The sequence below is a fragment of the Dendropsophus ebraccatus genome, chromosome 15 (assembly GCF_027789765.1).
Source record: "Dendropsophus ebraccatus isolate aDenEbr1 chromosome 15, aDenEbr1.pat, whole genome shotgun sequence".
Lineage (NCBI taxonomy): Eukaryota > Metazoa > Chordata > Amphibia > Anura > Hylidae > Dendropsophus > Dendropsophus ebraccatus.
Genome location: NC_091468.1, coordinates 27,079,817 through 27,223,995, shown reverse-complemented (window position 1 = coordinate 27,223,995; position 144,179 = coordinate 27,079,817). Strand labels below are relative to the sequence as shown.

The following is a 144,179-nucleotide window of genomic DNA, read 5'->3' as shown; positions in this document are numbered from 1 at the left end:
TAACTTAGATGAAACAATACCTTTAGCTTTGCCTCCTGGGCACCTTAGAACAAGCAGCGCCGGGTACATTTTCTAGTCTATATAATAAAAATCAAAGTCTGTCTGTCTGTCTGTCCCAAATAGACTTCCAAACGCCTGAACCGTTTGACCTCAAAATTGGCACACAGATACATTGGGTGCCCGGGAAGGTTTTAGCGTAGGTCCCGTCCCTGCCAGATGTACAGGAGAGGAGGGGGAGAGGGAAGAGCAGCGCCCCATAGAGATGAATTGGAAAATCTCCACACTGCACACAGGAGATATAATTAGCTGCAGCAGACACGGCAGTTGGAGCCTTAGCAACCAATAGGATTACTGCTTTCATTTTTACAGGGAGCAATGGTTGCTAGGGAAGCTGCCTCACAACTTCTACAGTAATAACTGGTAGACCCCCTACTCCATCTATACAGTACATGTATATACAGGACCCCCTACTCCATCTATACAGTACATGTATAGCGGACCTCCTACTCCAACTGTACAGTACATGTATACAGGACCCCATACTCCATTTATACAGTACATGTATATACAGGACACTACAGGTATACCAAACTGTGACTGGGTAACACTGGATAACACCGCCACACCAGACCTGACCAATACCGCCATACTGTGCTGGATAACACTGTCATACCAGACCTGACCAATACTGCCATACTGTGCTGGATAACACTGTCATACCAGACCTGACCAATACCGCCATACTGTGCTGGATAACACTGTCATACCAGACCTGACCAATACCGCCATACTGTGCTGGATAACACTGTCATACCAGACCTGACCAATACCGCCATACTGTGACTGGATAACACCGCCACACCAGACCTGAATAATGCCGCCATACTGTGACTGGATAACACCATCATATCAGACCTGACCAATACCGCCATACTGTGACTGGATAACACCGCTATACCAGACCTGACCAATACTGCCACACTGTGACTGGATAACACTGTCATACCACACCTGACCAATACCGGCATACTGTGACTGGATAACACCGCTATACCAGACCTGACCAATACCGCCATACCCCCCTCGAAAAGACACCAGATTTTCTGGCAAGTCTGAACAGGAGGGTACTGCCCCTCTGCAAGGTGCTACCCTACACACCAGACCATGGGTGCCTAATGGTAAATATGACCCTGCAGGTATACAGGACACTACAGGTATACAGGACCCCAAAACTATACACTACAGGTGCACAGGACCTCCACCAACTATATATTACAGGTATACAGGACCCCAAACTTTACACTACAGGTATACAAGACCTCCACCAACTATATAATTCAGGTATACAGGACCTCCTCCAACTATATACTACAGGTATACAGGACCCCAAACTATACACTACAGGTATACAGGACCCCAAAACTATACACTACAGGTATACAGTAACTCCACCAACTATATACTACAGGTATATAGGACCCTAAACTATACACTACAGTTATACAGGACCTTAAAACTATACACTACAGGTATACAGGACCTACACCAACTCTATACTACAGGTATACAGCACCTTCACCAACTCTATACTACAGGTATACAGGACCCCAAAGCTATATACTACAGGTATACAGGAACTCCACAAACTATATACTACAGGTATATAGGACCCCAAACTATACACTACAGGTATACAGGACCTCCACCAACTCTATACTACAGTTATACAGGACCCTCAAACTATGCACTAAAGGTATACAGGACCCCCGAACTATATACTACAGGTTTACAAGACCTACACCAATTATACACTACAGGTATCCAGGACCCTCAAACTATAAACTACAGGTATACAAGACATCCACCAACTATACATTACAGGTATACAGCACCAACTATATACTACAGGTATACAGGACCCCCGAACTATACAGTACAGGTATACAGGACCTTCACCAACTGTACACTGCAGGTATACAGGACCTCCTTTAACTATACACTACAGGTATACAGCCCACCCAACTACACACTACAGGTATACAGGACCCCCCAACTATAAACTATAGGTACACAGCCCCCCCAACTATGAACTACAGATATTCGAGACCCCTAAAAACTATACATTGTGGGTATACAGAACCCCTCCAACTATGCACTACAGGTATACACTAATTCCACTGATGAAACAACACCTTTAGCTTGGCCTCCTGGGCACCTTAGAACAAATCTAATTAACACACTGACACTCTTTACCCGGGCAGCGCCGAGTACATTTTCTAGTATATACTATGGAGGACATTACAGCAGGGGTATATACTATGGAGGACATTACAGCAGGGGTATATACTATGGAGGACATTACAGCAGGGATATATACTATGGAGGAAATTACAGCAGGTGTATATACCATGGGGGACATTACAGCAGGGGTATATATACTATGGGGGACATTACAGCAGGGATATATATACTATGGAGGACATTACAGCCGGGGTATATATACTATGGGGGACATTACAGCAGGGGTATATACTATGGGGGAACATTACAGCAGGGGTATATGCTATGGAGGACATTACAGCAGGTGGTATATACTATGGGGGACATTACAGCAGGGGTATATATACTATGGGGGACATTACAGCAGGTGGTATATATACTATGGAGGACATTACAGCAGGTGGTATATATACTATGGAGGACATTACAGCAGGGGTATATATACTGTGGGGGACATTACAGCAGGTGGTATATACTATGGAGGACATTACAGCAGGTGTATATATACTATGGAGGACATTACAGCAGGGGTATATATACTATGGGGGACATTGCAGCAGGAATATATATACTATGGGGGACATTACAGCAGGGGTATAAACTATGGAGGACATTACAGCAGGTGGTATATACTATGGGGGACATTACAGCAGGTGGTATATATACTATGGGGGACATTACAGCAGGGGTATATATACTATGGGGGACATTACAGCAGGGATATATACTATGGGGGACATTACAGCAGGTGTATATACCATGGGGGACATTACAGCAGGGGTATATACTATGGAGGACATTACAGCAGGGGTATATACTATGGAGGACATTACAGCAGGGGTATATATACTATGGGGGACATTACAGCAGGTGGTATATACTATGGGGGACATTACAGCAGGTGGTATATACTATGTGGGGCATTACAGCAAGGGTATATATACTATGGAGGACATTACAGCAGGTGTATATACTATGGAGGACATTACAGCAGGGGTATATATACTATGGAGGACATTACAGCAGTTGTATATACTATGGATGACATTACAGCAGGTGGTATATACTATGGGGGACATTACAGCAGGGGTATATACACTCACCGGCCACTTTATTAGGTACACCATGCTAGTAACGGGTTGGACCCCCTTTTGCCTTCAGACCTGCCTCAATTCTTCGTGGCATAGATTCAACAAGGTGCTGGAAGCATTCTTCAGAGATTTTGGTCCATATTGACATGATGGCATCACACAGTTGCCGCAGATTTGTCGGCTGCACATCCATGATGCGAATCTACCGTTCCACCACATCCCAAAGATGCTCTATTGGATTGAGATCTGGTGACTGTGGAGGCCATTGGAGTACAGTGATCTCATTGTCATGTTCAAGAAACCAGTCTGAGATGATTCTAGCTTTATGACATGGCGCATTATCCTGCTGAAAGTAGCCATCAGATGTTGGGTACATTGTGGTAGGCTGTGGCGTTGCAACGATGCTCAATTGGTACCAAGGGGCCCTAAGAGTGCCAAGAAAATATTCCCCACACCATGACACCACCACCACCAACCTGAACCGTTGATACAAGGCAGGATGGATCCATGCTTTCATGTTGTTGACGCCAAATTCTGACCCTACCATCCGAATGTCGCAGCAGAAATCGAGACTCAGACCAGGCAACGTTTTTCCAATCTTCTACTGTCCAATTTTGATGAGCTTGTGCAAATTGTAGCCTCAGTTTCCTGTTCTTAGCTGAAAGGAGTGGCACCCAGTGTGGTCTTCTGCTGCTGTAGCCCATCTGCCTCAAAGTTCGACGTACTGTGCGTTCAGAGATGCTCTTCTGCCTACCTTGGTTGTAACGGTTGGCTATTTGAATCACTGTTGCCTTTCTATCAGCTCGAACCAGTCTGCCCATTCTCCTCTGACCTCTGGCATCAACAAGGCATTTCCACCCACAGAACTGCCGCTCACTGGATGTTTTTTCTTTTTCGGACCATTCTCTGTAAACCCTAGAGATGGTTGTGCGTGAAAATCCCAGTAGATCAGCAGTTTCTGAAATACTCAGACCAGCCCTTCTGGCACCAACAACCATGCCACGTTCAAAGGCACTCAAATAACCTTTCTTCCCCATACTGATGCTCGGTTTGAACTGCAGGAGATTGTCTTGACCATGTCTACATGCCTAAATGCACTGAGTTGCCGCCATGTGATTGGCTGATTAGAAATTAAGTGGTAACGTGCAGTTAGACAGGTGTACCTAATAAAGTGGCCAGTGAGTGTATACTATGGAGGACATTACAGCAGGGGGTATATACTATGTATGGGGACACATATCAGAGCAGGAGGTATATACTATGTATGGGGACACATATCAGAGCAGGGGTATATACTATGTATGGGGTCACATATCAGAGCAGGTGGTATATACTATGGAGGACATTACAGCAGGGGTATATATACTATGGAGGACATTACAGCAGGGGGTAAATACTATGTATGGGGACACATCAGAGCAGGGGGTATATACTATGTATGGGGACACATATCAGAGCAGGAGGTATATACTATGTATGGGGACATTACAGCAGGGGGCATATACTGTACTATGTATGGGGTCACATATCAGAGCAGGGGGCATATACTATGTAAGGGGATATTACAGCAGGGGGCATATACTATGGGGGCACATATCAGAGCAGGGGGTATATACTATGTATGGAGACACATATCAGAACAGGGGTATATACTATGTATGGGGACACATATCAGAGCATGGGCCATATACTATGGAGGCACATTAGAGCAGGGGGTATATACTATGGGGGCACATTAGAGCAGGGGGCACAGCAGGGCTGGACATTATTACTATATGATGGCACAGCAGGGAGCAATATTACTATAGGTGGGCACAACATGAGGACTTTATTACTATACGGAGGCACAACAGGAGATATTATTACTATATGTGGGCACAGGGGACATTATTACTATATGGGGGCACAGCAGAGGATCCTACATACAGGGGACAACCCACACACTCATTAAGAAAAAAGGGTAGGAAATTGAACGAAATGTGCGGAGCCTGAGATGTTTGTCTTGCAGGTTGTAAAGAGAAGAATTGTAGCTGCAAGAAATCATCCTGGAGGTCCAGGCCAGATGGAGAGGAAAAGGAAAGTGACACCTGAGATTAAAGAAGACATCACCTGTCACTGAATTACATGTTTTTTCTTAGTTTTTTTGTAGAAAACTATTTGGTAGGGGGCCCTGAAGTGAAAAGGGAAATATTGCTCTTTGCCATAATACACACAATGCTTTTTCATAGCAGAGTTTTACTGCTGAAATTGTGGCAAAACTGCATGAGATAATAATTCTGTAGTCTGTGTGCAGCATATGGTATATACTCTATATAGTCTGTGTGCAGCATATGGTATATACTGTATATAGCCTGTGAGCAGCATATGGTATATACTGTATATAGTCTGTGTGCAACATATGGTATATACTGTATATAGTCTGTGTGCCGCATATGGTATATACTGTATATAGTCTGTGTGCCGCATATGGTATATACTGTATATAGTCTGTGTGCAGCATATGATATATAGCCTGTGTGCAGCATATGGTATATACTGTATATAGTCTGTGTGCAGCATATGGTATATACTGTATATAGTCTGTGTGCAGCATGTGGTATATACTGTATATAGTCTGTGTGCAGCATATGGTATATACTGTATATAGTCTGTGTGCAGCATATGGTATATACTGTATATAGTCTGTGTGCAGCATATGGTATATACTGTATATAGTCTGTGTGCAGCTTATGGTATATACTCTATATAGTCTGTGTGCAGCATATGGTATATACTGTATATAGCCTGTGAGCAGCATATGGTATATACTGTATATAGTCTGTGTGCAGCATATGGTATATACTGTATATAGTCTGTGTGCCGCATATGGTATATACTGTATACAGTCTGTATGCAGCATATGGTATATACTGTATATAGCCTGTGTGCAGCATATGGTATATACTGTATATAGTCTGTGTGCAGCATATGATATATAGCCTGTGTGCAGCATATGGTATATACTGTATATAGTCTGTGTGCAGCATATGGTATATACTGTATATAGCCTGTGTGCAGCATATGGTATATACTGTATATAGTCTGTGTGCAGCATATGATATATAGCCTGTGTGCAGCATATGGTATATACTGTATATAGTCTGTGTGCAGCATATGGTATATACTGTATATAGTCTGTGTGCAGCATGTGGTATATACTGTATATAGTCTGTGTGCAGCATATGGTATATACTGTATATAGTCTGTGTGCAGCATATGGTATATACTGTATATAGTCTGTGTGCAGCATATGGTATATACTGTATATAGTCTGTGTGCAGCATATGGTATATACTGTATATAGTCTGTGTGCAGCATATGGTATATACTGTATATAGTCTGTGTGCAGCATATGGTATATACTCTATATAGTCTGTGTGCAGCATATGGTATATACTGTATATAGCCTGTGAGCAGCATATGGTATATACTGTATATAGTCTGTGTGCCGCATATGGTATATACTGTATACAGTCTGTATGCAGCATATGGTATATACTGTATATAGCCTGTGTGCAGCATATGGTATATACTGTATATAGTCTGTGTGCAGCATATGATATATAGCCTGTGTGCAGCATATGGTATATACTGTATATAGTCTGTGTGCAGCATATGGTATATACTGTATATAGTCTGTGTGCAGCATGTGGTATATAATGTATATAGTCTGTGTGCAGCATATGGTATATACTGTATATAGTCTGTGTGCAGCATATGGTATATACTGTATATAGTCTGTGTGCAGCATATGGTATATACTGTATATAGTCTGTGTGCAGCATATGGTATATACTGTATATAGTCTGTGTGCAGCATGTGGTATATACTGTATATAGTCTGTGTGCAGCATATGGTATATACTGTATATAGTCTGTGTGCAGCATATGGTATACACTGTATATAGTCTGTGTGCAGCATGTGGTATATACTGTATATAGTCTGTGTGCAGCATATGGTATGTACTGTATATAGTCTGTGTGCAGCATATGGTATATACTGTATATAGTCTGTGTGCAGCATATGGTATATACTGTATATAGTCTGTGTGCAGCATATGGTATATACTGTGTATAGTCTGTGTGCAGCATATGGTATATACTGTATATAGTCTGTGTGCAGCATATGGTATATACTGTGTATAGTCTGTGTGCAGCATGTGATATACAGACAAAGTTATTTTTCACCGATTAATGATAAACTATCCTAGCTCTATTGGGAAAAACCTGCTAGTTACGATCATAATTCTGATCGTTACTACGATTGTTTACTTCTGATCCCAGCAAACGAACGATGTATACGTACACCAAAAGATGCGCCTCTTAGTGAATCCGGGCGGGGTCTAATTTAAGACCAGCGTACAAGGACACCAGTCTTGATAAATCAAACTGGTGTAAAGTAGAATTGTCTTAGTTGCCCCTAGCAACCAATCAGATTTCACTTTTCGTTCCTCATAGATTCTTTGAAAAATGAAAGGTGGAATCTGATTGGTTGCTAGGGGCAACTAAGACAATTCTACTTTACACCATTTTTGATAAATCTCCCCAATGATTTTACAGTACAGAGATACAAAATGATGTTATAGTACAGAGATAAACAGAGCAAAGTCACTTTACAGAGATAAACTCAGTAATGTCACAATAGAGGGGTTATAATTGAAATCATGTCACATTACAAGGTAGTAAACAGTTGAAGGATGATAATGACACTGATGTCACAGTACTGAATATTGGTATTCTTTCCAGTCTGGAGAGCAAGAGAGGTTTCCTATGGGGATTTGCTACTGCTCTGGACAGTTCCTGACATAGACAGAGGTGGCAGCAGAGAGCACTGTGTCAGACTGGAGAGAATACACCACTTCCTGCAGGACATACAGCAGCTAATAATTTCTGGAAGAATTGAGATTTTTTAATAGAAGTAAATTACAAATCTCTTTCTGGCACCAGTTGATTTGAAAGATTTTTTTTTTTTTTTTGTGAACTACCCCTTTAACCCCTTAAGGACCGGGCCTGAAATGGCCTTAAGGACCGGAGTAAATTTTATGAATATGACCAGTGTCACTTTATTCATTAATAACTTCGGGATGCTTTTACCTATCCGGCTGATTCTGAGATTGTTTTCTCGTGACATATTGTACTTCCCATTTCTAGTAAATTGGAGTCGATACTTATAACAAATCTTAATGAAAAAAAACAAAATAGCGTGAAAAATTGTGAAAAAATGCATTTTTCCAACTTTAAAACTTTTTTGCGTATACAGAAAGTGGTTATATCACATAAATTATATATTAAATAGCATTAGCAACATGTCTACTTTATGCTTGCAGCATTTATTAAACTATCTTTCATTTTTTTTAAACAATAGAAAGCGTAAAACATTAGCAGCAAATTTCCAAATTTTCAGTAAAATTTCAAAATCAGATATTTTTAGGGACCTGTTCAGGTTTATCCAAAGTGTATTTGAGGGGACTGTGTGTTAGAAAGCCCCACGAAGCACCCCATTTCAGAAACTGCACCCCCCACACTCTGCAAAAGCATATCCAGAAAGTGTTTTAACCCTTTAGGGGAGTCACAGAAATAAAAGCTAAGTGTGTAAGAAATTTGAAAATTTTAATTTTCTGTGCAGAGATTTTATTGTAATCCAATATTTTTCATAATTATGAACCTATTACCAGAGAAATGCACCCCAATAATTATTGCCCCTTTTTTGCAGTTTATAGAAATACCCCATATGTGGCCGTATTGCGCTATTTGACGCAACCACAAGCCTCAGATATAAGGGAGCGCCTAGTGCATTTCAATGGCTCCGTTATATTTGGTCATTTCTGACTGTACCACTTCAGGTTTGCAGAGGCTCTGGGGTGCCGAAACCTAAAAAACACCCCTAAAGGGACACCATTTAGAAAACTACACCCCCTCAAGGAATGTAACAAGGGGTGCGGTGAGCATCTGGACCCCACAGGTGGTTCACAGATTTTCCGAACAATGTGGCGTGAAAAAAGACAAAAGTATTTTTTACACTAAAACGTTGTTCTAGCCTTCAATTTTTCATTTTCACAAAGGGATAAAAGGAAAAAAAAGACACAAAATGTGTAGCGCAGTTTCTCCCGAGTACGGAAATACCCCACATGTGGACATAAAGTGCCAAGGGGGCGCAGGACGAGCCTCCAAAGGGAAGGAGCGTTTGGAAGCTGGATTTCACTGGAATGGATTTCAAGGGCCATGTCGCATTTACAGAGCCCTCGTGCTGCCAAAACACTGGAAACCCCCCACAAGTGACCCCATTCTGGAAACTACACCCCTCAAGGAATCTAACAAGCGGTGCAGTGAGCATATGGACCCCACTGGTGACGGGCACAAATGTGGAACAATGTGACGTGAAAATGAAAAATTTCATTTTTTCACTTTCACGGCACAAATGTGCCCGTCATCAAGGGGTCCATATCCTCACTGCACCCCTTGTTAGATTCCCTGAGGGGTGCAGTTTCCATAATGGGGTCACTTGTGGGGGGTTTCCAGTGTTTTGGCAGCACGAGGGCTCTGTAAATGCGACATGGCGTTCATCATCCATTCTAGCCAAATCCAACCTCCAAAATCCAAATGGCGCTTCTTCCCTTCGGAGGCTTGCCCTGCGCCCACACGGCACTTTATGTCCACATGTGGGGTATTTACGGACTCGGGGGAAATTGCTCTACACATTTTGTGTTTTTTTTTCTCTTTTAACCCCTTGTGAAAATGATAAATTCAAGGCTAAACCAACATTATAGTGTAAAATTTAATATTTCATTTTCACGCCACAATGTTCCACATTTGTGCCCGTCACCAGTGGGGTCCATATGCTCACTACACCCCTTGTTACATTCCTTGAGGGGTGTAGTTTCCATAATGGGGTCACTTGTGGGGGGTTTCAACTGTCTTGGCAACACAGGGGCCTTTTAAATGCAACATGGCCCCTCGAAATCCAATCCAGCCAAATCCAGCCTCAAAAAACCAAATGACGCTCCTTCCCTTTGGAGGCTTACCCTGCGCCCACATGGCGCTTTATGTCCACATGTGGGGTATTTCCGTACTCAGGAGAAATTGCGCTACACATTTAGTGTTTTTTTTTTACCTTTTAGCCCCTTGTGAAAATGAAAAAATCATGACAAGTTTAATGATTTAGAGTAAAAATTTTAAAAAAATTACACTAAATGTTGGTCTAGCCTTGATTTTTTTCCATTTCCACAAGGGGTTAAAAAAGAAAATAAACGCAAAACGTGTAGGGTAATTTCCCCTGAGTACGAAAATACCCCACATGTGGACATAATGTGCCTTATGGGCACAGGGCAAGCCACCAAAGGGACAGAGCGCCATTTAGAGGCTGGAATGGAGGATGGAGGCCATGTCGCAATTACAAAGCTCCTGTGCTGCCAGGACAGTAGAAACCCCCGACAAGTGACCCCATTATGGAAACTACACCCCATAAGGAATCCAACAAGGGGGGCAGTGAGCATATGGACCCCACTGGTGACGGGCACATGTGTAGAACATGTGCCGTGAAAATAAAAAATACCATTTTTTTCATTTTCACGTCCCAAATATGGCCGTCACCAGGGGGCCATATCCCCGCTGCCCACCTCGTTAGATTCCTTAAGGGGTGTAGTTTCCAGAATGGGGTCACTTGTGGGGGGTTTCTACTGTCCTGGCCGCACAGAGGCTTTGTAATTGCATCATGGCATCCTCTAATGGGAATGGCGGCCATACCTACTTAGCTGGGGAAAAGGGACAATTCTAATTTATTTGGGGGTATTAGGCCAATTATTAGTTTATAAGGTTGGAAATGACAGGTGTCCATCAAACTCAACCTGTGTTGATCCAGAGGAAGGCAAAAACCCCTCGTGAGGCAGACGACAGTAGCCTCATCACAGGGGAAAAATTCCTTCCCGACTCCATAATGGCGATCAGAATAATCCCCGGATCAATGTGACCCCTGAAATAGGAATAAGGGACAGAATTTAGATAATGTAGAACCCCAATGACGTGTGGTACGCCTTGGAGCGATCCTGTATGCAGAGGCCGGGGGGATCAGGACAGGCGTCACACTGGAAAATGGTGTCCTTCCTGATCCCCCTGTTACGCCACACTCTGCACTTCTTCTGGGGTCTCCCGGTCTCCAGTGTGGGGGACGTCACCTGGAAAATGTTGTCCCTGTACGATACGGTGTCCTTCATATCCAGAAGCGCTGGGTCCGCTCCATGGCTGCTAAATATTAGGGCGCTATTACTGCTTCTGATATTTTCGGATCGTGCCGCAAGCTACAGGGCAGCGAGGGACCGGAAGAGGGGGTGCTGGTATAAAAGTTATCCCCGTACAGGTGGTAACCTTTATCCAGCAGTGGGAAGATCAGTTCCCGGACGACCTTCCCACTAACTCGGAGGATTGGGGGGGAGGGGGCATCTGGGCGCTGGATTCGGGTGTCCCTTCCTTCATACACTCTAAGGGTACGTGCACACTGCGGAATGGCGAAGGATAACCCTTCGTGCATTCCGCAGTTGGCACCCACCGGCGGACTGATGCAGGCGCGCGTCTCCGTCCGTGTCATAGACTCCATTCTATGCACGTGCATAGAATGGAGTCTATGACACGGACGGAGACGCGCGCCCGCATCAGTCCGCCGGTGGGTGCTAACTGCGGAATGCACAAAGGGTTATCCTTCGCCATTCCGCAGTATGCACGTACCCTAAATCTGTAAGTGTACCCTGAGGTACGCTCACAGAGTGTGTAGAATTTTACGCCATACCGTCATCTCTTATTGGGACGGTACTGGCAGAAAAGACGTGTCTGGGGGGCAGCGTACGCTACCCCCCAGACATGTCACTGGATGATGAGGATGATGAGGATGAATGGAGGAACGAAGGATCCCCCCATTCATCCTCACTGGCTGTTTCGGTGTTGGAGGCAATAATAACGTATCCCTCTGACGCCGAAAACACCCTGGGGGCCACTTTTATATAGGGATTGGTATATGGGATATGTAGTGGTGTAGTGTCAAACTTTATTCAATGTAGTGTAGTGTGGTGTAATGTAGTGTTTTTTACGTGTTTTTTTACAGTAAGTATAAAAAAAAAAACTACGGCAAAAATGGTGTTGCTGATAAATGCCGCACTTATGTGCGGCACTTATCAGCAGACCGTGGCAGTAGGATATAGAAAAAAAACACCCTACGCCAAAAAGGAGGAGTTGCTGATTAGCAGCGCACTTTCGTGCGATGCTGATCAACACTCAGCGGCGATAGGGTGCGGAAAATAGAAAAAAAAAAATAAAAAAAAAACAAAAAAACTTTTATTACATACTGAACATCCCTGTAGCTGCTGATAAGTGTATTACACATATCAGCCGCTAGAGGGCAGCAGAGCGGAAAATCCCGAAAACCCGACGCTGGAGCCGAAAATAGCCGAACGTGACGTCACGGAAGAAGCCGAAGACCCGAACGACAACACGAGGACGCCGCGAACCCGGAAGACGCCGATCAGGACCCCGGGACAGGTGAGTAATGTACGAATACCTGCTCTGGACCCCTCAGCTACCTAGCTGAGGGGTCCAGAGCAGGTATTTATAACTTTTGGGTTCACGGCGATCGGGCCGGTGGCACCTGGCCACCATTACTTTTTACAGTAATGGCGGTCGGTGCCGTCCTCGGACAGCACCGACTGCCATTTTTTCCGGGTCATCGGGTTACCGATGACCCGGAAATGTTCCGATCGCCGCTATTGGCTTATCAGTTCAGATCAGCCAATAGCGGCGATCGTCGGCATGGGGGGGGTTAACAACCCCCCATGCCGACAGGGAGAGATGGCCTGCAGTGTATTTCTGCAGGCCATCTCTCCCGATCGCATGCGGCCGGTCCGCGGCGCCCTCTTAAAGGACCCGCGTACCTGTACGTCATGGGTCCTTAAGTGACAGTGATCCATGACGTGCCGGTACGTCATGGGTCCTTAAGAGGTTAATAAACAGACGGATGTCACTGTACAGAGATAATAAACACAGTGATGTCACAGTATGGAGATGATACAACCAGTAATGTCATAGTACAGCGATAATAAACACATTAATATTACACAGTTCGGAGATAATCACCTGTTTGGGGCCCTTATGGCTATTATATGCCTATAAAGCACTGAGTGATGTTTAACCAATAGGTTGGGCCAAAACACTGTACATGAAGAACCTACATGGAGGAGCAGAGCGTTCATATGATGCAGTTCTGAGCCTGTAGCATTTCCCATCTGAGTATATGGACATTTCTTACATACTTACAGTGGCTGTGATCCCAGGGGAGGAAAATCTCTATTGAAGATCAGCAAACACAAACCTTTACATATCACGCCAAAGCTTTAAAAAAGCACAGGCCACTTCAGCTGCCGAGCTCACATCCTACAAATACAAGGAGGGTCAGAACTCTGCAGGACTTGTCTTCTAAAGGAAATGATAAATCACATTTATAGAAATCCTATCAGGAGATTGTGATATGTTGCTACATGGGGTCACATGATGGAGGCCGCTCAGCAGTTATGGGAAAATTAAGGCTGAGGAATGTCATTGTATTAAAGACATTCTAATATAGTACTAGAAATAGAAAAACTAACATATAATGACAACATTCACAACCCTTTATTACTTTTATGCTGTGGTTCCATAGAGAGCGAATGGAGTGGTGGGTCACGCACCCACCCAGGCCCCAGTCAGGGCCCAGTTCTAGAGACCACTCCGCAATCTCATACTTGTCCCTATTCAAGTATTTTTTTTGTTTGCCCATATAATGCACACTCACTGCCACTATGCCTGCAGTGTCATCTCTTTCATCCGAGCTCTGCTGCATTCATACATTTCACTACTGTATCTAGGTCATGTGGCCTCTGATGAGCCACCATCTTGACATTCAGATTTCAAACTGCATTATTTCTCTCTTTCTCCTCTCAATCCCATGAGGCATCAGCACAGCATCACATGGACAGTTAGAGCCAGTACTATACATTACAGTGTAATAATCCTTATGGGTGGGTTCACATGTAACATTTCACAATGCGGATCTCTTTACTGTCACTTTCAATGAGATAAAATATTTGCAGCGGAATTGTCATACAGCTGCGATTATGTAAAAGGCAGCCCCCTTAACCCCCCCGCGACCTGGTACATACATTACAGGCCCGAACTCCAACTTGCTTCTGGGGTTCCCGGCATCTGGACATTCTGCTCAGCCAATCAATGACTGCGGCGGGGCACACACTGATTGACTGAGCGAGTCATTGTGCAAACACATAGCCCAACCAAAGGAAAGAGTTCCAGGAATTCTTAAATAGAAAGGAACAGCAAAAAAAAAAAAAAAAATATATATATATATATATATATATATATATATATTGTTGTATAATTGTTTTATTATTCAGCAGTGACTGAATGTGACAGTGTAATGTATAAGAGGAAGGGATCATCTATCAGGGGCCACCAACATGCAGAAGGAACCCATCCACTTCTAATGACCAGCAGCTGAGATACTGTACACAAGTAAGAAGAAAACAAGAACTGTACCCCCAGAGCAGGAGGACAGAAATATCCGTTACACATCAGAAAAACATCTGCTGCATAAAAGTTCAAAAGCTCAGATGACAATAGGATCGGTTATGCAGATTGTGAGGTCGCTGCAGATTGATTGGGGTCATGCCGTGGAATCAGCACTTCCTTTTATAAAAGTTTCATGATGTGATAAAAGTGTTCCATATCTGAATTAGTCACAGGGAACATACATGGACTATATATGATCTAATATGGCCTCATATTGGGGCAGCCAAGAGGGACAGGTCCGTTTAAAGGCTCCTATATATACAGTGTCTAAATAATGGCACCAAACAATGCCATATATTTCTTTACGTTCCATCAAATGCACTCTACTATAAGGACAGGGATGCTAGGGGTAGTAGTTGCACTAAGCCGAAACATGAAAGGCTGATGTTAGCTGATATCACTTGGCCACATTGCATTATGTCACATCCTCAGCCCTGTTCACACTCTCAGGTTCTGTTTTGTGAGGAAGCACCTTTTATTTCAGAGGAAATTCTGCACTTCCAGAACCTTCCACCACCTTAAATATCCGCAGCTGAATGACTGAAGATAAGAGGAAATTCAGATTATCATTGGAGTTAAGCTTCTTCCTCTTCTTATTCTCTGTTTATTCTGTTGAAAATTGTTACTAATTTCTCTCCTGGTAGCAGATAGGAAATGTTCATATTAAACAACAATGATTTTCCTAAAAGAAAATAAATTAAAGAACCTCTCCAACATGAACAGCAAGTCCTCTGCCTACTACCCACCCCGTGAATATTCCATACCCATCCTCTGCCTGCCTACCCTCCGCCTGTCCATCCCCTGCCTGTGTTTTTACTGTCCACCCTATACTTATCTCTCACCCATCCCCTACCTGCCCCTTGTGGTGTCCCACTACTGAGAGCCTTATGCACCTGTCACAAAGTTCTTATTCCAGGTTAAAAGTGGTGATGAGGTATTCTAAAGTTTCAGCACTAGATGTCAGTGTTTTATATTTGTATGTGTTGCACAGCTGTAGTCAGTATTGGGTTAACATTGTTATACCATGTGCTTGTTACTGACCTATAGGAGGTGATCTCTCTCTTTCTACCCATCCCTGTGATCCACACACACTCACCCCCTGTAGGAGGAGTTAGTTGGCTCCGTGTGAGCAGTTCAGTTCAGTGTAGTCTAGTCTAGACACAGTACTGTACATATGCAGCTAGAGACCAACAGTTCTTTATCCACTCCTACTATGTTTACTATGCAGTGCTTAGCATTTCAAAGGGAGAGGTCACCAAGCAACACCTTAAACCACGCCAAGAACACATCTAAAAGAAGAAAGGCAATAACCTGAGCACAAGAGGAACTAGCCTCGATATGACAAAGCAGCCAGTACCAAAGGCTTCCGTATCCTATTGCGCAGTGCAGGTAACTGGGACACCCGCGGACACTTAGATACACCCAGATAACCACGAATGAGACTCACTCCTCTCCTCTTCAAGCACTGCTACAACTACCTCTCTTCTCTCTTACTACTCTCAAGCACCTTCTTAAAGGGACTCTGTACCCACAATCTGACCCCCGCAAACCACTTGTACCTTCGGATAGCTGCTTTTAATCCAAGATCTGTCCTGGGGTCCGTTTGGCAGGTTATGCAGTTATTGTCCTAAAAAGCAACTTTTAAAGTATCTGTGCCCTAACTTTGCATCACCCATCCGTCTCTCCTCCCCACCCTCTTCATCATTAGGAATGCTACTGAGACATTTACTCCTGTCTGAACATTGCACAGGTGCATTAACAATACAGCCCATGTTCAGTGTTCACACAGCTGATGAATAGGAGGCAATCTGCCTGGAGCATTCCTAATGCTGAAGAGGGTGGGAAGGAGGGACAGAGAGGTTGTGCCAGCCTAATGCATACACAATCTAGGCCATGGCCGTTGGGCACGGGGCTGCCAGTTTAAAAGTTGTTTTTTTAGGACAATGACTGCATCACCTGCCGAACAGACTGCAGGACAGATCTTGGATTAAAAAAAGCTATCTGATGGTACAAGTGGTTTGGGGGGGTCAGATTGTGGCTACAGAGTCGCAACGTGGTCAAGCACTAAAAATCTGTGTGAAGATTTATCTTTTCAGTGAAAAGTGTATTGTTATATTGAAGAACTTAACAGTAAAGCTGTTTAATGTTTTACTACTGAGACTCATGTCACCACTCATATTCTATCAAATTTTGTTTTATTTAAATTTTTGAAATTTGTTACAAGATGTAATAAAACAAGCAAACAATGGTTGTGCAGGAAAATAGCATACCAACGAAATGCGGAGCAGAAAGGCAGGTAATATAGTGTGCAAACACCAATATAGTGAATGCGTGTAAACCTTGAAATTGCAAGAAGCCACAGAACTTAATAACATGGCATAACAATGGGGACATGGGTAGGTCGACGAGTAGGAAAAACAAAGAACGCGGGACAAATAAACCACAAAAAAAAGGTAGGGAGGGGCGTGGTATGGGGAAAGGGAGGTGAAAACGAGCTGGTGTAATCCGGTGGGTATGGCACAGTACAATGGCGTTCAAAGAATATTAAAACAGCTATATACAACCAACCGTAGTGCCAGACATGGGTCACAAATCTTAAAAAAAAAAAGAGTCTGTTGCAGAGTAAGATGAAAAGTAATGACCTGAGTTAATACAGGTGAAGTGGTCAACTTGATGATTGGTATGGGGAGTTTGTTAAGTGTCAGCTTCTTAGTATTGCTTTAGGGAAAGAGGAAGATTAGGAGGTGGTGGTAAATCAGGAGCCAGGAGAGGGATTTACATTCCAAGGTGCCCAACATCTAGTGAATTTTTCCTTAAAATGGAGAGAATCAGAGAGTAGTTCCTCCATTTGGCAGATATGGTTAACCTCTTTGAACCATTCAGCCAATGAAGGCGGTGTGGAAGACTTCCACCTGCGAGGAATAACCGTGCGAGCAGGGAAGAGTAAAAAGCCTAGTAGAGAGTTGGTAATTTTGTTTATTAGCCTGACTACCTCCGACACCATATATGAGCCATTGATCCCCCTGCTCTTTCACATCTCCAACAAGATATGTCTCTTTTAACTTGATAAAGAGGTACTACACCTCGAAACGCGTTGTTTCTGAGACAATAAATCATCTCTTCAATATACCTGTTTGAACTAAAGTACCGTTCAGCGCCGAACAAGGTCCTTTTACTCTAGCCCGGCATAACTCTGAGGCTGTGACACATCTCTATTCTCCGGCATCGGGATCTCGTGGCTCAGGATCCTCGACAGCAAACTCTTGGACTGGCTGCTGCGGCTACTCCGTCTGTCTTCGTTGATAGCGCTACAAGGTGTTGTACTCTTTGTACAACACAAAAAGGTGAGCATAACCATATGTGCTCCCCCTTCCCACCCGAGTATTGATGTTATTACCCTATGGCGCCTCTCTCTTCCTTTTAGCCTGCTTCACATCTCCAACATGTGTCAGTTACAATGGGATAGATTCTAGCAAGTAAGGAGAAGACCCTATACCATCTCGAGAATATCTTAAAATTGGTTTTGTGCACTTTACATGAGATCGGTGTTTTATAGCATAGGTAAAATGATTTGGTTAGCTCTTCAGGTGAAAAGGTGGAGTTCAGTTCTTTCTCCCAACTGATAATGTAGCTAGGGGAAGAATCTTGGACTTTATTGAGTATAATGGAGTAAATAGAGTCATATTCTGTACGCACCAGCACCTATACACACAGCACCGTACACCTTGGGTCAGTTGCCACTCAGGACTACTGTGACAAGAGCCCAAGTGAGCCATCACAGCCCGTCAGGTTACCGACCATTTGGGGAACACAGCCAGCCACACAAACAAGCAGGTATCAACATCACACCTGTGTGCTGGACAATAGAGTTCTAATTGATTCATTATAATCAGATGGCGGAGGTATAATAAAAGTAACAATTCTGTTATAGAAATATAGGCAGATAACACAGGATCCGCCACTTACAATAGGTAATAGGGACAGAACAGCGCCTCAATGTCCTCCCTCTCCCTGTACTGTGATGGAGCATGCCCCCTATACTCTCCCACAGAAGTCAATGAGTGATCTTCCACATCCATTGACATATTACCTTTAAATTTAAATGGTGTTTTGTGAGTGTATCACAAGGTGCACAGAGAGGTTTATTGCTGAGGTGAAATTCAAGGACTCTAAGTCTTCTAACCCCTCATATCCAGGGCTGAAATGTTAACCTTAACTATTGCACAAACCATCGCATCATTCCAGTATTGGCGTCATAGTCCGGGGAGGCTACTGCTGAATAACCACAAGACAATGCACACGGGCCCAGCTCAGATCATGATCCCAGCTGTGAGTCACCGTCATGTTCCTGAATATTTGGCCCACTCAGCCCATTAGGATTGAATCACAGCCTCATGGACGTCAAGAACTAAGGGTGCCCTGAGTCTCGCAGAAGGTCATGTTATTCTTATTATATTACATTTCAAAAGCTTTGGCTCATACTGGAAATTACATTTATTCATAGACTGATGTGGCAAACCCTAAATCCCCTGCTAATCTACAACCAAGTAAGAAAAATGCAGTAACCCAGGGGAGCCAGGTGGTGTGTAGCTGGGGGCAAGGTGATAGTTTACCACTTAGAGACTTGTCACAGTGGCCAGGAGTGGTATGTGCCCACCCCTGGATGTACCAACACATGCCCATTAATAGGTTAGGTGTAGTACAGATGTTAGTGCAGTTACCGCAGTCCAGCAGATAAACTTAAAGGGGTTATCCAGCGCTACAAAAACATGGCCACTTTTTCCCCTACTGTTGTCTCCAGTTCAGGTGCGGTTTGCAATTAAGCTCCATTTACTTCAATGGAACTGAATTTCAAAACCCCACCCAATCTGGAGACAACAGTAGGGGGAAAGTGGCCATGTTTTTGTAGCCCTGGATAACCCCTTTAACCTGGAAAACATTTAATGGAACCCTTAAAGGAACAGTACAGAACAATAGCCTCTCGCATCAATAAGGTACAATAAAACCTCTCGATGGTGGAAGAATAGAATATAGACACACGGGGATATTTACTAACAAATCTAAAAACACAATTTTGTCAAAGATGGCATAATTTCCAATCTAATGTGTTTAGTCAAATTTATGTAAATTGTCTAATAACATAGTAAATGTGTCTTAAAAATAATGGTCTTTTAATTAGTCTAATAAATTCACCTTGTTTGGAGCAGACCTAGCGATGCGCCAATATAACGCGACTTTTTTAATAATTGCGCAATTAATAAATTTAGCTAAAAAAGAATTCTGGCGCACTTTCGATCTAATTAACAACAAAAAATCTAATTCAAAAAGTCGCATCTAATTTGGATAGTCTTGTCTAAAAAAGCTTCATAAATTCATATTAGATTTATTTTGAGCGCAAACTAGATATACAGTATAAGACTACAAACAGGCGCAATTAGTTTGATAAATGTCCCCCACAGTCTCTGAATATACTTTGTACTTGAATTTACTAAACTTGGGAATCTGCTTGTTAAAGGGACTTTTTCACCTCTAAAACACCAACTAATTTAAGTTTTCAGTAGATTATCCAACAAAGAAAGGATGAGTCCAGCTCCCGGCCAGGTAAATGCAAATTGTTATAAAAAACTCCGACAAGGGGGGACTGGTCGTGGTGATGGACGCTGATATGTACAATGCCCAAATGCAATCTCTACTTTCTGACGAGACTGTTTATCACAAACTTTCTGGCGATCTGACTAGCACATATATGAAGGAGTTACAACAATTATTACAAGAAGGACAATCTCTGGGAGTGTTTACAGATAAGGAGGCGGAGTACCTCTGTCCAAAAAATCCAATAACCCCAATATTATATGGATTACCCAAAAATCACAAAGGGTAAATACCCCCCCCCCCATGCGTCCTATTGTCTCTGGACGTCAATCATTGTGTGAGAGACTTTGTGCATGGTTAGATGGGGTATTACAACCCCTAGTACAAATTGTTCCAGGATATCTCCAAGATACTACAGATGTATTGCAATCCGTACAGCATATGACATGGGAATCACATTATGCATGGGTGGGAATGGATGTAGTCTCGCTTTATACATGTATTCCACACATTGTAGCTTTGCAAGCTTTGGATTTTCATTTACAAACATATAGCGAGTACGACCAAGACCCATCACATTCATCAAGCTCACCACATGGTTCCTCATGACACACAACTTTTTCTTTTGTTCCAATTACTATTACCTACAGATCAGTGGAGTCTCCATGGGTGCAAAATACTCACCAGCGCTCGCTAACTTAACCATGTCCTTCTGGGAGCATCAGTACATTAACACGGTTTCCAATCCCTTTCTCCGCTCCATACAATGGTATGGGAGATACATTGATGACCTCCTCATTGTATGGAGCGGAGAGACGGATGATGTGGATTCCTTAATAAATTATGCTAATTCCAACCCCTACAACCTAAAGTTCACAGCGAACATAAATTCCAACATTATGGTCTTTTTGGATGTAACATTGGAGGGTAAAACAGGGCAGACAGTCCACACCACCAATCACAGGAAAATCATTTTAGGCAACACCACCCTGCATGCTACCAGCCACCATCCTACACATACCGTTAAATCCATCCCAGTTGGTGAATTACTGAGGATGAAAAGAAATTGTGATCTACCTGACAGCTATGCACGTGAGAAATCAGTATGCATGCAGCGTCTTTCTGATAGAGGATATAAAAAATGGATGTTAGAGAGAGAATGTAGAATAGTGGATACGAGAGACAGAGATGAGCCACTCAGTGACAGGACCAAGAATAGGGCTACAGGGAAAAACAGGAGACCCACATTTGTTACCAGATACAGTCCTCAGTTTACCGACATAGGCAAAATTGTCAGAAGATATCTACCAATTTTACATGAAGATTCCACTTTGCAAAACATACTTTTACAGGGTATTGATGTAGTTTCCAGAAAAGCCAAAACGTTAGGAGACACTCTTTCACCTTCACTACCCGAGACCAAAATAAAAAAACAACTTAAACAACCGACGTGGTTAACCATCAATGGGTTCCACAAATGTGGACACCATCCTTGTAAAACCTGCTTGTATGTAAAACCATGCTCAGAGTATAGTGATTAAGCCGGTACTAAAACGTACAAAATTAATTCATTTCTCAATTGTAACAGCTACAATGTAGTGTATATCATCCAATGTACAGAGTGTCATCTTATGTACATAGGCTGCACTACACACAAATTGAAGACAAGAGCATGCGAACACCTACATGACATAAAACGCACACGGGGGTTCCACACAAGCATTTCGTATTTTTGCCATAAAAAAAATCTGTGTGCCCATTAGGGGCGGTGATACAGCAAAAATGTTAAAGGACAAAGAGGCATTCTGGATGTTCTGCCTTAATAGATACGGAAAATGAACGAGTCCAGCTCCCGGCAAGGTGGGATCAAGTGCGTTTTTTATTGTGTCTCCGTCACCGTACACACGTGCGGCATGCCCCCAACAGAAGCCTACGCGTTTCGGCTGCTAAACCGCAGCCTTAATCATGGCTATCCTTCACCAAGCCGAGCCACACTAAATAGTTGCTGGCCGGCGGTATGGCGTGACAGCAGTCCGCCCACCACTCTCACTGCGTCTGCGCCGCCGCACAGCTGCAAACTAATAGATGTGATCAACCTGTGAAGTCATAAAGACTAGTGATTCATAATAACAAAATACATTATAAAACACATTGCACATTGATATACATGTCTATGTATAAATCTCTCCCCCAAATACCATAAATACTTATAATATGAAAAATAACCATAATAATGCTAGAGATCGAGCAGGAATTCACACTTGTACGGCAATGCTGAAAGCTAAGCATGAATTCACATTGGGAGTTGTCGGGAATCAGCGAAGGGAATGTGGCCAAAAACCATGAGGCCCCCAAAAAACGCCAACGCAAACGTGGGGGCAGGAAACATCATAAATCAGGAAGGAACTCCGAGTCAGAACACCAGAACGAGACTAAAAGATCAAGATTAAGTGTCATTAATCTATCTTCTCAAGCACTTACAGACACACAGATCGAGGTCCTGTCATTAGGTCTAAGTTTTGTACCTGTACAAGACTTCGATCTGTTTTCTACTATTAAGGACGTAAATAAATTTATCCGTGACCTTACACTGAGGAAACATTTTTTCCAAGAAGATGAAAGCATGGAACAAACTGTGCAGCCTACACAGACCAACATCTACCAGGGTTTAAACTTTACTGAACAATTTTCTCTAAAGTGTCTGACCGAGCTCCAGGAATCAAACAGTGCATTGGATCCGGAAACACAAAATCCACCCCGGTTCAAGATGGCCAATCCTCAGTATTATCCTATACAATCTCGCACTAATCAAATGGAACAATTCCAGCAATGTGTTTTCAGAGATTTGAAAGAACTGTCTGAGAAATTGACAAGTATAGAACATAAACCCAACCTTACCATACATCAAAGGAAAGCTTACGAAGATCTAAAGAAAATGGATAATATTGTGATAAAAAACTCAGACAAAGGGGGGGGGGGGTGGTAGTGATGGACAGGGAAATGTATGACTCGCAAATACAACTATTATTGGCAGATCGTCAAGTATACCATAAATTGTCTGGTAACCCTACAAACATCTATACTCAAGAGCTACAAAAACTGCTTCAGGAGGGTGTAGCATTACATGCAATCTCAGAAAGAGAGGCTGAGTTTTTGTGTCCACATAATCCTATAACCCCAATTCTATATGGTTTACCGAAAACCCACAAGGGGGTAACTCCACCACCCATGCGTCCCATAGTCTCCGGACGCCAGTCCCTCTGCGAGAGACTGTGCGCATGGTTGGATGGATTGTTACAGCCCCTTGTACGGCGTGCCCCAGGTTACTTAAAAGATACTACAGATGTTCTGAGATCGTTTCATGATGTCCCCTGGGAACCAGACTATACTTGGTTAGGTTTGGACGTAGTCTCATTGTACACGTCCATTCCTCACTCAGTAGCCATGCAAGCACTAGATTTTCATTTACAAATGTATAGTCATTATGACTCAGATTTGATTGTATTTATCAAGATGGTTACCTGGTTTTTGATGACACACAATTTTTTCTTTTGCCTGGATAATTTTTATTTACAGTTAAGTGGAGTGTCGATGGGGGCGAAATACTCCCCCTCCCTTGCCAATCTCACCATGTCTTTTTGGGAAGAAAAATTCATTTACACTGTATCCAATCCCTTTCTCCGCTCCATACAATGGTATGGGAGATTTATTGATGATCTCCTCATTGTATGGAGCGGAGAGATGTCTGATTTGGATCAGTTTTTGGCTTATATCAACTCCAATTCTTGGAACCTACACTTTACAGCCAACATACATTCCAATACCATGGTTTTTTTGGATTTGACATTGCAAGGCATTCCAGGCCAGGTTATTTGCACCACAAACTTCAGAAAACCCATTTCAGGGAACACTACATTGCATGCAAAAAGCAACCACCCTCTGCATACGATTAAATCCATTCCAGTAGGGGAAATACTCCGCATGAAGAGAAATTGTAACCAGGAGGCACAATACTTACGTGAGAAACAGATATGTACACAACGCTTATTAGATAGGGGTTACAAAAGGTGGATGATTGACAGAGCATGCAAAAAAGCAGACAATAGAAGCAGAGAAGAGCTACTACGAGACAAAACCCACACTAGTCACAACATTTAGCCCTCAATTTACACACATAAAGAGAATTGTGAACACTTACTTGCCCATTCTAAAAGAAGATCCCACAACCAACACAATACTGTCAGAAGGTATCAATGTTGTATCCAGACGAGCGCGAACGATTGGTGATACACTATCACCATCCATGGCGGGAAATAAAAAACACAGTAGAGGAAATGTCACCTGGCTTAACACTGTTGGGTTTTATAAATGTGGCCATCACCCCTGCAAAACATGTTCATATAGCATGACATGCAAAGAATTCACTGATACAGGGGGTAAGAAAACATACCAGATAAAATCTTTCCTCAATTGTAACAGCTACAATGTAGTGTACATCATTCATAGTTACATAGTTACATAGTTACATAGTTAACACGGTTGAAAAAAGACACATGTCCATCAAGTTCAACCAAGGAGGGAATGGATACAGGGAAGGGGGAGGGGTGATAGGTTCTATACATATGCATTTATATTATTTTGCTCTAAGAACTTGTCTAGGCCGGTTTTGAAGCCCTCTACTGTTTTTGCTGTGACCAGATCCTGTGGTAGACTGTTCCACAGATTCACAGTTCTCATGGTAAAGAAGACTTGTCGCCTCCGGAGATTGAACCTTTTTTTCTCCAGGCGGAGGCAGTGCCCTCTTGTCCTTTGAGGGGGTTTTACCTGGAACATCTTTTCCCCATATCTCTTGTAGGGGCCATTTATATATTTAAATAAGTTAATCATATCTCCCCTTAAACGTCTCTTCTCCAGACTAAACAAATGTAATTCTTTTAATCTCTCCTCATAACTAAGATGCTCCATTCCCCTTATTAGTTTAGTTGCCCGTCTTTGTACCCTCTCCAGCTCTAGAACATCCTTTTTATGAATCAGGTTCCAAAACTGGACGGCATCCTCCAGATGGGGCCGCACCAAAGCTTTATAAAGCGGTAATATTATATCCCTGTCCCGTGAGTCCATGCCTGTTTTAATGCATGACAATATCCTGCTGGCCTTAGAAGCAGCTGACTGACATTGTGTGCTGTTCTGTAGTCTATTATCTACAAGTACACCCAGATCCTTCTCTATCAGTGACTGTCCCAGAGTAACTCCCCCCAGGACATATGATGCATGTGGGTTTTTAGTACCCAGGTGCATAACTTTACATTTATCCACATTGAACCTCATTTGCCAAGTGGATGCCCAAACACTCAGTGTGTCTAAGTTATCCTGTAACATCTGCACATCCTCCATAGACTATACTGTACTACAAAGCTTGGTGTCATCTGCAAAGATAAAAACATTGCTGTTAATTCCATTCTCAATATCATTAATAAACAAGTTAAACAGAAGAGGGCCCAGTACTGACCCTTGGGGTACACCACTTATTACCGGGGACCATTCGGAGTAGGAATCATTGACCACCACTCTCTGGGTCCGATTATTAAGCCAGTTTTCAATCCAGTTACACATTAAATTTTCCAAACCGATAGACTTTAACTTACCCATCAGACGTCCATGAGGAACTGTGTCAAACGCTTTTGCAAAATCCAGGTACACGATATCCACAGCCAAGCCGCCATCCAGGCTTCTACTTACCTCTTCATAGAAACATATTAGGTTGGTTTGACAGCTTCTGTCCTTAGTAAAACCATGCTGGTTATCACCTATAATACTATTAGCCACTACATATTCCTGGATGTAGTCCCTTATAAGCCCCTCAAATAGTTTCCCCACAATGGACGTTAAGCTTACGGGTCTATAGTTACCTGGGGAAGTTCGAGAGCCCTTTTTGAAGATCGGCATTACATTTGCCTTACGCCAGTCCCTCGGCACAATACCAGTAAGCAAAGAATCACGGAATATTTCATACAAGGGTAGAAAAATTACAGAACTGAGTTCCCTAAGAACTCTGGGGTGCAATCCATCAGGCCCTGGAGCTTTGGTTACATTGAGTTTGTTTAATTTATCTTGGACCATATCTATAGTAAACCAGTTCAGTACATTACATGTGTTAGCAGCACTGGCCCCACCCACCTCAGTACTGGCCCCACCCACCACAGCTCCATCCTCTTTTGTATATACAGAACTGAAGAAGCCATTAAGTAACTCAGCTTTCTCCTGATCCCCAGTTATTAATTCCCCTTCACCATTATTTAGGGGTCCTACATGCTCTGACCTTGGTTTTTTTGCATTAATATATTTGAAGAATTTTTTGGGGTTTCTTTTGCTTTCTATAGCTACCTGCCTTTCATTGTGAATTTTTGCTGCTTTTATTACATTCAATGCACAAGTTCAATGCACAAGTTGTAACATCTCATATGTAGGCTGTACAACTCGTAAGCTGAAAATCTGTGCTTGCGAACACTTACACGATATTGAACACCCAGGTAATAGAACACTATCAGGTGCCTCAAGACACTTTTTGGATACACACAATGGATCTACCAAATCCTTCCGTATCTTTGCCATTGAAAAAGTGTACACTACCATTAGGGGAGGTGATATCCAAAAATTATTAAAGGACAAGGAAGCTTTCTGGATGTTCTGCTTGGATACATGCTATCCCCATGGCATGAATTTAAAGAAAGAACTCCTTATATACTACTAAAATCACTAATATTTTATGTGTTGAGCCCATATACTTACGACCAGCTTTTTCTTTTGCTGAAAGGAAAACCACATTCCCTTCCCTGATTCCCTCAACTCCCAATGTGAATTCATGCTTAGCTTTCAGCATTGCCGTACAAGTGTGAATTCCTGCTCGATCTCTAGCATTATTATGGTTATTTTTCATATTATAAGTATTTATGGTATTTGGGGGAGATATTTATACATAGACATGTATATCAATGTGCAATGTGTTTTATAATGTATTTTGTTATTATGAATCACTAGTCTTTATGACTTCAAGGGTTGATCACATCTATTAGTTTGCAGCTGTGCGGCGGCGCAGACGCAGTGAGAGTGGTGGGCGGACTGCTGTCACGCCATACCGCCAGCCAGCAACTATTTAGTGTGGCTCGGCTTGGTGAAGGATAGCCATGATTAAGGCTGCGGTTTAGCAGCCGAAACGCGTAGGCTTCTGTTGGGGGCATGCCGCACGTGTGTACGGTGACGGAGACACAATAAAAAACGCACTTGATCCCACCTTGCCGGGAGCTGGACTCGTTCATTTTCCGTATCTATAGAGGACACCTGTTGGAGTGTGAGCCCGTGCTGTGAAGCTCGGTGGAGGGGGTAAGCTGGCTTTTGTTTTTCTATGAATGTTCTGCCTTAATACCTGTTTCCCGCACGGCATGAACTTACGTAAAGAAATGCTGTTATATTATTAGACTGCCATAGGCTCTCATTCACACTTCTCTTTCTGTCCACGAGTGCATGAAGCCCTATAGCCGAATTTGTCAGTATTGCATGCATATTTTTTCCATGTGATCGCTCTCATTGTTTTTTGATTATCATGATTGTTTATTATGATTTAGGGTTGTATACATAGTTGCAAATGTTTTACATCTTATATTGATTTTATTTGCACAAGTCAAACACGACCGTCTGGATGGTCCCAGCTAATTAGCACAGGTGCTCACGGCACCGGTGCAAGTGAGGGGAGGAGCTGGGCCCGATGCACGCTGGGTACCTGTGGCTATAAGATGTGAGCCTCTCAGATACAGGTCAGCCATGATTAAGATTGTGGTGGGTAATTGAAACGCGTTGGCGTCTTTTTTGGGGGGGGTTGCCGCAGTGTGTGCACGGTGCGAAGCTGATAATAAAAGCTCGAATTGCATTTACCTGGCCGGGAGCTGGACTCATCCTTTCTTTGTTGCTTGACCCTACGCTTGTTGGAGCGCGAGCCCGTGCTGGGAGGCCAAGGTGGAGGCGGTAAGCTGGCTTTTTCTTCTTTTCCTTCAGTAGATTATACAATCATAGGGTATACAACTCTGATTCTATATCTGCCATTGTTATCTTTTGATGTTCTTGCATTCCTTTGCTATAAGCCCACAAAGGAAGAAGTCTAATTAGTTTAGTTGACTTTACTTTAGGGTTTTGAGGAGGGTGGGTTGGAGGTGCCAGAGTCACTTTAATCTGCAGTGGTGACAGTGGACTGCTGCTGAGAGGTTAAGGTCGTATTACATCTCAATAGTAATAGGCTCAATAGTAATAGGGAAGAGAGTGCCGACATGTCATGTAAATTCACTTCCTCCTTGTTTCCTGCTTGCTGCCTGTGCTATTACACTCACAGACAGCAAGCGGGAGGGGCTGCAGGGATCGTCCGGACCAACCATTCAAGAGAGTGGTCCGTCTAATGCTGTCTTGTAAGCCCCAAGTGACACTAGACCAGGAGGCCCCACCTTGTGGGAAAAGCTAGCAGAAGCTGACTTGGACAGTGTCGCACTGGGGTACCTGAGGCCCACTAATAGAGAACACTAATAGAGAAGTGAGACACGCCACGCTGACCCGCTCCTTTCCTGGATTTATCTGTATCTGTAACAAATCCCTTGTGAATACCATTTTCAGTTGAACTAACACTCTCAGAACACCCTACATTTATAAAGCTCTCAGGGTATGCTGGGAGTTGTAGTTTTTAAAAGGAGAACCCTTTAATAAATCACTGCAGAGGCTTCTGGTGGCTGCAATCTGTGGGTCACAATCATCAGCCCTGAAGGTCCAGCAATACATCTCTCTACACTGTACTGCAACTCCCAGCATATCCTGAGGGCTGCAGACTGTCAGTACATGCTGGGAGTTTTAGTTCCTGCAGCTGTTGTAGTTGGGTCCTAGGTGCATTATACACTGGGTGTTTTGTGGCATATAAGAATACATAGATCTGTGGGGGCTCAGTGCAGGGAAGTGACCCCAGAACAGCACTTATAGGGGATAGAGGTAGATGTTTTTGTTCTTTCCCCTATTAGTGATGTTCTGGGGTCACTTCCCTACACTGAGCCCCCCACAGAACCCTGTATTCTGATCTCCCACAAAGCATCCAGTGTATAATGCACCTAGGACCCAACTACCACAGCTGCAGGAACTACAACTCCCAGCATTTACTGACAGTCTGCAGTCCTGGACTGGACCTGGGAGCTTCTAGGCAGTTTAAAAGTTTGCGCTAATGTACTGTAGTGACCGCAGGGCTGTGTCAGTACACTACCAATAACCATACACTGACCCATTGGTACACAGGCTCTGCACACTATAGAAGCGATTACAGTGCAGTTACTAATGATTCACAGATGACGGCTTTTCCTTTTCTCGCTCACTTTTTGCTTTCTACTCCATCTTATGCAGTCATCATGAAGACTTCTTCAACCACAACTCATCTGCAGAGGGGCAGCTGAGGGGGCCAGAGGCAGGGGGAGCATCTGGGGTGTCAGGGGCAGGGGGGGCAGCTGGGGTGGTGGGGCAAGGGGAGCAGCTGGGGGTTAGAGGGAGCAACTGGGGTGACAGGAGGAGGGGGAGAAGATTGGGCAGCTGGGGGGGGCAGGGAGAGTAGCTGGGCTAAAAGGGGCAGGGGGAGAAGATGGGGGCAGAAGGAGCAGCTAGGGTGATGGGGCAGGGGCATCAGCTGGGGTGACAAGGGGGCAGCTGGGGGCAGGGGGAGAAGATGGGGGCAGGGGGAGCAGTCGGGGGACAAAGGGAGCAGCTGGGGGGCAGGGGGGAAGCTGGGGTGACAGGGGCAGGGTGAGCAGCTGGGTTGGCAAGGGGAGCATCTGAGTTGGCAGGGGTAGAAGCTGGGGGGGGCAGGGGGAGCAGCTGGGGGGCAGGGAAGAAGCTGGGAGGGCAGGGGCAGCAGTTCGGGGCAGAGGGAGAAGCTGGGGGGCAGGGGGATCACACAGAAGCAGAGGGAGCATATGGGGTGACAGGGGCAAAGGCATGCTGGGCTGCTCCCCCCAGTGCAGCTTCAGGGCCGGGGTGAGCTTCCGGTACAGACAGCCTGTAACACACAGGCCTGAAGCTCACAGCTGCAGCCCCAAGGTGCCCGAACTTGCCTCGGGCACTGCGGGGCTGCAGCTGTGAGCTTTCGGCCTGTGTGTTACAGGCTGCCTGTGCCGGAAGCTCACCCCGGCCCTGAAGCTGCACCCCAGCCCCATGTAAGTGCACTGGGTGGGGGGGTGGGGGGGGGGGCAGGGGGCCACTGAAGATTTCGCTAGTTAATGCTGTCCGCAAAAGCTATTGCTTTTGCAGACAAACTTAACAAATTTCTATCAGCTGTAAGTAGCCCCTGGCTAGCAACCAGTGCTCCTAGGGGGACCCACACGGCTACCGAATGTTGTGTCTGACTATTTAGCTGTATGCACTTGTATGCGAGGAAAACATACAGAAAACATACAATAACTGCATCACCTGCCGAACGGACCACAGGACAGATCTTGGATTAAAAGCAGCTATCTGAAGGTACAAGTGGTTTGGGGGGGACAGATTGTGGGTACGAAGTCGCTTTAAAGGGGTTGGCCACTTTATAGTAAAATTGCTCGGTGACCATATGAGCATGTGACCATGCTCTCCTCCAAGTCGACCATCTTATGGACAGACTCACCACAGAGCAGGGCAGCTCAGCCTGGAGGAGGGGTGTCTGATTTTAGCTCAGTGAGGTACACAGGGAGCTGCTGTCAGTACATACAGTGAGTACACTTACTAATACTGTACACTGAGCAATTTTACTATAAAGTGTTACTATAAAGTTTACTATTACTGTCTCTGCATTGTCCCTATGGAAAACCCTGCTGTTGCATTGCTCCCGTATCCAAATTAGCGATCAAAGCAAAGTAAAAAGACAATCAACAGCAAATATCTGATCCCTTGGGATAAATTCTCTATGTAATGCTCCTTCTGTGACACAGGATATACAGTATAACTCTGAATGTTTCTCATCTTCTGACAATGGAGGCGGAAAAAAGTCTTGGAAAGTCAAAAGCGTAAATAAGAATGTAATAAGCCTAAAAGAAACGTACAGCTGCCTGGCTGTCCTGCCTTGATCCTCTCCCCCAGACCCGGCTCCCTCAGATACAGCTGTAAATATTTATCTGGTTTGTTTGAGTGAAAGATGTGGCCTGAAACACTTCATCAACATTTTAGTATGGCTCCGATCCAGGCCACTCCAGGCCGAATGTAATACTAAGCATAACTAGTGTCTGCTTCTGTGCACAGCCTTCTAGGTTTCATAGGGAATCATTGCCATGCAGATGTTTGCCTCTTGAATTGTCATTAAAGAGCAACCACACAAAAAGAAGCAAAATCCTCAGTAGCACTCAAACAGCCACAGGGGCCAAACCTGGTTTCCCTCTGGACGCAGTTTTCACCCGGGTCGTGGATCCCAATCGACCCCGCAGGTACAATGTAAGAAAATGGATGACAGTGTCCAACATAAAAACTTTTTCTTGTATTCCTCCATAAACAATCTAGTAACGTTTCAACTCATCGTTTCAGTTTCAACGTTTCGAGTCTTTTTCAAACTGATCAGTACACGTAAATTACATACTTATATATTGGGGATGGTCCGAACCTGCCGAGGTTCAGGTTCGTAGGAACCTGAACTCTCGGCAATGATTCCCGCTGTCTGCCCGCTCCGTGCAGCGGGTGGATACAGCCGGAGGACCACCTGGAAAACTGGGATACAGCCAATGCCTATGACTGTATCTCAGTTTTCCAGGCGGTCCTCCGGCTGAATCCACCCTCTCCACGGAGGTGGAAGACAGCGGGAATGATTGCTGAGAGTTCAGGTTCGTACAAACCCGAACCTCGGCAGGTTTGGACCATCCCTATTATATATCACAAACAAATAACATTAAACACAGATTAAAACACACCTGAACAGACTACCTCCACGTGTGTCCCAAGCGAGCCGGCGTCCCCTGGCACTAAAGCGCAGGCGTGGGCTTAACCAATAGAAAACTTGGCGTCTCAGACTCCATGGGAAAAAAAGGTCACATAACCAAATGACGTGTGTCATCCCATAAGATCACATGACACATACGTCATCCCTTGGGCGTTCCCAGCGGAAAAACATCCGGAATATTGCTAAATCAAAAAAAGCGATTTTAATCATGTAATGGACTGGACCTTGGGTAGCTGATCAGCAATCCAGGGGTTGAATATAGTGCACGGAAACAAGGTCCGCCCACGCCAACTCTCTCCATATGTACATGCATCCTCTGCTTAACCCTCAGTCCCATTTAAGTTGCTCCTGTATACACTCATATTCGGCTATTTAGCTCACTCCATAATTACATGTATGGTAACGGGGCCACCAATATACAAAATGTAAACATTGTAGTAAAAAATACCTTTATTTAATTGCAACACATTTTTTTTTTAAATAAACACAAGTACCGCTACAAAGAACTACTGCAAAAAAACTAAAAAAAACACAAAAAAAACGCAAAAAAACGCACAAAAACCGCAAACATGTGAATTGAGTCCTCAACCCTAAGACTTTTTTTTTTTTTTTTTTAAAGAGCAACCACAGTGATGTAGGGAGTATCTTTTATTATAGGAATTGTATTATTCCCCATATGAAGCAGTTTTACAGTGGTTGTACTCTTGCCCTTAAAGGGAACCAATCACTGGAAAAAAGCATATAGAGCTTTTGAAATGTGCTGTTAGAGCACACAGCACACTTGCCACACGTGTTTCCATAGCCTCCGTGCCTTCCCCGTGTAAGCCGCAAAGTAACTTTATAAAACTGGCGCCCTGTATGCTAATTACCTGAGGTAGTCACCTGGGCGGTGTTCGGCTAGCAGGTAGTCACGGTCCCCTGGGCGTTCTTCCGCTGTAATCACGCCCCTCTGGGCGTGATTCAAATGGCAGAGTGGCTGTGGCGTCACTCGGGAGCGCGCCGTGCCCAACGTCGGCGCGCTTACGTACTGATGCCGGACGCCGCCGCACATGCGCAGTGCTGCCGCTTTCATTCCGGTTGGACTGCGCCTGTGCAGAATAGCCTCGAACTCCGGCTAACAGGCTATTCGAGGCTATTCTGCACAGGCGCAGTACCGCCGGAATGGAAGCGGCTGCACTGCGCATGTGCAGCGGCGTCCGGCATCAGAATGTCACAGCTACTCGGCCATTTGAATCACGCCCAGAGGGGCGTGATTACAGCGGTAGAACGCCCAGGGGACCGTGACTACCTGCTAGCCGAACACCGCCCAGGTGACTACCTCAGGTAATTAGCATACAGGGTGCCAGTTTTATAAAGTTACTTTGCGGCTTACACGGGGAAGGCACGGAGGCTATAGAAACACGTGTGGCAAGTGTGCTGTGTGCTCTAACAGCACATTTCAAAAGCTCTATATGCGTTTTTCCGGTGATTGGTTCCCTTTAAAGGGGCACTCTGGCAGAAAAAAAATATTTCACATAATTTATTATAATTTTTTAAAAATTTCCAGTCTTCTAGTACTTATCAGCCGCAGGCAGTGTTGTATTCTTTCCAGTCTGACACAGTGCTCTCTGCTGCCACCTCTGTCCATGTCAGGAACTATCCAGAGCAGAAGAGTTTTTCTATAGGGATTCCCATAGAAAACCTCTCCCACTCATGAGAGTGCCTGTCTCGGCCAGAAATGTCAGCAGAGAGCACTGCATCAGATTGAAAATAAAACGATTCCTGCAGGACATACAGTAGCTAATAAGTATCGGAAGACGTGAGATTTTTTAATAGAAGTAAATTACAAATCTATATAACTTTCTGACACCAGTTAATTTGAAATAAAAAGATTTTCACTGGATAACCCATTTAAGTTTCTTCTCACACCACAAAAAAACATACTAATAGATTAATGGGCGTGATGTGAATAAGGCCCTAAAGTTGAGCTTGGCCTAAAGGCCCTATGTCATGGGCCGACAGAGAGGAGCAAACGAGCGCTGTCAGTGCTCGTTTGCTTCTCGTTCCTCGCTCGGCGGCAGCGAGCTGGTAAGCGAGGGGGGGGAGGGTCTAGCGATCACCCGGGCAGCCCATACAGTATAGTGCCGGTCTGCTGCCGCCGCTCCTATTACTCAGAGTGACTGCAGCAGATCGCTGCTATATTAGTCACTTGTTTTTAAACATGTTTGAAAAACAAGCAACGCAACGATCAGCCAACATGAACGATGCCGGCTGATCGCTGCCCTCTATTCCACGGGACGATTATCGGCTGTAACGGCGTCCTGATTAAGGACATCTGTGTGTAGTTTCTCTTTATGTATGTATGGGTTTCTTCTTATACCACAAAAAACATAATGTTAGGATAATGGACTTCATATGAAAATGGTCCCAAAGTGAAGCTTGACAGGGACATTCCACTATTTCCGTCCAAACACGACACCCCTAGGAGTGCACCAGGGGTTATAGAGTATTGCCACAAGTATAGACACTTTATGACTAATGCTTTGGTGGTCATGAGCAAGGCGCTTTGGGCAAGTTATTACCCTTCAGATTCCATGACCCTAAGATCTCTGGAGGACTACAAGAACCAGCTGCCCCCTCCACAAAATGAGTATTCCTCCACGTAAGCACCGCACTGCGACTGACAATATTGTGGAAGCACTGACAATGGCTGGCAATAACAGAAATGGCTAGATTACAATGTTATGGTTCAGTTCACCATGGCTGGCAATGTTATAGGGCACTTACTGTATCTGACAATGTTATGAAGTCGCTCAATAGCCGGTAATTGTATTATACAACAGACTATGGATACGGTACTGTGTGTGGCCAGGGCTGTATTACCAGCTGCTGCTGCCCAGGCACTAAGCCTGAAGATGCCCCATCTTCACTCACCAATTACCATCATGATTTTCTAGTTTCTGAACATCATATTGACACCTGATCATTAAGCCGCATTCCCACATTTACTGTACGTCACCACATGCAGCCGAAACCAGAGCCTCATGTGGTAACCAATAGGCGCATGGCCAATAATCCATAATTCCACCATACTGTGACTTTATAACACCGCCATAAAAGACCTGACCAATACTACCACAACAACCCCCCCCCCCCTCCCCCCTTCATAAAGACTTTACTGGCAAGTCTGAATGGGAGGTGGGAGACTAAAAAAACAACAAAAAAGTTCCTTCCCCCTGCTCCCTGGTTCTGCCCCCCTGCAAGGTGCTGCCCTAGGCATCGGGCTACGGGTGCCTAGTGGTAAATACGGCCCTGTGTGTGGCAGTGTTATGTAGGGGCACTAGTTATAGCTGGTAAATTTATGGCGGTACTAACTGTATCTGATAATGTTATGTGGAAACTAGATACCCAACAATGTTATATATGGCAATGTAAAAGGGGCACTGTCTGTGGTTGGTGGCAATGTTATAGGGGCACTGTCTGTGGTTGGTGGCAATGTAATAGGGGAACTGTCTGTGGTTGGTGGCAATGTAATAGGGGAACTGTCTGTGGTTGGCGGCAATGTTATGGGGGCGCTAACTGTGGTTGGTAGCAATGTTATAGGGACACTGTCTGTGGTTGGTGGCAATGTAATAGGGGCACTGTCTGTGGTTGGTGGCAATATTATAGGGGCAGTGTCTGTGGTTGGTGGCAATGTTATGGGGGCGCTAACTGTGGTTGGTGGCAATGTTATAGGGGCACTGTCTGTGGTTGGTGGCAATGTTATAGGGGCAATGTCTGTGGTAGGTGGCAATGTTATAGGGGCACTTTCTGTGGTTGATGGAAATGTTATAGGGGCACTGTCTGTGGTTGGTGGCAATGTTATAGGGGCATTGTCTGTGGTTGGTGGCAATATTATAGGGGCACTGTCTGTGGTTGGTGGAAATGTAATAGGGGCACTGTCTGTGGTTGGTGGCAATGTTATAGGGGTGCTGTTTATGGTTGGTGGCAATGTTAAAAGGGTGCTGTTTGTGGTTGGTGGCAATGTTATGGGGGCACTGTCTGTGGTAGGTGGTAATGTTATAGGGGTGCTGTTTGTGGTTGGTGGCAATGTTAAAGGTGTACTGTTTGTGGTAGGTGCTAATGTTATGGGGGCACTGTCTGTGGTAGGTGTCAATGTTATAGGGGCACTGTCTGTGGTTGGTGACAATGTTATAGGGGCACTGTCTGTGGTTGGTGACAATGTTATAGGGGCACTGTCTGTGGTTGGTGGCAATGTTATGGTGGAACTGTCTGTGGTTGATAAAAATGTTATGGAGGCACTGTCTGGTTGGTAAAAATTTTATGGGGGGCACTGTCTGTGGTTGGTAGAAATGTTATGGCGGGCATTGTTTGTGTTTGGGTGCTGTTTGTGGTTGGTGGCAATGTTATGGGTGCACTGTCTGTGGTAGGTGGCAATGTTATAGGGGCACTGTCTGTGGTTGGTAGCAATGTTATGGGGGCGCTGACTGTGGTTTGTAGCAATGTTAGGGTGGAACTGTCTGTGGTTGATAAAAATGTTATGGGGGCACTGTCTGTAGTTGGTAGAAATGTTATGGGAGCACTGTCTGTGGTTGGTAGCAATGCTATTGGGGCACTGTTTGTGGTTGGTAGCAATGTTATGGGGGCACTGTTTGTGGTTGGTAGCAATACTATGGGGGCACTGTTTGTGGTTGGTAGCAATGTTATGGGGGCGCTGTTTGTGGTTTTTAGAACTGTTATGGGGGCACTGTCTGTGGTTGGTAGAAATGTTATGGGGGACACTGTCTGTGGTTGGTAGCAATGCTATTAGGACACTGTCTGTGGTTGGCAGCAATGCAATTGGGGCACTGTATGTGGTTGGTAGAAATGTTTTGGGAACATTGTGGTTGGTAGCAGTGTTATGGGGGCACTGTCTGTAGTTGGTAGCAGTGTTATCGGAGTGCTGTGTGTAACTGGTAGCAATGTTATGAGGGCACTGTCTGTGGTTGGTAGCAATGTTATGGAGGCACTGTTTGTGGTTGGTAGCAATGTTATGGGGGCACTGTCTGTGGTTGGTAGCAATGTTATGGGGGCACTGTCTGTGGTTTATAGAAATGTTATGGGGGACACTGTGGTTGGTAGAAATGTTATGGGGGACACTGTCTGTGGTTGGTAGCAATTTTATGGGGGCACTGTACTGTCTGTGGTTGGTAGCAATGTTATGGGGCACTGTCTGTGGTTGGTAGCAATGCTATGGGGGACTGTGATTGGTAGCAATGTTATGGGGGCACTGTCTGTGGTTGGTAGCAATGTTATGGGGACACTGTCTGTGGTTGGTAGCAATGTTATGGGAGCACTGTCTGTGGTTGGTAGAAATGTTATGGGGGACACTGTGGTTGGTAGAAATGTTATGGGGGACACTGGTTGGTAGAAATGTTATGGGGGACACTGTCTGTGGTTGGTAGCAATTTTATGGGGGCACTGTCTGTGGTTGGTAGCAATGTTATGGGGCACTGTCTGTGGTTGGTAGCAATGCTATGGGGGGACTGTTTGTGATTGGTAGCAATGTTATGGGGGCACTGTCTGTGGTTGTTAGCAATGCTATGGGGGCACTGTTTGTGGTTGGTAGCAATGTTATGGGGCACTGTTTGTGGTTGGTAGAAATGCTTTGGGGGCACTGTTTGTGGTTAGTAGCAATGCTATGGGGGCACTGTTTGTAGTTGGTAGCAATGTTATCGGGGCACTGTTTGTGGTTGGTAGCAATGTTATAGAAGCACTGTCTGTGGTTGGTAGCAATGCTTTGGGGGCACTGTTTGTGGTTGGTAGCAATGCTATGGGGGCACTGTGTCTGGGCCTACAGGATATTAGGGTTTGGCAGCAAACAAACCATCCCAGGCTGCGGCTCCATCATGTGCTGACACCTTCTATGCTGTGTGCTTTATCTCTGTTCCTGGACTTTTTCCTGCAAGACTTTCCATATTGTAAAGCAGATCCAGTAATATGTGTGATCAGGGAGCTGGATCCAACAGACAGATGTAAGTGGGGGCTGCGGAGGATGATGAGCTCACACTCACCTGCAACCTGACAAGACAGACAGTGCTTCATTGTTCAAGAGAAGCAGCAACACTGTACATTGTACTGATCCTGAGTTACATCATGTCTTATACTCTAGTAACATCCAGAGCTTCACTCACTATTCTGCTGTTACATCATGTGCTATACTCCTGTCACAGCCAGAGCTGCAGTCACTGTTCTGCTGTTACATTGTGTTTTGTACTCCAGTTTCATTCAGACACACTTTTCTTCCCAAAAATCCCATAATGCACTGTGGGAAGTGAAATCTATCTGAAATTAGATTGCACTGCACTGGTGTTACATCTACCACTATGCACTACAAGAGGGATTGTACAAACATTATAGGGGGCAGCAGGGAGAAGCATGAAAGCTCATAGAAAACCATGAAATCGGTGGAATACTAAATGCAGATGTATATGGACACATCTGCCATTCAGGGGTCTCAGAGGGCTGGGTGACAGTCTCTTTGGGAGTGCCAAGCAGAACTGGCAGCCCGTGTAAGCAGGAGCATGCGGCTGGCCAAGAGGATCAGCTGTATTTTATTTTCAGAAAGGGAATGTGTGATGGACCATGGAAACTGTGAGAACTTCATCCGCCTCCAAGTATGAGCCAAACCATTCCACAAAGAGGGGGCGTCACAAGATGATTTTTCTTCCTCTCCTGTTACTTAAGGTTAAGATGGTGACAGAATCAGGATGATAGTAAAGAAATCACAAAACTGCAGCAATACAAATATATTACAAGGTATAAACCAAAACCTCTCCAACACTTTTATATGTATTAATTCCTCGTCTTTGTAAAGAGCTCTGCTTGCTGTCTGTGAATTCTAAACCTATGAGCTTTTATTCAGAGGCTGCAAACCTGTAAATAGCAAGTCCTGCTCTCATCTGAGAAGTGATACAATGTAGACAATGCTCTGTGAGCTCTACAGCCTGGACTCCAGACTGATACATTGTACTCAGCTAGTCCTGCTCTCTGCTGAGAAGTGATACAATTATATCCAGTATAGACAATGCTCAGGGGCATTTTAATTAACACTGGTGGGCCCACCTCAAGAGTGGGCCCTCCTCTCAGGCGAATGATCGGTGGCGGGGTCACACAACGTCTCATAAATATACTTGCAAACCGTCCTTTCCCATCAAAATCCTAAAACTTATATTGTTCTGCTTCCAGGAAAGCTGGGTTACCACCAATAGGGCCACCACTGTGACCTGTCACTTAGCTTTCTGAGAGACCTAAATGAAGTGATGATACATCCTTATGAGAATTATCAAGAAATTAGGGGTTTAGGAAAGCTGGGTATGTGATACTGGGTATAACCCAGCTCTTCCAGGTGTGGATATGATGGATGCTGAATGGTAACATTAATGCTACCCCTTCCCCCATCCATCATACTAAGCAGATCTGTCCGTGAGAAGCTGAAGGCTATAGTGGTAGTCACCCAGCTTTCCTTCAAAGTGTCAGGTGAAGTCACACACTGAGCATGGGACGGATGGTAGGTGGTTCGGGCCCAGGCCATGGAGGATGATGGAGTTTGCGGCTACTGTCATATCGGCGCTGCGGGTGGCGGGGGCAAAAAAACTTTTGGGGTGGCGCAGTTATTACCCTGTCGATGGGACTTAAAGCAGTGTGCCCGGTGCAAATGCACCATCTGCCCTATGGTTAATAGCCCTATTTCACGAAACAATTATCGTTCATAGACTCGCTCAAACGACCGCTCGTTAACGAGCATTTAAGATTTTTTTAAGCGAACGATAACACATAATACGTGTGGGAACGTGAACGATATCTGTAGTGTAACGATTTTTTTGCAGTCGTTACATCGTTACATGGTCGTTTAAAACATGGGGAAATGTAGGTAGACATTTCAAGAACGACTGAAAGATTTTTTTATTCAACGAAAAGATTAGCAAATTATTGTTGAAAGACCAACTATTTTTTTTCGACATGTTGAAAAAAGATAGTGAACGACTCAACGACGATTTCGCTGTTGTCGTTCGCTCGTTTATAGCTATTCCACTGAACGAATATCGTTAACGAGCGGTCGTTTGAACGATTTTATGAACGATAATCGTTCGAAAAAGTTCCGTGGAATAGGGCCTTAAGGCGGCCCTGAAAATACTCTGTAAGCTAAACAGCCTGGACTCCAGACTCATACATTGTACACAGCTAGTCCTGCTCTCAGCTGAGAAGTGATACAATTGTATCCAGTGTAGACAATGCTCTGTGAGCTAAACAGCCTGTACTCCAGACTGATACATTGTACATAGCTAATCCTGCTCTCAGCTGAGAAGTGATACAATTGTGTGGTAGGCACCACCGTGATGATGTTGTGCTGTTGGTTGTGACAGCTCAGCCAGACATGTAAGTGTTGTGACGCCAGGGCTAGTCCAGAACACAGGTATGGTGATGGTACCTGCTTTGTATTGGTGGCAGCCTGTGTAGTTCCCCAAATGGTCGGTGACCTGCCGGGTTGTGATGGGTCCCTTGGGCTCTTGTCACAGTAGTACTGAGTGGCAATTGACCTACTCTGTCTATATCAGAACCGCCACCCACAGAAAGGGGAAATATAACCTAAGGTATGTAACTGATGTGTATAGGTGCTGGTGCGGAGGAAAGGATGACTGAGTCCCAGTGATGAAAAAATAGAACAGTCTTTTGATAGTACAAAACGCTTTGGTAGCAAATAGATAAATCTTCACACAGATTACAGTGCTTCAACTTGTCTGTGCTGAGGAGATACTTGGAAACGTAGAGTAGAGGTAGTTGTAGCGGTGCTTGTAGAGTTGAAAGTAGAGTAGAGTAGCATAGAGAAGAGGAGTTTGTCAAGGGACTCCTAACCCAATGTAGTACTGTGCTCTGCTGGAACTTGAAAAAATACTTGAGAGTGAGATACTACTTGTACCCATGTATAGACTATAGTCGAACCACCTTCTGCCCTACAGTGTCAAGGTACCCATCCTAATAGGTTGATACAAGCCCCAGCCTTGGTTACCTGGGTAAAGCTAAGTGTCCGAGTCTTCACAGTTTACTTGTGTGGTGCACCACTATGGTGTTCGACTGGTCACTTGCCAGATGGTACTGTAGTACCATCAGTACAGCTCAGCCAGATGGTAGGTTGTTATGATGCCAGTGCCGGTTAGGCACACAGGTATGAAGACACGCCTGCTTTTAGTTTAGGGAGGCTGGCTATACCCTGTCCCCTGTGGTCAGTGACCTGCCGGGCTCTGAAGGAGTCCCTTGGGAGGTAATCACGTTGGTCCGGAGTGGAGTTGTGACCCACCAGGACTATTGGTACTGCCACCCACAGAAAGGAGAGATGACCCAAGGAAGATGCAATTACTTTGTGTTAAAGTAATAATCAATGAGTCCTGTTACTATAAATAAAATCTTCTTTACTTCAGGAATACTTAATACAGTAGTAGACAATAGACTTGTGACTTGACAACAGACTTCTGTTGCTTGAGAGGTAGTATAGCCGTGCTGGCTTGGTTGCGTGCTGAGAAGTAGAGTGAGTACAGATAAGATGAGGAGAGGAGCATGCTAGAGGTTCGCTCATCTCTATTCCTCTTGTTTTCAGGATACCGTCCTGCACCTTTAGATGTGTTCACGGCATGGGCTGCTTTCAAGAAACTAGTGTCTGTGCTTCCCATGTGTGTCCGTCCACTATGTCACTCCAGACTGGACTACACTGGATTTGTCCCGGAGAGGGAGACTGGCAGAGCCAGGCTCCTGGCTAAACTCTGCAGGTGACTCTGGTTTGTGCGTCTTGACTCTACGAAAACCATGGAAAAACTAACTAGTGTGAGACTACACTTTCTCTCCCCATGAGACAACTTCCTACAGGGTATGTAATACTTCCTGTGAGTGGTGGAGAAGAGAGTGCAGAAGAAAAAGGAGAATAGAGATAGCTGGAGAAAAGAGCTTTCATTGGTGCACAAATCACAAACAACAATAACCTTTTAAGTTCTACAGCTGTGCAATACTTAAAGAGGTAGTGCGGCGCTCAGCAATTATTCACAGAATTACAAAGTTATACAACTTTGGGCTATGTTCACACTGCATATAAGTCCGGCCGCATCTCGTAGGCGGCCGTACATGTGCGGCTGAAACTACGGGCGTGGGGAAAATCGACATGCGGCTCAATGCGTACGAACCGCGAACATACGTCCGTAGTAGAGTTATGCTTCCCTAGCTTGATTCGCAGCGATCTGAAACAGGTCATTTACTTGGAAATCTTCGCCCAGCCCAATAAAACTCACAGAACCTTTTGGATCGAAAAATCAAGTTCAATTTGGCTGAAATAAGTACTCCGTGCGTGACCACATGGAAATCCACGGCCGTGAGTTGGAACATTTCCGTCCTCAAACAATGGTCTTGTTCATTTTTCACGGCGCTGCATATGATCCGGCTGTAAGCTCATACGTAGTGTGCATTGTGCGGGCGTATATCGTATACTTTCAAGCGAACGCATCAACCTCAAAACTACGTACGTATATTCGCAGTTCGCACTATGGCCGGAAATATATGTAGTGTGAACATAGCCTTGTAATGTATGTTATGTCTGTGAATCGCCCCCTTCCCGTGTCCCCCCACCCCGGCACGTGTACCCGGAAGTGTGGTGCGATATACATACCTGACGCGTGTCGACCCCCGTCTTCTGTCGATGCAATCTTCGGGAGGCCGGCCGACTCGCAGTTGTATAACTTTGTAATGTGTGTTATTCTGTGAATAATTGCTGAGCGCCGCACTACCCCTTTAAATACCAGATATACATACTAGCGACATCTAGTGGCAAAACTTAGGTACAACTTCATTACAACTTTTACTTAGAGTACAGGCTTTTGCGAGGGGTGTATAAACTAGTAACACCTGTCGTGGGACACCACACTTGCACTGTGAGATAGGATACTTAGACCCTCTGGTTGCTTTGTCCTATCCAAGCTAGTTCCTCTTGTATATCAGGATACTGCCCTGCACTTTGTAGAGTGGTTTTTGTCGTGGGCTAGGATAATCCCGGATTTTTCTCCCTCTTGTAGTGTTTAGCACTGCATAGTAAATATAATATAAGTACTGAAAGGACTGGTTGTCTCTAACTGCATCTGACCACACGTGTCTTTTACCAACTCACTAAACACACACCCAACTGACTTCCTCCCACACGGGGCTAACTAACTACTTCCTCAAGGGTTTTGTGTGTGTGGAGAGAGCAGGGATAGGTAGAAGAGAAAGAGCATCTCCTACAGGTCAGCACTGAAGACATGGTAAAACAATAACAGCAACCCCTTGCTAACTACAGCTGTGCAATGAAATAACAAGGTTTTAAAATAATACTGACACCTAGTGGTAAAACTAGAGAATACTACCTTCATCACCACTTAACCTTGAGCGAGAACTTTGCAACAGGTGCCTAGGGCACTTAAAAGTGGGATACCCCAATTGTATCCAGTGTAGACAATGCTCTGTGCGCTAAACAGCTAGGACTCCAGACTGATAAATTGTACATAGCCAATCCTGCTCTCTGCTGAGAAGTGATACAATTGTATCCAGTGTACTAGCATTGCATCCAATACTAGCTATGTATGATGTATCAGTCTGGAGTCAAAGATGTTTAGCTTACAGAGCATTGTCTAGACTGGATACAATTTATCACTTCTCAGCTGAGAGCAGGACTAGCTACAGTATGTACATTGTATCAGTCTGGAGTCCAGGATGTTTAGCTCACAAAGCCTTGTTTATATTGGATACAGCTTTAGTCACAGAAAACTGGACAATCCCTTCAATTCTTGATTTGTGGTTGTGAGATTCTTCAGCCTGATCTATGGCTGCCCAGATTACAATAGTAAGTGAATGGTGAATGGTGGCCGTGTCCCCAGCAGTGCAGACCCCTATAAATACTGGGCTTGTTTTCTGATTACTCGGCTTCCATCATCTGGCCGCTCCTGACCTCCAGGAAATGCTGAAGTGTCTCCAGATGTTGCTCTTCCCATTGGCCAGGATTGCAATTCGGAGAACTCGAAGAATCAGGAGTGTAATAAAAAGTCCTGGCAGCTGCAGACGAGCTTATAAATACCTGGACTTTGTAGGCTAATGCACAGGCCCCATGTTCATTGTACAGTAACCAGAGCAGGGGGTGAGGGCAGAGTGAGTGGTGGTGATTGGCACAGTGATGGCCGCTCTGGAACACAAGGCTGTAATCACCCGCCTGCATACCTCCCAACTTTTGCAAAGAGCAAAGAGGGACATGTGCGCCGCGGTCCCCATAGCCACGCCCCCATAGCGACCCTCCATAGCCACGCCCCCCATAGCGACCCTCCATAGCAACCCTCCATAGCCACGCCCCCATAGCAACCCTCCATAGCCACTCCCCTACAGTCACCACATGCTGCTGACTGAATAGTGCCCTATATAGTATCCAATCCCCCCAAAAATGCCCTATATAGTATCCAATCCCCCATTATAGTGCCCCACATAGTATCCAATGCCCCCATATATGCCCCACATAGTATCCAATGCCCCCATATATGCCACACATAGTATCCAATGCCCCCATATATGCCCCCATATATGCCCCACATAGTATCCAATGCCCCCATATATGCCCCACATAGTATCCAATGCCCCCATATATGCCCCCATATATGCCCCACATAGTATCCAATGCCCCCATATATGCCCCACATAGTATCCAATCCCCCACATAGTGCCCCACATAGTGCCCAATCCCCCACATAGTGCCCCACATAGAATCCAATCCCCCACATAGTGCCCCACATAGTATCCAATGCCCCCATATAGTGCTCCACATAGTAGCCAATGCCCCCATATAGAGCCCCACATAGTAGACATAGAATTACTGGTTTATTGTTTTTTTTCGCTGGGGCCACATATATTGCGGGACACGGGGGGCCGTTCCGGGACCGCGGGACAGCACCCCGAAAACGGGACTGTCCCGCGAAATCCGGGACGGTTGGGAGGTATGCGCCTGTAGTAATTGTGATTGTGGAATAATCTGCAAGGGGGGAGACAACGTGATGCTGTGGGTGGCCTATAGGCCCCAGGTCATGTTAAAGACATTTTCAAATACTCATGTCCCTGTACCAAGAGTTGCCATAGAAACCATAACCACTGTACCTGCATGATATGTTTTGTGAACCTCGTGCCAGTTAATTGTTGACCTTCATAGACGCAGATACAAAATGACACAAGAAGGTAAAACATAGAATACAGGTCAAAGCTTCTGTATTCCATCTGATGTTATTTGTCGTGATGCCAGTGCTAGTCCAGCACACAGGTGTGATGTTGGTACCTGCTTGTATATGGTCGGTAGTGTATTCCCCAAAATGGTCGGTAACCTCCCGACTTTGCTGCAGGTCTTTTGGGCTCTTGTCACAGCAACCTGGCAACTGACCCACGGGGATGTCGGCACCACCGCCCATATAAGAGGGGAAAAATAACCCAAGGTGTGCAGTGGCGTGTGTATAGGTCCCATCCTAAGTCCCGTGCGTTTGATATATAAATAATATATATACAACTTTACCGAAGAGCTTTGAGAATACAACAGTACATGTTTTGCAGACGAAAATAATCTTGACAAAGACTTGAGTGCTTGACTTAGTGCTTGAGGTAGGTGCATGGAAAGAGTAGAAGTAGTAGTGGTTTGCAGAAGGTGGAGTGAAGAGGAGAGGAGTTTGCCAGAGGAGCCCTATGCCTAATGTATCCCTTGTACTCTGCCGGAACTGTATTGAAGATATCTTTGTGGTGAAGTGATACTTGTACCTACATTTAGACTTTGACCGCCTTCTGCCCCATGGTATCGTCGAACCCGTACCAGGTGGGTAGCACAAGCTCCAGGCGTCGATTATCTTGGTGTAGCTTGATGTCTGAGATTTCTCAGTTACCTGCACTGCACAGTAGGATACGTAGACCTTTATGTACTGGTAGCTTTGTCCTACTGGGATCAGCTCCTTTTTCTTCAGGAGCCTGTCCTGCACTTTTTTTTACATCTTCCTGGCGTGGGCTAGGGTGTTCCTTGGTGGCTGCTCTCCCCTACTTGTTACTTAGCACTGCATAGTTGCAATAGTAGTTGCTTGCTTAGAAGAAACCTTTAGTTGTATCTGAGCTTGGTTTCTGTCAGGGGTCCTGGCAAAAGCCAGGCTCTGACTTAACTACAGCAGGAACTTGGTTTGGTTGTGTCCTCTCTCACTGAAAACCTGACAAAAAGTGACTCACTTCCTCCACCAGTGTAACTTCTCCTACAGGGGTGTTTGTGTACCCTCCTGTGAGTGGATAGAATAAACAGGATAGAATAAAGAAGAAAGAGCACCTTCTAGTGGTCAGCACATAACACATGGTACAAACAGACAATTAACCCATTACTTCCTTCAGCTGTACAATAGTATACATATAAGAAACACTGACACCTAGTGGAAAAACTTAAAATACCTCATCCACCACTTCTTTAACCTGAGTAATAACTTTTGGACAGGTGCATAAGAGAAACACTAGTAGTGGGATACCACAGTGACAAACTGATCAAGTCCTTGAGCTGTGGTCACAACATGGCAGCAGTATAATGAAAAATAATGATAGGTACAAATACCCACCCAGCACTGGACCCCACATTATTCTCAAAATTCGTTAATATTGGCTCCAATGTTTTCTGCAAATGCCCCTTCATGTGCGCAAATCCTCAAGTGTCAAGTCATAAAAAAACCCTCCTCAAATACTTCAATCATAGAGGACCCTTTAAAGGGGTATTCTGCTAAAAAATAAATTTTCATATGTTGCTAATGGTGAGACTAATAATTAATTTCACACTTGTTATTATATATATTCAGTTTCCTTTCAGTTCTGAGCTGCTGCTTTCTGCAAAAAAAACAAAAAACTGTGTATGAGCTTTTCTCTCCATCTAGCCCTCTTCCCCCCTCCCCTCAGAGATGGCTGATGTAAACAAGTCCCTGGCAGACTGTATCTGCAACTTTGTAGCTTTTTTGTAATGCTGTGAGGTCAAGTTGCTGATGAACTCACTGCTATTATCCCTCCTGGCATTACAAAGTTGCAGATAGGGAGAGACAGAGAGAAAGGCTCACACAGAGATTTTTGTGTTTTCAGCAGAAAGCAGCAAAGATGTTACTACCAAACCCCTATTTATAAAGTTCCTCCTCAACTTTTTCAGTCATTGATGCCCCTTTAAGTGCCCCAGACACAAATTTCGTCTTTAAATACTTCAAGCACAGATGCCCCTTAGAATATGAGCAGCCCCAGTCATTGAAGCTTCTGCCACAAATTAACCTTAACCCCATAAGGACCGGGGCAATTTTGATTTTTGCATTTTCGTTTTTTCCTCCTTGTGCATAAAAGGCCATAGCAGTTGCATTTTTTCACCTAGAAACCCACATGAGCCCTTTTTTTTTGCGCCACTAATTGTACTTTGCAATGACAGGCTGAATTTTTGCATAAAGTACACTGCAAAAGCAGGAAAAAATTCAAAGTGTGGTGAAATTGAAAAAAACCCCCACATTTTGTGTTTTTAGTGGATATATGTTTTTACGCAGTTCGCCCTGGGGTAAAACTGACTTGTTATATATGTTCCACAAGTCGTTACAATTAAAACGATATATAACATGTATAACTTTTATATTATGTGATGGCCTGTAAAAAATTAAAACCATTGTTACCGAATATATGTTCCTTAAAATCGCTCTATTCCCAGGCTTATAGCACTTTCATCCTTTGGTCTATGGGGCTGTGTGAGGTGTCATTTTTTGCACCATGATGTGATCTTTCTATCAGTACCTTGATTGCGCATATACGACTTTTTGATCGCTTTTTATTAACATTTTTCTGGATTTAATGCGACCAAAAATGCGCAATTTTGCACTTTGGGATTTTTTTGCGCTTACGCAGTTTACCGTACAAGATCAGGAATGTGATTAATTAATAGTTTGGGCGATTACGCACGCGGCGATAGCAAACATGTTTATTTATTTATTTATTTATTTACTTTTATTAATAACCTGGGAAAAGGGGGGTGATTCAGACTTTTATTAGGGGAGGGGGCTTTTTATTAATAACAATACTTTTTTTTTTTTTACTTTTACACTTATACTAGAAGCCCTCCTAGGGGACTTCTAGTATAAGTGCACTGATCTCTCATAGAGATCTCTGCAGCATAGATATGCTGCAGAGATCCATGAGATAGGCACTCTTTACTTCCGGCTGCTGGAGCCGGAAGTAAACGAGTGCCGAGTCGGGGACGGCGCCATCTTGGAGCGGTCCCCGGCCAGCTTCAGTAACGGAGACGTTGTCCCGGAGGAGCGATCTCCCCACTAGACACCAGGGATGACCCTGCAAACGGTAATCGGATGCAGCTGTCAACTGTGCCCGCTAATACCTGCGGTCCCGGGCCACAAGCGGCACCCGGGACCGCTGCGCGGCCCCACTCTGAACGTCCTTAACGACCGCAGGGCGTAAATATACGCTCGCGGTCGTTAAGGGGTTAATAATAATAATATTAATAATGATAATAATAATAATAATAATAATAATAATAATAACAACAACTATTATAATAATATTTGTTTAGTGCCAACAGATTTCACTGGATTTATTTTTTATTTTTTGCACAACAAAGGGGTTATACTGTGTTACATACATAGCAGAATTAAATAATTAAAACAAATGAAAATACAAGAGGAGTGAGCTCCAGTGGCCCAGGCACAGATGCCCCCCAAAGGCCTTCTTCAATCACAGATGCCTTTGACAGCAAATACTCCCTTTAAGAACCTTAGTCACAAATGCCCCATTTAGATGCCCCAGTCACAGATTTCCCTCTTTTGCCCCTCGGTCACAGATATCCCCTTAAATACTTCAATAACAGATGCCCCTCTCATTCCTTAACCAAAGATATCCTCACAGTCATGACTTTCTTCCTCTAGTGCCCTAAATGACAAATTGCCTCAAGCCTCAGACTGGTCATTCTGTTTTTCTGTACTTGTTTCGTTAGGAGGAATATACTACTTGTTTATGACTAAGGTCATTTTGACTTGAGTATTTGTAAAATGAGAAAATTACTTAAATAGAGAATGTTTTTAAAAAAAAAAAAAAAAAGTGCCCAAGCACATATCCATTCTTAACTTGAAAATAAAAAGAAAATTGCCCCTTTACGTGCTGCTTTTTAGTAAAGTAGCTTACATCCCTGTACCATTTTGTAGCGTCCTGGTATGGATGTGCCACTAAGTCTTATACCACTTGTCAAAAGGTAACTCTGTAAGGTGTCACACTCTGGGATGATGGGTGCCTTTCAGCACTATCACCACTTGGTGTCTCACTCTCCCTTGTTTGTTCTTGGTTTTTATGTTCACTGTTTAACCAATCACTGGTGCAAGTACCTCACACACCATCCTCCTCACACATTATCCTTCTTCTGTCAGGAATGTGCAGTAGCCTGGTGTGAACTGGGCCTGTTTTTACTTTTGTGTGACACCCCCGCTTGCTTCTCAGCTTCCTAGCAATGCAGGAGTTAAACTGATCACTGCTAGACTTGATTTATACAGCTAGCGAGTTAGTCTTTTGACTGACTGGTTTCTTTACCTGTCTGGAACCTGTAAGATTAGAGCACCAGTCCAATGGGGATCCGGATCGGGCTCTTGGTGATCATAAAAGAAAGCTGAAGCCAGTCTCCCAGCGCTGGCTATTAGGTTTCATACCCTGGTCCCAGCTCCCCCTGTTTATTCATGCGATCCCCGTCCTAACTCCCTCTGCTTGCTCTACTTTGTTACCTGACCTCTTGCTTGACTTTTTGACTATCCGATTGTTACCTGATTGATCGCTGCCCGTTTGGTTCTTACCTTGCTTGTTTGACTACCCGTTATTGTGTTTGTTTGTTTGTTTGTTTGTCTTGTTCTATGTGCACGTATTTAGTACAGGGAACGTCTTTGTGGTTGTCCACGGCTGCCTAGGGCCATTTGAGGCAAGTAGGTAGGGACAGTTGGTGGGTTCAGCATCAGGGCTCACTGTCATGTCTTGTAGAGATGATCGAATGAAAATCTTAGGTTCTATAGAACTCGAACCTTGTCGAAACCTTCCGCATTTGATTCCCGATGCCTTCCCGGTCTGTGGGGAAGGAGGAGACAGCCCGGGTACCGCCTGGAATTCTGGAATACAGCCTGTTACCTAGGCTGAATCCCAGAATTCTAGGCGGTACCCGGGCTGTCTCCTCCTTCCCCACGGACCGGGAAGGCATCGGGAATGAAATGCGGAAGATTTGAAAAAGTTCAAGTTCTATAGAACCTAATATTTTCCGCTGCTCGATCATCTCTAGTGTCTTGTATCTGCCTGCCCGTCCCTGACATCTTCCATCTCCTTTTTCTAGTATATTCTCCAAGAATAGGAGGTTAGGTCCGGTCACCCCTATATAAGGGAGTTAGTTCCTGGTGGGAAGGTCTTTAGTCAGTTGTGGAGTTGGTGTGAGACAAAGACAGTTTTCCAGAGCCTGTGAGAGAAAGTTAAGATGCACTGATAAACCCAAAGGTGAGGTAACTGTCATCTGTCATCTTGTCTACGCCTGGGATGCTTCTTATTAAGTCAGGAGAATCTACAGTCAAGGTATTGATCCTCAGTGGGACAAAGGGCTTAAGCCGAAGTATCCCACTGATACCTGCTTGATCTTCTTAGGTAATCTTAAGAAGTTAGCTTTGCCCAGTAGTTCAAGCCTGGGACTAGTATTACCAAACCTGACAGTCTCTAGGCTGGTTTGGCAAAAGGTGGTCTTCTATACAGTTCAGTTCTCCCAACTGTGAGTACGAGGATTTCTTCAGCATTTCTAAAGTCACACTGTACACTATCCCGGCAGAAAACTGCATTTATTAGGCAAAGTCCTCAAGACAGTCCCTGTACCTATCTCAAGTCAAACTACACTTCTACTTATACTAACATCTACTATCTGTCACTATCTCAAGTACAACCTATACCTGCACCTGCACCTAGCAAGCTGTTTTTCATCTGTATTGCACGGAAGTTTACGTGTAAAGCCATTCATTGTTTAAGTCCTGGACTCTGTGCTCATTTTTCTGCTGCACCTGCACCTACACCCACACATTGTGCTACCCTTTACAGAGCCCACCTGGTGTATACCACCTAAGCAACCTAGGCCATGGCAAACTTCTCTTCCCCATGGATCTATTAACTTCCTGGTTTCCTGGTGAACTGTGACCCTGCTGTTGTCATGCAACAGTGCAGACACTTTTCCATGATCGGTAGACCATAGATGGGGAACCTGCAGCCCACCAGCTGTTGCAAAATTACAATTACAATCATGCCTGGCCAAAGGCTGTAGACTGTAGGGAGAAAAAAATCCACAAGGTGGCGCTGTGAGACACGGATGGTATAAAACCTGCTGTAATGTGTACACTTGTGCTTCCCAACCTGTGACACTCAAGCTGTTTCAAAGCTACAACTTTCAGCATGCGGTAATATCCAGAGTATTGTTCCTCAATGTATGGCTCTCCAGCTATTGCAAAACTAAAACCCCCAGCATGCCCTGACAGCCTACATTAATGTATAAAGTAATGTTCCTCAAAATCTCACACTGCAGCTGTTGCAAAACTACAACTCCCAGCATGCTCTGACTGGATTAATGTGAAGAGCAGTGTTCCCCAGCTTACAAGCCTTCAGCTGTTGCAAAACTACAATTTCCAGCATGCAGTAATGTGCAGAGCAATGTTCCCCAAATTATGGCTCTCCAGCTGTTGCAAAACTATAACTCCCAGCATGTCCTGACAGATGTATTCCCTAACCTGTGGTTATTCCCATTGATGCAAAACTACACCCCCATCATATAATCCACAAACTACAACTCTCAGGATGCCCTTACATCTGCCCTTTGGCAGATACGTGTATTTCTACAGCAGTATTCTCCAATCTGTAGGTTTAGTCCAAAGTTATGTCCATTAAAGGCGAAGTCCAGTGAAAATTTTTATTAAAGTATTGTATTGCCCTAGAAAAGTTATACAAATAACCACAATACACTTATTACAGGAAATGCATATAAAGTGCTTTTTTTCCATGCACTTATTGCTGCATCAAGGCTTTACTTCCTGGATAACATGGTGATGTCACTTCCTGGATAACATGGAGATGTCACAACCCGACTCCCAGAGCTGTGCGGGCTGTGGCTGCTGGAGAGGATGATGGCAGGGGGACACTGAGGGACACAGGGTACTGGAGGGACACTGAGCATCCCTGTGCCATCATCCTCTCCAGCAGCCACAGCCCGCACAGCTCTGGGAGTTGGGTCGTGACATCACCATGTTATCCAGGAAGTGACATCACCATGTTATCCAGGAAGTGAAGCCTTGATGCAGTAGTAAGTGCAGGGAAAAAAGCACTTTATAAAAATTTCCCGTAATAAGTGTATATTGGGGATTTGTAGAACTCTTTTGGGGCAATATAATACTTAAATAAAAATTTTCGCCGGACTTTTTAAAATTTTTTAAAATAGAAGCCAATGGAAAAATGGATCCAATTAGATTGCACACAATTGCATCCTTTTTTTTTCTTCATAAAACATATATGTTTAACGGACTGCAAAAACGCAGTGTGAACCCAGCCTTAGCTGCCTATGTGAATGAATGTAGTTGAATGCATAGGGTAAGTGGTGGTCACTCAGACAGAGTGAGGAGTGGTTGCTCGGCAACATGAATGTAGCTGTGTGTTTATATAAGTGGATGTCACCAAGAGAGAGATTAGTGGTTGCTAGGCAACATGACTGCATCTCCATGTACAGTATATAGTTGGTGGTCACCCAGACAGAGGAGTGGTTGCTAGGCAACACAAACTAAATTCCATACATGGGTGTGACTCCTATAAAGTTCTGTCATCGTAAGTTTATGGAGACATTCGGTGCATCTTTATATGAGACCTTGCAATGCAAACTCCATCCAGGGCGGATGAGCCTCCACTTCAGAGACCTCCAGTCTATTACTATGGCTTAGGTTAAGCCTCTGCAAGTTATGGAGTATGCTGGAGGGGCAGGGGCAGAGACAGAAATGTAAGGTGCAATCATTTTGTTAGTGTTTTGGGGCCAGCTGGCTCTGGAGAGGTATCACTGTAAGGAGGAAATTAAGAAACATCCGGAAACTTAACACAGCTTTATGTAACACTGGGAGACGCCGAGGGAGTTAATAAATTATTGTTTTATTCAGTTACTCATCTGCCTGAGAAATCATTAAAGGGGTATCCCGATGACACAGGACTTCCATAGAGTATAATGGAGATAGTAGAGGCCCTGCACGTGTGGATGTGTCTCCCCATTTTATCCTCACTTCTATTAAATATTGGTGGCCAAAGGATCCCTTAAATAGGTCATAAATATCTGCCCCCTCTGTTTCTATTTAAGTCATAAATGCTAACTTTCCAGGAAAAGGGGGGCTTCATGCGGCAGCACCCAAGCGAGAACTGCAGGAACCAGGCGAGGTAAGTATGTCTATGTAGAGCAGGGGTACTCAACAACTTTTAGTGAAGGTCCATTTACCGGGGGCTATAGTCAGGTGAAGGTCTGAGCTGAACATCGTTTCACAAACGTTCAACTATTCACATACAGAATTGATGCCTATTAACTGGCATTTTTTTCTCTCACACCCCCATATAAGGTACAAAGGGGGTGACTGCCCTGGTAGTATATAGCCCCCCCTGTTGCTCCCCCAGTAGTGTATAGCCCCCCTGTGCGCTCTCCCCCAGTAGTGTATAGCCCCCTGTTGCTCCCCCAGTAGTATATAGCCCCCCCCTGTGCACTCTCCCCCTGTAGTATATAGCCCCCTGTGAGCTCCCCCAGTAGTATATAGCCCCCCGTGCTCTCCCCCTGTAGTATATAGCCCCCTGTGAGCTCCCCCCAGTAGTATATAGACCCCCTGTGAGCTCCCCCCAGTAGTATATAGCCCCCTGTGAGCTCCCCCCAGTAGTATATAGCCCCCCTGTGAGCTCCCCCCAGTAGTATATAGCCCCCCTGTGCTCTCCCCCTGTAGTATATAGCCCCCCTGTGAGCTCCCCCCAGTAGTATATAGCACCCCTGTGCTCTCCCCCTGTAGTATATAGGCCCCGGTGAGGTCCCCTCAGTAGTATATATAGGCCCCCTGTGATCTCCCCCCAGTAGTATATAGCCCCCCTGTGCTCTCCCCCTGTAGTATATAGCCCCCTGTGATCTCCCCCCAGTAGTATATAGCCCCCTGTGCTCTCCCCCTGTAGTATATAGCCCCCTGTGATCTCCCCCCAGTAGAATATAGCCCCCCTGTGCACTCTCCCCCTGTAGTATATAGCCCCCTGTGCTCTCCCCCCAGTAGTATATAGCCCCCCTGTGCTCTCCCAAAGTAGTATATAGCCCCCTGTGATCTCCCAAAGTAGTATATAGCCCCCTGTGATCTCCCCACAGTAGTATACAGCCCCTGTGCTCTCCCCCTGTAGTATATAACCCCCCCTGTGAGCTCTACCCTTATAGATGGCCCCCAGACAAAAAACAAACAAACAAAAAAAAAACCAACTCACCTAGCACCTCGCTCCCCCGCTGCACCTGTCTTCTCTTCTCCTGTCAGTCCGGCCCCCGGCCGATACGCGCTCTGTAGGGATGTCCCGGGGATTCCCCAGCAGAGCGCGCACCAGTGACCTCAGTGTACGCCGCTGGCCTGTACTTCCGGTAGAGCAGGCCGGCGGCGTACACTGACATCCCCAGAGAGCGCGTATCAGCCGGGGGCCGGGCCGACACTGCTGCCGGACCCACAGGCGTACTGCAACCAAAGGACAGTACGCCTATGAGGCGGGAGGCAGTGTGGTGGGGAGTGGAACCTCCTAACTGTCCCGGAATGGAACGGATCCGGGGCGGTTTGGAGGTCTGATCAGGGGTCCGGACAGCTGGTCCGCCAGTTGAGGACCTCTGATGTAGAGTATGATTTAAGGACGTAGTCCGCTCTGCAGCCTGTAGTAAAGAGGTCATTTAGCCTTATAAAGTTTATAGTCTACTGGTTCTCCCAGTTAAAGGGAACCAATTAGCATAATTGTGCTGATATGGTTCCCAGCTGCACAGTACACTACTGCGCAGCTCCCCAGTAGTTTTGTTCCCGTGCGCAAGGCTCAGAGAAGGGTGTCAACTAGTCATCTGGGCAGGGAGCCACCTGTGACTAGTCACGGCTGTCTGCCTGTCAGCTCGCTCTGCAGGATGATTGACAGCTGATAGCTTCAGAGTGCTGCACAGTAGATCTTTTCTGTGCAGCTAGGAACCTTATTAGCACAATTGTGCTAATTTGTTCCCTTTAAGTGAATAGGCCATACCTGGTAGCTTAAACTGCAGGAGCAGCTACATTGCATCTGGGGGTGAGATCCCCACAGATCTTATAATAATCGCCTATCCCTAGGATCAGGCATGGCAACCCCTTAAAATGGGAGTCTAATCTGGGATCTGGATTAGGTCACTGGCTGTTTAGGGTCTATATATTTATTTAGATGGTCTTATCTGAGATCTATATTTGCTTTAGCCAGTGGTAACCTGTGGCCCTCCAACTGCAGAACTACAATTTCCATCATATCTGGACAGCCAAAGCAATTGTAGTTTTGCAACAGCTGTAGGGCCACTAGTTGGACCCCATTGTCTTAAGGGATGTTCATTTTGAGGTGTAATGAGGGGGGTCATATACACAATTTCAGGTGCGACTGCTGTAGCTCAGGGGTGTGCTCTATATAAATGGGTGGGACAGATAGCAAAAGTTTTGCTTTATGACACCCATGTGCATCTTTCTCAAAAAGTTGTCATCTATGCCTCCTGTAATGGTCTATGCCCCCTTGACCATGTGTATGCTCATGACCATGGGGAACTGAGCTGTAAAACCCCACAACCAAACTGAGGACAGACAAGATGCTATTTTGCCACATATGTAGGAAAAAAGTTAGCTACTTCGTCCATAAATTCCCAGAATTTCTTGCGTTTAAAAAAATTATGGACATTGATACCGGTAGATCATGTACTACTTTCCGGGAGAGGGAGATGAACTGCTAAGAAAGGTTGAAAGAGAAAGAGGAGGAAGCCTGTCGGTGACAAAGAAATTAGCTCCATGAGGCCTAATATGGCTGACAATGGCCAATACTAGCTACGTGCTGTCCCAGAATCTGACGCCAGTAAAACAGCATAGACCCAGTATCTGCCCTTCAGATTGTGTTGATTTCTGGCAGTGTCATTTTGTATTCTGCACAGATCATGGTGGATCATGGACTTCTTTTCTTATTGGGTATTGGTCTGCATACAATAAGAAGGTGTCACCATTCATTTCAATGCATTTCTGATCAAGGAACACACTTCAGTCCCAGAAGGAGGAAACAGATGGAGCATTTTTTTGGTCAGTTTAAAGGACTACAAGTCCCAGCATATCCTGTCAGCTCGTATTGAATGCAGGGACGGGAGCTGTCACCCACCCAGGTCTCTGTTCACACCCAGGCAGGATCTGCACATCTGTCACTCTGCCGTTGTGCATTGATGCTTTAGTGAAGGTCCGGACCCCACCTTATGCCCCCGCACACAGCTGCCGGCGGGGCGGACATACAGCAGCAGAATTCTCAGAACTCAATAGGACAATGTGGATTTTAAATGAGAAACAGCCGGGGATCAGACCGTTCACAATTTTCTGCTTGAAAGGCTGTATAAAAGCCATGTTGAATATTTAATGGGGCCCTGCACCCAGGATCTGCCGCCTGCGCTGCTGTCACCTGGAGTGAACTGCTGGCTGACAACAGGAGGAGGAGGCGGCAGGGGCCACAAGGCCTGGGCACAGTCTTTACTGACGGTAAAATAAAATTAAAGTGTGCCAGCTCACCTATTGAATGCAATTTCAGGACAATGGCGGTGCACGGATTATGGATTGTCAGTCCATGTTCCAGACAAGAATTTAAAAAAAAAAGTGTGGGTCCAGCACTCCAAAAAATATTAGGTGAAATCTTGAAACTTTATTCCATAACAAAAATTAAAAGCTCTACACGGGGAACACACAGCAAGATGACGCGTTTCGCACATGGATGCTTAATCACGTCATACATAGAACAGGTAAAGCCAAAGCCAGAAACAGACTATAAACAGAGATCAAGTCATAAAGGAAAGCCTGAGATTTCTTCTATTTTCAAATCCATTCCTGGCTTTGGCTTCAAATCTTTGGCAAAAAATCTGTCAGATAATCTTTCTGTGTAAATGGACCCTTACAGCAACCAATCATGGAATCAAGGTAAATCACGTGTGGAAATCACATGTTCCAGTCACATATACAGCAAAAAAGGATTGGGAAACGAATAAAATAAACACGCGTACACAAAGATACAAATATATACATTTTTACAAGAACAGGTAAAAAGCCTTCAGTACATTAATAATGATAGGTGAAGGATATAGAAATAAAACGAACAGAACAGCACACGGCTGGTTGATCCCAAGCAATGGTTTGTAGCAGTCGGCCTTGCCGCAGGCTAATGTTAAAGGGGTAGTGCGGCGCTAAAAAATTATTCACAGAATAACACACATTACAAAGTTATACAACTTTGTAATGTATGTTATGTCTGTGAATCGCCCCCTTCCCCGTGTCCCACCACCCCCGCCCGTGTACCCGGAAGTGTGTGGTGCATTATACATTACTGGATCCGTGTCGAGGCCGTCCGCCATCTTGTGCCAAACGTCATCTTCGGACGGACGGCCAAATCGCTGCCGCCGTCCCCCCTCCGCCGCGTCATAATTGTGCTCAGCCGCGATTGGCTGAGCACAGTTATGCTCAGCCAATCGCGGCTGAGCAGCTGATGACACATGGCGTAGCTATAGGGGCATAGCTATAGGGGTCGCAGGGGTCGCATTGGCGACCGGGCCCCTACGCTAGGCCGCGCAGCTTCTCGGGATGCACAGAGCGCTTTGATGTTCCGCCCGCACAGTGAGCGGACGGAACATTAAAGCGAGCAGAATGCAGGAGCAGGACCTGTCAGCGTCCTGCTCCTGCATTTCCTCCCATAGGCTGCCGACACTTCATACCAGCCTATGGGATGCCCGGAAGTGACCTCTCCGGCAGGCGTGATGATGTGACGGCTCGCAAGATGGAGCCAGAAGAGGAGGAGAGCTGCTGCCTGCACAGCGTGGATTAGGTGAGTACGATGTTTGTTTTTTTAGGGGCACCTCTGGGGGCATTATTAGTTCATAGGGGCACCTCTGGGGGCATTATTAGTATATGGGGGCACCTCTGGGGGCATTATTAGTTCATGGGGGCACCTCTGGGGGCATTATTAGTTCATGGGGGCACCTCTGGGGGCATTATTAGTTCATGGGGGAACCTCTTGGGGCATTATTAGTTCATGGGGGCACCTCTGGGGGCACCACTGGGGGCATTATTAGTTCATGGGGGCACCTCTGGGGGCATTATTAGTTCATGGGGGCACCTCTGGGGGCATTATTAGTTTATGTGGGCACCTCTGGGGGCATTATTAGCTCATGGGGGCACCACTGGGGGCATTTTTAGTTCATGGGGGCACCTCTGGGGGAATTATTAGCTCATGGGGGCACCTCTGGGGGCATTATTAGCTCATGGGGGCACCTCTGGGGGCATTATTAGCTCATGTGGGCACCTCTGGGGGCATTATTAGTTCATGGGGGCCACCTCTGGGGGCATTATTAGTTCATGGGGGCCACCTCTAGGGGCATTATTAGCTCATGGGGGCACCTCTGGGGGCATTATTAGTTCATGGGGGCACAGCAGGGGGCATTATTAGCTCATGGGGGCACAGCAGGGGATCCTACATACAGGGGGCATCCCACATTCCTACTCGCTTTACTGCACATAACACCAAACAGCGCAGTTACTATGGGAGCCTACAGGAGGGAGAAAGGAAAGGAAGTTGCTAGAAATGTGCGGAGCCTAAATTGTTTGTCTCGCAGGTTCTGAAGAGATGAAACGTATCTGGAAGGAATCATCATGGAGGACTGGACTGGATGGAGAGGAAAAGGGAAAGTGACGCCTCAGATCAAAGAAAACATCACCTGTGAGTCACTGTATGACAGTTTTCTTATTTTGTAGAACATTATTTGGTAGGGGTGCCCCGAGGAAATTCTTTTTTTCCAAGGGGAGCCCCGAGGTGGAAAAGGTTGGGAAGCACTGCACTAATCTGTCCCGCTGCGCCCGCTGGCACATGCTGTAATCTGATTGGGCCTCTTACCTAATCAGATGACAGCAAGTACCAGCGCCCCCTCCTCCAGACATCTGCGTTAGCGGCCCAAGCTGTGTCCTATGGCCGTATCTTTACGGCGTTGAGCTCCAGCTTGTGCTGCAATCCACCTCTCCTCAGCGTTGAGGCCCCTCCCCCAGGTCAAATGACATCACTGTACAGCCGGCAAGTAACATCAGAGAGTACAGCAATGTTGTGATCCGGTGGGGGGGAGGAGCCTCAACCCTGCGGGAACCACTTACACCACTGAGGAGAGGAGAAGTGGACTGCAGGTGACATCTACATTATCTGTACTTAGAGATATCACTGTGCTATCTGTGCTGTTATATAGGACTGCAGGTGACATCTACTACATTATCTGTACTCAGAGATATGACTGTGTTATCTGTGGTGTTACATAGGACTGCAGGTGACATCTACATTATCTGTACTCAGAGATATCACTGTATTATCTGTAGTGTTACATAGGACTGCAGGTGACAGCTACTATGTTATCTGTACTTAGAGACATCACTGTGTTCTCTGTGGTGTTACATAGGACTGCAGGGGACATCTACTACATTATCTGTACTCAGAGATACCACTGTGTTATCTGTGGTGTTACATAGGACTGCAGGTGACTACTACATTATCTGTACTCAGAGGGATACCACTGTGTTATCTGTGGTGTTACATTCATCGTGCCCTGCTAACAGTATATTATGGGAGTTGTAGTTTTGCAGCATGTGGCGCTTCAGGTTTCAGCACTACAACCCCCATCATTTCCAACTGGCAGTTCATGATGAGAGTTGTAGTTTTTCAGCTGGAGAGTCAAAGATTGGAATACAATGATTAGACAATGACACAGTACAGTCCATTAATTATAGGGGGCAGTAGTGCAGTACATGAGGTGGAGGCAGTGGCAGTTCTTTAGAACATGGTGGCACATTAGAGTAATTGGATATAACGTTAGATATGACTTTGCCTGATCGGGTGAGATGGGGGGGCCCCCAAGCTAGAATTTTGCACCAGGGCCCATCAGCCTTTAGCTACGCCCTTGGCTCTCTGTGTACCTCATAGAGATAAAATCAGACTCCCATCCTCCAGGATGCTCTGCTCTGTGGTGTTTTGGTCCATAAGATTGCTTACATGGAAGAGCATGTGACCAGGCCCCGTCCCCCACTGTCCACCACTGAGCCTGTATATGTCTATGGAGGACACAGGGGACAGGGGCTGGTCACATGCTCCTCCATGTCAGCCATTTTATGAACTGAAACAAAACAGAGCTGGGCAGCACAGCCTGGTGAACGGGAGGCTGATTTTAGCTCCATGAGGTACACAGGGAGCTGCTGTCAGTATATACATTGAGTACACTTACTAATACTTTGTACTGACCTATTTTACTATAAAGTGGCTAACCCTTTTAACATGCTGGGAGAAATCTTCTCACCTAGAGAGCAGCATTTATGGCAGACACATCTATAACCTTGGTCCAAAATGGTGGATGTTTCGTCCTGCCTTAAAATAGGGAGGTTTTCGTGTAATAAATTTACGATACTCTGATATTGTGGAGAATATCTAGTACAGAAGATAATAAATAATTGTCTGAAACTCTATTGTTATTTTTATTATTCTCCTTTAACAGTTTATTTCTAGACTTTTTTTCTATTATATTACGTGCTCCTTGAGATACGCAGGTACTCATAGCATTAAGGGTCGAAAGATGGTCAACTTATTCACATATGCCTTCGTATAAAGAACCGACACCAGATATTATGGGACGTAAGGGTGTGTGTGTGGGAGGGGGATACCCTCTTATGTATTTTGGGGAGACGTATAAAATGTTTGCGTAGTGGGTGAAATGGTAGGAGGCTGGAAGCTTGTTTCTCATCCAGAATGCCTATGGGCTGAATTACATGACCCAATATTAAGGAGCAAGAGAGCACTGACCTGCCAGATCCCTTCCTCCTCGTTCCCTGCTCCCTGTCTGTGCTATTACACGCACAGACATTAATGGAGAGCAGCATGAAGGGCTGCCCAGACGATCCTTAGACAGCCCATAGAAGATAGTGGCGGTCTACTACCGCTGCTCTCATTACACAGTGCTGCGGCCAGCAGACCGTCACTATCATTGTCGTTTTGATAGGTCATGTTTTAAGACAACGATCAGCGGACATCCTGCATGAAGGCTAATCGATGCCTTTTAACATAACCTATTACACCAAACGATTATCGGATGGAGTGATATATGGACAATAATCTTTTGGTGTAATAGGGCCCTAGGGCTACTTCTTCCTGTAGGATGGCATTCAAGTGCTGTAGGAAAGTGGCAGTGGGTCCTGGTTTAACTTTTATTGGTTTAACTTTTCATCCTCAACATCATTGAGGATCTTTTAAGCCATATTTAAATACATTTCTCTGTCAAGGATGACAATATTTTCTCCTTTGTCGGCCATTATGATGTCGGGATTATGTTGTAGATCCCGAGTCGCAGATCTTTACTGCTGTGTTACATTGATATGGCTTACTTTTGCCCTTTCCAGGTCATACCGTTTCTGCAGGTCACATTCCATGGTATATTGGAATTGATCCAAAGCTTCCACTCTCAATTTCTTGGGTTGGAATGTTTATAAGGCAAACTGTGTGTGGGTTCATCATCCATTGGGGCATTTTTTGAAGCCAGATCCGCCAGATCCTTCCCTATTTGTAATAGGTGCAGGGGAGAAAATAAAAAGCAATTATTGCTTACCTCTCCCCGTGCCCACGATGAGCAACGTGACCAGCACCAAGACACCCGATGGAATATACACTACCGATCAAAAGTTTGGGGTCACATTGAAATGTCCTTATTTTTGAAGGAAAAGCACTGTACTTTAACTATAACTTTAAACTAGTCCTAACTTTAAACAAATACACTCTATACATTGCTAATGTGGTAAATGACTATTCTAGCTGCAAATGTCTGGTTTTTGGTGCAATATCTACATAGGTGTATAGAGGCCCATTTCCAGCAACTATCACTCCAGTGTTCTAATGGTACAATGTGTTTGCTCATTGGCTCAGAAGGCTAATTGATTATTAGAAAACCCTTGTGCAATCATGTTCACACATCTGAAAACAGTCTAGCTCGTTACAGAAGCTACAAAACTGACCTTCCTTTGAGCAGATTGTGTTTCTGGAGCATCACATTTGTGGGGTCAATTAAACGCTCAAAATGGCCAGAAAAAGAAAACTTTCATCTGAAACTCGCTATTCTATGAGAAATTGCTAAGAAATTGAAGATTTCCTACAACGGTGTGTACTACTCACTTCAGAGGACAGCACAAAAAGGCTCTAACCAGAGTAGAAAATGAAGTGGGAGGCCGCGTTGCACAACTAAGCAAGAAGATAAGCACTGTAGAGTCTCTAGTTTGAGAAACAGACGCCTCACAGGTCCCCAACTGGCATCTTCATTAAATAGTACCCGCAAAACACCAGTGTCAACATCTACAGTGAAGAGGCGGCTGCGGGATTTTGGGCTTCAGGGCAGAGTGGCAAAGAAAAAGCCATATCTGAGACTGGCCAATAAAAGAAAAAGATTAAGATGGGCAAAAGAACACAGACATTGGACAGAGGAAGACTGGAAAAAAGTGTTGTGGACAGATGAATCCAAGTTTGAGGTGTTTGGATCACAAAGAAGAACAGTTGTGAGACGCAGAACAAATGAAAAGATGCTGGAAGAATTCCTGACGCCATCTGTTAAGCATGGTGGAGGTAATGTGATGGTCTGGGGTTGGTGCTGGTAAGGTGGGAGATTTGTACAGGGTAAAAGGGATTCTGAATAAGGAAGGCTATCACTCAATTTTACAACGCCATGCCATACTCAGTGGACAGCGCTTGATTGGAGCCAATTTCATCCTACAACAGGACAATGACCCTAAACACACCTCCAAATTGTGCAAGAACAATTTACAGCAGAAGGAGGCAGCTGGTATTCTATCGGTAATGGAGTGGCCAGCGCAGTCACCAGATCTGAACCCCATTGAGCTGTTGTGGGAGCAGCTTGACCGTATGGTACGCCAGAAGTGCCCATCCAACCAATCCAACTTGTGGGAGCTGCTTCTAGAAGCGTGGGGGGCAATTTCTCCAGCTTACCTCAACAGATTAACAGCTAGAATGCCAAAGGTGTGCAATGCTGTAATTGCTGCAAAAGGTGGATTCTTTGACGAAAGTTTGATGTAAAAACAATGTTATTTCAAATACAAATCATTATTTCTAACCTTGTCAATGTCTAGACTCTATTTTCTATTCATTTCACAATGTATGGTGGTGAATAAGTGTGACTTTTCATGGAAAACACAAAATTGTTTGGGTGACCCCAAACTTTTGAACGGTAGTGTACCCGCTGATGGACAGCCCGCTCAGCCAATCAGTGAATGGAGCGAAGTCCCACCCCAGTGGGGTCCATCAGCTGGGTCGTGACATCCCCTCTGCTGGAGATCCGGGAGCAGCGATCCAGTGCTGGAGAGGCATGGGGAGAGGTGATTTGGTGTAGTTTTTTATCTTCCCCCTGGCCAGACTTCTCTTTTAATCCTTTTGACAAAACATTGATGTGGTTTTGGGTTAACTGTAAAGAAGATAAATTCACAGTACTGTTACCTGATACAGGAGTGGTAGGACTTGCAACATTATTGGTTGTGACACTGCTTAATTTCACTGGTATGGTTTCTTTCTCCTGTAATTGTACTTTGTGTTTGTGTTTTCTTCCTGCCCGTCTGACATTTTTTGAATAGCTTGCTTACTTTTCGTGATCACAGGCTGCATTATATCTAGTTTGACATTTGTTACTTAGATCTATAGGTTTTAATTAGATCTATAGGTTTTAATTAGATCTATAGATTATTTTTCTGTGCACCCCCTCTCCTATAATATTTATTTATTTTGGGTTTTGTTGTTGTCCCAAGAACTCCTGACTGGCGCCTGTTTTTTGGGGGAATGTTTTTTAAGTGTAATATTGATCATGGTCTGTAGGGGCGATACTGTTTCCAACAGTAGACTTTATTGAAGGAATAATCCTCATTATCACTTTAAAATGTATTTTTCTTTACTGACAGAATGCAATTTTTCAGCTCCTGTATTTTTATACTATTAGAAAACGGTTGTAATTGTGTTTTTAGATCCTCCAACTTGGTTTCTTAATTTTTTTCAATAATCCTTATTAAGCAAAAAGAGCAATCTGATAATAATTCCTCCCATTCTAATAGGAGCTTCTCAGGCAGTGTGGTGGAGGATGCTGTATAAGGCCATGTTCACGTAACAACGTATGTTTTGCATAAATCAAGGCCGTTGTTGCAATTTGCAACAACAGCCGTGATTTATGCAAAACATATATTGTATTGGAATGAATGGAATCCCGGCCGGAGTGTATACACACAGTATACGCTCCGGCAGGATTCCATCCCGCTGCACTAAAATCCTGACATGTCAGTTTTGTGCGGCTGCTATTCATTGAATAGCAGCCGCACAGAACTTATCAGTTCACACAAAAGAGCGTGCGGCTCCGGCCGCACACTCCATTGTGTGCAGTGATGAATTCGGATGCGGGCGCACAAGGGTGTGCCCGCCTCTGAATTTAGCAGAAATGAAGATCATCTGGCCGGTACTGCTGTTCTGGCCGGGATGATCTTCAGTAACACAGAACGGCAGGTGTTATACATAGTGTGAACCCGGCCTAAATACGTAAACCCTGCAGTATCATATACGTTTCCAAATATGTGGACAGGGTATTGAAATCACACCAGACCCACATTTGCTGGGTTTGCAGCTTTTCTTATTTATTAAGCAGAATTTGGCATTCAGGGTCTTCATTATTTTATAAATCAAACACCTGCGTTAGTCTGCGTCTTCTTTCCTCTATGGACTATGAAATTACATGCTGATCCACCTTGATTTGGATATATGCCATAAGTACTTTCAGACATTTTTTTTAAATGTAGATGTACAAAAAAGAGAGAAACTATGACAAATATACATAGCTAAAATTCAAAAGTTTTGGGAATTTGTATTTTATTTGCAGTCTCGCATGCTCTAATGCCTAACACAATGCAAAGGAGACAAAATGTATGTGCGAATGACACTTTGCTTGATAGATATCCCAACCATTTGGACAAAATGATAATCGACCGTATTCGGCTGATATCGGCCGTTACGGACGATAATCATCTCGTGTAATAGAAGACAATGATCAGCTATGTCAGCAATGTTCATCAATGTTTGTTAATCGTTGTTTGTCGTTGTCTTTCAACATGTTAAAAGACAAACGACTAAGATACCAATGATCTGCTGCAATTGCACTGCAAAATAGGAGCGGCAGCAGCAGACCACTGCTATCTTCTAAGGGCTGCCCGGACAATCTAGCCATCACCCAGGCAGCCCCCCCCCCCCCCCCCCCCGCAGCTCCCCAAGAACCCCCGGCTGTTAGCGTTGGCAGCGAGCAGAGAACGAGGAGCAAACAAGCAATATAGTTACTATAATTAGCCGGCCGCGGCGATCGGCCGCAACGGCTAATACCTGCGGTCCTTGGCTGCACATAGCAACTGGGGATCGTGGGCTGCAGAGAGGGCTCACGCCAGGAGCCCTCTCTGTTTACCCTTAACGGCCGGATGACGGGTATACCAGTCATCCGTCATTAAGGGGTTAAGTGACAAAATTTTCTACAACTTTTTAATATTCTTATTTAGTGTTTCCTGTCAGTGAATGTAAGAGCCTGGAAATTATAGGCTTTCTGGAGAGAGAAAGCTTCCAGCATTGCAGCTATTCAGGAGCTTGGAAAAGCCTCCTTCACTCTTTGTACCAGAGAATAGAAGCATTTTTCTACAGTCTGGAAGCACAGTTGGATATATGAAAGGTAACAAAGTAACAGTTTTATCAGTTTGGAACATGAATTACAGTGGCCATGTCTGAACTTCAATACTGCATACAGCCTGAGGACAGGGGTGGTGCTGTTTTTGGATGTAAGTAGCCCTGATGGTTAAAACCTGGACAAGTCCCTTTTGTCTTAATGTTCCTCAGTCTGGGGCACTCCAGCTGTTGCAAATCTATGACTTTCAGCATGCCCAGACAGTCTTGGACTATCAGGACATGCTGAGAGTTGTAGTTTTGCAACAGCTCTCCATGTTACGACGGCTTGTTTTAGATCCCCCACCCATGTAATTATGGGACTTGTAGGACATATTGGGTAGAGACCGGAGGCAAGAAAACAAGGCGTTGGTTGGACTGGTTGTCTTTGCACTTTATTGAAGCCTTTCAGACAGAAGAAGTGGTTACCTATGGGTTTTAGTAGCTGTTGTTACACTAGAAAAGCTCTTATAAGTAAAAACATCAACACACCTGTCTTACAAAAATATGTGTACAAAAATAATTTTGCAACTATGAAAGTGTGCATGTCATGAGTCGTCCACAGACTATCCAAAAGACCCACCGACGCAAGGATTTCACCACTGATGCTTTAAAAGGAGGAGTCAACCATTACCTGTTTAGTACACATCCAGTCCACTGGCCTATCAGATGAACAATTTAGCCTCTTGGATGCACGTTTGGTCTATTTGAACATCTGGCCCCTAAAAATGTGTTTGTCATGGGCTATGTACATAAGTGGTAATTAGAAGATGCATAAACTTAACCGCAGGCAAGTTATTTTCGGGTCCCCACCTGTTCAGGCCACAAAATGCCTGCAGGAAAATTCTCGCAAATTAAGTTGCACCTTGTATTCTATTGGCAGGGGAATTGGCAGATCCAATTGATCAATCACAAAGATCATATTTGGTCAATTGATGACATCATTATCACGATCGGTTGATTACAGGGATCATGATCATGTCTGGTAGAGATGAGCACAATTCAAGTAAGTCCGATCGTTCGGCATTTGAATACCGGTGCCTAGAGGCAGCCCTAGAAAGTCTGGGATACATGGATACAGCTGTTGGCCACAACCACATAACATCATTCTTGGCCGTCTAATGGCCATTCTTTTGGACGGCCGTCATTTTGCCACCAAAATGCAGCTATTGTATACAAATTAAATAGCGTATTTGGTACCAAAATTACAAGTCCTCCAAAAGAAGTCATTGTGTGGTCATGGTCATAGGCTGTTTTCCTGGACTTCTAGGGCTGCATCCAACTTTAGTGAGTGGTTTACAATCTATCTAATCTCTGTAGATTGTCTGATCGCCCCAAAGCTGGATAAGTTGCATTTTGACCCAACAACCTATTACTTTCAATGGGATTGTGAGTATTTGGCAGATGTCCCCCTCCCCCCCCAACTCGCCAATTTTACATGAGCCTCCAGTATGGGGACTGCACGCTATAGCTAGGCATATACAAGTAGATGAGGAGCCAATAAGAGCCAAAGGGGTCTGGTCAAACAAAACACATTTCAAGGTCCATTTCAGAGCTACCTTGCAAACACTTTGCTGTACATATTCTGTAATGATTTCATGGCTCATGCTTCATTACCTCCAGAGCTACACTCCGAATTCTGCTGTTGATTTCCTATTAGCTTTCTGCTTGACCCATTAAAAATATTTATTACCTAAATGGAAAAAGTCTGATTACTAGAATTGAGGTCCTGAGCCCCCTGTTCCAAACATGTTGTAATGACACTGTGATCAACCATGAACACTAATGCTCCATTTGGACCTTACAGAACTGATGACAACAGCAGATGACCATGCTCAACAATCTCCCTCAGTCTCATAAATACTGAAGGGAGCAGGACCACATTCAACTCCTCTGGAACAGGATGGTCAGGATCAACATTCTGGTGAAGACTCCAGCAATCATTAATTGATAACCTATCCTATGACTAGGAGGTGAATATTTTTGTATGATAACCTTTTCAATGTTTCCCTTTCCTGTTTTACTCTGTGTACAGAATGTTCCCTGATGTAGTGCATTGCATTCTGAGAGTTGTGCGAATGCATTATGATGCCAATTCCCAATAGGTCCACCTCTGTCCCCAATCTGCCAAGAGATGTTTAGACATTTTTTTTATATAAAGTTACACTTTACTCAAAAAACTGCTAAAACAGAAGCAGTACCACGAAATGTCCTCAGGGTGGCTTCTATGGAATTTTCCTGGGGTTAATGCCATGATCTTTACTATTGAGGTCAACTGGGAGAAATGACAATACCATGGCATATCGTATCAAATTCATCATATAAAATTATGAAAAGTTACCATTTTAGGACAATGAACTGATGAAAAAAATGGGCAGATGTAAATTTTGGTAGCACTTCCAAGTCACTAAGAATTGCCCAAGCAGCCTAGACCGTCAATCAAGTAGAACTGTCTAACAGGCTTTTCCGATGGTGTAGTCTTCTCTAAGAACGCTGCCTTGGCTTACCATTTGGCCAAAGAGTCCTTATACATCCTTTTACATTATAGCATTATCCTAAAGGATAAAGAAAACATACAGTCTCTTTATAACATACAAAGGCCACAGACAGGTGATGGGGCAGGTCTGCCATCTTAGGTCATGGCCTGCAGAATTGTCCCGTCAGCAACAACAACAATAAAGCACAGTCCTTTGGAACAAAACAATCTTCCATACGTCCGGCTGGCACACATACAGACATCAACACTTCCAAGACAATGGACGGGAACTGCCATGGTCCTTAGTCACTGACATCTTCATCCTTCAAGTCCAAGAACTAAATGACTATCATGGGCCCTACTCTACTCAAGGTATAAAGCTTCTTCTACCACATGCTGCCACTTAGCCATAGACATCCAATATGTTCTCCTTCTGAATGCCACTGAAGTCCTAGATGATGCTACAATGGTGCTGGTACGGACTAGGAGCACAGCGCCGAATCTCTTGAATATGAAAAAAATATATATTGCTTTGTTTAGTAACAGGTTGTGCTGCAGAAGGCTGGTGTACGAGTGAGTGTCCTGAGATTATCGTCTTCCGGAGTGTTCTTTTTAATAGGCACATGACGGTTCTTCCACAGCAACTATTGGGCTGATAGGCTTTACGGTGCTAAGTGAACGGAATGCAAATATTGCCGGGTCATAAACGAAATGTGGAGGTTGTCGGCCACCATTGAAACTCTGAAAATAAAGAAGAAACAGAAGATTAATGGAAATGTGAACAGAACATTGCACTATACACTATATACATTAAAGAGTAACATTAAAGGGACTTTGTCACCTCCAACCCACCCTCCTCAAAACCCTAAACTAAAGTCATGTATAAGTAGGATAAAGGATGCTGATTCCAAATCTGTAATGTGTAGCTTTCTATTCCTTTGCATTACATCGTTGTAAGCCTACAAAATGGGCATGTTGATGCATAAAGAGGACTACTTAACTCCAGAATATAATGGCAGGGACTACTTAGACTCCTTCATTTGTGGCCTTACAGCAAAGGAATGCAAGAACATAGAAAGGTAAAAATTGCAGATATAGAATCAGCTACTGATATATAATCTACTTATAACCTAAGTTTAGCGGGTGTTTTGGATCTGAAGAGGATGATCTATGTTGAACACAGCATTGAAAATTTTGCAATCTAAGCAAATCTTGTTACCTTATCAATATTTTAAACATTGAACACTGTTGAAACTTATGTTGAACATTGACTCTACTTTATCCAAATAAAAATTGAGAATGGATTTGTAATTTCCTGTAGACCACTAAGTTTATGGCCTTTCTTGCATTTAACCATCTATCCCAATGGCTAAAATGGGTCTCCTTTGGTTAAAAACCATACCGTTATGTCTCTACCCTGTTGGTTAGCTGCTGTTGAAAGGCCACAACCCCCATTATGCCCTGGAAGCCAAAGGCATTACATAAATTTGTCATTAAAATCAGTGGTGATCTGTAGTGAATATAATGTTAGGGTGCCTTCACACCTACCGTATTGCAGTAGAAAATCCGCTGCGGATCCGCAGCAGATCCGCAGCAGATTTAACTAAATGAATGAACACAGCATTAAATACGCACTGTCAAATCCGCTGCGGATCCGCAGCAGATTTGTAAGTGCGGATTTAGTGCTGTGGTCATTCATTTAGTTAAATCCGCTGTGGATCCGCAGCGGATTTTCTGCTGCAATACGGTAGGTGTGAAGGCACCCTTAAAGTTTTTAGGATCGGAGCCTTGACAAAATGTCTAGTATACTTACCCTATTTCCAATCTTGAGCATGATATTTACATTGACCATCGCAGCACTGTATCTCAAGGAAGATTTGGAAGTTTACAAGTGAAAAATATCTTCAGTGCTCTACAGTATGCAGTCCTGTTCCCCTTCATTTTGTGGATTAGCGGCTCCAAATCATGGAACCCCACCAAAGTATTTCCTGACAAATCTTTATGGATTTTCAGATGGGAATGAAATTACTTTTTAGAATGCCGAATCAGTCAGTAAAGATTTTTTTTTTATTTTTTAGTTTAAGACTTTTGCTCTATTGGGCCTTTTGTCCTCAAGGCTGAAGTAACCTATTGAATCTCCAATAGATAGGACCCATATGGTTAGGTCTACATTATCATTGCCAAACCTTGGCTCTCAAACGGGTGTGAAGCTACTACTTCCATAATGCCCTGACAGCATTTGGCCTTTAGGACTTTCCCTCAGTTGATCCTACCATCCTCATGAGTGAAGTAAACCACTGGAGCTCCAATGGATATGATCCATATAGATAGGTCAACATCTAATTTCCTAAAACAGTCTTTCCCAATCTGTGGCTCTCAATTTGGAGGAAGTTTTAATTTTTTAGCATCTGGAGAGCTACAGGTTGCGTACACCGCCCTGTGCTGAATATGTAGTATACATCGGACAGATCCAGATGTTAAATCTGCAGAGACCCAAGATGCCTTTATTAGGGAGGTGGACAAGCTTCTTTGACAAATATGGATAACATATACCACTGCAAGTCCCTGGACTAATCTGTAGATCAGTTCCTGCTTTTAATAACCCAAGACATAATTGTAATTTACGGAAAATTCTTAGAAAATATAAATAAACACTTGGCTCCCGTCATGGTAGAGCTCGTCCAATATTGTGACTGCAAAGCCAAGTCCGTCGATTCACTCTGCACGCTAAAGGTTTTTCAATCTGTTCTTGGAAGTGAAGGAGATAAACTATAAAAAATTATACTAATATTCTTTTTCTTGTGTAAAAGGAAGCAAAGATTTATGGTAGAAGGAAGGAAATACTTCTGGGGGCTGTGAGTCCTGGAAAGGATTTCCAAATGTGGCCTAGACCCCATCCACCATTTAAGAGTTGTGATTTATGGACCGTTGGGTCAATATTGTATTAACTTTTCTTTCATATACTGGAGAGGGAGCGAGAAGTCCTCATATTTCATGGTGTATTTGTTCCCTAAACCCTCTGAGAAGCAATTACTGGTACACCTACCATAGAAAAAGCCCAAGGAGGTGGGAAGCCAGGCCAGGATCTGGGTGCCGGGCTTTTCCAAATACCAATCATCAAAAGTAATGGTAGGTATTGTTTATTTTGTTGTCCCCTTCAGGTTATATGAGGTTCTGCAGCACCACAGGGTGTTGTGGTAGCATTAGGTATGATGCATATTAACACTAGAGAAACACTGTCAATGGCCAAGACCAACTGGCATCAGCAGGGTGCACTGCGATCTGGCTATATGTGCTCTAAATGAGTGACCACAGTCAGTGACTGTCACTAAAGGGTGCACATAGATGAGTCAGACCTATAGATATTGCTGTGACTTCTGTTGCACCCCCCACCCCCATTTCCAGCATTTCTAGATAACTAGGACTAGAGTCCAACTAAATGTTCCACCAAAAGATCCATTGGGTTTTATTATCCCCTTAGGTACCAGGGTCTGGGCAGACACTTTATTTCCCTCTATAGTTTTAATGCTGCTGTCATGGTTAAGTCACAGTCTATGTGAATACATTGTTTTTTGGGTCACAGAGGTATCTTCCATTTGGACATGAGCCCAGACCCCATTAACTAAAGCAAGCCTTAGCGAGAGCCCGATGTGGTGCCAGTGTGTGTGGAGAATACCACCCTCGAATGCCGGACACAGAGTTGCCAAGTAACAAAGCACAAAACACTCGGCTTCTGCAGCCAAAGCAATTCTTCAGTGGAAACTATAAAGACTTGTACTGAGCGTGGCTATCCTGGATAATGTTCAATAGAAGAAATGTACAGGATAAAGCTGTGTCTCTGAGCTTCGGGTAAAGGACTTGGCAGAGGAAGAGATTGCAAAACTCCTCCACCTCCTCAGCCAGGACTGCTATACTGGAGGAAGCCTACAGCTTCTGGATCTTTACTAATACCTCAATTATCCTCTAATACTCTTGAGTTGCATCATGAATCATACTCTAGTCACATCCAAAGCTGCATTCAAAGTACTGCTGTTTTCCTGAAAGCTCTTCAACATTGTCTGTTCCTCTTTTTACCCAGGAACCTCTATAGACATAAAAAGATGTTTTGTGTGTTATGCATTTCATGATCCTGGTGTCTACTGAAATTCTGTACTCAGTTCTCCACCTGGTCATGTGCCGTGATGTATAGCTATGGTCTGCTACCCGTGGTTTTGCAATGGTTGCAAAACTACAATTTCCAGCATGTAAACTGGACCGGCCAGGTCTGGGTCCAGAAGCAAATACAGTCATTGCAAGCCAGGTCTTAGGTTACGGTTCTGCCTTTGCCGGGAGAGTTGGAGGAGAAGATCTATTAAGCTCATCGCTCAGCTATGTAGTATCTCCGCGATTATGACCTAAGATATAAGGGCAGAGTACGATGTGTGGTCCAAGGTCCTTACCCAGGATGCCGTTCAGCCTTAAATTACAGGTTCATGCTGGAACTTCAAAGACCGATGCTTCTGGCACTTAAGTCTCCTAGAGAACGGAGCTTCTATTGTTGCTCTGCCAAGTCAGTCTATGGCCTCGACTTCAAAAACAAAACAGGGATAAATGGCGGGCAATTTGCTGAGAGGATCTCCCCTCGCAGCCTGGTTACGACAAGGCCTCTGTGGATGGTGCAGGACACGCTCAACAGCAGATCTATGACTTGGATGTAGATCAATGACTTGGAGGTCCAAGCAAGTTGTAGTAGAATGCTTTACTCTCCACCCCCGCTACCTTTCTTCTTCAGCCAGACCACCATTATGCATATTTTCCCAAAAACTGGTTAGCTTTGAAATGATTGACCTTTTACAATGAGGGGTCACTGTACCCAGATGTAATCTTTTTATCATGGCAATACACCCCTAATAAGTCTCTGGAGCTACACCTAGTTTTTTACTCTATGACATCCAGATCAGCATTGCTATCTCAAATCTTGCTGCTGGTCAAGTGGTTTCAGGAGGAAGCATACTCTGGGGTACTCTTCTCCCACTTGTGTATAGACATTATAGCAATACGATGCAGAACAAAAGCCCCAATGTGCACCAACGTGCCGTGTAATATGGAAGTTCAGATAAACGTTCAAGATAATAAATATAATAAAAATGAAAGTCTGTCTGTCTGTCTGTCCCAAATAGACTTCCAAACGCCTGAACCGTTTGACCCCAAATTTGGCACACAGATACATTGGGTGCCCGAGAAGGTTTTAGCGAAGGTCCCGTCCCCGCCAGATGTACAGGAGGGGAGAGGGAGGGGAAAGAGAGGCGCCCTATAGAGATGAATGGGAAAATCTCCTCACTGCAAACACAGGTGATATAATTATCTGCAGCTGCCCAGAGAAAACGGCAGTTGGAGCCTTAGCAACCAATAGGATTACTGCTTTCATTTTCACAGGGAGCAATGGTTGCTAGGGAAGCTGCCTCACAACATCCACAGTAATAACTGGTAGACCCCCTACTCCATCTATACAGTACATGTATATACAGGACCCCCTACTCCATCTATACAGTACATGTATACAGGACCCCCTACTCCATCTGTACAGTACATGTATACAGGACCCCCTACTCCATCTATACAGTACATGTATATAATGGACCCCCTACTCCATCTATACAGGACATGTATATACAGGACCCCCTACTTCATCCATACAGTACATGTATATACAGGACCCCCTACTCCATCTATACAGTACATGTATATACAGGACCCCCTACTCCATCTATACAGTACATGTATATACAGGACCCCCTACTCCATCTATACTGTACATGTATACAGGACCCCCTACTCCATCTATACAGTACATGTATATAATGGACCCCCTACTCCATCTATACAGTACATGTATATACAGGACCCACTACTCCATCTATACAGTACATGTATATAATGGACCCCTACTCCATCTATACAGTACATGTATATACAGGACCCACTACTCCATCTATACAGTATATGTATACAGGACCCCCTACTCCATCTATACAGTATATGTATACAGGACCCCCTACTCCATCTATACAGTACATGTATACAGGACCCCCTACTCCATCTATACAGTACATGTATATACAGGACCCCCTACTCCATCTATACTGTACATGTATATACAAGGCCCCCTACTGCATCTATACAGTACATGTTTATACAGGGCACTACAGGTATACCAAACTGTGACTGGGTAACATTGCCACACCAGACCTGACCAATACCGCCATACTGTGCTGGATAACACTGTCATACCAGACCTGACCAATACCACCACACTGTGACTGGATAACACTGCCACACCACACCTGACCAATACCGCCATACTGTGACTGGATAACACTGCCATACCAGACCTGACCAATACCGCCATACTGTGACTGGATAACACTGCCATACCAGACCTGTTCAATACCACCATACTGTGACTGGATAACACTGCCACACCAGACCTGTTCAATACCACCATACTGTGACTGGATAACACTGCCATACCAGACCTGACCAATACCGCCATACTGTGACTGGATAACACTGCCATACCAGACCTGACCAATACCGCCATACTGTGACTGGATAACACTGCCAGACACTGCCATACCACACCTGACCAATACCGCCATACTGTGACTGGATAACACCACTATACCAGACATGACCAATGCCGCCACATTGCGACTGGAGAACACTGCCACACCACACCTGACCAATACCGCCATACTGTGACTGGATAACACTGCCATACCAGACCTGACCAATACCGCCATACTGTGACTGGATAACACCGCTATACCAGACCTGACCAATACAGCCATACCCCCCTCGAAAAGACACCAGATTTTCTGGCTAGTCTGAACGGGAGGGTACTGCCCCTCTGCAAGGTGCTACCCTACGCACCAGACCACGGGTGCCTAATGGTTAATACGACCCTGCAGGTATACAGGACACTACAGGTATACAGGACCCCCTACTCCATCTATACAGTACATGTATATACAGGACCCCCTACTCCATCTATACTGTACATGTTTATACAAGGCCCCCTACTGCATCTATACAGTACATGTTTATACAGGGCACTACAGGTATACCAAACTGTGACTGGGTAACATTGCCACACCAGACCTGACCAATACCGCCATACTGTGCTGGATAACACTGTCATACCAGACCTGACCAATACCCCCACACTGTGACTGGATAACACTGCCATACCAGACCTGACCAATACCACCATACTGTGACTGGATAACACTGCCACACCAGACCTGTTCAATACCGCCATACTGTGACTGGATAACACTGCCATACCAGACCTGACCAATACCGCCATACTGTGACTGGATAACACTGCCATACCAGACCTGACCAATACCGCCATACTGTGACTGGATAACACTGCCATACCAGACCTGACCAATACCGCCACACTGTGTCTGGATAACACCGCCATACCAGACCTGACCAAAACCACCATACCATGACTGGATAACACCGCCACACCAGACCTGACCAATACTACCATACTGTGACTGGGTAACACTGTCATAACACACCTGACCAATACCACCATACTATGACTGGAAAAAACTGCTATACCAGACCTGACCAATACCGCCATACTGTAACTGGATAACACTGTCATACCACACCTGACCAATACCGCTATACTGTGACTGGATAACACTGCCAGACACTGCCATACCACACCTGACCAATACCGCCATACTGTGACTGGATAACACCACTATACCAGACCTGACCAATACCGCCATACTGTAACTGGATAACACTGTCATACCACACCTGACCAATACCGCTATACTGTGACTGGATAACACTGCCAGACACTGCCATACCAGACCTGACCAATACCCCCACACTGTGACTGGATAACACTGCCACACCACACCTGACCAATACCGCCATACTGTGACTGGATAACACTGCCATACCAGACCTGACCAATACCGCCATACTGTGACTGGATAACACTGCCATACCAGACCTGTTCAATACCACCATACTGTGACTGGATAACACTGCCACACCAGACCTGTTCAATACCGCCATACTGTGACTGGATAACACTGCCATACCAGACCTGACCAATACCGCCATACTGTGACTGGATAACACTGCCATACTAGACCTGACCAATACCGCCATACTGTGACTGGATAACACTGCCATACCAGACCTGACCAATACCGCCACACTGTGACTGGATAACACTGCCATACCAGACCTGACCAATACCGCCATACTGTGACTGGATAACACTGCCATACCAGACCTGACCAATACCGCCATACTGTGACTGGATAACACTGCCATACCAGACCTGACCAAAACCACCATACCATGACTGGATAACACCGCCACACCAGACCTGACCAATACTACCATACTGTGACTGGGTAACACTGTCATAACACACCTGAGCAATACCACCATACTATGACTGGAAAAAACTGCTATACCAGACCTGACCAATACCGCTATACTGTGACTGGATAACACTGCCAGACACTGCCATACCACACCTGACCAATACCGCCATACTGTGACTGGATAACACCACTATACCAGACATGACCAATACGGCCACATTGTGACTGGAGAACACTGCCACACCACACCTGACCAATACCGCCATACTGTGACTGGATAATACTGCCATTCCAGACCTGACCAATACCGCCATACCCCCCTCGAAAAGACACCAGATTTTCTGGCAAGTCTGAACGGGAGGGTACTGCCCCTCTGCAAGGTGCTACCCTACGCACCAGACCACGAGTGCCTAATGGTAAATACGACCCTGCAGGTATACAGGACACTACAGGTATACAGGACCCCAAAACTATACACTACAGGTGGACGGGACCTCCACCAACTATATACTACAGGTATACAGGACCCCAAAACTATACCCTACAGGTATACAGGAACTCCACCAACTATATACTACAGGTATACAGCACCTTCACCAACTCTATACTACAGGTATACAGGACCCCAAAGCTATATACTACAGGTATACAGAAACTCCACCAACTATATACTACAGGTATATAGGACCCCCAAACTATACACTACAGGTATACAGGACCTCCACCAACTCTATACTACAGTTATACAGGACCCTCAAACTATGCACTACAGGTATACAGGACCCCCGAACTATATACTACAGGTATACAAGATCTCCACCAATTATACACTACAGGTATCCAGGACCCTCAAACTATAAACTACAGGTATACAAGACCTTCACCAACTATACATTACAGGTATACAGCAGCAACTATATACTACAGGTATACAGGACCCCCTAACTATACCGTACAGGTATACAGGACCTTCACCAACTGTATGCACAAGCCAAAAAGACAGAAATGGCTGCACATCGCACCCATGGCTGACACGAAAGCTTATTCAGCTACATTTAAAACCAACATCAGAAGTTAGTATATAATTTGGCCAAACCATATTGCCTCATGTACCACGTGCAGGTCTTCTGATACACATGAGTCCCTAACCAAAAAACATCACTGTGCCGGTCAGCGACCACAATCCCCGCAAAGCGTGCGCAAGCAGAGAAGGGGGGCCACGGAATGGCCCTGCAACCCCATTGTCACAGGACCAGACCCTAAAGGGCCCCCCCAGACCCCGCAGGCGCCACCGGCGGAAAAAGTGGACGCCAAGCAACACAAGTGTGAACAAGCTCTTACCTCTCTCCATTCCTCTGCAGGTAGAATGGGAGAAAACTAGGAGATCCTCCCCTTATGTACACAGGTGCTTCCTGCTAATTTGGATCACATGGGTCTTACAAAGCACGAGTGCAAGCCACAATGAAAAAAGGGACAGAATACCTAAAATATGCACAAGCCAAAAAGACAGAAATGACTGCACATCGCACCCATGGCTGACACGAAAGCTTATTCAGCTACATTTAAAACCAACATCAGAAGTTAGTATATAATTTGGCCAAACCATATTGCCTCATGTACCACGTGCAGGTCTTCTGATACACATGAGTCCCTAACCAAAAAACATCACTGTGCCGGTCAGCGACCACAATCCCCGCAAAGCGTGCGCAAGCAGAGAAGGGGGGCCACGGAATGGCCCTGCAACCCCATTGTCACAGGACCAGACCTTAAAGGGCCCCCCCAGACCCCGCAGGCGCCTTCACCAACTGTACACTGCAGGTATACAGGACCTCCCTCAACTATACACTACAGGTATACAGCCCCCCCCCAACTATACACTACAGGTACACAGGACCCCCCCAACTATACACTATAGGTATACAGCCCCCCCAACTATGCACTACAGATATGCAAGACCCCTAAAAACTATACATTGTGGGTATACAGAACCCCTCCAACTATGCACTACAGGTATACACTAATTTCACTGATTAACTTAGATGAAACAATACCTTTAGCTTTGCCTCCTGGGCACCTTAGAACAAATCTAATTAACACACTGACACTTTATACCCGGGCAGCGCCGGGTACATTTTCTAGTTAGAAATATTTTAAAAAAGATTGCAGCTTTGGGTGTGACCAGAGTATATTGCACGATCAGCACAAGGTCAGTTTTTGCAAAGTTATTCTACATAAGTAAATTATGTAAATTTAGAAATTAAAATTGCATTCAGCAGAAGGGTGCGGCGGTGTGGCATTATAGAATAATAGTAACTGCTTGCAAAATCCTAGTCAGCTCAGGTTGTAAGTAAAGTACGCAACATGATGCAACTCAGATGTGACCAACAGGGCTGCCTTCTTGCATCAGGCCTAATGTGAAGTGTATATAGGGCTGAGGTCAACAATGGGTTGCAGGGCTGCAGGTTGTGCACCACTGCCTTAGAGCTCCTATAGGGTTGCACCCAGTCCTGTATGTCAGTCCTGCCCATCTATGTACAGATGGATATACTCCTCTACAAAACAAGCCCATCAGTATTCTAATAAAACAGAGTGTCTGCTATACAGAAGGTGTGACCTTCTTCCCATCTTATTGGCTGACCATTGAGCTTAGCGTCTGGAGCCCGGTAGCTCTTGAGAGGATTCTTCCTGCCCTCCTGCACAACAAATATTGGAAAACTGCCTTATAGGAACCAAGGTGTTTACTCCATTGTGCTGCAAGATCACCTGGCAACATTTGTTCGCTTCCCATAGAGTGACCTGGATGAAAGAATTCTTCAAAATTGGGTCAGTGTCATAAACCGCTCTGGAAATGTGATAAATGTTGCCATATAGTAAAGTAAATAAGCCATCTGTAGCATTAGACATATCTGTATTGTGCTGAATAATGCATCGAGTTACTTCTTAAGCCATAAGCTCCCTACAAGTAACTTTCCCTTTTGCAATTCTTTATACCGAACCTATTATCAAAGGAAGCCAGATGTAACTGAAATCTGGAGAGCAATAAAAAGTTATTATGAGTTGAACCTTCACAATGACCTTCACTTTCCTGCATTGCAATTTGCAAGACGTGGCTTCTTCCACATCAATGAGGATTCATTGAGACCCAGAACCAGATTAGTGATTGCAGCTTTGGAAGTGACTGGAGTTTATTGACAACATGTTTCAACCGGTAATATCTAGACAGGCCCCGCTCTTAACTCACACCAAAAAAAATAAAAAATAAATGAAAAACTCAAAAAGCAGCGAGATCTGAGAGGCAGAGATGAAAGTACAGTAATACCTTTAGGATACAAGGGTGGGCCAGACGGGTGAAAGGGGTGGACACCTGCAGCTTGTTCTGCCCTTCATATGGTCAACGCATATGGCAGCAATGCAGCCGTTTTTGAGCTCCCCCCTGTATTCGGCGACAGGGGGGAGCTCCGAAGTTTTTTAGCACCAGCCCTATAAGACGATCCCTGACTTTTGAAAAGGATTTTCCTGGGTTAAAAAGTAGTTTTATACGCAGGAAAATACAGTAATTACAGATCTATGTGCAATACTTAGGTTGGCCTGTGGTGGTGCTGCAGAGAACAGCTGGTGCAAGTGTGAACAGACTGGTTGAAACCACATAATGGAAGGGTTTCCTGTGACTCCATTGACCACCATACATAGTGACCCAAGACTAAACGTCCATCAACCTATAAACTTGACTTGTTCAGAGACACTTGCTGTAAAAACAAGACATCTTGTGATCTGGTTCTCCATCTGCTTTCCTACATACGGTCTCCAGGCAGGAAACAAATACCGAATTCTGATCTGTGTAATTGTAAACAAGTGTGTCCCCTGGGTTGGTGGTAACCCATAGAGAGAGCCCGGAGCTTCAGCCGCGCTGCTCAGGAACAGCTTTTACATCAGCTAACTTCCAACTGCATTATGTAATGCTGCAATAGTCACCAGCGGTTACTGAACTCCTATGAGCTACAGTCCATGAACATGGCTGTGCCGGGGATGCTGAGCAGCTGCAGACTATATCCAGATATCAGGGGTGTGAGGAGATCATTACATCAGACAAGGATTGCTACAAGCAGACACTGAACATGCAGGGGATGAATTGGGAACTAGCAACAAAACAGCAGAATTAGGAGTAGTTGTGACTGGAGTCTATGATGCAACCCTGAAGGCTAAACTATTAACAAACCAAAGTCAAGGTAGTTCCTGTTACTTTCTTTCAGGATTTTTAGTTGCTATCTGTTTAGAAGAATCATTAGGAAGAAGGGGAAACAGAACAAAATGTCACCAAATGTCTAGCCCTTAGAACCTAACATACAGCAACCCTAAAAGCACCCCCCAGACTAGACCCCCTAAATGCAAACCCCCTACAAAATACAGACCCCAGACCTCTACATTCACAGTCCTACAGACACTGGTCCTACCCCATTTATCGCCTGCAGACCAGGCCCCTTAAAAATACAGTCTCCAGACCTCCCTATTTACAAACCAGACTAGACCACCTAAACAAATACAGACAAATCATAGACGAATACAGTTTCTCCCAAAACTAGTACAGACCAGAAACCCCACCTTCAGACCTCAGACAAGTCCCCCTTAAAGAAACCCCATAAATAAAATACAGACCCCAGACCAGGACCATTAAAAGTAGACACCAGACCCTCAGAAGAGAATAAGATCTCTTGTCTAATAACAGAACCCACAGTAGACTAACTAAACATCAAACTCAGATACTCACCTCCCCCTGCTCCTGCTGTTCTCTGTTTAACCTGAGTATGTAGCCCAGGAAATTCCATAAAGTAAGGATACCTCCCCTTTCTTTGGGAGTTTTGATGGACACTCAGGGATAATTGACAGGTATGTCTGGATATTACATATACCTTACTATGTAATGTATACCACCCTCCACCAATATTGCATTCTTGACTATTAAAAAAAAAAAAGTGACAACTCCCATGAAAGCTCTATGGTAGTAAAATTGATAGTTATGTAGGTTTTTCTAGATAGAAGTTTTTTGTTTTTAATATGGATAGACTCTTTAAGATGCCATATTGAACAGAAGGAGCCAGCTTAGTATAATCTATGACATACGTTAGTTAGTTGAGCATCTTTAATAGCTCTTAATACGCTGGATGACCCCATGTGCAGAAAGCCAAAATTCCTGAGGGTACACTTATCTCTGTGCAGGAGCTGCGCCAGGGCAGATCCACCTTTTCCGGAGTGTTTGCCTTAGATCACAGTCTATTTACCGAGCCATGGAGAATTGCACAAAACCATTTGGCACATAATAGGCTATTGTAGACTGTGCAAAACAAAAATAGAGGATTGTGACTGGCCTCCTCCCTCCTCATTCTTCTTACACGTCTTGGCTGAGTTATTTTATTATATTTGTTGGTTGACCCTGATGTCATGAGCCAGGAATGAAGACACGGATGTGAGAGCAGGCATTATATACACATCACTGTTTGCACTCTTACTACACAGAAGTTGTCGCACCTTTTAGTAAACAGGGTTGCACTTGACTTACAAGAACACACAGAAGGATTTAAATAATGGAAAATTCTTCTAAATGAAGGACCTAGCTGGGTGGTCATAAACGAAATGTGTTCAGTGGCCTATTCAATTTTGAAAACCAGGTGTTGGTTGGCAAAGGAGGGAGGTTGTTGTCCCTTGGGGTCAGTCCTAATACTATCTATTCTTTGGGAATGGTTGTCCAGAAGCAACAGTGCTATTTATTAATATGAATTTGGGAAAATAGGCAAATAGCAGAAACAGGTATATGACAAGCCATTTGCTCATCTGAATGGAAAGGAAATGTTTCATCCAGTCATAGTTTATTGTTTTGGTTGCCGGGGCAATTGGCTCACTGGAAGAAACCAGGCCAAGGGACAACCCTCCGTCCTTCCAAAGACTTTTAGAGGCTGCTGAAAAATTCTGTTCTGTTGCCTCCTGATGGCCAATTTTGGTGGTCCCATTTCATAGTGTTCTTTGGGAGGCTGCAGATTTATCCCTTTAGGGGCTTGGTACCTTCCAATGAGAAATGGTCCAAAATATTCTGTGAATGGATGAAACATATCCTTCAGGAGCGGGCAGGTGTCCCAACAATTGACAAGATATCTACTCAATATATACATATGAGAAATCATCTCTCTAAACCAGTGCTTCTTAAACTTTTTGTACTGGAGCCTTACCCAACAGACCAAGGCAATAGACTAGACCAGACTTCACCAGACTGACCAAGAGGGTGCCTGGGCCTCACCATCTGTGGTGAAAGTCCATTTAAAAGCTGGAAATTATGCTAGGGCTACCTTTCACCCATCTCCCAAGTTATATATACTAATAACGGAAGTATAAAATAAATTAATGTTGTTTAAATGGAGATTTTTGCAAACCGCAAAAGGACTGTGCAGATCATAGTTACTTTTGTGAAAACTGACTCTTTATCTGGGCTTCACCAACAACTAGGGGGCTCCTCACAGTTTGAGAAGCACTGCTCTAAACTATAGCTCTATTATAGACATAATCTTCTAGCAAAAGATAGCCAGGTCATCTCCATCTCAGAGCAGTTGGTGCCACATCAAGACAATTTTCCTTCTGTCCTCCTTGGACACTGACCCAATTCAAGCCTAGTATGACCATGAACTACCAAGATCTACAAGGTGACTAAATTCCAAAGTTGTCTTTACCCCCTGTTGACCAATGACTTTCCAGGGGTCCTGAGAAGCGTCATCAAGATCCTCCTGCTCTTTGAGAAACATCTCCATTGTTTGTTCTTGTTAAAAATAAACTGCAGAAAGCTACGGGTATTAAAACAAAAATGTAATATGTCAAAACAAGTTCCTGGCTGGAGACTCAAAGCCTCTGTTTTCTTAGGGAGTGAGAGACCACATTTCTCTCGATTGAGCAGAGACGGGAGATAAGAAGCAGGAAACCCTTGCAAAGAGTTGGCACAAGTTCCTTCTATTTCCAGATAAGAGGCGTGCAAGTATAGCAGAGCCGGTCTGTGCTCTTACTCAATGTTACACAAGTTCTGTCTGCTGTATCAGGCCACATCTTCAGCCCAAGCTCCGGCAGCAGCCATGCTGGAATATCCTTTGTTAGGGTAAAAATAGAAACAAGCATTATCACTGGGAAATAGTAGCTCAATTTTGTGCAATGTGGAAGTCAAAAAAGAAATGCAGAGATAAGTACATTGTGGAAGGTTCTGTAATAGATAAAAGGGGAGGCAAGAGCTTAACAAAACATTCACCTATAGACTGAGAGATCAAGGGTGTTCGCTTGGGAATAGCTATTTTTGCAAGTCTCCAACAATGAGACCTTCATGATGGGAAACAGAGCTTGTAGTTTGGAGTCACATAAAATGGATATTGGCCTTACTCCAATACATCTTGTTGTCCCCTGCTTGTTTATTGCCTGCCCAAGGCTTGTTTCTCTATACCAGGCACTGCAAAATCTATTACGCATTACAGAAGCTTAGTTTAGCTGTCGACAAACTTGCTGACTGTTTCTAATAGTAACAAGCATAATTGTGGCTGCAGCTCTGGAGTATAACGCTAGATGGCAGTGCATGACTTTTGTCCTGGGTGTCCTCTGAATCCATGTGTCATGTTCCACTCCCTCAGGGCCTGCACTAGACATAACATACTGTAGAATATCACTTTGGCCTGGAGTGTTTCTTTTAGTCCAGACAACACCATTGATTGAAGGGTTGTCTGTAGATTATCCTCTGACAAGTCTGCATCTTGTATGGTGCTGGCCTGTAACCTAGTGTTCCAGTGATCCCTATTTAGAGAATTAGTTGCAGATCTTGTTGCGATAAATAAAGTATGTCTGTTAATATCGTCTTCATACAATAAAGGCACAATGGTTATATGTCTCATATAGGGTATTGACTTCACACAATCCACGAACTGTGTTGACTTTAGCCCTCATTCTGATCAGTCTATTTAGTTTACTTTACCTGAGGGCTCAACCAGCTAGGCCCCGACACAGTCCATGGGAACCTCACGCTACACTCAGTTAACCAATCCCTCACAGAGCATGATAGCACTAAGAAATTACTCCAGACATTTGCTCAGGCCTTGCCTCCTCTGAAATGGACAAGCCACTCCATTGCTCTGCAAGTGAACAAACCCACTCTTGTCTCCAGTTCACCAATTCTCAGGCCCTACGTTATATAATCAAGCCTCCTGTCAGCCACCATCTCTCCAGTGGATGTCCTGCTTCCACCTTCAGTCCTCCGGAGCTCCTCAAGAGAACAAATCCATTGTGGCTTTCAAAGCACATGTCTCGAGACCCAAACTTCAGCCTCCTCTACAATGGACAAGCCACTCTGGCCTTATAACCTGCCAGTTCTCCCTATCACATGAACCCACTCTCGTCTCATGTTGACTAATCCTCAGACCACAGGCATAGGAAATCTCACAGACTATCTGCAGGTCAACTAGACTCCATAAGAAGAACATCCGCACACGCCCCTTAGCACCAATTGGCATTTTAGTGCCCTAACTTCACCTTTAGGCTCTCTACCAATGTTGAAACCACCTTTTCTTGGCTGCCACGTGAAAATTTGATCATTCTTTTTGTTGGTTACCATTACATGGCAACGGAGGCATCTCATAATACAACAAAACAGTATAACACATACACATTAGGGGAGATTTATCAAACATGGTGTAAAGTGAAACTGGCTCAGTTGCCCCAAGCAACCAATCAGATTCCACTTTTCATTCCTCACAGACTATTTGGAAAATGAAAGGTGGGATCTGATTGGCTCAGTTGCCCCTAGCAACCAGTTTCACTTTACACCATGTTTGATAAATCTCCCCCATGTTTATAAATCTCCCCCATTAGAAACTCTTGGGAATCCACACAGGCTCTTAAAGTGCAAAAAGCGAAAGAAACTAAGGTGCCGCTGATATATGCCTTTATTAAAAAAAAAGTAGTAACTAGTATAACATTGGTGCCCTAGAACTTGTAAAGCGAATGGTTAAAAGTGACATATAAACCCCTATCTATCAGTCCACAAACCTCCCACAGAGTCAGGATGCCTGAGTTTCAGTGTAGATGTGAAACTAATGGGTGTGAGATGTTGAGTACACAGAACAGCAGCAGCTGCAGAGCCGGGTGACGGCACAATATGATCTGCAGACAATGTAGCATGAGGCTGAACTCCAGCTCCTTCCATGCTGCAGCTGCCCCTACAATACATATTCATGATCTGAATCATTTAGGCCAAAGTACAAAAAAGATGAAATGAAAGAAACATTTTCTCTTCCTTTATACAGAGATGCAAAAAATTTCCATAAGAGCCAAATAACATAATGCATAAAGAAGGTGGGGGAGGGGGTCCACAGACGTCTCAGAGGTTTTTAGGCCTCATCCATAAAGAATCCTTGATCCTTACAACAAAGATGGGGAAAGGAAATGATTACTGTACATTTATACAGAGAGGTTCCTTCAAGAACAATTTAAAGGGGATGTGGAAGACTTTGCAAGTTTTTTTTTCTCGCAATGAAAGCTCCACCCTTATGTACAAGCCCGCCTCTATAAGTAACTTCAGTATGCCCCCCTTATTAAACATTACTAACTCGCTTGCTAGGGGAGGCTCCCTGCAGTTAGCTAAATTAAATGGGAGCAGTACATACAGTGCGCTTCCCCTATAGAGGGTAAACTTGGCAGGAATCCTGTCTGACTATTTTGAGAGGCTCTCTAACAGTCTGGAAAGATAGGTAGACTATTTTTGGCTAGAGTCAGACAAAACTCAGATTTACAACTTCTCCCCCACCCTACTCCTACAACCCTATCACAGCAGTCCTGCTCCCAGTCAAGATCTGCTTAAGAACATTTTAGTCCACAACAGACTATTGCTCTGCAGGCAGTAAATCTGCAGCACCTGCTGTTCTCATTCCTTGTCTGCACCTCTTTCTGTGGCATCATTCACCAAAAAGTACCATGCTGTAATCATACCTCATTTTCCCCTCTATGTCCTAATAAAGATTCAAGGAAACCTTGGATTACATAGTAATAGTAATTTGGCCTGAGAGCCTTAGAGCATTTTGCAAGACCTCCCAGCTCTCCTCCTATGCCCTTCCATGTCAGGGACCTGTAAAAGTACGAAGATCCTACTGTGGAAGTGAGCAGCTCAGCCTTATCTCCTCTCCCTGCTGACGGAGGACAGAGTGCACAGATGTAACCCAAACTGTCAACTCTCCAGGACCTCGTCCAGACATCTTCTGCCGCTGCCATGCACATGTCGCAGCCATTTTGCTTACATGGCGCTGGATGGTGTATGACCACTGCTTCCCTTTGATCCCTGAATTAAACACTTAACTGATAGCTGCTCTAGACATCTGACACTAGTACCAGCAGGTTTGCAGCCACCTGGGGAGTTAAAGAGGATGTACCACCAGGTACATCCTCTTTAATCTGAACCGACGGATCGAATGGCGCCGTCATGGGGAAGACGGTGCCACGGTCCGTTTTTCAGACCGTGGCCTGGTTCCCGTGCACGGCGCCGTTCTATGCACCGAAACCGGACGGTGCTGCCCCCAGTGGGAGGGAATTCCCTCCCCTGTATGACGCGGCTCCATTAGAATGAATGTAGCCGTGTCATAGAGGGGAGGGAATTCCCTCCTACTGGGGGCGGCTCAGCCAGCCTCCAGTGCTTGAGCACCGGCCGGTTCCGGTGCATAGAACGGCGCCGTGCACGGACCGAAAAACGGACTGCGGCACCGGCTTCCCCGTGACTGCGCCGTTCGATCCATCGGTTCAGATTAAGGAGGATGTACCTGGTGGTACATCCTCTTTAAGTGTGGAAGGAGAGTTAACTGATTCACCCCTTCCTTACTGATAGTGTTCTTTATTGATACCTTACCAACTTTATTTTTGAGTTGTGAAACTAATCTGCATTTCAATTATTTCTTATAGGAAAATTGGCTTTTATATACGAGTGATTTAGATTAAAAACATATACTCGGAATTAATTATGCTAGTAATCAAAGGTATATATATATATATATATATATATATATATATATATATATATACACTTATGATAGGGAGATGGTAATGACACCACTTCTCAATTATCTCTCAAAACTGTAAATGGAAGTCGCTGAAACTTTGGTAGGAGGCAGAGGACAGAGAATTTAACCCTGAACTGTGTTCAGTTAGGGGTGGAGTTCCCCTTTAAGTTTTCCTAATAGTAAACCCCACATACATATGATTGTCTGGATAGAATCTGTAGGCCTCAATTTGTCAAGTTTAGAAATGATTCCTAACTTCCTCCTGTGAGGTCCAAACAGTACAAGAAACTGAAGGAGTCGCTGATGGCTTCACATCAGATTTAAGCTTCTAGGACTTCGAAAACAGAGACCTCAGAAATCCTTTTTTTCTGGATCCCAGCAGTCTAGAACAATGAGCGCATTATGCTCTCTGAGACCGGTGTTATTGGAGGGCAGGGCGGATGATGGGTGAGGGTAGAGGTAATCTCCCCAAACCATCAGGGCCCCATCATGAAATATGTGCACGTCAGGGACATGTATGAGCTATGAGCTAGTGGGATGAGGTTTCCGGGTTTTACAATGTGCAGAGGAGATCTTTATTATACAAGTATTAAACGGCAATCACTGACCTGTTACCTGGGCAGCTCAAAAAAACCTGTGTAATGCCTCAAACAGAAACAGGCGGAATGGTTTGTTATATGGCATGCATAAAGCATTGCCGAGGACTTATCCCCCTCCACAGCATTTCTGTGCTGCTGAGGATCAAATTTTTTCCAGTATTTTGGAAGATCCTCACAATCCTCTCCTGAAATACTTTGTGCTGCTGAGGACCCTACTCCTTTGTTTATGTACTGTAACTCCCATTATATGATCCCTCACAACATCAGCTCACTCCTCTACTGAAACACTGTGCGGGATTTATTAATGTAACACTATAAAAAATAAATTGCACAAAACCCAATAGTGTTGCTAATTTTTCAGCAAAATGAGGATTGTGAAAAAAGTTCCAACTTTTTTGCAATTCCTCTCAGTGTTGTGAGTAGGGCTAAAAAAGTGGAAAGGGCGCCATAGGGTGATAACGTAAACAACAGATTGTAGGTCGAACAAGCTGATAATAAAACTGCTCACCTGATGGTGTTGTGCTAAGAACACAACACCTGTATGCACTCAGTGAAGAGAGAGGTAGTAGCCGTAGCAGCCAGGCTCCAAGGGTAGATGCCGAGATCCCAAGCCAGGAGATCAGGGAATGGAGAAGGGTAGATGAAGTGTCGGATCCTCGGGGTAGGCGGGGACCACAGGAGCCAGAATGACGGCGCTTCACGGCTTCAGGTTTGATGAAGTAAAACGATGAATTTTAATGGTCTCATGAACAACGCGTTTCGAGGCATAAATTGCCCCTTTGTCAAGTAGGAGAGACATGTGTCTCTCCTACTTGACAAAGGGGCAATTTATGCCTCGAAACGACATGTGTCTCTCCTACTTGACAAAGGGGCAATTTATGCCTCGAAACGCGTTGTTCATGAGACCATTAAAATTCATCGTTTTACTTCATCAAACCTGAAGCCGTGAAGCGCCGTCATTCTGGCTCCTGTGGTCCCCGCCTACCCCGAGGATCCGACACTTCATCTACCATTCTCACAGTGTTGTAGGAGGCATACAGTATGGTGCTGACATACTGTATCACTACCATATGTTGCTCATATAACCTTCCAATACAATAACATAATATCCAGTATACACTACAAAACTAATATACTATACAGCACCTGTAGTGATGCTACCCAATGCTCCACCATACAGTTCTCAGGTCAAACAGCCATACAGTGACCAACTAGCTCCGTACATAAAGTCATCTAATAATACTGCAATACAGTGAATACAAAATACATAACAGTAAGACCATACACTGCAATATTAATGATATATAGTGCCTAATAAATACCTCCATACAGTGATTATACATGTGATAGGTCCATGTATAAAATAATAGTGCTATATAATGATACAGTCTATATTGAGTGGTGGAGGTCACAGGGTCACAAGCCATCTGTGGAAAGCTTCACATCTTTAAAGGGGTTGTCCGGCGAAAAAAAATTATTCACAGAATAACACACATTACAAAGTTATACAACTTTGTAATGTATGTTATGTCTGTGAATGGCCCCCTTCCCCGTGTTTCCCCCCACCCACGCTAGACCCGGAAGTGTGGTGCATTATACTCACCGCATGTCGTGTCGTCCACGGTCTCCGATCGTCAGCAGTGACGTCTTCTTCGGGAGCTTGGCGGATCTTCCCGAGTGCCGGCCACCCTCTGCAGCGTCATCCGAAGCTCAGCCGCGATTGGCTGAGCATAACTGTGCTCAGCCAATCGCGGCTGAGCGGCTGATGACGCGGCCACGTCATCAGCTGCTCAGCCGCGATTGGCTGAGCACAGTTATGCTCAGCCAATCGCGGCTGAGCTTCGGATGACGCTGCAGAGGGCGGCCGGCACTCGGGAAGATCCGCCAAGCTCCCGAAGAAGACGTCACTGCTGACGATCGGAGACCGTGGTCGGCACGCGACAGGTAATGTATAGCGCACCACACTTCCGGGTACACGGGTGGGGGTGGTGGGACACGGGGAAGGGGGCCATTCACAGACATAACATACATTACAAAGTTGTATAACTTTGTAATGTGTGTTATTCTGTGAATAATTTTTTTTCGCCGGACAACCCCTTTAATGTCTGACCTCCATATACTCAACCTGCCCTATGGGAAGTACAACATTTCATAATACACCTATGGTGCAAGAGTAGCCGTAGAACTTGTTGATCCCTGTCAGTCATCAGTCAGGACTATCTTAGGGTTGTCACAACCAGAATCTACTGTTGAATAATTTGGGGGTGCCTTTGCGCCCCCTATGGCTGAGAGAGTATAACGCTTCCTCCTCCAGCATGGACCCTTTCATACTAGTTCCTGCACTCTGGCCAAGAGTAGCTTAGAACATTACATGATGAGAAAACGCAGTGTGGGCAGATTGGCATCTGGCTCAGGTGAGTTGTGTCATCACAGGATAAAGATACTTGAGATGCCTCCTAAGTTGCTGACGTCTGAGCCCCGCAGGCGAGGAGAGCTCACGACTCCATGCTTTTCTTTTCAAATTGCCCTTGAGATTCTGTATCTGGCCCAGAGCAATAAACTCAGAATAATAAGGTTAATCCTCCGGCAGCTGGGGCTGAATACAATCTTGTGAAACATCTACAAACTGTGACGTCCCCTGGAGATACTGAGGCCATTCACAACAACGTCTGTTGCAACGAGAGGCCAAAAGATCATAAAGGTCACTGCTATATGGCAAAAAAGATAATATTTCCTGCAACTTGTTTCACACTGCAAACCAAACAAGAAGGTGTAAAGGTATAACTAGACTTTTCTTTACCGAGGGCAAAGATTCAGTCTACTGGTAAAGCAAGTAGCTGGTTGGCATCCCTTGGGCACCCAGGGTTCTTACCCCCTGCTATGGCTCAGATAGAGGCACCAGATCAGGTTGGCCTCTAATACCCATTAGTGGGGGAGGACTACCTGTATAAAAGGTCTATTCTTGCTTTGCTACTGTCTGAGGCAAAATAAAGAAAGGTTTACATGCAGAAAATGTGCAGCAAATAATAGTAACAGCAAAGTGTACTGTATACCTGTATATAATCACTCAGTCCTGACTGCCTTCCATACCACAGCTTTGTCCAGTGGACACAACAGTACAGAATGAGAGTGTGTGGTAGAAGATGTTAGACACAAGGGTTTACAGCCATCCCTTGGAACATACCTCCTTACAAGGATTCTGCAATCTGCCACCTGAGGCAAGATACTCATCTCACCTCATGGCAGATAAGCCATGCTTCTGTACATGCTCATCTCTGTCCCTGGAGTTTATACCTCCTTTCTGTAGAGTCTCCTGTTTCCTTTCTGTACGTCTGCATACATTACCATAACCTACTTCTTTGATGTAGCAGAGCCAGGTTGCACATGTTCAGTATAATTTCTTTCTTGCAAAGTTTTTTTTTTTGTTGTTTTGTCTTTACACCCAGCTTTTAGTTATAGGTGAAGGATTTATAGTAATGGGGAATGAGATGCTCAATTTATCTTTAGTAATCTGCGTACAAGTGAAGAAGGGATTTACTTCTGCAGCTTGTTTCATTGCGCTTGCTCAGAACACATTTTGCATTAAAGTTTTTACATGAGTGTATTGTTAACACAGGCCTGTAGAGGGCACACTAACTGGGTGAGTTCAGGTACACTGGAGTCACATCCGAGAGCTGCATTCTGAATTTTGATTTTCTGTTAAAGAGTTGCTGATCTAACATTTCGATGTCACCTACTGCTGGTTCAGTGTCTGAACAGATTAGTCATTGGTCCTAGCTCAAAGAGACTACAAGAAAATAAACATGTCACTTACTCGAATTTTAATAACCCTTGTCTTGGATCCACAAGTCTTCTTCAGAAGCATTTTCTGGAATAAAAGGAAAACAAGTTAGTTTTATATGGTGACAAAATATAAGGTACAGTACAATCAGTCAACAGTAATTGTAAGTGGAATGTTTCTTTAAGAGTCTTAGTTCACAGTGTATAATATATCAGCTATGCAGGTGTATTGTACTGCCCATTATGTATTTTTCTTGGAAAGACAAATGGTAACCAATATTGTTGCAATTGAGGCTAGGGTTGTCACCATTCCAACCAAAATATACACGTCATTAAAAGAGGTGCGATCTTAGAGGCATAGCTTCATATAAAAACATATTTAATATCCCCGGAGTGTAGTGTACAAAAGGTGGTGAGCTGCCCATACGTAGTGGGGAGCTGTGCCCATTTCGGCCCACTGTCTGTAAATTATCACCATGGCTAATGGCAGCTATAGTCTGCCAAAAATATCATCCACCAGGTTGGCATAATTAGCTAAACTTTGTGCCACTTTGTGCAGCCACCAGCACAAAGAGAGGGAGCTAGGGTAGTGAGTGGGTAGAATAAAGCATTCCTTGTGGCCTAAAGTAGTACTCATAATGCTTTAATTTGTGTAGCACCAACAGATTCCTCAGCACTTTTACATAGTTGGTCAATTTTGGTCCCTGTCCCCATTAGTGCTCACTATCTAAAGTCACCTATCTGTATGTTTTGTGTGTTGGGCGGGGGAGTATTTGGAGGAAACCCAAGCAAAATTGGAAAAAATATATACACTTGTCAGGTGTTGCCCATGCTGGGCTTTGAATCCAGGACCCCAGTGCTGAGCAATGAGCCACCGTGCTGCCCGATTAATAGTATGGGGTTAATGTAGACATCCCTAGGGGCACTTATTATTGGCCATTAACATGTTCACTGGCCAAAGGTATCAGCTACTATGCAGGCTGTTGACCACCAGCCAGATGGTGACCCTTGTTAACGGTCAGACTAGGGCTACTACCCAGATTTGGGCTGCTACTCAAAATCCAGCACATCAAAGCTATTACTTATTCAGAAACATTTCACCGGCCCCCATATCATTGAATAAGTAGGCAGAAAGACTGCATCATAATACAGGCCATACTAACCCATAGGTTCGTAGAGCATTTTATATGATCCACTGAAATTTGTACAACTTTTGCAGAAGAAAAACTTCTGGAGATAAGATTTTTTCCTAACTCATTGTTACTGGTTGTGTCACCTCCTGTTCTGCAGCATATCGCACAGTGTGTGACATGCAGTATGTATATCATGCTCTAGTATAATAAGGAAACATGTGTCACAACATAGAAGAGGCCATGACATAGACCATTGCCTCTCCACGCTACGCCGAGCATGTACACAGGCTTCCTGTTTATACAGAGGTGTTAGGAGAATGTGGCATGTATTGTACGTTAAGGCCCGAAATAAAGGATGAGATGACAAAGACAAATTTAAACTAATTCCATCGCCTCATTGACATCTCGTTTTGGGCAAGGTCGGTTGTATATCCATCAGGATACATTGGGATCTATTTGGGCATTAGATCAATTGTAGTCAATAGTTGACTAAAGTGAATAGACCCACTGCAGGTATGCAACTGTAAATCAGGAATAATTTTCCCAGTATCCTGATGTATACCTCAGACATACAGGCCACATCATGTAAATGTGGCCTATTGCACTATACAATTGGTAATTGTACCCTAGTCAACTATTGTCACTTGGTGTTCGGGACACCAAGATTTCCCAGAATTCATTGTTGTATCATGTTTATTGTAAATGAATACTCTATGATGTGATGCTGGAAGATAGGTGTCATAATGGCTGTAATGATTCAGTATCATGTGGTTGGGACAACCAAGTATTTAAGAGGGAATGGTAATGGGAGTGACAACCACCCAATTGTGCCTCTGTTGTAGATGTCTGGTCAATTTTTTATGATCTCCAAAATCAGAAATATATGTGATAAAATAATAAATAAATTACATTGATTTTGGAGCAGGCTTTTCATGCTACACCATAAAGTGGTACCGCAGTGGGGTCCCTTTGAAGGCTAATATTAAAAATGGCTTCTGATGGTCTATAGCAATGAAGAAGTCCCGACACTCGTAACTGCAATTTCATAAATGATAAATCTTTATTGCGTGAGAGCTGCACGCGTTCCGACCGCACTGGTCTTTGTCAACGGCATGCTGTTGACAAAGACCAGTGCGGTCGGAACGCGTGCAGCTCTCATGCAATAAAGATTTATCATTTATGAAATTGCAGTTGCGAGTACCGGGACTTCTTCATTGCTGTAACATTATTGCTACGTGCACCGCACCACAGATGTGCCGGAGTCCCGGTGTCTTTGGTATTTTCTGATGGTCTATAACAGGTTAGATTGTACCCTTGTGCACAAACAACTTTTGCAGTAGCACCCTAGGTTATGTCATATGATGCAGATATAATGCTTTTTCCACCCTAAAAACCCATCATGGTGGTATGGACATTTGGAGGGAATCTAAAAGGTGGTTATACCAGAGCAGTCTCAGCACAAACCAAGCAGTTCCAGCAGCTCCAGGATAAAGGACAGAGACCAAAGTAAGAATACAAGGGGAGTAAACTGGACCAAACTTACCTTACTCCTTAAAGCGTAACTGTCATTTTAGGGTCATTTTTTTTTAAAACATTAAATATCAACAGTACAAGCGATTTTAAGAAACTCTGTAATAGGTTTTATAAACCAAAAGAGTTTCCTTCTGGACTGAAAAAGCAATCTCCCAGCCTCCCCCCTCACTTCAGAAGAAGCAGGATTTCTGTCTCCATTATGTGACTATGGAGAGGGGCTGTTAGGAGTGACTGAGCATGGAGCAGTCCTGCACAGCACAACACCCTGCAATCTTCTCTCAGTAAGTTCATAGATAAGCACTGACCTTTCTGACCCCTGAATCCAGCGTTTTAGGTGCCCAGACAGTCTACAAACAGCTGACCTTCATGTCACCTCTTCCTCCTCACTCATCTCCCTGGGCCCCTCCCCCCTCCATAATGATAGAATGGAGAGAGCAGAGCCCGTCTTCACTGGCTTCTCTGTAATGAAGAAGTGTTTGCCTGATAATGCACAGATAAGAAGTCAGGGGGGGAGGCTGGGAAATTGCTTCTTGAGTACAGAAGGAGGCTTTTTTGGCTGATAAAACCTATTACAGAGTTTCTTAAAATCGCTTATACTACTGATTTCTGCAATAAAAAAAAAATATGACAGTTACGCTTTAACTTAAGAGAACTAACTCAGAAGCAAGGATGTATGGTACATGGTGACGGCCTGTTAAGAAGCCATAAAAAGTACAAGGCACCTGCTAAACAGACTACACCGCATAACATAAAATAGAACATGATGAGATGTGGAGCAAGCTTTGGCTGATATACTACCGTGCACCATTTCCTTCAGTGTGGGTAAAGACAGTGGTAGGTTGTGTAATAATTACAAGTAATTTCTAATAAATTTGTAAAAATAAAATGAGTAAAACAGAGGAAGTTAAATTCTCTAATTTACCAAGAGGCTCTTACACAAGCGCCATATATATGCTACATGTCCACTTCTTTAAATATGACGCCATTCCCATGTTGTATAGTCCTTTAAATAATCGTGTGACAATCGCTGTGACTCAACCATAAAGTACTCTATAGCAGTGTCATGTGCCCCTCTAGATCATAATATGCTGGTGCACTCAGTGCGATGTGCCCCTATAGAGCGTCAAATGCCAGTGCACTCGGTGCAATGTGCCACTCTAGAGCATCATATGCTTGTGCACTTGGTGTGATGTGCCCCTATAAAGCATTATATGCTGGTGCGCTCGGTGTGATGTGCCCCTGTAGACCATCATATGCTGGTGAACTCTGGGTGATGTGCCCCTATAAAGCATCATATGCTGGTGCACTCGGTGCAATGTTCAACTCTAGAGCATCATATACTTGTGCACTCTGTGCGATGTGCCCCTATAGAGTGTCGTATACTGGTGCACTTGGTGCAATGTGCCCCTATAGACCGTCATATGCTGGTGCACTCGTTCTTAACGCCATGTTCACGATGTTTATCACGTCCTGCAAATTTCTGGAACTTGTCCAGGCAAAGAGTAATCCCAGATCCTTATAAACCGGGGGAAGATCTGCTCCCACTCTGTTCCAGAACATTTCACTAAATCTTTCATGTGCATATGCAAAAAAACACCTTGAGAGAAACTGGAAAAACTACAGCACAAGATCAGTCTGTTGTCTGTAGTGTACTGGAGAAAGTTCCAACCACATCCTGGCACCCCCGGCCTAAGAGATGCAATACATCCTAACCAGGGCCGTATTTACCACTAGGCACCCGTGGTCCGGTGCCTAGGGCAGCACCTTGCAGGGGGGCAGCACCAGGGAGCAGGGGAAGGAAAAAACTATTTTTTTTTTTGTTTTTATTTTTTTAGTCTCCCACCTCCCTCCTGTTCAGACTTGCCAGTAAATCTGGTGTCTTTTCCAGGAGGGTGGGGGGTATGGTGGTATTGGTCAGGTCTGGTAAGGCCAATTGGTGTGTGAAGATGGGGCGTCTTCAGGTTTAGTGCCTAGGGCAGCAGCAGTTGTTAATACGGCCCTGATCCTAACAGCATATACAGTAGCTTGAATGCTCACAAGGAGTAGAGGTGTCATCACAAGATAAGAAGTGACAGATTTTTTTTTTTAAAAAAAAGATTTTTAAATGAGGAGCCTCTTTCTGCAAAGCACCCACTACAATATAGCTGCTAGAAATGCTAATCTAAGAGGCTTGAGAATTAAATTTTCCACAGAATTGGCCTTTAGGTTGCTTTAGGGAGAGAGGCCAGCCTAGGCTTGGGAGGGTATATCTAGGGACACCTCAAGCCTCGAACAGCGACATGGATTTCAATAATTCAATATTACATCCAGCATTAAAGATGCCATGTTTCCAGACAACTGGCTTGAGTTCTCACAGTGCATCTTTTAAGAGGATTGAAAAGAAATAGTAAAAAATCCCAGTATTGTATGTTAGATGTCTAATGCATTGTTCTCTGGACACCAGTGATGTTGGCTATTGTCCTTATACCAATGATATGATGTTGGGACTGCTGTGGGGGAAATGTGTAGTTCCTGTCATATCAAAATCTAAAGAAGATGCAATCTGTTTACTATAGTTACAGGCCTTATACCATATATATTTATTTATATATATCATTGGGGCAGCCATAGCCATGAGATGTAGTCCTTCAAATCTCCAGGAAGTCCAAATAAGGCTTGATACAGGCCTTATACCAATGATACGTTGTTGAGACCGCCATGGGGGTAAACTGTAGCCCTTACCATGTTGTCCTAGAACCCAATGAAAAGTGAAGCTACTTATTTTGGATACTGACTTTGTAACAGTTCTATAATGTTGGGACCGTCATGGGGGTAACATGTAGTCATTTTCTTTTTCTGAAAGTACTATATCAATGATATTATGGGACTGCCATGGGGATAAACTGTAATCATGACCATGTCCTAAAAACTCAAGACAACTTTGTTTCTGAAGAAGCAGTTTATGACTGCTCAAGCCAACACAATCTGAAATAGACAATGAGTATTATCCACCAGAATCTAATCTCTGTGGGTCTCTTATAGATGTGATCAACAGGAGGTATAATGCATCTGTCTTTTCAGGATTACATCCAACTACCCCATCCCACCAATTGATATACCCCCTTGGCTTCTCTGCCAATTTTCAGTCAAGAAAATCTGCATATGCTAAACAACAACCTTACAGGACCACTTTTTACCACAGGCGGCAGCAAATTTTTTGCATAAGGGACACAAATAGTATCCCGCAAAACAGTGCTTGTCCTCTGAAATATTAGGTCTGAAATTGTCCTTTTAAAAAAAAAAACCATCATAATCCAGTCTTAATATAGCATCCATAGAATATTTTTATACACAAACACATGAGTTGGCATAAAGGTAAGATGGGCTCTAAGCGTGCCAGACTCAAAAAACTTACCACTGTAGGAGTGAAGCGCAGAGATGCCGACATTTGCATCAATCTACTATTTAATTGCTGGAGATTTGAATGTTCAGAATTATTCACTGATTTGAATGTAAAGTTCAACTAAAACAACATTGTGGAGAAAAAAAACCAAACTTGTGATACAGTGCTGCTAGCCTCTGTATCCAGGCCTATTGTTCTTCTGTATCCAACACTAACTCCTTCTTAACTTTTGCAATTAGTACATAGAGTGATAGGGTGTCCCTGGGTCAGACATTGTCCCCATAGCAAGTAGGCTGCAACTATAATTAAAAGACACCCCCTTCTCACAAAGAGTATTATCTATGACCCCTTATTACACACCCTACTTAATGGTTTCCCCACTCTTACACATTGCTTTCAATGGTTCCCCACTCTCTTACATATTGCTCCCCATGACTCCCTCTGTTATACAGATTGCTTCTTATCCTTCCAGTTACTGCTCCCCATGCACCCTTTTCACAAACTGTTTCCATGCCTCCTGTTTGACTGCTCTCCAAGCCACCTTTGTTACACAGACTACTCCACATCCCTCTCTTCTCCCTTACAGACTGACACACATGCCCCCTATTTTCTCATTCTTTGGGAAGAATTTATCATGGCTGCACCAGAATGTACTACTACTGAATCTGCACGCAACATAAACTGAGAAGAGGTAGAATCTAAGCCAGCCCTGATTTCAGTAGGGGCAGGCAAGCAGCTCAGATGCACCACTACATAAATCCAGTGCTGACAGGGGATTAATGGAGACTGATGTGTAAAACCTCTAAATAAATCTCTCTCTCTCTGTTACACAGGATGCTTCCCCTACTCCATCTCTCACACAATTTGCTCCCTAAGAACCTCTATTACATAGTCTTCTCCACTCTATTAAAAAGACTGCTTACCATGCCCCCTCTAACAGACTGCTCTCTATTCTATTCTGCATCAGGAAGCAGAACACTTATTGCTCAGCTTTCTGTTTCCTTCCTGCAATGATCATAGAGATGAGTGGAGGAAGCAATAGACTTGACTATGACATGGTTCTTTCTATGACTGGGGAGAATTGCTCTATTTCTATAGACTCTCGCCTCTAGTGCCTGGTGCCTTAGGGGGTCAAAACTGCTCTGCTACATAGCAAGACTCCAGTATTATAAATGGCACATAATAGGTGGGGGCCCAGTCACAGATTCTCTTTTGGGGGTTGGGCTATAAGCCACTGGATGGGAGGATTCCACATGATTCCTTGTGCCTGAGACATCTTGTTTCTTATATTCTGTGGCTCAGTCCCTCATTGCTATTTATTGCTCTGAAGATCAGTGAATGAATTAAAGAAGCAAAATGGCATGAATCCAGAGGTTGGGACATGTACAAGAAAACTGCTGTAATCTCCCCTATGATCACAGAGCTGTTCTCCAAATTCTTTGCCCACACCCAAGTAAGTAGTGCTCTCTGTGCAGGAGGAGCAGCAGGTTTATAGCAGTGATTTCTGCCTTTTAAAAAGAACTCTTGTATTTTATGATGCCCCAAGCTAAAGACTAAATCCAGTCCATCCATAGTAAGTAATCCAGGGAAACTGATTGCTGGACGTCTGAAACAGGTCACCTCAAAAACCTGAAAATGACTAAGCTGCAAATGCCTTGTAATTCTGCAAAGGCTTCACACATTGTTAATGCTGACACTTATACATATATGCTAGGAAGTAAGTACACCCAGCCTGATACAATGATTACTAACGCTCACATATGAAGCTCAGACACTGTACAGCAGTTACACTTGGCCATGGACATAGACGGCAGTCTACAGGGCAGTACTCAGAATCTTAGAAGTTATAAAATATCTAACACATCCCTCATCCCACAGAGCACATACTGTTTACCTTGAAATCCACAGAGTGCTTACGGGTCACCCCCAATCTACCAAGTGCTTACAAGTCAAATCCCAATCAACAGAGTGCTCACAGACACCCGTCCAGTCCACAGAGTGCTCACAGCTCACCTCTCATTCCACAGAGCACTTACTGTTTATCTTGCAATCCAGTGAGTTCTCACAGACCACCTCCTAATCCAGTGAGTGCTCACAGACCACCTCTTAATCCAGCGAGTGCTCACAGACCACCTCCTAATCCACAGAGTGCTCACAGACCACCTCCTAATCCACAGAGTGCTCACAGACCACCTCCTAATCCACAGAGTGCTCACAGACCACCTCCTAATCCAGAGTGCTCACAGACCACCTCCTAATCCACAGAGTGCTCACAGACCACCTCCTAATCCACAGAGTGCTCACAGACCACCTCCTAATCCACAGAGTGCTCACAGACCACCTCCTAATCCACAGAGTGCTCACAGACCACGGACTTATCCACAGAGTGCTCACAGACCATTGCCTAATCCAGAGTGCTCACAGACCACCTCCTAATCCAGTAAATGCTCACAGACCACCTCCTAATCCAGTGAGTGCTCACAGACCACCTCCTAATCCACAGAGTGCTCACAGACCACCTCCTAATCCACAGAGTGCTCACAGACAACCGCCTAATCCACAGAGTGCTCACAGACCACTGCCTAATCCACAGTGTGCTCACAGACCACCTCCTAATCCACAGAGTGCTCACAGACCACCGCCTAATCCATAGTGTGCTCACAGACCACCTCCTAATCCAGTGAGTGCTCACAGACCACCGCCTAATCCATAGTGTGCTCACAGACCACCTCCTAATCCACAGAGTGCTCACAGACCACCTCTTAATCCACAGAGTGCTCACAGACTACCTCCTAATCCACAGAGTGCTCACAGACCACAGCCTAATCCACAGAGTGCTCACAGACCACAGCCTAATCCACAGAGTGCTCACAGACCACCTCCTAATCCACAGAGTGCTCACAGACTACCTCCTAATCCACAGAGTGCTCACAGACCACGGCCTAATCCACAGAGTGCTCACAGACCACCTCCTAATCCACAGAGTGCTCACAGACCACTCCCTAATCCACTGCTCACAGACCACCTCCTAATCCACAGAGTGCTCACAGACCACCTCCTAATCCACAGAGTGCTCACAGACCACGGCCTAATCCACAGAGTGCTCACAGACCACGGCCTAATCCACAGAGTGCTCACAGACCACGGCCTAATCCACAGAGTGCTCACAGACCACTCCCTAATCCACTGCTCACAGGTCATCCCCAATCTACCGAGTGCTTACATGTCAAACCTAAATCCACAAAGTGCTCACAGGCCATCTCTAATGGTCCTTTTACACGGGACGATTGAGCGTTCGTTTTTGCACGATAACGGTCAAATTCGAACGATAATCGTACGTGTAAACGCAGTGAACGATCAAACGACGAGCAAAAAATTGTTCATTTTGATTGTTCAACATGTTCTCAAATCATCGTTGATCGTATGCAAAAAATTCGCAGATCGTTCCGTGTAAACATTCTTTCAGCGATTTCACCTATGTGTGAGATAGGCTTAAACGATCGCATAGCGAATTTTCCGTACGATGTATCGTTCCGTCTAAACGCTGATCGTTATAATAAAAACATTGTTCTTTCAAAATCGTTAATCGTGCGAATTATCGCACCGTGTAAAAGTACCATTAATCTACAGAGTGCTCACAGACCACTTGCCAATTGACATATGACAAAGCACTCACAGTTTGCCTTAAAAATTATAGAATGCTTACAGGTCACCTACCAATGTACAGAGTGCTTACAGGTCACCTTCCATTCTACAGAGTGCGCACAGACCACTCCCTAATCCACTGCTCACAGGTCATCCCCAATCTACCGAGTGCTTACATGTCAAACCTAAATCCACAAAGTGCTCACAGGCCATCTCTAATGGTCCTTTTACACGGGACGATTGAGCGTTCGTTTTTGCACGATAACGGTCAAATTCGAACGATAATCGTACGTGTAAACGCAGTGAACGATCAAACGACGAGCAAAAAATTGTTCATTTTGATTGTTCAACATGTTCTCAAATCATCGTTGATCGTATGCAAAAAATTCGCAGATCGTTCCGTGTAAACATTCTTTCAGCGATTTCACCTATGTGTGAGATAGGCTTAAACGATCGCATAGCGAATTTTCCGTACGATGTATCGTTCCGTCTAAACGCTGATCGTTATAATAAAAACATTGTTCTTTCAAAATCGTTAATCGTGCGAATTATCGCACCGTGTAAAAGTACCATTAATCTACAGAGTGCTCACAGACCACTTGCCAATTGACATATGACAAAGCACTCACAGTTTGCCTTAAAAATTATAGAATGCTTACAGGTCACCTACCAATGTACAGAGTGCTTACAGGTCACCTTCCATTCTACAGAGTGCGCACAGACCACCGCCCAATCCACAGAGTGCTCACAGGCCATCTCCCACCCCACAGAGTGCTCACAGGCCATCTCCCACCCCACAGAGTGCTCACAGGCCATCTCCCACCCCACAGAGTGCTCACAGGCCATCTCCCACTCCACAGAGTGCTTACAGGCCATCTCCCACCCCACAGATAGCTTTGGTTGTTGGCCATTCCTACTTTCACCAATATGCACTTGTTTGCCTTAATAATTACATGTGTATGTCTGTAATGTCTGATTTTTGTCTACGTATGTACCCCCCCCCCCCCCCCCCCCCCCGAATTGTAAAGTACTGAGGAATCTGTTCGCTCTATATAAAATGACAATTAATCATAGTGTATGCCTTCAAATCATGGCAATAGGATAAGTTTTTTAATTCATGCTGTGACATGTAAGCTCAAATGTTAGATAATATACAGAAGAAGCATGCATCTTGTTTTACATACAATGGCTAATTTAAATCTAAAAAGCTGGGCGTAATCCCAATAGATACAGAGCATTGCACCCTATTTGTGACACCCCCCCCCCCCCTGCAGAGTTTGCAGCCTCTTCTGCGTGCCAACATCTCATTTAATATTTCAGCACTTCTTAATTTGTGTGTAAGAGCGATGTCAAGTTCATTCAGCCAATAACTCAACTGATCTGTGTTCACCTCGCAGGGAAGAGGAAGCGCAACGTACAATATGCGGTTTACCAGACACTGACAACAACGACACACACATCCGTGCAATCTGTGTCCTAAAGCAAGATAAAAAGCCTGCAGACCAAGCTACATACTGCTAATGGAAAATGCTGGATTTCATGCTGCGGATATTAGTTATTTATCAGCAGCATCAAATCCACAATGGATTAAGTATGAATGTGCCATTAAAGAGAATCTGTGAGGCCCATACCAGGTATTCAGCTGCAGATCCCAGCAGGCAGGTGCTGGGGAGATATAAGTGACTGCCTAACACCTGTCTGCTGGGATCTGCAGCTCTATACCTGGTATGAAGCCAACAAATCTCCTTTGAGGGTACGTTCACACTTACCGGATCCGCAGCATATTTTCTGCTGCGGATCCGCAGCAGATTTCATTGAAATTACTGAACACAGCATCAAATCTGCACCAACAAATCTGCTGCGGATCTGCTGCGGATCCTGTAGGTGTGAACGCACCCTGAAAGGGGTTTATTTAGGATTAATTAAAAAAAATAAAAAATACTACCATCTTTCAAAAAGCACAGTTTTTGGAAGAACAATATGTTGTTTTTTTTAATCCTGGATAACCCGTTACCTAACTATATCTGCATACCATGTAATGGCTATATAGGTAATAAGCTTTTAATCTTTGAAAGGTGTCAGCTGGTTGTGTTCTCATGTTAGGATTGTACTGAATGTGCAGTAGAAGATACGTGATGAGCTGCTACATATCTATTTCATAGTGAAACAAAATATCTACCTACCTCATATCTCTGCTTTATCGCATATCTATCTCTTTATTACCTATTTATATATCTCTATCCTATCAATTTTTTGTTCATGATAATACTGAATGGGGGAGATTTATTAAACATGGTGTAAAGTGAAACTGGTTCAGTTGCCCCTAGCAACCAACCAGATTACACTTTTCATTCCTCACAGACTTTTTGGAAAATGAAAGGTGGAATTTGATTGGTTGCTAGTGGCAACTGAGCCAGTTTCACTTTACACCATGTTTAATAAATCTCCCCAGCCAATATTTCTAAATAACAGTCATAGTTACCAAAACCACCAGTATACAAGACGCAAATATTATCACTATACATGTTACAGCCAAACTGTTACCATCCAAACCCTGTACTAGGAATAGTAGTCAGGCTGATCTGTTTCCCCATATATTATAAGGGCCCTCTCTTTGCTGTGTACCCATATAGTATTAGTCCACTCTTCTATGCTCCCCTATAGTAATAAGGACCCTCTGTGCCCCATATAGTGGTTAGGCCCACCTCTGTCCTCCCCTGTAGTAATTTGGCCCCATATGCGCTGTCTGTGCTCGCATATAGTATAAGCCTCCTCACTTCCCCTGCATAGTATTAGCCTCCTTATAATGTAATGTAGCAGTTCCAATATAGTTAAGCCCCTGCCCCCCCCCCTTGGGTAGCAGCCTCCATATGGCATAGGTCACAGTCCCCATATGATAGAGGTCCCCTGTGTAGCAGCCCGCATATAGGCCCTCTGTTTAGCAGATTCCATGTGAAAAAACAAACAAACAAAAGGATACTCACCTCTCACATCACTTCCCAGCAGTGTCTGTTGCTGCTCACTGCTTCAATCCTTACAGCACCTGCATTCTTCTCTTCTGCTTGACTCCAGACATGTGACATCATGTCTGGAGTTAAGCAGGAGAGAAGAGGATTGCAGGCACAACAGAGCTGAAACAGTGAACTTTTGGTGCAAGCTTCACCGGAAGTTCTCTGTACTTAAAAATTGCGACTACCAGGACGGGCATGGAAATGGAATAGGCAGAGCAGCCTTGAATCCATCCAGAGCCCTTAAGCGTACAGGGCATCAGTTAAAATAGAAGTCCAGCGAAAATTTTTATTATTGTATTGCCCACCAAAAGTTATACAAATCCCCAATTTACACTTATTACGGGAAATGCTTATAAAGTACTTTTTTTTCCTGCACTTACTACTGCATCAAGTAAAGTCATAAAATGGTGATGTCACGACCCGACTCCCAGAGCTGTGCGGGCTGTAGCTGCTGGAGAGGATGATGGCATGGGGACACTGAGGGATACAGGACACTGGAGGGACACTGAGCATCCCTATGCCATCATCCTCTGCAGAAGCCACAGCCTGCACCGCTCTGGGAGCATTTCCTCTAATAAGTATATATTGGGGATTTGTATAACTTTTGGGAGGCAATACAATACATCAATAAAAAAAAATTGCTGGACTTAAATCTAACAGCGCTGCCAGTCTGCCACCACAATGTTTATTCAGCATCCCTCAGCAGCTGTATAAACAGCATGGTGGTGGCGCTGTTAGTTTTAACTGATGCAAAAATTTATTACAGCCCATGGACTGGCAATTTGGGTGGCCCAACGGGCATTTGTCCGGTGCGTCAAATTGTCAGTACAGGTCTGCTATTTACATTCCCTATGAGAATATAACTACTATAATACAGTACCTATATACAAGACTATAACTACTATAAAAACTGCTCCTATATACAAGAACATAACTACTATAATACTGCTCCTAACCGATATCCCACTCTAACTATAACCAGGGTGCAAAGGACGGAGCTGAGACTGTCATAAGCAAACAAGAAAGAGTCCAAAGCACTCACCGGTGTTGACGTCTTTGGTGGTTTTATTCACAGATCACCACATGCAGGGGTGTAAGTGGTATAGGTGCGTGAGCATCTCTGCAAACAACGGTTTTGCGCTGTAGCACTTTGTCAAGTTCAGAGCTGCTTATGCCAGTATAACTACTATAATTAGTGAGAGTCCGATGGCTGGCACTACTAGTTCCACAATAAATGAGCGGCTTATAAGGCAGGACGCTGTCTCCCGGATGGTATGTGCGGCTACTGGAGGGGCTCAATGCTATAAGATACAGTCCAACATAGGTAATAGTAGAAAAGCAGAAGCGGTCACTCACCCAAATGATCCCGTAAATACTTTATTCATCTGGAGATGAACACAGCAAGGAAGGTGGAGGAGCGGGTGCAATCAGACAAACGTTTTCACGCAGTCACGTGCTTCGTCACATCTGGCATACGTCACACCGGTAGAGGTGTGTTTATAACAGGTGTGACATTTAGCGTCATTGGCACGTACATTCCGTACATGATTTATTAAGCGAGAAACCCCCTTTCCCGAGTGTAGCGGATAAAGGTGCTCCTTGAACCTTATCCACATTGCTTTTTGTTTTCCCCACATAATAGCGTTGGCAAGGGCAGACTATTGCATATATCACGTGAGTGGTTTTGCAAGTTATAAATTGCCTAATAAAACATTCCACTCCCCTTAAAGGGGTTATCCAGCGTTACAAAAACATGGCCACTTTTCCCCCTACTGTTGTGTCCAGGTCAGGTGTGGTTTGCAACTAAGCTCTATTTACTTCAATTGAACTGAGTTTCAAAACCCCACCCAATCTGGAGACAAGAGAGGGGGAAAAGTGGCCATGTTTTTGTAGCGGTGGATAACCCCTTTAATATAATGTATGAAAGGGTCAAGAGCAGAGGGCAGTAGTGGCACTGGGCATAATGTTTACTGCCCGAAGGCAATGAGCATGTCAGCCAGGATTGGGTGCGGTCTACTCTGCTGGAGGATAATGTGTCTCCTATAGTGGTGCTTCTCTTGAATGTGAACAGAGGTTTATTCAAGGCTGCGTTTTTTATGTCATCATCCTGTTCTAGTATATACAAATGTTTTGGAGAGTTCTGAAATGAAAAAGTCATTGATTTATATTCGAGAGTTACCATTATCGTTACGATTTCTATATCTAGGCTTACGTAAGGGGGATAGCCCCTAGCCATCAAACGACTGCGTAGTTCACCGGCTTGAGTGTGGAATGACTCTTCTGTGTTATTTATGCGCCTAAACCTGACCATCTGACTGTAGGGTATCGATTTTTTAACAGACAGAGGGTGTGAGCTAGAATAATGTAGCAGGGCATTAAATGCTGTTTCTTTACGGAACACTGATGTTATAATGGAATTGTGTTTTATTTAGACTTTAACATCTAAAAACTCCAGTACTTCCCCGCCAAAATTATACGTAAAAAGCATATTACCATATTTTGAGTGTTGACATGTTTAAACATGTCAGCTGTGCTGTTCCATACACTGAATAGGTCATCGACATATCTATGAAAAGATACAATGTACTTAATGTAAGGGTTATTAATGGAAAAAATTAAGCCCTGTTCAAACCATGAAAGAAAGAGATTGGCGTACGTACAGGAGACCGGCGTGCCCATAGCAGTGCCGGTCTCCTGACGGTACCAATCTCCCTCAGGGTGCCTTCACACCTACCGTATCGCAGCAGAAAATCCGCTGCGGATCCGCAGCAGATTTAACTAAATGAATAAACACAGCATCAAATACGCACTGTCAAATCCACTGCGGATCCACAGTGGATTTGACAGTGCGTATTTGATGCTGTGTTCATTCATTTAAACAAATCTGCTGCGGATCTGCTGCGGATCCGCAGCGGATTTTCTGCTGCGATACGGTAGGTGTGAAGGCACCCTCAAAAGTAAAATAATTATTGCCCCGAACAAAAAGCAGAGCCGCCTTAATAAAAAATCTGAAAGTGGATGACTGACCAGTGCGCCCAAGGATTTACTCGAGAGCCTCCACACCCGCATCGTGAGGGATGCTGGTATAGAGGCTCTCCACATCGATGGAAGCTAATGAATATCCTGGCTGCCAAGAAATAGCATCTAAAGCATGGAGGAAGTCATTTGTATCTTTAAGATACGGAGCAAAAGTAGGTAGCAACGGCCTCAGGACCCAATCAAGGTACTGCGATAGTCCTTCGGTCACTGAGCCGACCGCCGAGATGATAGGACGGCCCGGCTGCCGGCTCAGCGACTTGTGGATCTTGGGTAAAAGATACCACTTGGGAATGCAGGGGGAGTCAGGAATAAGCTTCTCAGCGGTCTTCTGATCCAAGGCTTTATTAGCCACTGCGCTATGCAGGAGTCCTCACAAACGTTCTTTTATCTTGATTGTGGGGTCTTTCTCGACTCATGTTGTCCAATTGGCAATGGGCTTCTTCCAGATAGTAACTTTTTTGCATAATGACATTAGAACCCCCTTTATCTGCGCGTATGATCTTTAAATCTGGGCGCTTCTTTAGCCAGTTAAGCGCACATACTTTGGTGTAAGACAGGTTGCTAGAGGGTCTTGGAAACACTAGTGCTTTGGTGTCACGTAGTACGGATTTATAGAAAGTGTCATTAGCTCCTCCAGGGGGAATCTGGGGGGAGAAGGTAGATGGCTTTCCTCCTTCGAAAGGCTCTGTGGTGTGGACTAAAGGACATGGTGCAGCGCCTTCCTGTTCTAAATTAGCCAATGTATAGATCCCTGACGAGTCTTGAAGGGTTAATTCTTCGGGCCCGAAGAAACCCAGAGGGCCAATGTTATATTGTGGGTTTAGTTGTTCAGGGTTGTTGGAGGACGTAATATGGATATTGAAGAACTTATGTAAGTTGATCTTTCTTATGGCTTTAAAGAAATCTACTTCGAATCCTTCATATAAGAACTCTTCATGTAAGCCGTAGTTCAGACCCTTAGTTAATAATGTCTCGCAGCCGTCAGGTAAGGTTATCTCCGATATGTTAACTACATTAGGGGGATCTTTGGGGGGTGCCTTGGTTACCTCCAGGAGACTTGTTTCCTTTTGGGCGCTCTCTTGTGGCTCGCGTCTCCACCTCATCGAGCGCCCTCTCTGCCCTACACGAGTTACAGAGGACAGGCAGCCCATAGGGTACAGCAGCATCTGCTGCCGACGCTCCTGTTTCAACATGTTTGAAAGACAAACTACGCAATGATCAGCCGTCATGAACGATGTCGGCTGATTGTTGCTGTCAATTCCACGGGACAATTATCGGCCGTAACGGCCAATATTGGCCGAGCACGGACGATAATCGCTCCGTGAAATAGGGCCTTTACGCAAGCCTAGATATAGAAATCATAACGATAATGGTAACTCTAATATAAATCAAAGAAGATTTACTTTTTCATTTCAGAACTCTCCTATGAACAAGACCCTTAAAAATATCATCAAAAAACACTGGTATATACTAGAATAGGATAATGACATAAAAAACGCAGCCTTGAATAAACCTCTGTTCACATTCAAGAGAAGCACCACTATAGGAGACACATAATCCTCCAGCAGAGTAGACCGCACCAAATCCTGGCTGACACGCTCATTGCCTTCGGGCAATAAACGTTATGCCCAGTGCCACTACTGCCCTCAGCTCTTGACGCTTTCATACATTATATTAAGGGGAGTGGAATGTTTTATTAGGCAATTTATAACTTGCAAAACCACTCACGTGATATACGTGATAGTCTGCCCTTGCCATCACTATTATGTGGGGAAAACGAAAAGAGCAATGTGGATAAGGCTCAAGGAGCACCTTTATTCGCTACGCTCGGGAAAAGGGGCTCCTCGCTTAATAAATCATGTACGGAATGTACATGCCAATGACGCTAAATGTCTTAGGGTCATAGGCCTTGAAAGGGTAACCCCCCTCCCCCGGCAGCGGTGGGGATTGGTTAAAAATGCTGCTTTAATGCGAAACAAAATGGATCATCAGACTAGATGCAACAGGTGTATCTGGCCTGAATGAGAGAAATGATCTCAATGCCCTTCTATTTTGAATGTTACTTCGGCTTGTTTTTAAATGTGTTTTTGTATTCACTTTAATAATATGTTCACATTTATCACACACCTGTTATAAACACACCTCTACCGGTGTGACGTATGCCAGACCTGACGAAGCGTGTGACTGCGTGAAAACGTTTGTCTGATTGCACCCGCTCCTCCACCTTCCCCCTTCCTTGCCGTGTTCATCCCCGGACGAATAAAGCATTGTACAGCATCATTTGTGGTGTGCTTTCCTACTATTGCATAACTACTATAATACTGCCCCTAGGTACAAGAATATAATTACTATAATACAGCGCCTATATACAGTAATATAACCACTATAATACTGCTCCTATATACAAGAATATAACTACTATAATACTGCTCCTATATACAAGAATATAACTAGTATAATACAGCGCCTATATACAAGAAAATAACTACTATAATACAGCGCCTATATACAAGAATATAACTACTATAATACTGCTCATTATACACAAGAATATTAGTATAATACTGCTCCTATATTCAAGAATATAACTACTATAATACAGTTTCACTTCCATGGGGCACAATATTATAAGAGCAAAACAGTCTGCCCTCAGACTAGAAAAGGTTGTCCATATCACTAGTCTGCACTGTACCCACAGTCACCTGGTATCACACAGTCATCCTCATCATCACCACCATCAGGTAACTATAGTGCACTGTGAGAATCCTGCACCCAGCTTGTAACGCAGCTGAAATTTCAGTGCCAGCTAATGGACTCTGAAAACAAGAACATGTGTTGTTTTAGCAACTGCAGCTGTAATTAAATATTAACATGTACAGCTCAAGTCCTGACCGATAAATCAGACCCGCCATACTGGAGCACAGGACACTGGCCCTGACTGCCTGGGACTTGAGGTTCTAAAAACACCAAATGTAAAAACACTAAAGCAAATGGCAGCATGGCCACAGGGAAGAATTTTCATGCAGGTGGCACTGGGACTGAAGCTCATTTAGCCATTTGTCTTTGTGAATTCTGGTGCAGTTTAAACAAGAGAAATACTATGTCGACATGGTGATATTATTTATGCATCATATAGTGGTATTATTTGAGCCCTATATGGTGGCATTATTTATGTATCCTGTAGTGGTATTATTTGAGCACTATATGCAGGGCAGTTTCTAGGTCTTTTTTTGGCAACTGGGGAGATCTTGATAGTAGCTATATGGGTTGCCCCCTGTATGTAGGACTGCCTACTGTGCCCCCATGTAGAAATAATGCCTCCTGTTGTGCCCCCATATAGTAATAATGCCTCCTCCTGCCCCTCATATAGTAATAATGTCCCCTAATGTTCCCTGCATATAGTAATAAGGTCTCCTGATGTGCCCCATATAGTAATAATGCCACCCTGCTGTGCCCTCCATATAGTAATAATGCCTCCTACTGTGCCCTCCATATAGTAATAATGCCTACTGCTGTTCCACCATAGTAATAATGCCTCCCTGCATTGCCCACATTTGTCCCCAAGCATTTCCCCCTTAGTAATAATGTCCCACTGCATTAGCCCCCATATGTCCCCCTGCATTGCCCCCTGCATTTTCCCCATAAATAATAATATCCCCCTGCATTGCCCCACTGTGCTGTGCCCCAACACATAAAAAAAATATATATATATACTTACCTAATCCTGCAGACATGAAACCGGCCTTCCTCTCTTCTGATCTCTTCTCTACTCCAGCCCGTCACCTGTCATCACTGCCCCTGCTGGGGGATCCCTCTGCTGAAGAAACAGGGAGGTGATTGAGAGATCCAGGGGCAGCAGAGAGAAGTCGATGGGGGTCCATTGTACTGGGGAAGCTGCTGAAAGGGCGAAGAAGAGGCGATGATGCCGTGAGTCGGGCCCCACTGGGCACCCTCTAGCTGTTGGCGCCCTGTGCAATGGCACGGCCCGCCTATAGAAATGGCCCTGACTAAATGGCGGTATTAGTTATGTATCATATAGTGGTAATATTTGAGCACTATATGGTGGCACTATTTATGTATCATATAGTGGTATTATTTGAGCCCTATATGGTGGTATTATTTATGTATTATATAGCTGTATTATTTGAGCACTATATGGTGGTATTTTTTTTGCATTGTATAATGGGAATTACTTGAGCCCTTTATGGTTGTATTATTTATGCATCATATAGTGGTATTATTTGAGCACTGTATGGCAGTCTTATCTGAGCTTGGTATGGTGATATTTTTTGAAAATTACATGGTACTTTTAGTAATGATGCTGATATCTATGACATGAAGCCTCCATTTAGCGAAGTTGTATTCTCACAATACAGAGAAGCCAAAGATTCAGAGAGATTCATTACGAAAATTTACATTTCAAACACATCTGACTAATAGAATGGACTGACATCGAGGCATCTCTGCAGCACAGGAACAGTAAAGATTTGAACTAAAGTTAGGTCTGACAGACTGGTTGCTATGGGCACAATGCATACCAACCAAAAATTTTCTATAGGGTTGTCAGGCAGCATGCCTCCAATTACCTCCGGAGCTGTATTCACGTACGTTACATCTTCCTGATTACCCCATTCCTTCTCTCCCTGTAGAGGGCAACCTCTGTTGTGTTGCATTGTGGGAGATGTCATATTTCTTTCTAAGTGCAATTAACAATCCTTGTATAATGTATAATCACACTTCTGGTAGGAATGTTATATTTCCACATAAGCATTCAAGAAAACTTAAAATAGGCTATTGTGCCTTTAAATTACACACATCTCCCGTTAAAACATATGAAATCTATATTCTTGCTGTTGTCAACCATTTCCTCTGTTTCACAACACACCTCTTCCTCATGCAGAACAATAGGATCACAACCACCATCATTATTCTTCTAATGTTTTAAAAACAAATGAAAGGCAGATACTGTCTCATTGAGAAGGAAAAAAAAACACTTACATCTCCCTTTTATTCTTGTACACAGGGGGCAGAATTATAGCAGATATATTCTTGTATATAGGAGCAGTATTATAGTTGCTATATTCTTGTATATAAGAGCAGTATTATAGTAGTTATATTCTTTTATATAGGAGCAGTATTATAGTAGTTATAATTTTGTATATAGGAGCAGTATTATAGTAGCTATATTCTTGTATATAGGGATCAGTATTATAGCAGTTATATTTTTGTATATAGTAGGCAGTATTATAGTAGTTATATTCTTGTATATAGGGGCAGTATTATAGTAGTTATATACGAACTGGAGAGAATGGAACGGCTGCCATTCCGTGGCCCCCCTTCTCTGCTTGCGCACGTTTTGCGGGGATTGTGGTCGCTGACAGCCACAGTGATGTTTTTTGGTTAGGGACTCATGTGTATCAGAAGACCTGCACGTGGTACATGAGGCAATATGGTTTGGCCAAATTATATACTAACTTCTGATGTTGGTTTTAAATGTAGCTGAATAAGCTTTCGTGTCAGCCATGGGTGCAATGTGCAGCCATTTCTGTCTTTTTGGCTTGTGCATATTTTATGTATTCTGTCCCTTTTTTCATTGTGGCTAGCATTCGTGCTGTGTAAGACCCATGTGATCCAAATTAGCAGGAAGCACCTGTGTACATAAGGGGAGGATCTCCTAGTATTCTCCCATTCTACCTGCAGAGGAATGGAGAGAGGTAAGAGCTTGTTCACACTTGTGTTGCTTGGCGTCCACTTTTTCCGCCGGTGGCGCCTGCGGGGTTCGGGGGGGCCCTTTTGGGTCTGGTCCTGTGACAATGGGGTTGCAGGGCCATTCCGTGGCCCCCCTTCTCTGCTTGCGCACGTTTTGCGGGGATTGTGGTCGCTGACTGGCACAGTGATGTTTTTTGGTTAGGGACTCATGTGTATCAGAAGACCTGCACGTGGTACATGAGGCAATATGGTTTGGCCAAATTATATACTAACTTCTGATGTTGGTTTTAAATGTAGCTGAATAAGCTTTCGTGTCAGCCATGGGTGCGATGTGCAGCCATTTCTGTCTTTTTGGCTTGTGCATATTAAAGTAGTTATATTCTTGTATATAGGAGTAGTATTATAGTAGTTATATTCTTGTATATAGGAGTAGTATTATAGTAGTTATATTCTTGTATATAGGAGTAGTATTATAGTAGTTATATTCTTGTATATAGGGGCAGTATTATAGTAGTTATATTCTTGTATATAGGGGGCAGTATTATAGTAGTTATATTCTTGTATATAGGGGCAGTATTATAGTAGTTATATTCTTGTATATAGGGGGCTGTATTATAGTAGTTATATTCTTGTATATAGGAGCAGTATTATAGTAGTTATAATTCTGTACATATGAGCAGTATTATAGTAGTTACATTCTTGTATATAGGGATCAGTATTATAGCAGTTATATTCTTGTATATAGGAGGCAGTATTATAGTGGTTATATTCTTGTATACAGGAGCAGTATTATAGTAGTTATATTCTTGTATATAGGGAGCAGTATTATAGCAGTTACATTCTTGTTTATAGAAGACAGTATTATAGTAGCTATAGAGGGCAGTATTTTGGTTGGGGCGTGATGTATTTGTGAGCCTTTCTGTATTGTTCTTTATAGGGTTACATCACACACATGATTAATCCCTGTCAGTTACAACACGTTCTCTTAGCCCAGACCATTTATTAAAGAATTACAAAATATAGGTTAATGAACATTTCCTATTCCGGCCCTTTGTTTTGTCAGCCTTTAGTCACCGGCTTTCGGGCATAAAGTTATTAGCCTGGAATGCATCAACAGGACATTGCACGTATGATTCCAGGAGTGAGGCAATCTCATGAACTGAGGGATCTCCCCACATGGACTTGGATTTAAAGGGAAACTACACCTCCAGTCAGCCTCCTTCTTACAATCTATCAACCCTTTCAGGCTGGGAGCCAGGGCCGCTTTAACCAGAGGGCACATGGTGCACGTGCACCGGGCCCACTGGTTAAAGGGGCCCCCCGAGCAGGCTGGCCGTTGCTATGCACAGGGCTCCGGCCACCAGCCTGTCAGGGGGGAGCGCCATGGATGGGTAATCTACTTACGCCTCCATGGCGCCCCCTGCAGGGCCCCCCCGTCCGCCGCTGCCCCCGCCCGCCCGCTGCTGCGGTGGCGCTTCAGCAGCAGCGATACTGACAGAGAGAGAGCCATTGGCTCCCTCCCTGTCAGTCAATCTTGTAGCCGCACATCCTGCGGTCACAAGAGGCTGCACTCTCCCTCTAGCGCCCGACGTCACTGGACCGTCGGCGCGAGGGTAAGGGGAGTGCAGCCTCTTGTGACCGCAGGAAGTGCGGCCACAAGAGGGAAGAGAAGAGGAACGCGTGGATCCAGGTGAGTAAAAGTTTTTTTCAATGTTATATGGGAGGGGGAGCTATATACTATTGGGGAGCACAGGGGCTATATACTATGGGGGAGCACAGGGGCTATATACTATGGGGGAGCACAGGGGAGCTATATACTACTGGGGAGCACAGGGGGCTATATACTATGGGGGAGAGCACAGGGGGGCTATATACTATGGGGGAGAGCACAGGGGGGCTATATACTATGGGGGAGCACAGGGGAGCTATATACTCTGGGGGAGCACAGGGGAGCTATATACTCTGGGGGAGCACAGGGGAGCTATATACTATGGGGGAGCACAGGGGAGCTATATACTATGGGGGAGCACAGGGGAGCTATATACTATGGGGGAGCACAGTGGAGCTATATACTATTGGGGAGCACAGGGGTCTATATACTATGGGGGAGAGCACAGGGGGGCTATATATTATGGAGAGCACAGGGGGCTATATACTATTGGGGAGAGCACGGGGCTATATACTATTGGGGGGAGCACAGGGGGGCTATATACTATTGTGGGAGAGCACAGGGGGGCTATATACTATTGGAGGAGAGCACAGGGGGGCTATATACTATTGTGGGAGAGCACAGGGGGGCTATATACTATTGTGGGAGAGCATAGGGGGGCTATATACTATTGGAGAGCACAGGGGGGCTATATACTATTGTAGAGCACAGGGGGGCTATATACTATTGTGGGAGAGCACAGGGGGGCTATATACTACTGGGGAGAGTGCACAGGGGGGCTATATACTAATGGGGGAGCGCACAGGAGGGCTGTATATAACTGGAGGAGCACATGAGGGTCTATATACTACAGGGACACCTTAAAACTATGGAGGCACAGAGGGGTGTAACTATGTAGGGGTACAGAGGGGTGCAACTACTGTATAGGGGTACAAGGGACCTAACTACTGTATGTGTTGGAGCCTAAAATATTTGTCTGGCAGATTCTGGAGAGAAGATTCACAGCCAGGAGAAGACTTCAAGGTGGCCCAGGCTGGATGGAGAGAAAAAGAAAAGGTGACAGACTCTGATCAGAGAAGACGCCCCTGGTTAGTCACTGGATGTAACTGCACTCTGTTATAGGGTTAGGGGTAGTGTTAGGGGTCATGATGTGGCGGTATTATGTAATGGTATCATTGGTGATATCTTTCTGTTTTGTTTAGTGCAGTTTTTATGTAATATGTAATCACTGTATGGTGGAAATAGTGTTATAAGGTAACTACTGTATGTATTGGGGCTCTTGATACAGTGTGGGGGGAAATTTAGTACATTATACAATGTGCCGAAAGGGAAGGGGGGCCCACTCTTGAGGGCTGTGCACTGGGCCCACCAATGTATTAAAACGGCCCTGCTGGGAGCACATGGGAAAACTTATCATACAAAGCTTATTCCACATTTCTGCTGCAGTATTATAGGCTAGTATCGAGCAAATATCGCAGGATCACCCTGCATTGGGCCCGCTGGCTCCTCAGCTCTCTGCAGTTTTGGCTCGTCCTCTTTAGTACGTGACTGAAGTGGTTTCATCCCATTAACTTTACTTTCTAATAATAAAATGTGGCTGCAGTGGAAACTGGGACAAATGTTATTAAACCTATAGCCTGGAGTAACCCAGCTGAGAGCTGTGACCGGGCCAACACCATACGAGGGAGGGGGTGGTGAAGGCCTAGCAGGACGTCACAGGAGATCACCATTGCTTATCTGTATGGTGTGCGGCAAAGTGCTGACATGGCTGCATCTCGAGGCCAATACACCCAGGGTAGGAAAAGGACTCCCAATATGCTTGACTCTAGCAAAAGATAATGTTACCAGCAACAAAAGCAGCTAGTAAAGATTGTGTCTGCCTCTGGATACATTCATGACCCTACCAATAATTTGATGGAGAAACATATAAGCCATGCCCAGTTCCAACAAGACACAACTTAGTGTAACCCCTCGCTTTTCTCTCTTAGGGTCCTATTACATGGAGCGTTATTTAACTATAATGATCGCAAACGAGATTGTTTGTCGTTAACCTGAAATCATTCACCATATTACACAGAACGATAGTCGTTAGTTATGATCGTTACTATGATCGTTTATTCCTTCTAATCCCAGCAAAACAATGGGCAATGTGCAATTACACTGAACGATAAGTGAAAAAATGTGAAACTTGAGTGAACGAATGTGAAATTACAGCGAACGATTAGCGAGTGATTAACGATAATTTTAGGTTCAGGTCTAAATCAACGATCGACGACATACGAACAATTTTTTCGTTCGTTGCCTGCAATTACACAGAATGATTATCGTTTAAATTCAAACGATATAACGATTTTTTGCACAATAATCGTCCCGTGTAATAGGGCCCTTAGGCTCTGGATACTGTGTCTCTGTCTCACACCAACTCCATTACTGACTAAAGACCCTCTCACCAGGAACTAACTAGCTTATATAGGAGTGGACGGGTCTAACCTCCCATTGGTGGGGAACATTCCAGAAACAGGAGAAGGAAGAAGAGTAATAGGCTGTTTGTGTGTGTAGTACCTGCACCAGTGATTAGTCAGAACAGAACAGTGAACAAGGCAAAATTAACCCTTTCCCTTCAGCTGTACACAGAAACAGAGAAGAGTGAGACACCAAGTGGTAATAGTGCGGAAATGCACCTATCATCCCAGATGGTGACACCTGACAGTTACCTTTGGACAAGCAACAGACAAGACAAAATGGCACAATTGTACTGGGACACTACACATGGACTGTGTGTGATACTATAGCTCAGTCCTGTAATGTGTTAAGGCTGAGCTGCAATACCATATATACATTAAGTATTAGTCCTAACAGATTAAGAAATATATTGTGACAAGTCAGTATATTCTTGAGACACTGCAGGAAGCGGGATGGATAGAAGTTACCCCGTTAGACATTGGACATAAGTCTATGTTGCAATGACAAGGAATAGAAACTTGAGCCAAGTTGCAGTTTAATCTTTGTTGGTCATTATAACACAACAATATATGCCATGCCGTATACAAAGACTGCTCAAAGTGAACCGATCTTCCATTATGCTATATTGTAGAGTCCAAAAATTAAAGGAAAAGACTAGGAATGAAAAGACTTCTGTCTACTTCTATATAAATGAGGCCGTCCTATAAGGAAAAGCATTTCCCTGATCTTTTTATAAGAGAACAATTACCTCCCTGGCTGAGGTCTGACTTGTTGTGCTTGGTACGCCGCACACTCTATGTTATTAGGATGTGAAGGTTTTATTGCTAAATCTGCACTTGCATGTTCTGGTAGCTTCTGGAATCTTCTGGAACTAATACTGTCTGGTTCTTAAGGTGTGACCTGCTGTCTGGAGCTCATGCCTGTCGGGTGGCAGTGATGACCTTGGTTGGTCAACACTGCATTGTACTGTTACTTGGCCTTGCTAGGTGCCACCAGTCCAAAAACAGGGGTTGTTCCACAATTAGGCCACAGGATAAAGAATAGGGGTCCTTTCAGACACAGATCACAAGTAGACACATAGATCAATGCCCATTTCAAAAGAATATTACATGGATGGATCACTCTGCGGGCAAGGGCACAGGAGCGATCACTAGATTGTTTGTGTGGCCCTTTACTTCCATCATACATTGGTTGACAACATTGGTTGACACGTTTTTAACCTCCTAGTTTTAGGCCTAGTGGCAAAAGTAAAAACTGCAAGATTTCAGGATTAGTATCATTGATTATTATCATTATGGGGCCCTTTACTGTACCACAGGTCCTCACACTTTCAGACAATCCTGTGACAGGGGGACGAGATGTCTGCCTATATGTATGTAGAATTTGTGTCAACTTCTTAAGAGGTGGACTTGCCGTTTAAATCTTCCTTTGTATCACTGGCTGTATAGACTTGACACAAAGCCAAGGCACGTAAACAAGTCGTAGTGCACGACGTAGACGAAGACAATAACTGAAGGAAATAACATATACTTGACATTCCACACCTGACAGAGCCGCATGTTGCCTCAGGTCTCTGCAAATTCCTCAACTTGACCTTGAACGTCGTGTTTCTTGTTTGTAAAATAAGATAAAACAAGTGTAACAAAGAACAACAAAAGGCCAGGCATTCTTCATCACTATAGCTGGTGTGGCCGCCCTTTCTAGAGATGACTTATGAGAACGGACTTCATCAAGTGTTGCCCAAGTTGACGGAAAATTGACCCTCGAATGTTGGCAAAGACAGTAACCATTTTTGAGCACAACAGGAAAATCACATGTGATTTATTGTGTGGCCTTGGCGTTCACAATGGGAAGCCTGACAACAGTAGCGGTAACTACTGGACACAACACCTCAGCAGAGATAAGCTGCTGAATACCCAGAGCGGAGGAATCAAAAATGTTGCCCAAAACCTTTCTGATAAGGAGGCATTCAGCCAGAGAGCTCGGAAATATAATGTTATTGTTGACACAAGGAAATTGAAGGAACGAGAGCTTGGTCAAGAGAAGAGATTCATTATTGAAGAAGGCGGCCGAATATACACTTAGCTGTTACATATAGAAAGCTTGAGTATAAGGAAAGAATGTCTCAAGGTTCAGAGACATTTTGACACGGATGTCACCCATTGCATCAGATCCTTGATGGGACATCTCAATGGCATCTATCATAAAAGCTTTTTAAGTTTTACTTTAGATGGACAAGCTTCAGGTTTGAGGTGTTACCTTAGTAGGGCAAGTTTAAGGTTTTACCTTAGAAAAACAAGTTGGAAGTTTTACCTTAGAAGGACAAGTTTGAGGTTTTACTTCAAGTTTAAGGTAATACTTAACTAAAGTTTCACCTTTGAAGGACAACACCTCACAGGTTTAACAGGGCAATGGCAAACTTCTGCATACTTTTGCACCTAGTATTCAACTAGAAAGGTAAGCAATGCTGCTGTGACAATTCGTGACATGGAATGTGTAAAGGGCCTTTTACAAGGGTGATCATTGTGAAAAAAATCGTTAAGTTGTTCGAATTTAAGCAGTATTTTGGTGTACACGCGGCAACAATCCAACGACAAATGAAAATTCATTAGTGTCATGTGATTGACCACATCTATTGAGCTGACCTCAAAATCATTGTTATTTGTTCTCAAGTACTTCAGTGTAAACGCTCATCGTTCACAGTGCGAACGCAATTATGAAAATATTTACGACTGTAATTACGATCTCTTTAATGACTTTTCATAGCGATTTATGTACGTCTGCTTATCGCTTAAAAGAAAAAATAAGTGTTTGCCATTCACTAAACGAGCGCTTAAGCAAGTTATCTGTATGTGTAAAAGGATCCTAAGTTTACACACAAGTCCTGTAGATCTACTAATGCATTGCCACCTATAGTACAAGAGGAACAGGATCCCGCATAGATTGACCAACCATCTGCATACTCACATCTAGAATGAAGTCACACCTACCTGTTGCATCTTTTCCAAATCAAGGCTGGGTCTGCTGTGTTTGTCTCCATATCCCTGTCTGTGTCTTTTACATGGCATTCCTTGGTCAAATGTGGAGCCCATACTGGTGAAAATAAGTGGCCGGGAGGCTGAGTTGCGATTTAGGGGCTGTAGTCTCTTAGGAGGGGAGGCACTAAACAGGACGGGACTCGAACTTCTGTGCAAACTGTCGGCCTGCTCAACAGGCCTGAATGACATGGCGCACAAGTGTTTGACTTCCTCGTCACTGGATGACGTGTTGTCGCTATGGCAGCTCAGTCTGCTGACCTGAGACCACTTGCGTTTCTCAGCTGCAAATTCCCTGCTGATTCGTTCAAGCTCCTCCTCTGAGCTGTGCCGGTCCAGGCCGGGGTGAAAGATGGTTCTCACTTTACAGCACTGGTTGCCTTGGTTCTGCAATTGGTTGGTGGCCAATGGGGTCAGGATACAATTTCGTCTTCTCTCTGTCAAGAACAAGAAATAAACAAAAAGCTTAGAGGAGTTTGCAAGATCCTTACTTCAATAAGTCTTCATCCCTGTACCCTACTTGGATATATGAATGTCATAGAGAGGGTCCCCCATATAGGACCCCCTTTTATGGGCCGGACTCAAGCAAACATTCAAACTGTGTCTTTCCCTGCCTCAGCTCATCCATGACAACAACTTAAAAGAGCACTCCCTAAGTCTGGTATTCTGGCTCAATCTCATGGTTTTGAATACCAGTCACAACCCATGAACAAAAGGGGGTGTGCTTTCTTAAAGACATATTTCTAGAATCTCAAATCCAAACCATATGACCTATGGACATCGAAAAGGGGGACTCCCTGCTTATGACACCCACCCTATTAGCTGATGCAGAGAACAATGTGACTCTTGTGTGATGTCATTTGTCAGGTGACTAATGTTGTCTATTTCAGGACTTTGTCTCGCTGTCCTTGTGACAGTCCTGAGAAACAAGTAATATAGTTGGCGCTTATGCAAATTTGTAACAAAAGGGGTTCTCCCAACCATTCTTTGTGGAAAGGAGGCAGAGCCTACAATGTGTCAGATAACAGGGAACAATAGATGACATGAGCAGGAAACCTCGGATGCCATCTTCAGCCTCTAACCTTTGTCAATCTGTGCAAGTTCCTGGTTTTCTCCTTCAGAGTCGTCACTATTGTCCTCATCGCTCGGGGGGTACGAAATCTAAAACAGCAAAAAGATAGACTATAAACAAGCAAGTAAAAAATAAAAAGACACTCAAGGTAAATACATCAATGATGACAAAATATGGGCTTTGTGAATGTGTTTACCCACTAGGTATGAACAGGAATATTTCCATACACTGACTGACAGCAGAGCTCTTACAGTGATGAGGAACTGAAATATCAAGTATGTTAAAAAGTTGCAAAAGTTTTCAATATACAGTAATAAATCCAATCAAAATTGAAGTTTTTATCTGGAAACTCAACAAGCTGGTAAACTACTGTTGACAGATCTTATTCTTTTTATGCATGTCTGTTTACAACTTTGAGCTCTTACTATCATATAAGGATCCATATAACATGCAATATTAATACCCACTAAATACTTAAATTAGGTTGTCCAGTGATAGAGCACTATTATACAAGGTACTGCATAGAGATGAATATTAACAACAAGATTAGAGATGAGGGAACCTCGAGCATGTTTGAGTCCAACCGAACCCGAACTTTTGGCATTGAATTAGCGGTGGCTGCTGAACTTGGATAAAGCCCTAAGGCTATGTGGAAAACATGGATATAGTCATTGACTGTATCCATGTTTTCCAGACAACCTTAGAGCTTTATCCAAGTTTAGCAGCCACCGCTAATCATATGCTGAACGTTCGGGTTCGGATTGACTCAAACCCGAACCTGGTTTGCTCATCTCTAAACAAGATCCATCAACAGCAGCTGGCCAGCTTACTGATGGTTTCGTGTCACCAACAGAAATTTTTGCAAAAGCAACAAAAAAAAGGTCATAAAGACTTGTTGTACAGATGGTGGATTTTGTGGACAACAGAGTGATGGAAAGTGCCCCTTTAAGGCTTTGGCGGAGCTCAGCTCCCCTACGTCCACGCTGACAATCCCACTTCCTAATTACTAGTCCCGATTAATAGATTACTTATTGCGCTAAATGTTCCTGGAAGGTTTACTGACCCATAAAAACCACCATAAACTGGATCCTGGAAGCAATAGCCTCAACGCCTTCCAAAACGCTGTATGAGCTGAGCCCAAAATCTATGATCACAGGTGGGGGAGGGGAGGGTTACAGTGAGCCCCTCTGAGACAAAACTGTCTACAGCCAGGACCCTCCAGAATCACAACGCAGATAATGTAAAGTATATGTGATTTCTAATTCCCCCCCCCCCCCCCCAAATCGGAAAAATAAATCACCAATAAATGTCATCAGAGTCAGCGTCTTTTGCCAAGATCTGATTTTATCCAGACATGTTTAATGTTTCTAGAAAAGATGGGTGGAAACCATTATGACTGCAACTACTGCCCTCATTGGGTATTCAGTGAATCGTGAATAAATGTACCAAATTCATTGATACATACCGTTATACCCCAGTAATGTAAGAGTTTGGGAAAGCTGTGCAACAACTCAACCCCAATTACAGAATTCCTTTGAGTTTTCACTCAACTTCTCCTGACCAGATCTGTCATTCAGTGACACATACCCTTTACTCCAGTACTGATACATATCTTTTATGCAGGGGTCTGGGAAAGTTGAGTTACAAATATTTTGTCCTTTACTTCAGCTCCTAGTTATTTACTCAACTTTCCTTGAGACCCGAACAACAAGTCTGTTAAGTTATGATAATGCTAGGATATAAATCTCACCTCTCACTTCAATACTAATTATACCTCCCCTAATGGCACTTAGAGAGGCTTTCACTCAGATTTCTATGCATTCTGAACAACAGCTCTGTAAAGTTGTCTGTAAAGGAATACGTAACAAAACCACCATACTCTGGTACTAATTCAGATGTGTCATTCAGGAGTCTGGAAAAGCTGGGTGACAATTCCTATGGCCCCCATTATAGCTCTCACTAATAATTTCACTCAGCTTTCCTTGAATCCTGAACAGTAGATCTGTTAAGATTTTTTGCTAATATACATCCCACTCCTTTTAAAAACTTTCATTCAGCAGTTTGGGAAAACTGGGTGACAACTATTATGACTCCTCAATTACAGGCACTTTTCACTCAGCTTTTCTTTAATCCCACACAAGAAGCCTATACGTTTATTTAGCGACACGCTATTGATTCTAACACCAGTCCAGGTTCGTTATTCGCGAGTTTAGAAAAGTTGGGTGACAGCTATTAAGACCCCAATTACAGCTACTACAGGGGGATGACTAAGCTTTTTTAAACAAACAGTCCTGTGAAGTTTTCCAGTCATACAGACACCTCTACTCTAGTACTACTCCAGGCCTTCCATTCAGGAGTGTGGGAAAGCTGAGTGACAACTATTATATACATTTCAGATATTTTCACTCAGCTTTTCCTTTATTCCTGAACAATAATACCAAGTTATGGAGTGGGGGTCTAAACAATACCTGTACCCAGTGTAACACTCCACAGCCCCATAGACCCCAACTTCTGGTATGGAGTAATTGCCCCTCTGGGTCTATACAATCACTGCACCCCGGAGTAATACTGCACAGTCTCACTGGGCCCGGCCAATTGGTATGGAGCGACTGCCATGCAGGGTCTCCACAATCCCTATGCCCCGATGTAACAATCTACAGCCTTGCTGGGCCCGGGCATGTAGTAAGCGTTTTGGCAGCCAGTCCCGGTGACCCTTTTGCCTCGTCCCATGAGCTTATTAACAGGAAAACAGCTTCAGATTCAGAGCAGCCTTGGTCTCGGCCAAGAAAACCTCCAACCTTCCAGAGCCGCTCCTAAGGTTTCATTTTTATTAGAAATCTGGATTTGTCATCGTCAACATACAAAATGACTGAAAAACAACGGCGGAAATGTCACACAGATTCCTTGTTACCACTGCAGGGTAGGGAACTGGCGCCCTTTAATCAATGTATCGGCCATTGTGATTCTGACAGGAGTAGCTGATGAGATAGCAAATCAAAAAAGACATATTGGGAGTTGTAGTTCTACAATAGGCAAGTGCGTAAAGAGTCTATGGGGGGAGTTATCAAACATTGCAAAGGAACAGTTACCATAGCAACAAATCAGATTACAGCTTTCATTTATTAAGGTAACTAAAAGTGAAAGCTAGAATGTAAAGGGCCCCCCTTTATAAAAGGGGGACACACGGGATTGCGCCCCCACCCCCCTTTTTAGTACAAGTTTGGTTTTACATGTATGTGGTAGTTGTTCTCTCCCCCCCCCCCCCTTCTTTCTATTCCTACAGGTAACACAAGCCTTGGAGATTCTGCTTAGCAACAGTCAGCGTTGTGATTGGTGATTACAGCTGTGTGGGAATACAGTGAGCTAAAAATAGAAAGGTGCCCTCTGTTTGGATTGGTCAGCTGGCTGAGAGCGGGAGATTTGGAATGGTATTTATAGGGGAGCCGGCTCTCAGCTGTGTCAGTCAGAGTAGCTGTACAGAAGAAGCTGCTCCCACCCGCCCTCCCTTATGTTCAAGGACTTTGTCGTGGCACTTTGATAGAGGGGGTATTGTCGCCCTGCTCTCAGGGCGGGCATGTCCTTCTGTTAAGCTATGGCTCGGTTATTTATTTATTGATTTATTTATTGATTAAATTATTTGATTATTTATGATATTGGTGCTTAACAGTGTATTTGCTTACCCTTATTAAAGTGCCACGGCCTTTATATTCCAAGTGCTTGTTAGTCTTATTTCAGGGGGGGTATTGGGGACTGCATTTCCGTGTGGTTGGTTGCTACAGGCAACTGGTCCACTGCACTAGGCCTGATATATGTCCCCCATGACTATTATTATTATATTAGTTATAGTATACATAGGCATTATTAAAGTAGTTATATTCTTGTATATAGGGGCAGTATTATAGTAGTTATATTCTTGTATATAGCAGCAGTATTATAGTAGTTATATTCTTGTATATAGGGGCAGTATTATAGTAGTTATATTCTTGTATATAGCAGCAATATTATAGTAGTTATATTCTTGTATATAGGGGCAGTATTATAGTAGTTATATTCTTGTATATAGGGGCAGTATTATAGTAGTTATATTCTTGTATATAGGAGCAGTATTATAGTAGTTATGACACGAACTGGAGAGAATGGAACGGCTGCACATCCCATCTATGGCTGATACTAATGCCGCTAGGCCTATATTAAAAATCAACACCAGAGTGTCTGTATATGAATTGATCAAGCCATATAGCCCCGTGTACCACCGCGCATGTCCTCTGGTCCACACGGGTCCCTACGCTAACTCCACACCGTGTCGGTCAGCGACCGCCAACCCCGCAAAGCATGCACGTGCAGGGAAGGGAGGCCATGGAACGGCCCTGCAACCCCAATGTCACATGACCAGACCCAAAAAGCCCCACCAAAACTCAGCCAGCACCACCGGCGGGGAAGGCTGCCCCCAAACGACACAAGTATGGATATGGTATTACACTTACCATTGCTGCTCTCACAGAATGGGGAAGACATAGGGTCCAGACATGTGAGCACAGGCATATCCTGCTAATTTTGGTCATGTGGGTCTTATAAAGGAGTGCTAGCTGTTCAGAGAGGGAGAACTGTAAAACACGAACTGGAGAGAATGGAACCGCTGCACATCCCATCTATGGCTGATACTAATGCCGCTAGGCCTATATTAAAAATCAACACCAGAGTGTCTGTATATGAATTGATCAAGCCATATTGCCCTGTGTACCACCGCTGACTGGCCCAGTGTGGACTTAGTGTAGGGACCCATGTGTATCAGACCTGCACGAGGTACATGGGGCAGTGTGGCTTGATCAATTCACATACAGAATTCTGATGTTTTTTATGCAGCCGAGAGGTACTAGTATCAGCCATAGGTGCGAGGTGCAGCACTCTTTTTCTTCCCTGAACCGTATTTTGTTTCTCTCTTTTCTTCGTGTTTTGCACTCCTCCTGGTGAGACCCACATGACCGCAATTAGCAGGAGACACCTGAGTGCTCATGGTTTTAATCCCTCCTGTCTGTCCCATTCTATCTTTGATAGCTATGGTGAGTGCAATACCTTATCCAGACTTGTGCTGTTTGGGGGCAGCTTCCTCCGCCGGTGGTGCTGGCTGGGTTTTGGTGTGGCATTTTTGGGTCTGGTCCTGTGGCATGGGGGTTGCAGGGCCGTTCCATGGCCTCCCTTCCCTGACTGTGCACGCCTGCGGGGGTGGTGGTCGCTGACCGGCACAGTGTGGACTTAGTGTAGGGACCCATGTGTATCAGATACCTGCACGAGGTACATGGGGCAGTGTGGCTTGATCAATTCACATACAGAATTCTGATGTTTTTTATGCAGCCAAGAGGTACTAGTATTAGCCATAGGTGCGAGGTGCAGCACTCTTTTTCTTCCCTGAACCGTATTATAGTAGTTATATTCTTGTATATAGGGATCAGTATTATAGCAGTTATATTCTTTTATATGGGCAGTATAATAGAAGACATATGCTTCAGGTTGTCAGAGTGCTTGGAGACTGTGTATTGGTGACAAAACCGAGGAAAAGACTGGCAAACTGGATATTTCGCTGACCATTATCCTTTCCCTAATCCACTACCAGATTCATTTTTCTGCATTCCCAATTATATGATACTAGAGAAAACTTTCTGCATTGATCACAGAGCCAGTTTCACTGTATGACTTTATTGGTTGTTTCCATTACTCTCTCCATACATCAAACATGTGACACATTTTGTGGTCTGTATGTAAATCATCAAAATGCAAAAATCTGCAAACCCATAAAGTGATTCAGTTTAACCACAGACATGTGCTTTATGTTAGGAATCTTCACGACTCTTACAATCTGCAAGTCCAGATCTCTATAGTGACAAGAATGATGATCGACACAACGGTTCTTTTCTATCAGATTATGATGGTGGAGATGATAGTTTATAGGATTTCCTGGAATACAGTTTAAGCGCATGAAATGTTCATGTTGAGGGTTTCCCATGTAAAAGAAACTGTCATCATATATTATAAAGTGACAAAGTAAAAAATGGATGCTGCTAGAGACAATCCTGTGATCCACCAGCAGAATAGTGAAAGCAGCTCTGAAGTATAATAAAAGGATATAACTCAGGATCAGTACAGGATAGATAATATAATGTATGTACACAGTGACCCCACCAGCAGAATAGCGAGTGCAGCTCTGGAGTATAATACAGAATACAGGATCAGTACAGGATAAGTAATGTAATGTATCTGTTGGCGCTATATAAATAAAAATTATTATTATTATTATTATTATTATTATGTACACAGTGACCCTACCATCAGAATAGTGAGAGCAGCTCTGGAGTATACTACAGGATGTAACTCAGGATCAGTACAGGATCAGTAATGTAATGTATGTACACAGTGACCCCACCAGCAGAATAGTGAGTGCAGCTCTGGAGTATAATACAGGATGTAACTCAGGATCAGTACAGGATCAGTAATGTAATGTATATACACAGTGACCCCACCAGCAGAATAGTGAGTGCAGCTCTGGAGTATAATAAAGGATGTAACTCAGTACAGGATAAGTAATTAAATATAAAATGTGTAAAATGGTGATTAAGAAAATGAATAAACTGAATTGAGTAGAAATACAAAAAGATATTTGTTTTGCTTTAGTAATCAGATTTTTTCTTTTGTTACAGTTTAGTTCTATTAGGAGTAAAGCATTTGTTGTAGATGGGGTAAGTTTTCTCCTCCTCCACATGGAGGATCAGCTTTGTCAATATGTAACAGGGAAAACGTGTTTAGTGATCAGAACAAAACCAGCTGACAAAACCATGAGTTCATATAAGGGCGATAAATATTGCAGCATACAACCATGCGCTGACTTCACTGTATACTTCTATAAACAAAAGCCACCATGCTTAAAGCAAATGTACCATCAGGTACATTTTTTACATTAGCCGATTGTTACGGGGATGCCGGTGGTGTGGTCCTTTTTTTTTTTTTTTTTTTTTTAAACGCCACCCGGTTCCCACACTTGCCAATGTTCTTTAGCCATGCACTAGCTCTCTGCACTGAGGGCATGCCGCCATCCCCCAATGTGACGATATCCCCTCCCCTCTGTGATGTGGCTCCATTTGAATCAACGGATGCGCATTAGAGAGGAGGGGATACGGTCACACTGAGTGGCATCGGGCATGCCCCCAGAGCATAGAGCCGGGCTAGTACATGGCAAAAGAATGGTGGCAAGTGCGGGAACCGGGTGACGTTTCAAAAAACAAAAACAAAAAGGACTGCACCACCGGTTTACTAATTAAAAAAAAAAAGCACATTGTTTTGTATTATCACAATAATTAGCCTTGTACATCAAAGCAGATTATTCCGTTATCAGCCACATTAAGAGTTGGGCATCCTAGATTCAGAGGAGTCTTTATCCCCCTGACAATTCTTCATGTTACACATTTTCAGCATGTCCAATATGCTGGGGTATTATAAGCTCAGGACTTTAGGTTCATTGCCCCTTTAAGTAGAGGCGAAGGCTCTTAGTGAACAATGTTCTCTATTCAGCCGGGCAGAAATGATCCCGCAGCACTTGGCTGAGAAATTACCATGTAAATCTAGATTATTGGCACGTATGGCAGAGCACCTGGATCTGCTGGCCGCTGACGGCAGCCGAGGAGGTGTCGACCTGACAAAGCTGCATCAATGGGGGCTCACTATAGAGATGTATATAGGACACCACCAGTCCTGGCTGCCAGAGAGAAGAGGATGGAGACCGAAGATCAGTCGTGGGTGCAGACTTGGAAGGGACTGGAGGAGATTATAGACTCACTCTTCACATGTTACCCAGCTTTCCCAGGGTCCAGATTAGACAGTATGTATGCAGGAACATACAGCTGTTTGCAAAGACATTAGGAAAGATGGGTGATAACCTGTATAGGAACTAATATTGCAGCCATTTTAGTAGTCACCCAGCTTTCCCAGATACAGATAACCAAGTACATGGCCTATTATTAATAGCATGGTGCTCTTGGCAGGATCACCAAGCACCTGGCATCACATATTTTCAGGCTTTCTCCCAGACACCTATTTGTTTCCATGTGCAGAGAACCATATTAAGCGCTGGAGGATATGTAATGTGAACAAGTGAGCAATTTCTTGTCTGGTTCGGAGAGGTCTCCAGCACAGTAGGCTTCCATGAGGCATTCCTCTAGCTGGTGTCTAGTCTCTTATATGGGCACGGGCCAGGCATGCTTCCATGCCACTGATCATGGTGCAGGAGGAATGCACTCAGAAAGGTTTAGTGTCCGTTCCTAAAGAGCAAATTAATGGAGACTGACAGTGCTAATAACAATGAGCTGATCCGCTGACGTATGTCACCAGGGTTATGATCCATGAGGTCTTCTACTGCAATCACATCCAGAGCTGCATTCACGATTCAGCTGGCATATACATCACAGTCCTGTTCATGTCAGTGGTGGAACCATCATTTCTGTCCAAGCTAAATGCAATAAGTATTGATGTCCCATCACAATCCGCTACTGATCACGGTTCACAGACCCCCTGTATCTGCTGACTTTTCTTAGTGATATATCAATTGATGGAAAGAAAGGGCACACAGAGCAGAGATCCAAGAGCACATTACTCTCTGGTTCATGGTGCAAACACAGCATCTCCCACAATGCCTCACAACAGAGCATGCTCTGTATGAACAGTGGTTTGCATGAAGCCGGAGTTAACTGGGGGTGTGTAACCCAGACTGTTCTTTAATTTAATTAATTTTTCTATAATGCTGCCGAGAACAAAATACAAAGTGGGAAATCTAGTTAAAGGACAAAGTCATTGCAAAGAGTCATAGAGACTAACTTTGTTCGGGGGTTATTGGCTGGAACCCCTTATGATTGTAATGGTTACAAGGCCTAAGACGCCCACACTCATTAGAGAAATTTCATAGATTTAAGGGGAATGAGTGGACAGGCTCTGCTCAGTAGAAATAGTCCTTTAATTTACAGGAATTCCTTACAATTACAAAAACACGTCTGCTTTCCTCCATAAACAGCACCAAACCTGACCACAGATTGTGTGTGGTATTACAGTTTAGCTGCAGTGTCTGACATAACCTCATAGACAGAGGTGACACCAGTTCAAGAAGAAAGCAGCCATGTTTTTCTAACCATAAACAACTCCTTGTAAAAGAACGATACATCCAGAAATGCTAAATCTCCTGATGCTTTAAGCGCTTTTCTCCGGCAGCTGGAATACTCGGTATCTGAAGACGCCAAGTGGCACAGAGGAGTCAGCCAGTCATGACACGCCGCTCGCTGCCAAGCTTGGAAAGAAACAGCAAGTCTTTAATGGAAATCTACTCCCGCTAACTGGTCCTTAATGGCTCTGACAAATTTACCCAAAATGTCCCCTCTCAGTACATAGAAAGTGAACAAATACATCTCATACAGAAGGGCGGCCATTCAGCTGGGATCAAATATTCACTGACAAGACAGCAAGAAGCTAGATGACTTATACCCTAATCCTAAAAGTCCAAGGCCACGGCTGGCAACAAGGTCTTTTGCGGGATGACTCCACACTGAACGAGAGACGGAAAGTTCAGTTCCACCTAGATCAGCAGGCGTGAGGCCTCCACATTGGAACACTGCTCAGGAAGAGGGTTGTGGGAAGAGAGAAGCATCAAAGGTTTCCCTTACAGCAACACTGCACTGGACGAAGAGAGAGGGAGATCTCCAAACACTTATCCCTGTATGTGACATCCAGAGAGGACACCTGGACATAGGGAGCATAGGAGCAGTATTATAGTAGTTATATTCTTGAATATAGGAGCAGTATTATAGTAGTTATATTCTTGTATATAGGAGCAGTATTATAGTAGTTATATTCTTGTATATAGCAGCAGTATTATAGTAGTTATATTCTTGTATATAGGAGCAGTATTATAGTAGTTATATTCTTGTACATAGGAGGCAGTATTATAGTAGTTATATTCCTACATATAGGAGGCAGTATTATAGTAGTTATATTCTTGTATAAAGGGGCAGTATTATAGTAGTTATATTTGTGTATATAGGAGCAGTATTATAGTAGTTATATTCTTATACATAGGGGCAGTATTATGATATAGGAAGCAGCAGCCTCCCTTCTTCTGGCCAGGGCCCTGGCTGGAAGAAGGGAGGATCTTGAAACAGCTATTCCAAGATTTGGAAGACATCTTATCGGTGAGTGCTAGATTTACTCTACTTTTGTGCAAGATATGCTTGTTTGTATACAGAAATTTTTAGGTGGCAGTGCCGGCTAGCGTTTCTACTGTATTATAGTAGTTATATTCTTGTATATAGGAGCAGTATTATAGTAGTTATATCCCTGTATATAGGAGCAGTATTATAGTAGTTATATTCTTGTATATAGGAACAGTATTACAGTAGCTATATTCTTGTATATAGGAGCAGTATTATGGTAGTTATATTCTTGTATATAGGAGCAGTATTATAGTAGTTATATTCTTGTATATAGGGGCAGTATTATAGTAGGTATATTCCTGTATATAGGAGCAGTATTATAGTAGTTATATTCCTGTATATAGGGGGCAGTATTATAGTAGTTATATTCTTGTATATACAAGCAGTATTATAGTAGGTATATTCTTGTATATTGGAGCAGTATTATAGTAGTTATATTCCTGTATATAGGAGCAGTATTATAGTAGTTATATTCTTGTATATTGGAGCAGTATTATAGTAGTTATATTCCTGTATATAGGAGCAGTGTTATAGTAGTTATATTCTTGTAGATAGGGAGTATTATAGTAGTTATAGTTATATAGTAAAAAAAATAGTTTAGGTCTTTAAACTTTTGAAAATGGAAACACATAATAAAGTCTCTTTATCTTGTTTGTTAAGGATCTTTTCTAAAGTGATTATGAAATGATATGTATAACACATTGCTTTGACTGTTCTTCATCAAAATGACATTAGTGTGTGTGTGTGGGGGGGGTCAAAATATAGGACCCCCACTGAACACAGCGAGAAAGGGTCCAGTTAAATCCTATGGGACTGATGGAAACAGCATTATGGGAAATCCTTGGATCTGTTCTCTGTCTCCATTGATCATTAGGAGAGCATACAACGTTACCAGCAGCAGTACACTGTGGCTGTGCAGTATAGTTGCAGAGACAGAGCCTACGTGTAGAATAACACCTACTCACTGCTCACCGGAGTAAACTGAGAGTGCATGACCGCAAGTGATAAGGAACAGAGCGGGTGTGTGGGGAACTGCTTATGTAACATGTTCTAGATACATCTCATGTATTCTGACCTTGCAGCTGCTGAATTTGTTTTCTAAAAACAAGACAGATATAGGAAGGCTTCTTTATCATCACCCAAAGCATTCTTGTCTGAAATACTCTGTGCTGCAGGTAACCATGCTTTAAGCTGGCACAGCACACTTTCTATTCAGAAATCCTCTGTGCTGCTGCTCTTTCAATGTGACCAATCTGTGACTTTCCACTAAATTAACATACTCCTATGCTGAAATGCTCTGTGCTGCGGAGACCCTTCTCGTTCCACTTTTAGGTTGTGATTAGAGATGAGCGAATCGGGTTCGGGTTCGAGTCTATCTGAACCCGAACATTCGGTATTTGATTAGCTGGGGCTGCTGAACTTGGATAAAGCTCTAAGGTTGTCTGGAAAACATGGATACAGCCAATGACTATATCCAGGATTTCCACATAGCCTTAGGGCCTTATCCAACTTCAGCAGCCACCGCTAATCAAATGCCGAAAGCATTCGGATTGACTCGAGCATGCTCGAGGTTCGCTCATCTCTAGTTGTGATGTCTTACACAATCAAAGCAGCCTTTTCCTGAAATGCTCTGTGCTGCTGTTTTCTTCAAAAATTCAATATCAATATTTAGATCATCTAGGTCAGATTACTTTGCTCATGGTTATTCCATGTAATATGTATTGGATCGGATGATTAGTCCACAAGCAGCGGAGCTGTTAGCTGTGGTGGATGATGGTCTTTCTGGTTTAGAAAAAACCCTCGGGTGGAGTATGAGATAGTTCACAGAGGAGAGAGCGACATAGGGCAAGCAGGTGACTTCAAAATTCAGTGAGGTTAATGAACGCCAGTGTTCCTGTCAAGAGCGATTGACCGAATACTGGCATAGGCCAAGCCAAATTATAATTATGGGGGAAGAAAATCATAAAGTAAAGGCACAGGGGGCATCACAAAGCATGCAGATTACCCAGGGGGCACCCTAAAAAATGCAGAACCCGAAGGAAACCCTAAAGGCCCCCTAAAGCAAGTGGAGGACCTAAGGCGCACCCAGAAGGGAGAGCACCATATGGAAGGCAAAGGCCCACAGGAAAACCTGAAGGAAGAGGAAGGCCCAGCGGGCACCCTGAAGCTTTTAAAAGGCTCATTAGGGAAAATGAGAGGTACAAGGGCGGCTGCAGGGTGACCCTCATAGCCAGGAGTCATCCATACTTAGGATAATCCTCCCTGGCTCTCTGTGTTTTCAGCCCAGGCCTTCTCTCTTTCCTCTTATCCGTTGTGCCATCATTCCAGCTCACAAAGGGCTTTTTGTGTATCACACCAGCGATCCTAGAGGAGCGGAGCCAGAGCTGAGAAACCTTCATGCCTGGCTCCCCAGTCCCTCGTTTCCTGAAAAGCTGCAGTCGGGTCCACGGCCAGTGGTAATGAGTCAGGTCACATCCTGAGGTCATGGATATCATGGGAAATTTACTGCAGATTTCAATTCGATCCCTTTAACACTTCATTCGCTGGTAAGCAATGAAAATAAATAAATAAAATCAATAATCTGATTGTTATGGATCAGTACAAGCACGGATGGGTGATACAATGAGAACTAGAGGTGAAAGCAGCTGGGAATCACATCATTGTGCTCTAGTCACACTCAGAGCTGCATTCACATTCTTACTGGGTCCCTGCTTGCAGAACGCATTGTGCGGCTCACTTCTTTATTGCCTAGAATGAAGTTAAGTCACATGGCAGCAACATAAAGGTAGGACTTGGCCAGAGCTTAAAAGCGACTTTGTACCCACAATTTGACCCCCCAAATCGCTTGTACCTTCGGATAGCTGCTTTTAATCAAAGATCTGTCCTGTGGTCCGTTCAGCCAGGGATGCAGTTATTGTCCTAAAAAACTAATTTTAAACTGGCAGCCCCGTGCCCAACGGCCGAGGCTTACATTGTGTATGCATTAGGCTGGCACAACCTCTCTGTCCCTCCTCCCCACCCTCCTCATTAGGAATGCTCCAGGCAGATTGTCTCCTATTCATCAGCTGTATGAATACTGAACATGGGCTGGATCATTAAGGCACAATGTTCCAGTGGCATTCCTAATGATGAAGAGGGTGGGGAGGAGGGACGGAGGGGTGGTGCAAAGTTAGGGCACAGATACTCTAGTCACCGGCCGTTGGGCACGGGGCTGCAAATTTAAAGCGGCATCATCCATATGAACCTGCTCATATGCCGCAGTAGATCATTACCTGGTAAGCGCAGGGCTGGTAATAAATCTGCTCTTCTGGCCCACATTCCTACGATAGCTCCTAATTGCCCCTATGCTAATGAGGGGTTTAGGAGAATTTGGGGCGTCACCCTAAGCGCGAGCACCAGCATGGCTCGCCCAGTCCGCCTTCCCCAGTGCCGCCCCCTCCATACATGAATATGCATAGTGGGCGACACAAAGCAACCCCTTGGCCCGCCTGGAGCAACCCCCTCCCATGCTGCTCAGAAGACCAGGAAAGTATGCTGGTCATTGCCACAGTATGCAGATAGCAGGAGTGTAATCGGCGCTGGGATCCTGGGCTGAGCTTTACCATCCACGTCAGCCCAGGTGGATGGTACTGTGGCAATGACCAGCATACTTTCCTGGGCTTCTGATCGGCTGGGAGGGGGTAAGCTAGGCAGCACAGGAGGGGGTGGGCTAGGCAGCACGGGAGGGGGTTGCTCCGGACGGGCCTAGGGATTGCTCTGTGCCGCCCACTATGCATATTCATGTATGCATAGCGCGCGGCAATGGAGGAGGCGTACGCCAGGGAGAAGGTGCAGATGTGCCCCTTCTCCCTGGCGTACGCCTCCCGTACACCTGGCTCGCCCGATGGGCGTGCTGGCGGAGCTTGGGGGTGTTTGATAAGGCAGGGAGGAGGCAGGGAGGAAGCAGGTGTAGATTTGGTACGCCGGGCGCAGATTTGGGTGCCCTGCCGGCCGGATTCACTAAGAGGTGTTATTGAATTTACTGTATGCACAGCCCCCTCTAGTGGTGGCTGCCGGTTGTCAGAATACGACTAGTACTGTGTCTATGCAGGGGGTGTGGAGCTCTGACCCCTATAAATATCAATCTGCACAGAATAGAAACTGTGCCACTTTAGTCACTGCTCCTGTCCTTAGACTGAAGCCATTATTGCAGTTTCTGCTGGCATTGCAGTGAAGATAGCAGAGCTGGTCATATGATACAGGGTGCTGCAGCCAAACAGCCTGACATCAGCCGAGGCACAGGCCAGCTACACGTGAGGATGGGGCCGCTTGCTCCCGTCTCCCAGACATGGGGTATTGTTGTGGACCACGCGGCAGCTGTCACAATGATGCCAACAAGGAACCATTCATTCTCCATATGGGCACAGAGTCCATATTCACTGCTGGACTCTGCTGCTTGGCTTTAAAGGGCCAGACCAATCACTCTATAAAGTTCTGCAAAATTGTAATAAACTTTATAAAATAAAGATACTTTGTCTATATCAAATCAATCAATTCATCCATACTGAACCTGAAACAGATTCTCTGAATTTGTTTATCTCCCGTTATAGTCAATGCATCTGGGTTAAGGGCAAAGACAGGTAAGTCAGAGGGGCACTAGGGGGATGTCAGCATTAATGGTGCACCAAATGGCATCATTGTTATCGGCTGCAATCTAAATACTGACCTCATCAATGTTTTATTGATAGATGGATTTCCTATGACAGAACATTATAAAGGGTTAATCTAGATCTATACCTGCAACAACATAGGGAGTGAGGTGCCTAATCGCATGCTTCTCCCAACCCAGACCTCAACTGATCAAAACTTCTGACACGTCTCTAACACATATTAAAGGCGTTATCCAGTAAAATCTTTTTCTTTCAAATTAACTGGTTTCAGAAAGTTATAGAGATTTGTAATTTACTTGTAATCAGCTGCTGTATGTCCTGCAGGAAATGTTTTCTTTTCAGTCTGACACAGTGCTCTCTGCTGCCACCTCTGTCAGAAACAGCAACTATCCAGAGCAGCAGCAAATCCCCATGGAAAACCCTCTACTGCTCTGGACAGTTCCTGTATTATACAGAGGTGGCAGCAGAGAGCAATGCGTTAAGAGTAAAAAGAAAATATTTACTGCAGAACATACAGCAGTTGATAAGCATGGGAAGACTTGAGATTTTTAAATAGAACTAAATTACAAATCTATATAACTTTCTAAAGCCAGTTGATTTGAAAGAAAAAGATTTTCGCTGGGCAACCCCTTTAGGGTGCCTTCACACGTACCGTATCGCTGCGTTTTTATCGCTGCATTTTTTACATGCGCGTTTTGATTTTCACATGATTTTCATGTGAAAACCAAAACTCGCATGCAAAAATCGCACCAAAAACGCAGCGTTAAAAATGCAGCGATACGGTACGTGTGAAGCTACCCTTAAGATGTTTTTGTTTTTTGTTTTTTTTTAAATGACAGGGCCCAAATAACTTCAGCAACTAAAGTTTTCACAGACTTCTCAAGATGTCCTTATGACAAGCCTAAACTGCTAAAGCAAAGGGCAGGAAGTGTTGCCACAGGGGCACAGGAGATCAAGCTGTAAGGTTTTTGTTAGTTTTTTTTTTTACTTTTTTTCCAGCTAACTTTGGGCGCTTCTCCTTTAATGTTTGTTTTCCCAGAGGATCTTGCTACAAATGAAAATGTATTTTTGTCCCAGCAGATCTAAGAAAGAGAAGTAAATCCCCGGCCCCTGATCTGCTCCACGGAGTCACCTGGCAGCGGCCATCCAGTTTCAGCTCTAATCCACACGACCTTGGATAAACCGTATTTATCTCTGGCAGTGGAATTAACATGTAATCTGTGTCAGCCAGGTATACATTGTGCCCGGCCTCACTGGGGACTTACATGGAGTCACCTGTCACTGCCAATAACGACACCCCCCCCCCCACCACCACCACCACTACCACTAAGCACGTAAGTAGCAGGATGCGGGGTCACAGCTGATGGATGACTCCTCACCAGGTCAAAAGTGATGATTCAGGATCAAAAGTTTGAAACTTTAGCTGTCCTCTTAAAGGGGAATTACACCAATGTCTAATGCTGCGTTTACACGAAACGATAAGTGGCCCGATCATACGATTAACGATGTCGAAGTAACGTTTTTTTTTCCATAACAATCAGCGTTTAGACCGTATGATATATTGTACGGAAAATTCGTTTTGCGATCGCTTAAGCCTCTCTCACACATTGGTTAAATCGGCGAACGACTGTTCACACGGAACGATCTGCGAATTTTTTGCAAACGATCAACGACGATTTGAGAACTTGTTCAAAGATCAAACTGCATGATTTCTTGCTCGTCGTTTGATCGTTATCTGCGTTTACAGGTACGATTATCGTTCGAATTCGATCATTATCGCGCAAATTCGCACAATAATATTTACGTGTAAACACAGCATTATAAATACAGATTGTGCTTTTCCCCTCCACCCACATCAAGACTTGCATTCAGAACTGGCAGTAAATGAAGATGTTCTCCAGTCAGCCAATGGTGAGGAGCAAGCGAGCGCGGACCTGTCAGATCAGCGCTCGCTTGTTCCTTGTTCCCCGGTCCCTGATGGCACTATTACACGCACAGACAGCAAGCGGGTAAGAGTATATGTGGGTGGGGGGCGAGGGGGGAGCTGCAGGAGGGGCCCATAGGAGATTGAGGCGGTGCGCTGCTGCCGCTCCTATTACATGGAGTGACAGCCAGCAGACTGCCGCTATCCTTCAAAAATCTTTTAACACGTTGAAAGACAAGGAACAACCAACATCATGCACTAGGAAATCCCCCACTGCAGTGGTCTCCTCAATGAGAACCAGTGACATGGTATTAGTTAAAAAGTCTGATCTACAAGACAGGAAGTGTTGTCTTGGGGACACAGGAGCAGAGTAGCTAGAAATCTCCTGCATTGGTAGTGTAGCTGGTGATGGTATATATTGTATACTGCATAGCCAGGGAACATGTGATGTCAGCGGTCAGGTATCATGTGTGACAATTGGTGCCGTTTTCCATAAGCAAACAGAGGACATATGTTCAGGAAATGTTTGGAGCAGAGGTCACCGCCCGCATCCAGGCTCTTCTTAAAGGGGCAGCAACCTTTATTATAAGAAGCTAAAGCACGCAGAGTCTCCTGTGACATCCATTATGTAAGAGGTTTAGGCAAAACATTTAAAGGGAAACACACAATGAGTAAGATTAGGCCCCAGAACTGTGTCCTCCAACCTCTCTCCAGCTGTTGCGGAGCTACACATCCCACCATGCTCCGACAGCATAAGGCTTTTAGGGCATGATGGGAGTTGTAGATTTGCAATAGCTGGAGAAAAACTTGCTCTAACTGCTGATTGTACACATAGCCCATAGACAGGAAGTTAAATGTGCAACCTAAAAATAGGTCTTTGAATTATGGGTCAATCAAAAGACCCCTTATGACAACAAATCAGCTCACATATTGGGGTCACATGACGCAGCACTTTTCCCTGAGTCAGACTTTATTACAAGTGATGGGAAACGTTATGCAATGGTCACACAGCTGCTGGACGCTGCACATGAGGTATACATGTTCCCTGTGTCTCCATGCTGCAGATGTGGCACAGTGCAGCAGGCTATGCACAGACTGCTGCAAGGATAATGTACTCCTGTGGGCTGCAGCTGGGTCACTCTATGCAATCCTATGGGGGATGCTATGATTTGGGTTGGGCGTATAAAGTACACAGTATAAGGGATAGGACAGGGGATGTCATGACACCAGGATTAGTAAAAAGAAATATATATAGCTAAATACTTGCAAAAACAGCACCACCCCTGTCCTCAGGTTGTGTGGGGTATTACAATTCAGCTCCATTCACTTCAATGGAACTGAGCTGCAAAACCACATCCAAACTGAGGACAAAAGTGGCCATGTTTTTGTATCCAGGGCCTTGTTTCCTAGGCTGATGGTTTGATACTATGTATCAGCATCACATCCATCACTCTGTATATGGTGCAGAGTTTGCACACAGTTAATGAATACAGGTTAGTATCCAGCAGGCATAGAGTATATAGCAGTGGTGGGCGGGGCTTATTAGGAATAGGTGGGTGGCAAAAATACATGGGCGTAGGTATAATCAGGAAATACTGTGACCTGCAGACATGTAATTAAACCTTACTGTACACAATATATATACCGTACTGCACACACTAATATATATATGGTAGAAACAAAGTTGTGGCACTCACCATCAGGATTCCAATTAAAAATGTATTCATCCATGAACCAATACAAGCTTCTTAACTCTACATCTGGTTATGGATGAATACATATTAAACTTGTCTCCTGATGGTGAGTGCCACAACTTTGTTTCCACCATATATACCTTATTTGTGTGGGCTCTAGTTGCGTTGGCACCACCGCTGCAGGAGCGAGACTGGCAACTCTGTTATGTGGATTGTGCCAACCGCTCGAAGATTTGGTGGATGTATATAAATAGTGTATATATACACACACACACACATTGTACTGTACACTGTATATACTGCACACAATGTATATACCATTCTGTATACACTGTATAAACACTGTACATGATTATATACCATACTGTACGCAATGTATATATACAGGCACACTGTACAATACAATATATATATATATATATATATATATATAGTACACAATGTATAAACACCATACTGTGCTCCATATACAGTAGTACGCAATGAATATAAACTATAATATACACAATATATATTCTGTACTCAATTTCTATGTAAAATGTCACAATGTATATGCATACCATACACAATGTAAATACATACTATACTGTACACAATGTATATACATACCGAACTGAATACTATATATACACAATACAATGTATATTTATACTGAACAAAATGTATATATGCACCTTCCTTTTAATATTGGGGAATACAGAGTAACCTCCTGTTTGCCTGCAGTGAATAGACTTTATACTACAGCCTCCCTCTGCCCTCAGAGCCTCATGCGAATCCAACCATCCAGAAAATCTGATAATCCGCCATTCTATTTTACCTTCTTTTCTAATTCTAACTTTTTACCAACATGATGCCTTTTCCACTAACAAAAGAAGACCCCCCAACTACAGACTTCCTATGAGGCCAGCTCCCCCTGGTGGTGAGAAGCAGTTTAGACTCTAAAACTTCCTATTCTGTTTGGTATTAGAGTCCATCCTGATCACTTCTCTAGTGTGATCAGCTACATTGTATGCACTGCTCCAACACAAAGTATCAAAAGGGATGTCCTAATACTCAGGGGATCAAGTGTGATGGGTGCTGCAATGTCACCAGGATCCGGCTGTAGAAGAAAGCTATGGAGAAGGCTAAGCAGATGCAACTAGGCCCTGAGCATGCACACAGCTCCCTGCCTTGCACAATAGCTGGCCCTGCATTCTATACTGTGGGGCTATAAAAGCTTCAAGGTGGCCAAAAAGCTTCTGAAGAGGCCCAAGAATTCCATACCGAGACCAGCACCTGTGATCCAACAGCAAAACCTAACCCGACGCTGCCAAAAACCAAACCCCACCATCTGAGACGCTGCAAAGAAGCCAAAAAAGAAAACAAAAAGTGTGGGGTACCTTGAGTTGGTAGGGCTGGAGCTCGCTCAAACTCTGGTTCCTCAGCTTCTTGGTTAAAACCTTCAGCATTGTACAAATCCGAAGGGCGAGGAAGGGGTTAAAGGCTCATTGAACACACTCACGCTCACACAATCACACACACCAAATCTATTGCCGAGAAGACACAAGAGCAGGAAGAATTCAACAAGAATTTCAATTTTTTTTTTTTGTTTTGTCTTTAGGCACAAAAAGTTAAATGAAAAATGACTTTAAAAAGTTTCTTAAGTTTTTTTTTTAGGATTTGGAGTAAGATCTGGGAGTAGAGGGACCCCCTTTAATTTCGCTTCATGTTTAGTTCAGGCTCCCCCGGGAGTGGTATCCATAGCTCTGGCTCCTGGTACTGCCTCCCGATCACACTCACACACATACACACTCATGCACTCACACACACTGCCTCTGTCTGCAGCTCTGCCTTCTAGCAATGTGAAACTTGCAACAAACACAGAGCTCAGCCGGCAAGGCGATTGGTTGGCAAAGGGAAACTGTGTCAATTACAGGAGGCCGGCCCTTTATTTAAAGGGAAAGTGATAGCAGGCAGGGCCTGGGCTCCAGCAGAGACACCAATCATTGCTGCTCCCTTTCTTCCTGGAACACTCAGGGGACAGAGAGTGAAAGCTGCTGAATGTCAGGAGGGAAATTGCACAGAGTTTAACCCTGGAGACGGATGGAGCCATGATGTTATTCATCTACAAGAGCAAATACCTCATAACATAATATATACACATATATGCACCAACATATTCCACAGCACTTTACAATTCTAAATACAAGAATCCAGTATTATAGTAGTTATATTCTTGTATATAGGAGCAGTATTATAGTAGTTATATTCTTGAATATAGGAGCAGTATTATAGCAGTTATGGTTCAGGGAAGAAAATTGTTTTTCATGCAGCCGAGAGGTACTAGTGTCAGTCATAGGTGTGAGGTGCAGCACTCTTTTTCTTCCCTGAACCGTATTATAGTAGTTATATTCTTGTATATAGGAGCAATATTATATTAGTTATATTCTTGTATATAGGAGCAGTATTATAGTAGTTATATTCTTGTATATAGGAGCAGTATTATAGTAGTTATATTCCTGTATATAGGGGCAGTATTATAGTAGTTATATTCTTGTATATAGGGGGGGCAGTATTATAGTAGTTATATTCTTGTATATAGGAGCAGTATTATAGTAGTTATATTCTTGTATACAGGGAGCAGTATTATAGTAGTTATATTCTTGTATATAGGACCAGTATTATAGTAGTTATATTCTTGTACATAGGAGCAGTATTATAGTAATTATATTCTTGTATATAGGAGCAGTATTATAGTAGTTATCGGAAAAGAAGAGAAAATAGCGCTGCACCTCACACCTATGGCTGATACTAATGCTTCTCGGCTACATTTAAAAAGCAACTCCAGGATGTTGGTTTATAATTTGATCAAAGCATATTGCCCCATTTAACAGCGTGCAGGTCTCCTGACTCACATGGGTCCCTACACTAACTCATCACTGTGTCAGTCAGCGACCACCATCCCCGCAAGGCGTGCACAACCAGGGAAGTGAGG

At 44.0% G+C, this 144,179-nt stretch overlaps 1 protein-coding gene across 1 annotated transcript; it reads right to left on the bottom strand.

Moving 5' to 3' along the window:
- Nucleotides 1-67,062: 67,062 nt before the first annotated feature.
- On the bottom strand, nucleotides 67,063-143,056 carry LOC138774246 (uncharacterized). The gene is made up of 5 exons (XM_069954955.1): nucleotides 142,585-143,056; nucleotides 122,708-122,786; nucleotides 121,581-122,062; nucleotides 93,041-93,094; nucleotides 67,063-69,906 (listed from the first exon to the last, which is right to left on the bottom strand). The coding sequence occupies exons 1-5, from the start codon at nucleotides 142,651-142,653 to the stop codon at nucleotides 69,778-69,780; spliced, it is 813 nt and encodes a 270-aa protein (XP_069811056.1). The 5' UTR covers nucleotides 142,654-143,056; the 3' UTR covers nucleotides 67,063-69,777.
- Nucleotides 143,057-144,179: the final 1,123 nt, after the last annotated feature.

Coding starts and splice junctions, on each gene's coding strand:
- LOC138774246 (XM_069954955.1), bottom strand. CDS start 142,653: ATGCTGAAGGTTTTAACCAAGAAGCTGAGGAACCAGAGTTTGAGCGAG. Junction 93,095..121,580: donor ATTTGGAAAAGATGCAACAG/GTAGGTGTGACT, acceptor CTTTTATTCCAG/AAAATGCTTCTGAAGAAGAC. Junction 69,907..93,040: donor CAAGGGTTATTAAAATTCGA/GTAAGTGACATG, acceptor CTTTATTTTCAG/AGTTTCAATGGTGGCCGACA.